At 38.6% G+C, this 144,179-nt stretch overlaps 2 protein-coding genes across 11 annotated transcripts; one reads left to right on the top strand and one right to left on the bottom strand.

The window, feature by feature from the left end:
• Positions 1–12,391: 12,391 nt before the first annotated feature.
• Atic (5-aminoimidazole-4-carboxamide ribonucleotide formyltransferase/IMP cyclohydrolase) lies at positions 12,392–39,050 on the top strand. The gene is made up of 16 exons (XM_026402354.2): positions 12,392–12,500; positions 12,824–12,950; positions 16,512–16,588; positions 17,243–17,309; positions 19,899–19,987; positions 20,262–20,413; positions 20,929–21,085; positions 24,211–24,336; positions 25,374–25,481; positions 26,265–26,350; positions 27,242–27,331; positions 29,431–29,559; positions 33,723–33,815; positions 36,435–36,617; positions 38,383–38,538; positions 38,834–39,050. The coding sequence occupies exons 1-16, from the start codon at positions 12,482–12,484 to the stop codon at positions 38,951–38,953; spliced, it is 1,779 nt and encodes a 592-aa protein (XP_026258139.2). The 5' UTR covers positions 12,392–12,481; the 3' UTR covers positions 38,954–39,050.
• A 9,479-nt stretch (positions 39,051–48,529) lies between these two features.
• Positions 48,530–113,413, bottom strand: Fn1 (fibronectin 1). 10 transcript variants are annotated; one of them, XM_026402345.2, is made up of 46 exons: positions 112,982–113,413; positions 111,871–111,999; positions 110,849–110,986; positions 109,374–109,505; positions 108,127–108,264; positions 105,396–105,554; positions 103,344–103,535; positions 102,236–102,415; positions 101,485–101,661; positions 100,167–100,319; positions 97,976–98,104; positions 96,930–97,073; positions 92,147–92,268; positions 90,024–90,207; positions 89,654–89,830; positions 88,832–88,960; positions 88,642–88,731; positions 87,783–87,977; positions 86,633–86,905; positions 84,961–85,227; positions 80,618–80,712; positions 78,980–79,148; positions 78,481–78,567; positions 76,106–76,297; positions 74,511–74,783; positions 73,213–73,395; positions 71,106–71,195; positions 69,658–69,927; positions 68,767–68,883; positions 67,937–68,101; positions 67,130–67,285; positions 66,342–66,455; positions 65,250–65,519; positions 63,889–64,079; positions 62,947–63,034; positions 61,952–62,128; positions 60,977–61,066; positions 60,582–60,761; positions 59,906–59,995; positions 58,476–58,930; positions 57,241–57,379; positions 54,651–54,806; positions 52,619–52,744; positions 52,013–52,119; positions 49,572–49,685; positions 48,530–49,239 (listed from the first exon to the last, which is right to left on the bottom strand). In XM_026402345.2, the coding sequence occupies exons 1-46, from the start codon at positions 113,130–113,132 to the stop codon at positions 49,168–49,170; spliced, it is 7,425 nt and encodes a 2,474-aa protein (XP_026258130.2). In that variant the 5' UTR covers positions 113,133–113,413; the 3' UTR covers positions 48,530–49,167. The 10 variants fall into 10 exon arrangements, with proteins under 10 accessions (XP_026258130.2, XP_026258135.2, XP_026258132.2 ...); XM_026402350.2 differs by lacking the exon at positions 74,511–74,783 and having other exon boundaries at positions 58,476–58,582; positions 112,982–113,412; XM_026402347.2 differs by lacking the exon at positions 74,511–74,783 and having other exon boundaries at positions 112,982–113,412.
• Positions 113,414–144,179: the final 30,766 nt, after the last annotated feature.

Here is a 144,179-nt window from a genome sequence, read left to right on the forward strand (position 1 = left end):
TATCAAGTATTCTTGGCATGCGTGAGGCCCTGGGTTCAATCCCCAACACCAACATCATAATAATAACAAAATTAATCAAGTATTATAGTGAAGGTCATTAAATACTGATAATTTGACTTTAAGTTCTTTAAATGCCTGGGGGAAACTAGAGTAATACCAAAATTAAAAACAAACTTCAAAATCTTAAATTTGATACCAACATCTGGACATAATACATTAGAATTGTTTTTGAGAAATGCCTACTTAATATATTCCTAGAATTAGTATTTCATACCGAGTTATATTTTATTCGTGAAATTATTATTATCAACAAAAATTCCATTTGAACTATGTAAGTTATTGTTCAAATAAGAACCCGTTGGAAAGTAGAATTTGGTCCTGTTAACAAGTACCCTGGGACAGGAAACATACCCTGACAGTGTCCAGGGCACACCCATAACCTCCATGCACTCCACCTCAGCTTCCCACTCCTGTGATCAGCCTGCTCTACCCCTAAAGCACCTTCTCTCTAAAACAGCTCCCCCTCTTCTCAGTTTGCCATAGTTCATAATTTCTCTTCATCCTCCAGGCTGACATCTCTCCTCTTGCTTTTTACTTCCTCCCTCTCCTGCTTAGTTCTCCTAGCCCATCAAGTCAATCACACTGGCTCAAATCCTGAAATCCCTTGGCTCTCTTTTCCCCTCCGTCTCATGCAGAACCCTAATCCTGAATGAATAGAGCCATCTGCCTTTGTGTGTCTGTACCAGGACCACTGAGCCTCCAGAGGACAATTCCACTCATCACCAACAACCTCAGATGGGTCTGAAGACTGCCTGGCAATCTTCCTCTAGTTTGGCTTCTGCCGCTAACACTCCACTCAAGCTGGTCTTACTGGTGCCACCAATGACCTTGAAGATGACAACATTGCTAACTACAGTGGTCACTCTTTGGGTGTGGTATTGCCTCCAAACAATACCAAAAACATTTGCCTGCATTTTTACCCTCTGCCTTTGGCATTCGTGATATCCTGAGCTACTCCTGGGATGTGGCCTTAAACTCACCTCTCCCTCTGTAAACCACTTGCCCATGTCACCTCAATCAAGGAGATTCTGCTACTACCAGTGGAACGAGAGGACTATATTGGTCCAGGAAAATATGTAGCTAAGTCATCGCCCCTAACAAGTTTCACAGCCACCTCTGATTTAAAGTGCCCAAAGGGAGGTCTTTATCTCCCACCATCTTTTACCTACCCCTTTTCCAGGTTTCTATCATAGTGAATGGCAATTTCTCAAAAGAGAAAAATGGCATTAGCTGTGACTCTTCCTTCACCCACACTCACCATATCCTATCATTCACTGATCCCGTAGATTCTGCTTCTAAACCATTTACTGGAATCCTTCTACTTTTCTCTAGCACTATGATCACCATCCTAACCCCAAATACCATCATTTTCTCTTGCAATCCTTTCCTATATTCTCTCTGCTTCCTTCCAAGCACAGAAAGGATTTTTTCCACTTTGTTTTTAAAGCAAATCTGTTGTTAATCACGCACTTAAAACTCCTTAGTGGTTTACCATGCTCTCAGAATTAAGACTGAAATCCTCGGGGCCCTATTTGAATAGCCTCCTTCCAATACCCTAGTTACATTGCTTCTCTCACTTTCTACACTTGGGATACACAAGGCTGCTCTTAGCTCTTCCATTCACTGTATTCTTCCTTTTGGCCTCTGCACATATTGATTTCAATTCCTAAAATATTCTCTTCGCTCCCACGTGTTGCTGTTTTGAAAGTTATCAGTTCAAAAATTACTTCCTTCAACAAATTTGCCCCACCTCACCCACACTGTCTAGATAGGTTCCTCTATGATAAACTTTATTCTGTCTTTATTGTTAGGGTTCCTCTTCTTTACTGAATCAGTCCTATCCACATACTGATATGATTATTTATTCTACCTGATTAAAACAAAACAAATCTTCAGTAACTTCTCTGAACCTGCTCCTATCAATAGCTACTGTCCCTTGTCCCTACTGCTCTTTTCAGAGAGGTGGTCCTCAACTGGGGAACATTTTGCTCCCCAGGAGACATTTGGCAATGTCTGGAGAGATTTCTGGTTGTCACCAATGGAGAAGAGAAGCTACTGACTTCTAGTAGGTAGAAGCCCTGGTTTGTTGGTTTGTTTGTGTTTGTACTGAGGATCCAACACAGGCTCTTCCTCTGTCCAACCTCCTCATCCCTTTTTATATTTTTGAGACAAGATCTCGCTAAGTGTCTGAGGCTGGCCTCGAACTTTTGGTCCTCCTGCCTCAGCCTACGGAGTTGCTGGGACTACCGACATGCACCACCATGCTGGACTGAAGCCCTGGTTTCGTCTTGCTAAACATCTCAAAATGCATGACAGGATCCACAAAAAAGAATCATTGGTTCCAAAATGTCAATAGAGCTGAGGCTGACAAATCTTGAGTTATCTTGATTCCACATTTCTGATTCCTTCCTTCTCCCCCATTCCAACTAGACCCTTGTCCCTACCACTTCCCTAAATCCTCGAAAGGGCATTCCAACATCTAACGATGGCTCTCAGTTCTCCTCATAATTCATTTATCAGCAGCACTTGACACACAGGCTAGTAGTCATCCAATGTTCTAACCTTTTCCATGACTGCTACCTGTGTGTCCTTCCCAATTTTAGCTGATGTCTACTCTTCTGGTTTTGCAACCAGTTATCCTTTCTTCCTCTCTTCCTCTCACACTTCACTTCCAATTTATCAGTAAATCTTGTTGGCTCTCCCTTCAAAATATATCTGGAATTCATTTACCTTCCATAACTTCTGATGGAAGGGCTTGGGCCATAGCTCAGTGGTAGAACACTGGCCTAGGCAGCACAAGGACCCAGGTTCTATCCCCAGCACCAGGGGCCAGGGGGGCTTGGAGGGTTCAGTTCTCCAAAGGCTTCCTTTCTCATTCAGAGTAACCAGTCATTACAACTGGCCCTTAAGGCCCAGTCCAATCCCACTGCCCACGTTCACTTCCCCTTCCCTAGTCTTGCTCTGTGTTGCAGCCATTCTGCATTTAGATACGGCCTAAGTAGGGATTTGCTCTTGGTATTCTCTGCTGGAACATTCTCTTCCAAACACCCTGTGGCTTGCTACTTTCCCCACTCCCCTCAACTGTCAGTTCTTACTCAAAAGTACCTTATTAACAGAAATTCCTACTGGAAAGCCTAATTAAAATTGTAGCTCCCTTCTGCCCTGACCCTGTTCTCTGCTTTATTTTATGCATTTGTTTTGACTATCCTCTGTCTCCTCCTGACTATAGATACCCTGAGGGCAGGGATTTTTATTTGGTCCACGTTGCCATGGACACACGTAGCAGGCCATCAATATTTTTTTTTCTTTTTTCTTTTTCCCTGGTACTGAGGATTGAATCCAGTGACACTACCGCCAAGCTACATCCTTAGTGAGATAGAAAAAGGGCAGGTAGTTGAGAATAGGGAAAAGGGCAAAGAGAGGTTAACAAGAGGACAACAAAGCAAGAGAACAGCTATCTTAAAACACTTTGGCTATGTTGTAGAAAAGTTTCCATTTCTCAGAAAGCAGTAGAACAGTTGAAATATCAGGGATCAATCAGTAAAGCACACAGCCCTAGCAACAGCAAGGAGCCAATCAGGAGCAGCCTGTTAACTTCCTCTTTAAAAGAAAGAATACCGTAAGACTAAATAGCACTCTTGCCCCTCCCATGCGGGCTCTCTGCACCAGGAGTTCTGATCCCCCTCACCCCCCCCCCCCTTTTTTTTGATACAGGGATAGAACCCAGGGGTGCTTAACCACTGAGCCACACTCCCCCTACTTTTTTTTTTTCATCTTGGGACAGGGTCCTGCTAAATTGCCTAGGGCCTCATTAAGTTGCTGAGGCTGTCTTTGAACTTGTGATCCTCCTGCCTCAGCCTACCCAGCTGCTGGGATTACAGGCATTTGCCACCGCACTGGGCTCACATTTATTTTAATAAAAGTGCTTCTTGCTTACCTTGGCATTAGTGGTGTTCATTCTTCAACTCTGTGGAACTCAGACATGATTGTGGCTCCTGCTGGTAATATTAACGCTTTTTAATTTTATTTTGTGGCAGGGTCTCATTTAAAGTGCTAAAGGCCTTGCTAAGAATAATATTTTTAAAAAAAATGAATCCATAAGTGAATGGATATGTGATGTTCTCAAAAAATAATCATTATATAAACACCTGCCAGAATATCATTTTTATTACTCCAACCCCCAGATGAATTATATGAAATACTGGATATTGCACCCAGGGCCTCAAGCATGCCAGGTAAGCCTTTACCATTGAGCTACATTCCCAGCCCTCTCTTTTTAATTTAATTTTGAGAGAGGATCTCACTAAGTTGCCCTTTGAATGTGAGATCCTCTTGCATCCAACTTCCAAGTAGCTCAATGTGCCATCACACCTCACTTTGATTATTTGAAGTCTTACTAGTTAAAATATACATACACACCTACCACATTAAATACTTTTTGAACAAATTTCCTTTCTTGGGCCATCTTTTTGGTTCAGTCTATTTGCTAGACCTAATGAAGCGAGCTAATCTTCTTCCAGGCTTCACCTACAGCTTCAGTGTCATTAACTTTCCAAATTTATTTACCTTGAGTCTCACTTCCATTACCAACTTGCATTTGTAATTTCATTGACTTTCTATATGATTTTTAACTGTGTCCATCCATTATCTAAACTTCCAGATCAATAGGTAGAAATTCAATTGGTTATTTGCCCTACCAGCTACTCATCTGAGCAAGCTAGAAATGATGAATGTATCTTTATTTTTTTGTCAGTATTTCTCATATCCAGTCAATCCCCATGTCATATTGATTTTACCTGATTTTTATCTCACATCGATTTCTTCTTTTCCATGTTCTCAGATCTTTAGTTAAGAGTGTGTGAAGTACATGTCGATAATCCCAGCAAGTCAGAAGGCTGAGGCAGCAAGGTCGCAAGTTTAAGGCCAGCTTCATCAATTTAGCAGGCTCTAAGCAATTTAGTGAGACTCTGTCTCAAAATATAAAATTGAAAGGGCTAGGAATGTGGCCCAGTGGTTAATTCCCAGTTCCAAAAAAAAAAAAAAAATAGCAACTCTGCTTTAAAAAAAAAGAAAAAGAAAAAATAGAGCAATAAAAGATAGTGAAAGAGAAAAAGAGGTTACATGAATTTTATAGCCAAAACACAGAGATATCACAGGTTTTTTTTTTGTTGTTGTTGTTGTTGTTTTTTTTTAATTTGCACTAGCAATTGAACCCAGGGGCATCCTGCCTTTCAGGAACAACCCAACCCTTTCTAAATTTTCAGACAGGGTCTTGCTAAATTGCTGAGGCCAGCCTCTAAATTGAGCTCTTCCTGCTTCTGCCTCAGAAGTAGCTGGAATGACAGGCACGTACCCCCACATCAGGCTGTTTTACAGCATTCTTAGTTTTAGATTTAATGGAGGCCAGTGTCCTGCTAGGCTTAATATTATACATCCCAAGAGGTTTACTTCCTCATCACAGAATGCTCAGTCAGATACAAAGGTTAAAAGTAAATGGTTATTTTTCTAAAGGGCTTAATACAGTCCACTATAATTTTGGCTGTAAACATACAACATTCTATCTTTCTGCAATCACCATCTTCTACTCAAAGTCCAATAATTTGCAGGGTCTTTAATCCGTTTTGTACAATTGTCCCAGAAAAGGACCACCTATAAAAACTTGAATATAGTATATAATATATAACATGGTTATATTATAATCATGTTATATAGTTATATTATTTTTGTTACATACAACATTATAGTTTTATAACTATTCTTTATATAATTATACAATAAAATTATATAAAATTATTATATAAGTATAACATGATATAATTAATAATTATTAATGATATAATAAATAGAAACTTTAGATTGTAATTTCCAACCTATTTTAATACCCCCATGTTGACTGCACTGAAATATTCGCAGAATTGAAAACATGAGACCTAACATGCCTTCTTCATAAACCTTCAGCTTCACAGTGGGTACATACAAAACCCTCCTCCCTGGTTTATCTAGTTCCAGTTATTCTAATTCATTCTTTATACTATTTCCAAACATCTTCAGGACCTTTGAGGAAATACTCAAGTTTCTTAATATGTCTTAATATGTTAACATTCTTGAATAGAGAAGGATTTTATAGGAGATACTTACTATAGTAACCATCCAATACTCCAGGCTCTGGGGAGTCATTTCTTGTGACACCCATTTGAGTGACACATCCCTGAAGCATGTGGACCCAAGACAGAGCAGCTTTATTAGTCTTTAGAGTCTAGCAGGTGATCCCAGATTTGGGAGTGACATGGACACATTTTGGAAGAAGTGGTAAGTTTATACAAGGAACCTAATGACATGGAAGCAAAAACAGATTATACCACATTCAAGGAATATATATATATGAAAATTTAAGCACAGTACTATAACTCCACACCCTTCCTTTGGGAGGGGTATGTAAGAAAAAAATAGAGACATAATTATTATAGTGCATATACTTTTTTTTTTCTGTCTGAAACAGCAATGCTGGTGGTGGATGATGAACCCGTGTCTTCCTGGGAATGCTTGCTTGTGTATGCTGGGTAAGCATCCTACCATTGGGTTACATTTCCATCCCCTTTTTAATTTTATTTTGAGACAGGATCTCACTAATTTGCTCTGGCTCACCTCGAACTTGCAATCCCTGTGCCTCAGCCTCCCAAGTAGCTGGGATTGTAGGCCTGGGCCCAGTTATGTCTGGCATCTTTAAGGACATGTTCTGAAGCTTGAAAAGATACCCAATTAGTTAACTGCATCAAGAGAATGAACCAAGAAGGAAATTATACCTTTTTTGGTTTTTTGGGTTTTGGGCTGGAGATTGATCCCAGAGGTGCTTTATCACTGACCTACATCCCCAGCCCTGATTATTTTTTTAAATTAAAAAGAAAATTGTATTCCTCCTGCCTTAGCCTCCCAAATTACTGAGATTATAGGCACACATCACAGCACCTGACTGGAAATTACACTTCTGCATTATTTTTATTAGTCACTTTACTGTTTGTTCTTTCAAAAGATTAATTAATTTAGTTCTTACACTATGGTGAGGAATACAGAGCAAATATTATGTCCACATTTTCAAGTAAGGCAATAAGGGCCTCTAAAGATTCATGGTCTTATCTGGGATCACAGAGCTAGTAAAAAACTTATTTACTCTTCTTTCCATTAACATATGGAGAAACTGTCAAGTTTGGATTCTAAAACGATGGGTGAATTAATCATAGGAAATATGCTCTATTTTTAGAAATATCATTTATTTATTTATTCTTTATTTTAAAAACATTGTTTTGAGCCAGGCATGGTAGTACATGCCTGTAATCCCGGTGATTCAGCAGGCTAAGCCAGGAGGATTGAAAGTTCAAGGCTGGCTTCAGCAATTTAGTGAGGCCCTTAGAAATTTACTGAGAGCTTGTCTCAAAATAAAAATAAAAAGGGCTGAGATTCAATCCCTGGCACCAAAAAGAGTTTTTGTTTGTTTTGTACTGGGAACTACTGAGCTATATCCCCAGTCCATTTTATTTTGAGACAGGGTCTTACCAAGTTGCTGAGGATGTTACTAAATTCCCCAGGCTGGCCTATAACTTTCGATCTTGCTACCTCAGCCTTGAGGATCCTGGATAACAGGAATGCACCACCAGGCCTGGCAATCATAGAAATGTCTTTAAATGAAAGAAATGTGTCTTGCTCTGTAACCAAAGGGCCACTAAAAAGCCAATTTAATGCCTTCTTTTTTCTTTCCACTAGTACTTTCTATTGGTATCTAACTATAAGTCCTCACTTTGATTCCACCCAGAGCTCCTTTAAGATAGCAATTTGGTGTTTCAGTCTTCTTGACACTGTATTTCTGCCACTAGGGCAGAAAGGGTTTCATAAATATTTATTGAACTGAATAGTAATTTGTAATTTACATAAAGGGAAAATGCCTAGTATCCAAGCACTGTTTCTTTTTGCTTTCTTTCTTCCTTTCTTCCTTTTTTTATACCAGGGATTGAACTCACAGTGGCTAATCACTGAGCCACATCCCCAACCCTTTTTATTTTTTTTTTATTCTGAAACAGGATCTCACTAAATTGTGTACGGTCTCGCTAAATTGCTGAGGCTAGCTTTGAACTTGTGATCCTCCTGCCTCAGCCTCCTGCCTCAGCCTCCTGAACCACTAGGATTATAGGGATGGGCCAATGTCCTGGCTTGTTTATTTCTTCTTATCAGTAGATCTCAGCATTGTTTTCTCCTTCTTCCACATTTTATTTCCTATAGAAACCTAATGGTGACTGACCAGGAAATTTTCCTTTATTATTATCTACAAATCTTGCCTTTTTAAAAATTTGATATATATTTTTCCCCACATTTTTTTTGCTGGTGTATTATAGTTGTACATACAAATGGAATTGTTGGTTACATATTCATACATGCACACAATATGCAATGTAACAATATAGTTTGACCAATATCACTTCTAGCACTTTCACCCTCCACACCTAGTTCTTTACCTCTACTGATCCCCCTTTGATTTTCATGAGATCTGTCTCCATCTTTCTTTTTCCTTTCCTCTCAAGCTTCCTCATATGAGAGAAAACATATGACTCTTAACCTTCTGAATTTGCCTTATTCTGTTTAACATTGTGGTCTCTAGTTCCAATCATTTTCCTGCAAATGACATAATTTCATTTTTCTTTATGGCTGAATAAAACACTATTGTGTATATATACCACATTTCTTTATCCATTCATCTGTTGATGGACACCTAGGCTGCTTCCATAGTTTGACTATTGTGAATTGTGCTGCTATTAACTTGGGTATGCATACATCACTGTAGCATGATGACGTCAGTTCTTCAGGATAAATAGTGAGGAGTGGTACAGCTGGGTGATACGGTGGTTCCATGCCTAACTTTTTAAGGAAACTCCATACTGCTTTTCATATTGGTTGTACAATCTAACATGCCACCAAGAGTGTAAAAGTGTTCCTTTTTTTCCACATCCTCTCCTACATTTTTTATTATTTGTATTCTTGGTGACTGCCATTCTGACTGGTGTGAGATGAAATCTCAGTATAGTTTTGATTTGGATTTCCCTAATTGCTAATGATGTTGAACATTTTTTAATATCTTTGTTGGCCATTTGTATTTCTTCTTTTGAGAAGTGTCTGTTTAATTCATTTGCCCACTTATTAATTGGGTTATTTGATTTTTTTGGTGTAAAGTTTTTTGAGTTCTTTACGTATTCTGTATCTTAATCTTTAACTCTGTCAGTAGAATAGGCTAACAAAGATTTTCTTCCATTCTGTAGGTTTCCCTTCACATTCTTGTTTCCTTTGCTATGCATAAGCCTTTTAATTTGATGTCATCCCATTTACTAACTCTTGGCATTATTTCCTGAGCTTTAGGAGTTCTATTGAGAAAGTCATTTCCTGTGCCTATATGCTAGAATGTTGATCCTATATTTTCTTCAGAGTTGTATAGTTTCTGATCTAATTCCTATGTCTGATCGATTTTGAGTTGATTTTTGTGCAGGATGAGAGCTAAAGGTCTAGTTTCATTCTTCTACATATGGATAACCAGTTGTCCCAGCACCATTTATTAAATGGCTGTCTTTTCTCCCGTGTCTGCTTTTGGCACTTTTGTCAAGGATCAGTGACTATATCTGTGTGGGTTTGTATCTGTGTCTTCTATTCTGTACCACTGGTGTATGTATCTTGTTTTTAAGCCACTACCATGCAATTTTTGTTACTGTAACTCTGTAGTATAATTTAAAGTCAGCTACTGTGATGTCCAGCATTGCTTTTTTGGCATAGAATTGCTTTGGCTATTATGGGTCTTTTATTCTTCCAAATGAATTTTAGGACTCTTTTTTTTCTTGTTCTGTGAAGAGTGTCATGGGTATTTTGATGGGAATTGTATTGAATCTGTGTATTGCTTTTGGTAGTGTGGCCATTTTAGCAACATTAATTCTGCTTATCCATGAACATGGGAGGTCTTTCCATCTTCTGAGGGCTTCTTCAATTTCTTTCTTCGTGTTCTATATTTTTCATTGTAGAGGTCTCTCAACTCCTCGGTTAGATTTATTTCTAGTTGTTCCACTGCCTCCCCCAGGATACTGTGAATGGAATGGAATTGTTTTCATGATTTTTTTTTCTCAGCAGATTCATTGTTGGTATATAGGGAAGTTATTGATTTTTTTATGTTGATTTTGTAACCTGCTACTCTGCCAAATTTATATATTAGCTCTAGTAGTCTTTTAATGGAGTTCTTTGGATCTTCTAGGTATAGGAGCATATTATCTGTAAACAGTGATAATTTGACTTCTACCCTTCCTATTTTTATCCCTTTTATTTCCTTCTCTTACCTAATTGCTCTGGCTAGTATTTCTAGCACTATATTATTAAATAGGAGTGGTGAGAGTGGCTGTCCATTTTTTTATCCCAGATTCTAAAGAAAATGCTTTCAGTTTTTCCTCATTTACCCTGAGTTTGGTTTTGGATTTTAATTTATACAAATGTTGAGATAGGTTCCTTCTATTCCTAGTTTTTTCAGTGTTATTTATAATAAATGGGTACTGTATTTTGTCAAAGATCTTCTCTGATCTATTTAGATGACTAAGTGATTTTTGTTCTTAATTTTATTTATTTAATGGATTATATTTATTGATTTGCATATATTAAACAATCCTTGCATCTCTGGAATAAACCAACTTGGTCATGGTGTATAATCTTCTTAATATGTTGCCAAACACGATCTGCTAATATTTTATTAAGTATTTTTGCATCTCAGTTCATCAGGAATATTGGTCTATAGTTCTATTCCTTGTCTTTTAAATTTCAAAGTTGGCACACAAAAACCAAAAAGAAAGGGGGGAAAATACCACACTCTAAACACACTCTGAAGGTACTGCAGTAATCTTAATACATTTCTCTTTGAAATGTTTGGAAAATTCAGAATAAGGAGTCAAACAAATTTAGAGGTTGAAAATAGAATTCTTGCTAGGTATGGTAAGGCGGGCATGTAATCCCAGGATTTTAGGAAGCTCAGGCAAGAGGATCACAAATTCATGGCCAGCCTCAGAAATTTAAAAAATGAAATAAAGGACTGGAGATGGGGATGTAGGTCAGTGGTAAAAAGTCCCTGAGTTCAATCCCCAGTGCTAAATAAATAAATAAACCTTTATGCTAGCCAATAATTAATTATTTTGGGAATTAAAAGCAGCAGCCAGAAGCATTAGAGGAAGAGAAAAAACGGAAAGAAATAGACTCCTTTCCACCTAAGGTGAGCCTCTGGTCTAAGAATAAAAGGCTCCAGGTGAAGTGCCATGCACTTGTAAGCCCAGTGATTGGGGAGGTGGAGGTAGGAGGATCAGGATGGCAAATTCCAGGCTAACCTGGACAATTTAGCGAGCATCTGCCTCAAATTAAAAAAAAAAAAAAAAAAAAAAAAAAAAAAAAGAGTGGGGGCTGGGTATGTTGCTCAGAGGTAAATCTCCCTGGATTCAATCGCCAGTACACTTCCCCCCAACCCCCCAAAAGGGCATGCTACTATTTTTAATACAGTTCTAATGAAGAATACTAAAATAGGCTTGTGTGGACAGCCTATCTTGTGTATTTATTTTAAGCAAATGTGTTATTTCAAAAAGAAAAAAAAAAACCGAAATGTGTTCAATTTTGCTTTTCCTGTTTTAAATGAATTAAGGTCTTTTCCCTCCCCGTTTAGCCATTATCATTCCTGTCTTCTAGGCTTGGGGCAAAACAACATTTACAGATTTGCAAGAAACACAGCATCTTTATTTATGCAGTTTTCGGGCCATTTAATAAGTGAAATAAGCCAACTCCAATGGATGTCAGTTTCACTTCTTTTGGGCTCTGATCTGGGCACTCGCCAGTCAGTCACTTAATAAGTAGACCTCGATTTCATTTTTCAAACCCATTGAAACAGGAGCGTTGTTAGATGATCGCCAAAATCCTTTCGAACTTTTCCCCTCTGAAGAACTGTCCCTTGAGGTGCCTTTACTCGTGTTCAGCGTCGTGCGTTGTCACTTTGATCTCCGTTCCAGCCTCCGGAGACAGGCTACCGTGGGCACCAGGAGTTTGCTCCAGAGGCAGTGGAGTGGCCGCACTCTCGGGGACACCGGCAGACCGTGTCGCTGGCCGGTATTTTGGGATCCGGGGCGGGAACCCTTCCAGTTCAAATTCCGGGTCTGGAGGCGCCACCCGGAGCCCCACCCTGCTCCGGTCTCAGCCCCAGGCTCCAATTGCACTTCCGAGGTTGGGCGGGACCCGGGCGGGGCTTATGTCACGTGACAGGACCCTGTCCGTCCCACCCTCCCGCTTCCTGCACCGGACCGTCCCGGCCGCGCCTCCCCCTTCGCACGTGGTGTCCCCGCTGCCGCCGCGCTCCCCCGGACTAGGCGCTGCAGCCATGGCTCCTGGCCACCTCGGTGAGGCCCTCGCGGAGCCGCGCCATCTGCGAGCTTGCTCCGCAGCTCGGGGTCCCTCCATGGCTGTGGCCGGGCGGCCACCGGAGGCCGGGCTGGGCTGGGGACCCCTCTGTGGGCTGCGATCGGTGCCCCGAGCCCGCCTGTCCCCGCGCAGCGTCTCCTTCCCCGGGCTCGCCAGCTGGCCACCCGGGTGGCTTCGGGGCAGGGCCTGCCTGTCGTAGGCCCAGACGCTGGCCTTGTCACGCGTGAGTTTCCTCCCCCAGGCCTTGGAGAAGCAGTGTGACGTACTGCAAGTAGTGAGCAAAAAATGCCTTCTCTTTCAGCCTTGTTCAGTGTCTCTGACAAAACTGGCCTTGTGGAATTTGCCAGAAACCTAACGTCTCTTGGTTTGAATCTGGTCGCTTCCGGAGGAACTGCAAAAGCTCTCAGAGATGCTGGCCTGGCAGTCAGGTAAGGCACAACTTAGTTTTTAAGGTAAGTCCAGGCAGAAAGTGATCCATCCAGAAATGAATGTAATCCAGGAACCATGAATAAAACTCCTTATCCTGAGTAACGCTGCAAGGTTGGTGCACTCCTCACCCACTTCATGAAAGAGGAAAATGAGCCTCAGAAGTTTAGTAACTTAACAGATCTCTAGAGTCAAGTAAGGTGTATGATTGGAACCCAGGTAGTCCTGATTTCAGAACCCCCGATTAATTGAGGTGGGTCATCTATTATGCACGATGAACTCAAAAGTTATAATTCCCTCTGTTCACGTGATTAACTGTTTAATAAAGCTGTTTACATTTTGAAGAATCACATTTACTTCTCCTTGGCACCTCCCCTAATGGAATGAAAGAAAGAACAAGTCATTCATTGGCTCATTTATTACCTCACTAGGCAGTGGAAGGAGATGTCCAGGAGATACAGCAGGAGGCTATTCCAGACCTCAAGGAGCTTGCATTATGGCTGGAGAGGAGGGAAGGCCACTGAAAGGCAGAAAGTGAAAAGGACAGATATAATAAACTGTAGTGAGAGTTCAGAGGAAGGGCATATCACCCTCTGAGAGAGATTTTAGAAAAGGGATGAAAACTGCCTTTGTTGCTGTGTGGAAAGTTCACTTCTGGCCCTCCAGACCATGTCATGTCCACCTTTTTCTTCATGTAATTCTGTGGTGCATGAGCAGAGCCTCCCTCGATGTACAAGTTCAGATGCCAAGAGAAAGCTTTATTAAATAAATGCTTTCTCTCAAAATTATTTTGTCCTTTTCCAGTACTGGGAATTGAACCAAGGGTGTTCTACCACTGAGCTACTTTCCCAGCTCCCTACGGCCTCCTACCCCACCACACACACTTTCTACCAAAATATTTTGAGACAGAGTCTCACTAAGGTTTCCCAGGCTGGCCTCAAACTTGGAATCATCCTGCCTCAGCTTCCCAAGTAACTGGAATTACAGATGTGTACCTCTGCACCGTGGAGTTTCTCAAATCCTTTTTACATCTTATCACTGAGGTAGTAAAAGTGGCTTCCGATTCTCAACATGTTGATGTATTCCTTCCAGTGTTTTTATAAGCATTTCCTCTCTTATGCGAGGTCTGTGAGAATCACAGAAAGCGGGCAGGTCGATTCTTCTGAAGAGCAGCAGGATGAGACTATGGAGTCCATATGTCTTCTTTCCATTGGGCTGAGTTGGGGTCAGTTCTCATCTGCCCTCCCACCTTTTTCTCCTTCAAATCTTATATTATGGGAATATTCCAGGCATAATGAGTGTAATGTGTAAAGTAATAATAACCTCTATGTGTGTGCTATGAGTTTAAATAGTTATCAACTTTCCAGTGTTATTGTTATTTCTGTCTCTGCCTACTTCTCACATAACCCCATTATGATGATAGCTTTTCTTTTTGTTTTTAAATTGAGAAGATAGATATGTATCTATCCTATTAAAGGGTGAGAATGTTCTCCATGAATGGTTTACATAGAGCCCAGAACAATAAACTTCATTGAATGGAGTAAGACAAGTGAGAGGGGTGTTTTTTTGTTATTTTTTTGGGGGGGTACCAGGGATTGAACCCAGGGGTGCTTAACTACCCAGCCACATCCCCAACCCTTTTTATTTTTTATTTGGGGCTCTAGAGTCTCACTTAGTTGCTGAGGACCTCTCTAAATTGCTGAGGCTGGCTTTGAATTTGTAGTCCTCCTTCCTCTGCCTCCAGGCCACTGGGATTACAGGGATGTGCCACCATGCCCTACCTGAGGGCTGTTTTATGTATATTAACTCATATAGTCCTCCCGGTAACATTTTTGGTATGGGTAATATTGTCCCTATTAGGCAAGTAAGAAAACTGAGTTACAAAGAAATCTGTAGGGGGGTTGGGTGTGTAAGTCAGTGGTAGAGTGTTTATGTAGCATGCAAAGAGGCCAAGATCTTTCCCAGAAAGGTAACTGTTGTCTTGTGTGGTCAACTGGTGAGGTTTCAGAGTATACAATAGTAAATAGAGAATTGTTTCTGAAGACTACATGTGTTACAGACAAATTCTTGAGTACAAAGGAATAACGAGCTTTTTAACCCCACATGTTTATTTCTAGGAATAAATCTGTTCTCTGTTTTAAGTGATAATCTTTAGTTGGAAGAACTGAATTTTATTTACTAAATTTATTCCTGTGTAGTGTACTCAGGAATCTGTGTCCTATTTTCAGAATTTGCTGTTCTAAAATTTTATTATTTTCTTCCTATAAATGCCATATATGTTGATTGCAGAAAATTTTTTAAAGTGTGGAAATCCATAAAGAAGATAGTAAAAAGTCTTATAATTCTCAACATGTTAATGTCTTTCTTCCAGTGTTTTTATAAGCTTTTACTTTACTTCATAGCTTACACAGAAGATACAATTTTGCTTCTTCCTTTTTTTCCCCTTGTTTATATATATTATGGGCATTTTCCCACATCATTACAATTTATAATTTTGCCAGAGAATGTTTATGTGTGTAGCTTTCTGGAGGTCAGCTTGACTGATGTGGGTTAATATTTTAAAATTGCCCTTTATATTTTGTGATCCCTGTTATCGTTTTTCTATGTAGTTTTAACATTTACATAGTATTTAATGACGTTGTGTATAACACCCACACTGCTTTTTTTCCCCCCTTTTTTATGGTATGAAGAGTTGAACCCAGAGGTACACTATTCCTGAGCTTCATCTCCAGTCCTATTATATTTTAATTTTTTTTTGAGACAGGATCTCACTAAGTTGCTGAGAACCTCTTTGCAATCCTCTTGTGTCAGTTTCCAGAGTAGCTGGGATTTGGGGCATGTCTTGCCATGTCAGGCTTACCTCAATTTGCAGGACAGGCTTCTTTTTCCACTTGTTTGATATACCACTTTTATGCTTTTTTAATCATAAAACTCAATTCTTATTTCTACTTGGTTAATTTCTGAGATAAGAATATTTTTAATGCTTCTTATTGGGTACTGCCAAATTGCTGCTCAGGTTGAATCTATTTCTTAATATTTAATTAGCATGGTTTATGATTCAATTTCTGAATTCCTGAAAAAAATGTAAAATTAGTGCTTTAGTATACTGGTTTTCCCCAAACATACTTCAGTTAGAAAATAGAATAACATTTGTTTGGAAGTTAATAGAATTTTATGTAAGAAATGAAATGTACCTGGCCAAGGTGGTGCACTCCTGGAATCCTCAATCCCAGAGGTTGAGGCAGGAGAATCAGAGGTTCAAAGCCAGCCTCAGCAATTTAGCAAAACCCTAAGTAGATTAGTGAGACCCTGTCTAAAAATTTTAAAAAGTTCTGGGAGGACTAGGAATATAGCTCAGTGGTTAAGCACCTCTGGAATCAATCCTTGGTACAAAAAATAAGAAGTCGAATATTGTGAGAAACTTAGGACACTGGAATAATTTTTTTGTTCAATTCAGGCTGTGAAAAAAAAATCTCTTAAAATGAGAAGGATAGACTTGATGGGAGCTGTTTGGATTATTGACAGTTCAGAAATAGTCCTGATATTCTGTTTATCTGTTTCAGAGATGTCTCTGAGATAACTGGATTTCCTGAAATGTTAGGGGGGCGTGTGAAAACCTTGCATCCTGCAGTCCATGCGGGTAAGTGATATTTTCAGTTTAAAATAATCAATGGTTTACAAGAATATTTTAAAACTTTATAGAACAAAGGAGAAAGAAAGCAAGTCATAAGCTGAAAAAAAATTACTGCTTGTTAAGTTATATTGGTTTTGTCACATCAGCTGTCAAATTTCACACTGCATTAGAACCTGTTTAAAGTCTGCCTTACCTTATTACATGATTAATTCAGATTGTTTACTTTTGCTTGCTCTTACTCTTGTCTTAATAACTACTAATTTAGAGTGTTGTATTTCCTATTGGAGTTACTGAAAATATTTAGTTTTTATAGTATAAAGTATAGACTTTTAAAATCAGAAGATACCTGATTTTTTAGTTGTAGATGGATCTTTATTTATTCTTATGGGGTATTGAGGATAGAACCCAATTTGAAACAATTGGTGTAAAAATTTGTTTTACAGTTTTTACAGTTTGTTACTCAAGAACAGTATATTAGGTACTGATCCAAGAGATTTTAAAATATACTCACTATTATTTTTTGCTCAATAACTCTTAAACTGCATTTTGTCTTCATATAATTAAGAGCATTAAAGGATTTAACGTGATTGATGGGACTACATTAAAATAAGTACCTTCTTGTTTTCTGAACTTAATCTTTCTTTAACTTTGTTAAATTAGGAATCCTGGCTCGTAATATCCCAGAAGATAATGCTGACATGGCCAGACTTGATTTTAATCATATAAGGTAAAAATCCGAAGTTGAACTTTTAACACATCAAGGAACAAAGACAAAGAATATGCCCAACCTGATGTTCTTCACCCCTTTATTTCCCTTCACTGTAAGCCCTTGCAGAGTCCTTCTTTCTCTCCCCTCCTCTCTTCCCCTGGTTCCTTCCCTCTACTAATATCTCTTCAGTTTTCCTGAGATCCCCTCACCTTTCTTTTTCTTTTTCCTCTTTACCTTCCACATATGAGAGATACAACCTTTGACTTCACTCAACCTTTGACTTTTCACATTTCAGCCCCTGTATATTTTCTTTACATGGTTTTTAGTTTAGGTATAAACTTAGGTCTTTGATTCATTTTAAATTAATTTTTATATATAGGTGTGAGGTAGGGCTTCAGCTTTATTCTTTTGCATGTGACTGTCGAGTTGTCCTGCATCATTTGTTGAATAGATTTTTTAAATCGTCACTGAGTGGGTTTGGTGGGCTGTGTCTCTATGTTCCATTATGCCAACACTACTTCACTACTGTAGCTCTGTCTTGTGTTTTGAAATCAGCAGCTGAGTCTTCCAGCTTTGTTTTTCTTATTCAAGATTATTTTGGGCTTGGTGTAGTGGCCCACGCCTGTAATCCCAGAGACTCAAGATGCTAAGGGAAGAGGATTGCAAGTTCCACTCCAGCCTTGGGCAATTTAGCCAGTTCCTGTCTCAAAAGAAATAAATAATAAAACCAGGCTAGAGATACAGCTCAGAGCACTTGCAGGTTCAATCCCCAGGTCTAGAAAGAAAAAAATGATTGCCCATTCAGGGACACTTGCATTTCCACATAGTTTTTAGGAACACTTGTCCATTTCTACAAAAAAAGGTAGTTGTAATGGGATTGTGTTAAATCAATAGGTGATTTGGGAAATGTTGCCATTTCAGCAGTATTAAGTCTTCCAACCCATGAACATGGGATGTCTTTTCATTCGTTTCAGTTTTTCTTCACTTTGTTCCATCATTATTTTGTACTTTTCCGTATACAAGTCTTATATTTTTGTTAAATTTATTCTTAAATATTTTTATTCTTTTTGATGCTATTGTAAGTAGGTTTGTTTTCTGAATTTCAGTTTCTGATTGGTCCTTGCTAACGTATACAGTTGCTTTTTGTCTATTAATCATATATCCTGCAACCTCCATGCATTTTTTTTTTATTGGTGCTAGTAGGTTTTCTTGTGAGTTCCTTGGGATTTTCTGTATATATAAAACATCATGGCATCTGTGTGTGGAGATAACTTCACTTTTTTTTTTTTTTTTCCTAATCCTGAGGATGCCTTTTATTTTTTGGTGTGTTTTTCTGACGGAAACCTCTAGCACAATGTTGAATATTAGTGATAAGAAAGGCTTTTCTTTTTAAGTATTGGGGCTCGAGCTCAGGAGCACTTAACCAATGAGCCACATCCTCTTGTCATTTTTTTATTTTGAGACAGTTCTGGCTAAGTTGTTGAGATTGGCTTTGAACTCTAAATTCTCCTGCCTCAGCCTCCTGAGCTGCTGGGATTACAGGTATGCGCCACCACTCCTGGCTTGTCAGGTGCTTTTTTGTGCATCTATTGAGATGATCGGATATTTTTTTGTTCTTTATTCTGTTAGCATTACATTAACTGTTTTTTCTGTTTTAGGAATATTTTTTAGTTGTAGCTGGACACAATATCTTTATTTATTTTTATGTGATGCTGAAGATCAAACCCAGTACCTCACAGTGTCAGGCAAGCGCTCTACCCCTGAGCTACAGTGCCAGCCCTTAACTTTATTTATTTATTTATTTTTTTTGATTAAACTCAACTTGCCATGATGTATAATTTTTTTTCTATTTTTGTGGATTCAGTTTGTTAGGATTTTTTTGTGTCAACATACATAAGAGGTAGTGGTCTGTAGTTTTCTTGGGACACGTTTATCTGGTTTGGTATCAGGGAATAGACTTAATAGAATGAACTGGGGGGTTCAATCTCCTATTTTCCCAGAGTTTTTGATCATTTTCACTACTTAAACATGTTTGGCTCAGGAACCTGCCCACAGGAATTTGAAGTCCAGAGAGTGGAAATCTACTTCATTAGTCATTTTTAAATTATTTCTGCATTTTAAGTTATTCTTTTGGCCTTCCTGTTAACTTCATTTTTGTGACTGCTCTGAAGGCAAAACAAGTATTTCACCTTTAGAATGTTCTATTGTTTTCCATCACCGTGCACAGTCCATTATTGGTAAATGAATCTAAATTTGAACATCCTAATAAAAGTGATCACAGTCTAAAATGAGGATGTTATTTGTAATTTGGTGTTTTCCATTTCTGTTGAAGTGTTTTAAGTTTCTGATGGCCTGATGAGGTTACCCAAGCAGGACACCGGTCCTTGACCAGATCAGAGCTCCAGCTGACTACACCATTTGTACTCCAAAGTTCTAGGACAAGTAGACCTTTTAGCACAACTTTTTAGAACTCTGAATGTCAGGCTCACAGTTTGTAATTTGGATCTTTTTTGGTTTTGATCATGTTTCTAGTACTGACTTCTTCCTAGATAAGCTGTAAACCACATAAACTGAGTCTTCGATGATGCTCGCTTCTCTCCTTTCTAGAGTTGTTGCCTGTAATCTGTATCCCTTTGTGAAGACAGTGGCTTCTCCAGATGTAACTGTTGAGGAGGCTGTTGAGCAAATTGATATTGGTAAGTTAGAGAAACCATTTTGAGGACTGACTGAAGAGGGGATTATTTGAATTCTAATGAGATTTTCTTTCCATTATTAATGAAACAAAGATAGTTACTTCTCCAAGATTATCTTCTGGGATAATTATAACTTATCTGTTTTATTATCTATTTATGCTATGGAGTTTTATTTAGGTATTTTTTTCCTTATTTGTTTTCCTTTTTAAGTCAAGAATTAAAGAGAACTTTGTGTACAGTGACTATAAAGATATTTTTTTGTTGTTGTTCTTGAAAGGTGGAGTGACCTTACTGAGGGCCGCAGCCAAAAATCATGCCCGAGTGACAGTTGTGTGTGAACCAGAGGACTATGTGGCAGTATCCACAGAGATGCAGAGCTCCGATAGTAAGGACACCTCCTTGGAGACGAGACGCCAGTTGGCCTTGAAGGTGGGGGATGCACTAAAGTTACATCTCAGCCAGGCATGGTGTTGCAAGCCTGTGATCCCAGTGACTTGGGAGGCTAAAATCAGGAGGATTGATCGCAAGTTCCAGGGTAGCCTCAATAATTTAATGAGGCCCTAAGTAACTTAGTGAGACCCTGTCTCAAAATGGAAAATAAACAGGGCTAAGGATGTGACTCAGTGGTTAAGACCCCTTGGTTCAATCTCTGATACCCCCCAAAAAAGTGATGTTTATCGAGTGCAGTGTTTGCCAAACCAAATGTATTCAGTTCTTGCTTAGGTATATCACCTAACAAGGCTTTGTTTGGAACTGCTATCCTTTTGTTAAAAATAGAATCTACCAAAAAGAATGAAAGACAACAGGAAGGGATCATCTGTAGAGTTATTCGTTGTTTGTGTCGTGTTTGTCTCATGCACAGGAACCAGGTATGCAGTTTGCTGTGTGCCTAAAACTCTCTTATCCCTGCTGCTAGTGTCTCACAAAGCTTACACCTTTTGTAGGCATTTACTCACACAGCACAATATGATGAAGCAATTTCAGATTACTTCAGGAAGCAGTACAGTAAAGGAGTGTCTCAGATGCCCCTGAGGTATGGAATGAACCCTCATCAGACTCCTGCCCAGCTCTACACACTGAAGCCCCGGCTTCCCATCACAGGTAAAGCCTAGTGTTGTGTGACTGTGCTCTGTCTGGATACTTGTGTGGCTTTCTCTGCATTGTACCTGATATGAGTCATATTTAGAAAATAAGATAAATTACATAATACCTCTTGCAACTATCCAAAATTGGGATACCAGTTGGACTTGTGAAATGTTGAAGAAATCTGGGTGGCAAAGAGGTCAATTTGGAGATGCAGATTAGAATGTGCTTCCCATGTGGATGGATATTTGTAAAGATGTCAGTTAGGATGGGATGCCTGGGTTTCACAGGGGAGGATCAAGACCAAGCCTTGGGGTGCTTCTCCACTTGGTGGCAAAGCAGTGGAGGGACCAGTGGAGGAAAAACTACACATTTCGATGAGGTGGAATGCTTTAGAATAGAGGAAGGACTTTTGGGGAGTGATTCAAGGAGCAGTTTCCTTGGAATGATAGTTTTAGAATCCATTTGAAGTGGGCCAGAGCACAAATTTGAGGTTCGGAAATAATGATACATAATTCTTCAAACAAATTAGGATTTCCATTGGTTTCTAGAGTGAAAAGAGGGTTTTCAGTGTTTGTTCCTGATGTGGGCTGTTGGAACAAGTCCTTGGTTAGGGAGAGTGGAGAACAGGCAGAGAGAATTATAGGTGTGGCAGCTTTGGAGACCAAGCACTGGTAGAGCGAGAGCAGCCTTGCTCACAATACAAGGGCACGCCCAGAGCCCACAGGCTGGTATCTTTGCTGGTGGGAAGAGGCAGGCCTTCCTGTCAGCTTTCTTTGTTGGTCTCAACAGCTTGGGGAGAGGTGGAGGGGAGCAGGATAACTTAAAATGCTCTTTTCCTTACCCTTCACATTCTTTCATATCTGTTTTTATTCTATCTCAGGTACATTTTGTGTCTAACAATACTCCTGTCCCCAGTCACCCCATAACAGACACGACTGTCTTAACTGATCTCTGCTTTCTCTCTTGGCCTTCTTGTTTTCACAACAGAGAATCTTAAAAATGTGCAGCAGATGATGTCTCACCTGCTTGAAACCCTTTTCAGTCTTCCCTCTTCAAGCACCTGCCCAGATCTATTTCCTCTGCAGCACCCTCACCCCGCTCCCTAAAAAATACTTAAAAAGTCTCCCCAGCCTCCCTCCCCCAAAAGATATGTATATATATACTTACATATACAATAAGTATATATAGTAAATATAAATATGTATTTTATATATTATAAATATATAATAAATATGAATACATTTATATATTCATGTATATTTATTCTATATGTATGTATTTGTATGTTTACATATATTAATATATATAAACAGTATACATTTATATATATAGTACTCTTTGAACTTAGGTGAGTGACATAGAAGAAACAAACTAGACAATAATGAATTGTAAAAGTAAAATATTTCACAAGACATACAATGATTCATAATAAAGTGAGGCACCCTGTGTATAGCTCCTCATCTCCCTTGCTTCATGGACAAAGTAGCTGTGTCACGAGTGAGAGAATAATTGGTTTCTGAAACATCTCAAGAGTTGAGTACCAGTTACCCTTCAAATATCAAATATTTAAAGACACTAATAATTGGTCAGACAGAAAGTTCTCCAGAGAAGTTCTGAATCTAGTAAATAGCTAAGTAAATAGAAATCGTCTCATTTCTAGTCATAAGAAACTAGTCATTACAATCATACACACAATTCCATCTTTACTCTTGCTTCAGTTTTGTTTCCAGACACACAAACAAGCATATACCCTGTAATTAAATCACTGTCAAAAACATTCAAACCATATGATAAAGCAAAATGCCCCCTCTGTTGTGAAAATAAGCGTATGTTTGGGAGAAATTCAATGAGTCTCTTACAGTAAATCATTGTTTATTTGCCCAGAGCCACCTCTGCCATATTTACCATAAAACATAAGAAGAAGAAAAAAAAAAACAACATTCATACCCCCACACACTAAAATAAGGGAACAATAAATCAAGACTTTTATATCGTACTAGTGAAAATGCTTTTGATAATGGAAAGTACGAGAACTGAAAGTACATGAAGATATTTTTTGCCTCAGAACCCAAATGAGGACTATAAATTACAGGGAGGAAGTATCTGAGATAAAATACAGGTGGTACTCACCTGTAATGTCAGCTACTCAGGAGGCTGAGGCAGGAGGGTGTCAACTTCAAGGCCAGCCTTGGCAACTTACCAAGACTCAGTCTCAAAGTGCTGAGGATGTAACTCAGTGGTGGAGGACCCTTGGCTTTAAACCCCAATACCACCCTCAGCCATGGGCATTTAAGTTCATCCACGCCTTTTCATGGCTTAATAGCTTGTTTCCTTTCATTGCTTAGTTTGTTTGCCTCCCTCATAAGCTTACTGAAGACAATGATATGGGGGAGAGGTAAGAAGGGGTCCTTTATTCACTGATGTAGCCCAAGTGCCTGAGCAGCCACTAATGTGGTAGGCAGTTAGCAAACATTTTGTGCAAGGTTTTTACTTTTTTCAAAAAAGTCTCTACTATTCAAGATAACATGAGGGAAATGAAATCATGCAGCTTTGTTTTTAGTTAGTGCTGGCTCACTGTTTGCTTATATGCACATCTTATGTTTATTCATGAGAGATACTAGCTCATGCCAAAGGTAGGAAAATAGTTAATGCTAGACTCTGAAGTTGCAAGCTCTTCCTAACTGCGATTTAGCTTTAGGCCATCTACTGCTTCTGCTGCAAAATAATTTCTTCTTTCTTTCTCCTTTCCTCCCACCCGCACCTCTTGCTTTAGCTTGTAGTATAATTTTTTCAATTGACAAATTGTAAAATTTTCAATATGTACTCTTTATCGATAATTACAACAATTATCTCAATTCTGAATTTACATGGATCTCTGACTGATTTCTAGTCTTGTCCCGATTCCTCCTACCTGAAACTCTATTGTTAATTGATGACTAGTCTGGCTGGATCTGGCCCTCCAGCAGTGTGTGTGCCTAGCACCTGTGTAGAGCTCAGGCTCAGCTGCTTTGTTTTTCTTTGTCAAGTTCCTATATGTTAGTGTCTCTTTGCTCTTAATTGTACTTTACTTGAAACATTTGTGTAGACTTGGTAAGTTTTATTTTTTAAGGACTGTAAAGTGTATGTGTGTTTGTATACAGTTCTCAACGGAGCACCTGGATTCATAAACCTGTGTGATGCTTTGAATGCATGGCAGCTGGTGAAGGAACTCAGAGAAGCTTTAGACATTCCAGCTGCAGCCTCCTTCAAACACGTTAGCCCAGCAGGTAAAGCACTGTGTTCCTGAATGCTCTGGAGCTGCTCACCATGTGTTTCTTTTAAAATCCTTTTATATGCTTTTGTATACTTGACCCGCTCTAATGTGAATCTAGGTGTTCTGTGAAGGTTTCAGTGAGTGTAGTGGTAATAGTATCAATATAATAATATCATAAAATATGATAACACATATAATTATTTGACAGTATTATGAGATAGGAAAATCAGGCCTTTTTTGCTATGTAAGCATGATTTTATCAATCAAATGTTTTTCCATGTTTAAAAATGAATCTTAATAAAACATGAAGAAGTTGTTCTTAGGACACTTCATCTGTAGCTCCCCCCACCCCCCTGCCCCAATACTGGGGACTGAACCCAGGGGCACTCTACCATTGGGCTACATCCCCAACCCTTTTGCTTAAATGTTATTTTGAGACAGAGTCTCACTAAGATGCTAAGGCTGTTCTGGAACTTGCAATCCTCCTGCCTTAGTCTCACAAATTGCTGGGATTACAGGCCCGAACTACTACAACTTTTTATAGCCATTGTATGAGATACCTTTTTGCTTCTGAATTTAAACCCTAATTCATACATACACACACACACACACACACACACACACACACACACACACACACATCACCAGCTTTGCTGACAGTGCAACATATAATTATTTCTCAGTATTTATTACTTGTTAAAGCAATAGGAGCAGGGAAGAAATAATTGATGTGTGTTACCAAGCAAAACAGAAAGAGTCAATAAGGAAGTAGCCCAGCTTCCTACACACTGGGTTCTATCAAGTTTCAGTGGCTCTGTTTGCAGAGGCTAGAGAGGAGATTAAAGCCCCAACTCTACCCTCCTGCTGCCTTGGCTCGCCCAGCAACTCTATTTTTGGTGTTTAATTTTGTGGATAAGTAGAATTTTATTTGGCACAGGTGGTAAAAAATGTGCTGCATAGACTAGACGTTTAAAAAGTCTTGATTTAGGAGTTGACTACTAGCAACTTGAGGCTTTAAGTTTATTGATTATTTTGTGGTTTTCGCTATAGGAGCTGCGGTTGGAATTCCGCTCAGTGAAGATGAGGCCAAAGTCTGCATGGTCTATGACATGTATAAAACCCTTACACCCATATCAACTGCATATGCAAGAGCAAGAGGTGAGACTAATAGGATTTTTATTTTGGGGGGAGAAAAAGCAATATTTTATCCTAAACAGAATAAAATAGTGATGTCGTTGTTTCAGTATAAAATTTCAAGTTATATTTGTTTTTATTAATACTTAAGAATGAGTATGAGTACCTTGGAACAAACTTGTTCATAAAATTATGTTAGATTTTAATGTAATAAATGGAATTTTGTATATATAATTTGACATTGAATGCATTTTGATTATTATATGATAAAACTATATATTACTTTAACTATAAAATTACATTGTTTTATATGCGTCAGAAATATCTAATTCTTGAGTTTATTAACAAGGATTTTATTGTAATTGTATAAAAGATTATTGAGAAACCTATTGTAGTTTATCATCTATAGCAGAGTCAACAAACTATAACCTTCAGACTGAATCCAGCCTGTTTCCTATATTTATAATGTTTGATTAGATACCGGCCACATGCATTTTTGTGTATTTTTAGTGGCTGATTTTGAACTCCAGCTGCAGATCTGAGTAGTTGCAATAGAGACCACTAAATGCAAAGCTTAAAGAATGTTTACGGTCTGGCCCTTCACAGAAAAATTGTTCAGTGCCATTCCAGAAGGTAAAATTGATGAAAGCTTGCTGATTGCTTCAGTTAAATGACATTGATGGATCTGTTATTTGTCTTACGTAAACAATAAGAAAAACGGATTTTTATATGATCATGTAGGCATGTTTTAAATGTCATTTTCTTTGCGAGTGTGAGTGAATACCTTATTTTAATTTTTATTTACAGGTGCTGATAGGATGTCTTCTTTTGGTGATTTTGTTGCATTATCTGATGTTTGTGATGTCCCAACTGCGAAAATTATCTCCAGAGAAGTAAGTGGACATTCATGTATTTTGATCTGTGTGTAACTGAGTAAAGAATTATTCATTCATAGTGTTTTTTGAAGCTATAACCTATATAGTATTTATATTTATACCTGCTATAAATTAATGAAGTTTATCATGTAGAAGGTCCATATATTTTATGTAGTGCATGAATGCTTATTTTTCTAATTTTGAGATGTAGTAAATTGATTTTAAATGGATATCTGATGTTTGGGTAGTTTTTCTTTATATATGTAATTCTTTTAAGCTCTCTAGTGAGTATTATTGCCAAAGTTGCTGTTTCTGAAGAGCCGGGCCATCTTGGTTGCTAATGAAATAATGAAATACCTTTGTAGATCCTGAAAGAGACCATGATGGGAAAAAAATTTAAATTGCTTTGAATACCTAACAAACATTCCATAAAGGTGATGTTGCCATTGGTGTTGGGGAAACAGAAAAGGAAAAAGTTATATCTCTGGTTGCATCTGGTCTGTTTGTCTTGCTGTGGAAGAGCAGGCTTTACCTGATGCTCTTGAACCAGGTCCTGACAGAGCCTGGGCTAGAACCTGCTGCACTTAGTGCAGAACATCATCTTGTGAAAAGAATAGTAAGAATTGGGTTTTCTTCCTGTGGTACATGTAGTAGAGCAAACCCTCATGTACTTAGTTAAAACTGAAGAAAACTAGCCAACGACAACAACAAAATTACAAGAAAAGCAAGGAGATAGGGTCAGTTGTAGAAAATAATTCTATTAAAATAAAATTTAAAAAATTTTAGTATCAGCATTATCTGTTGGTAGAAACTTGTAAATGCTATAACATTTAAGACAAATAATTTTTGCTAGATTTTTCAATCATTTTTTTAAAATATAGAAACTACGTATATTTAATGTACTTCTAGGTGTCTGATGGTATTGTTGCCCCAGGATACGAAGAAGAAGCCTTGAAAATACTTTGTAAAAAGAAAAATGGAAACTACTGTGTTCTCCAGGTTAGTGAAATTAATTGGAAACATTTATTTGCTCTTATTTTGTGTTTCTCTTTCCCCTTGTTTAACTTTCCTTTATGCAGACACCTTAATTTATTCTTCTCCACTGTAACATCTTTATCCTTAATCCTGCAGTTTCTTATTAATTTGGGGGCTTAAGGTAAGGATATAACTTCCTTTCTATTCATGATTTTTTTTTTTAAGAATTTGATGTGGTTTCCTGTTCAAAGAGTGTGTTGTTGGATGAGAAAATCTCCTCATCCTTTTTTGCTACTGTATTTCCTTTTTTAGAAGTAACTTTCTTGCTTATCTTTCTTGAAATAGCATATACATATTCATCAAACAATTGCACTTGCATTTCTTTTTTTGTTTTCTTACTGAGACAGGTATACCCTGCTTCTGAGTTAGAAGTTTCTCCCATTCTGTACATCTTAACTTACTAGCCAGTCACCAGTCACCTCTGCACACACCTCTTCAGTGAATCACTTGAAAAAGTCCTAGAAGCTGAAATAGGACTGAATCACAGGTTATATATATTGATGATTCTGATAGATCCTATCCCTCTTAGAGGTCACACAACCAATTCATATGTTTATTTTTTTGATTGAACCCAGGGGTGCTTACCACTAAGCCATATCTGCAGCCCTTTTTGTTTTTTATTTTGAGATAATCTCACTACAGTCCTTAAAGCTTTGCTAAGTTGCTGAGGCTGGCTTTGAACTTGCAATCCTCCTGCCTCAGCCTTTTGAGCTGTCGGGATTACAGGCGTACCATCACACTTGGCTGTATAACCAATTTAATGTGCTAATGGGCATTGTAAGAGTGCCTGTTTTCTCAGTATATTGACAACACTGTATGTTTTTAACTTTTTAATCTTCACAGATAGGTGAATGTAGCATCTCATTGCAGTTTTAATTTCTCATTATGTTTGGAGTGACCATCTTCATATTTAAGAGTATTTTTACTTTTTTTTTTTGAATGAACTATTCATTTTCTATATCTGTTTTTCTATGAGGTTCTTGAGGTCTTTCCTTACTGATTTTTATGAATTCTTCTGTATCAGTACGATCAGCCTATGAAAGTAAAAACTCATAATACAATTTCCCACAAGGTCTTATTAGAAAATCTGTAGAATCCCGACTTTATATGCTGGAAGTTGCTAAGTGTACAATTTGTTGTTCCTGAGTATCTTAGGGGGATTGGTTTCAGGAATCAGATACCAAAGTTCAAGGATGCTCAACTCCCTTTACAAAGGGTTCAAAATTTGAGAGAAGATCACAGTAAATGACAAGTTCCCTTCCAGACAGCAAAGGCACAGAATGCCAGTTCTATTTTCTCCAATTTAACTTCTAATTCCAATGTTAGCTAGGTATTTTGTAATAGATTTTTAGAAAGAAAGAAAAACTAGAATGTAATTTTTTTTTTCTTGGTTACCAGGGATTTAACTCAAGGGTACTCGACCACTGAGCCACATCCCCAGCCCTATTTTGTATTTTATTCAGATACAGGGTCTGACTGAGTTGTTTGTGCCTCAGCCTCCTGAGCCATTGGGATTACAGGCATGTGCCACCGTGCCTGGCTTAGAATGTAATATTTTTGCTACAGTAGTTAATGTAACTGAGAACACACACTTCCTGGAATAATTGGTTTTATTTTTATTTTTTTTTCTTATTTATACATTCCCCACACTTTTTTAATTGGTGCTCTGCAGTTATACAAGATAATGATTTCATTAACATTTGTATGTGCACATGATATAACAATATAATTTGGTCAGTTTTGTTCCCTAGTACCTCTCCTTTCCCCCTCCCACTCCCCCTTTCCCTCTCCCTGTGCCCTTTCTCTATTCTACTGGTCTCCCTTCCATTTTGGAATAATTGCTTTTCATATGTTGTACATAAGTTGTAACTTAATACCTAAACATTTTGGAGCAAAATATTGATGCCTGGGTGTTGTATTATATCTATATTAAAACAATCTCATGTTTGCATTAGGAAAATGAATGTAATTTTATGTAGAATGAAATCTTTTAAACACAAATTAAATGCAAAAATTTAAAGATGTGTATCTAATACTTTTAACTTTTTAAATTTGTGTCTTAGATGGACCAGTCTTACAAACCAGATGAGAATGAAGTTCGAACACTCTTTGGTCTTCGTTTAAGCCAGAAGAGAAATAATGGTGTCATCGACAAGTCATTATTTAGCAATGTTGTTACCAAGAATAAAGAGGTAAGTTTGAAAATATCTCAACTGAATGCTAGTAACTTTAGTAGGTCTGTTTTTAGCATTTATAAATTAACATTAAGGGCCATATCTACAACTGTATGCAAATGGATATAATCTTTGTACTGCGATGGATATTTAGGTTGCTTCTCAGTGCTTGTTCTCAGTGCTGTTCTCAGTGTCATGTGTAGACAGTTTTTATACTTGTACTGCTTGTAGGAGGAATGTATTAGGATAATGGTGATTTGGGGAGGCTTATGTATTTTATCTCATTTAATCTCAGGGCACTGGGGGCAATGTCTGTCATCTCTTGTAAATATCACATAATTGTGACATTAGGTTCAGTTTAAAAATGTGCTCAAGTGAGCATGCTCAGTGACATGCACCTGTAATTCTAGCAACTTGGGAGGCTGAGGTGGGAGGATCCCAAGTTCAAAGACAACATCATTAACTTGGTGAGGACTAGGGATGTAGCTCAGTGGAATTGCCCGAGTTCAATCTCCAGTACTCAGCACCCACCCCCCCAAAAAAAAAAATTGCCCAGCGTACACATTAGGAAAGTGGATGAACTATTATTTATTTTCTGAAATAACTTTTTAAAAAAATATTAAATTTTTAGTTTTAGGTGGACACAATATCTTTATTTTATTTTTATGAGGTGCTGAGGATCAAACCCAGTGCCTCATGAATACTGGGTGAGCACTCTACCACTGAGCCACAACCCTAGCCCATGAAATAACTTTTTTTCTTTTTTTGGTGATAGGAATTGAACCCAGAACTGTATCCCCCGGCCACTAAAAATCTTTATTGGGCTTTCAATTTGGAAGGATATTTTGTGACCTAATGTCACAATTATGTGATATCTAAAATTGTACCTTTGTTTTCCAGTGATTTGCTTACTTTATTTATTTTTGTGTTACTAAGGATTGAACGTAGGGATAATTTGCCACTGAGTTAGATTCACAGGCCTTTTTATATTATCTTTTTATATTGAGAGAAGGTCTCACTAAGTTGCTGAGGCAAGCCTAGAACTTGGGGGTCCTTGTGCCTCAGCCTCCTGAGTTACTGGGATCCTAAGTATGTGTGTACCACAGTGCCTGGCTTTTCTAGTGCTTTAAAGGTATCACTGCTTTGTTTTCTGGTTTGGTTTGGTATGAAAACCTGGAGAGAGATTTTGAGGGTCTTGATGGTCACATTTTGCTCCAGAAGGCCAATTTATACTTCTGGCAGGCAGGTAAAAGGTGTCAATCAGGAGTTGAGCTGTTTGGAATGCAGGCTTCAGTTTGTGAGGACTGGTCTGTTGATGGGTCAGCTCTGCTCTGCAGAAGCCATGGGCATCCATTAATATCCTCTCCTCTGGACTCTAAGTGTGTCTTTAGCTCTGTAAAGATGGCAGCATCTATGCCCAGCTTATTGGAAAGTGCCTTGAGGGGAAAGCATAGGTTGTCAGGCTTATTTTTTCCTGCTCGAATCTCTAGAATCTTTGCCTGTCAGTATTTGCTGTTGTCTGAGCTCTGGGTCCATCTTTTTGTCATTCCCGGAAAAGGATTGGTCTTTTTGCAAGCGGTTTACTAAGGCAGAAGAAGTTCTCATTCATGAGGGTGCACCTAGAATGACTGAAAATAAGCTTTAAAGTGTTTATCAGGATAGTTTTGTCTATTAAGCATGGAGTGAATAAGATATCTTTCTTGTTTTTCTTTATTGATTTAATGTATATTTTCTCCTTTTTTTTTTTAATTAGCATTGCTTCAATGCAAAGAAACATGTAGACATTGTACATAGGGATATCTTTGAGCCCTTGGGAGTCCATTCTTTATCAGGTCTATGAGGTTCTGCAATTTCCATATAGAAATAGTATTTTGCATTAGCATTAGAGGCTCACTTTTTTTTTTTTAATTTTGAATCACTTTATTGACCTGGTGGGTTAATTTTTTTGAAGAAATTTATTTATTTTGCAGTGCTGGGGATGGAACCCAGGGCGTCCTGCATGCTAGGCAAGTGCTTGTATCCTAATCCAATGTATTTTTTAAAACATTGAGTGGGTATGGACCTAGATTCCATGGTAGTTATGTTGGCAGTTGTTCCTGTTGAGAGTCACTTTTTCAAGTTTTGGGTTTTTTTTTTTTTTTAATAGGTCCAGAGGTATTGGACTGATTAATAATTCAGCAATTTTTGATAGGTTTTGTGTCTGAGTATTTTTTACAAGGGTGGAGGATATGATCTTAATTTCTTAGCCAATTTTTTTTTCTTTTTCCTAAGTATTCTTAGTAGCAATTTGGAAACTTAAGGATGAGAGTGATAGTTTTATTTTTCTTTATATTCTGCATCCTCTGTCCCCCTTATTTTACAGCAAATTTTGTTAACATTTCTGCTTCAAAATCATTAGTTTTTACTACTAGGTCTGGAACAGGTTCAGTCCTGCAATAGCTGGACAGTGGAATGAGTGTGTATTAATATTGAACATGTTTGAATTATTTTCTCTTTTCCCATTTTTCTTGAAGTGCTTCAGTTTGTTAGATTTCCTCACTCTCACCACTTTTTCTCATTTCCTCATATTCCTGGCTCTAACTCAGAAAAGCAGGGATATATTTGAAGGTAGACATCTCGGTGGCTGGCTCTCATTATTCATCTTTCCTGGAACCTAAAGAATCAAATTTGTAGTTGGTGACTCAGACAGCAGATAGAGATAAGAAAGGGCATATAACATTAGTAATCTTAGGATAATAAATCTTTTATAAATTCTAAAAATGTTTTTAATCAAATTTTTAATTTTGAGATTTAAAAACAAAATTGTAGGTCCACACTTAAGAGTTCCTGTGTCCCCATTGTCCCCTTTGCCCTAGTGATAACTTCTTGCAGAACTACATGTAGTCCAGACCTATAGCCATAAAGTTGAGATACAGAACATTGCCATTACCACCAGGGTCCCTCCTGCTCCTCTATAGCCAGACTCACTTTCCTGCTGCGCCAACCCCTCCTTAACCTTGGACAACTGCTAATCTGTTTTTTCTTTGTATAATTTTCATTCGTTGTACGTTCGTGTGCTGGGTTTCCCATACACTTAATTTTCATTTTGTTGGTTAATTGCTTTGTGGCATGGTAATTATAAGTTTAGTTTTTAAAAACAGGCCAAGCGTTTCTCAGAGTGACTATACCATTTCACCTTCCTACCCACAACAGATGAATGATTCAGTTTCTACCAACTTTTGGTGTCACTTTTTACCACTGACTTTAAGTTTAATGTACATTTCCTGATAACTCATGATTTTAAACATTTTTTTATGTGCTCATTTGCCATCTGTATAACTTTTTGGTGAAATGTCTTTTGTATCATTTGCCCATTTTCTAATAGGCTTGTTGTTTTGTTACTGAGCTTTGAAAATTTTTTTAATATTTTACAGTTCTTAACCAGTTTTATAGTTTGCAGGTACTTTCTCTGAGTTTTTAGTTTTTCTTTTCATCTTCTTAATGGTCTTTCACAAAAGAGAATCTGTGACTTTGATGAAATCCAACTCTCCATTTTTCAGTCACTAACATTTCAGTAAGCTGCAGCCATATCTTGTGTCCACTTAGCCTACCAGTGTGGATTGCTGTCCTTTTTTTCAGTTCGTGTTCATTCTTTTTATTAAAGATGGTGGCATTTTTGACTGTGGTACATATTGTTGCATTAGGGCGGATAGTTCTGCTCACCATATTCTCAGCAAAGCAGAAAAGGATCCTATTCCATTTTCCTGGAACAGCTTTGGCTGTTGCACCACAAAGGCCTGTAATAGCTGTGAAAATTAATCTCAACCATATTCCTCAACATAAATTTTACCATGTCTCCAGAGAGTGAAAGGTATTCTTGTCAAGAAGATATCATTCGTCAGCTTGAGAGTGCAGTATTTCATATCTCACATGATGTACATGAGCTTAATCCAGAGTTGCCGCAAAATGGCATTAGTTTACATCTGTGACACCTTGGGCTTGTGCCAGGTTCTGCCATGAATATGTTAAATAGTTGATCCTTTTAGTAAAACATGGTAGTGGATAGCCAGGACATTTAATTTCACTCTGCCATTTGAGTGGCATAACTACATTAAAGGTCTGTTACTTTAACTGGCACGTAAGAAGCTTAAAGTTAAGTTTTAAAAGCCTGATGTGACTTTTCCATCCTGTGTTTGTCCCAGGTGCCGGAGTCTGCCCTCAGAGACCTCATCGTGGCCACCGTTGCTGTCAAGTACACTCAGTCTAACTCCGTGTGCTATGCCAAGAACGGGCAGGTAACCAGGCTATCAGATTCACCTCAGGGGAACAGTTGTTTTACAAAATGATATTCAAATATCCATCTGCCTCTGGTACTGGACAGCTTGAAAGGGAAGGCTTGCCAGGTTTTTTTTCTTCTGGATTTGTCAGTACTTACTCTGCGCCTTGGTGTAGACTGTTAAAACTAATGATGATTAAGAAGGAGTTTTGGAACCAAGTGCTAAAATTAGTTGTGGTGCTTCTTGCCTGGAATGTGTTGGATCAGTGAGCTGTTGGAAATATGGTTCCTTCACTTCCCTTCCCCCACTGTAGTACTTCCAGTGGAGAAGAAGGAAGGAACAGTCTGGGCACCCTGCAGGCTCTATTTTTGCAGCTTTCTGGGTATTTTTCACATTCCTATTTTCTTTTTTTGTTTGTTTGTTTTTGCAGTAATGGGGACGAAACCCAGGGTCTTACATGTACAAGGCAAGTGCTCTGCCACAGAGCAACATCCTCAGCCTTTTATAATATCTTCCCCAAAATCTGTTGTATAGAAACACTTCTAGAGAGGAGTTCATCCATGCTTTTAAATTCAGGTCTATTGGGGCGTGGTCTGTACACAGTAAAACTCAATCCTTTTAAAATGTAGTTAGACCAGTTTTCCCAAGGTGTACCATTGTGTGACCACTGCCCTGGTCAAGATGCAGATGGTCCCAGACATTCAGCAGTTGCTTTTAGGATTTGGGGGCTTGATGAGGGTGTTAAGCATGCCCAGATTACCATTCTGTTTTTCACTCTCTGTACAAACTAAGATATTCAGTACTTCAGTGTAGAATAGGCTTCAGGTACATGATGTTGCCCATTATAGCTAATGTAAGTCTTCTGAGTGTGTGTGAGGTAGCCATGCTACACCATGGTTTTCAGTAGGGTAGGTGTACTCAGTGGCTTTCTTTGTTCTTGTTGTTGTTGTTGTTGTTGTTTTGGTACAGGGGCATGAACCCAGGGCTGCTTAACCACTTGATACCCCCAGTTTCTTTTTAATTTTTATTTCTGAGAGTCAGTCTTGCTAAGTTGCTGAGGCTGGTCTCAAACTTGGAATCCTTCTGCCTCAGCCTCTGCGTTTTGGACTTAAGATCTTTTCAGCTTCCTGTGGGTTTATTGGGATAAAAGCCCACTATAAGTTGAAGAGCATCTGTGTTGAACATTTCTTATTTATTTATTTTTAAAGGATAGAACAGAGAGACAGACAGACTCCTGTACAGAGGAGGGGGCTAAGTTGCTGCCCGGGGGAGTGGGGATGTCCTGCCCTTTATAGATTTTAGATTTGCCTTGTTCTCATGCCCTGTCCTCCCATCCTGCCTAAATGACCCAAAATGTGGAGTGATCTGAGGGCCTGAATGAAGCCCTCTAGGGGCTACTCACTAACATCTCCTTGAAGGGAGGAACAGTTCCCTAGTGACAGATAACCTTGTCAACAGGTTGGGGGAAGGGAAGGTGCTCTGGAGGTATTATTTCCTTCTGAATCAGCCCTCATTTTCCTGACTCAGTCATTCATTACCAAAACTGACTGTCCTTTTGCCCCTCACCCCCCAACTACCACAGTCCCCTTTTGCTAGGGAACCCTTTACTGCTCTAAGGGGAAGTACCATGACCACTGTGGCTGCTTGGGGCTGAGAGGGGGCAACATGGGCAAGCAGTCTGAGTTTCCCTTTTAGGAATGTTTTGGAGTACTCAGGGGGTCCCTGGTGAAAGCCTGGTTTGGAAGCAACAGGTTGTAAAGTTATCTGGGAGGTGGCTGCTTCTCTGAGAGAAACAAAAACACATGAATGCTTGAAAGAGATGAATACATAATAAATGTTGGAGCATCCAGAACATGTCAGTGAATAGCATGATGATGACAGAAACCAGTAATCTCTCACCAGGAGGTGCAAGAGCTAAGAAGCTGTTCCCATAACAAGGCCAGTGAGGACACGGCCTCTGTTTGTGAATGTGAATCTTTAATGATATGAGTTACATTATCCGAGTTATCAGGAGTGTAAATGTAACAGTTTTTATAATGTCATAGATGCCCTTATAATAGTAGTTAAGATATATAATGCCCTTTGACTTTTGTAAAATACCTTTCTATTGGCATAACCTCTGTGTAGGAAAGATCTGTCACTTAGGGCTAGATAATCATAATAGGAGACACAGTTCAAGCCTACCTGAGTAGGAGAACATTTCTTACTATTAAAATAAACTTCCCTGCATCCAAACCACAGAATGCAAGATTGAACTGGTTTATCATTAAGGTCTCTCCTAACTCGAGGGTGAACTTGATTTTGCTGTAGCTTCAGCTCTGTGGGGAGCCCTTTCTTTTCAGAGTGTCTTCAGCTTGGCTCTTGACATTTGTTAAATTATTTGGCCCATAAATTCAGGGGAGGGTATAAGCAAAAGAATATTACTTAGCATGTGACCTAAAAGATCCTTTAGTGGTTGCCAGAGGTTAAGATTGCCAATCTCTGGTAACAGTTTTGGAAGGTGTGGCTCTTGATGTCTTGGACTCAGATTCTGATAAAATCCAGTAAGGCCATGCAGAATGATTGCTTCACTGCTGACATCCTTTGAGAAGAAAGGTTTGTTTCACTAGGTGCTCATTTTAATGTCTGTCTTTCCAGGTTGTCGGCATCGGAGCAGGACAGCAGTCGCGGATACACTGTACACGCCTGGCAGGGGATAAAGCGAACTATTGGTGGCTTAGACACCATCCACAAGTGCTCTCAATGAAATTTAAAACAGGCGTGAAGAGAGCAGAAATCTCCAATGCCATCGATCAGTATGTGACTGGCACTATTGGCGAGGTAAAAGGCTTGTCATTGGGTTCTGATCAGACTGTTGTTTACCCTTTTATGTGTAATCGACTTCAATTTCATCACAAGAGAGAAGACATTTTTCTTGAAATTCTATATTGTTTACAACTGAAGCTTTTTACTAATTTTTTGCACCCCCTTACCTGTTTTATCCCCATCCTCTCACCCCAGTTCCTTTTGTTTTTTATGTTGAGACAGGGTCTCACTAAGTCCGTCCTGTCTCAGCTTCCAGAGGGGCTGGGCTTGCAGGCATGCTGTTCTTGGTTCACTTCATCGTTTTTTATCCTTTTTTGAAACCCCAGAGCTTCTGGGTTTTTTTTTTTTAAGTTATAACCACTGGTTTAACTCTGGATGATTGTACTCCCTCTGTGGATTATAAGCTTTTCAGAACTAGGATTGTTTTTTATCCATCTCGAGGTGCTGAGCATGAGGCATCCTGCATGATAGGTGTGTATCCAGCAATAATTACAATTACCTGATAACAGGTAACTAGTGGCTTTCTTCTTGTCCCAGCACCTTTCTAACAAGCAGCATTAACAGCTCCATATAGTTTTGTTGTCTTTCCTGTTTTTAAATGCCTTCTGTTTTGAAGAAGGCATGTGGGAGGTTTTAAATTGCAAACATCAGGTAGCCTGCCAGAGGAAAGGATTTGAGCCGAGTTTCTGGACACAGCAAGTGCTTAACAAAATATCGGATGGAAAATGGACCTGGTAATCAAAAACCAGGTGTTCTGTTGAATGGGTGAATTGACTATGCTAAAGTGTCCATTCAGGACCAGGAAGCAATTCAAGTGTCATTGAAGGGTGAGGTTGCACACTGTGCCCCAAGTACTTAAAACACTCTTCTTTTTCACTTTGATACTTGGAATTTTCAGTTTGCTGTTACCCAGCAAACACCTACTAACAGTCCTGGAAGAATCTTTATGTATGAATAAGAATAAAAATATGCTAAAGTCAAAACGGAAGTACCCTTTAAAATTTGAATAACTGTCTTGTCTGTGCTGCTACAACGTTATCACAGACTGGCTAATTTATACCATAGAAACTTACTTCTTATAGTTCTGGGCGTTGAGAATTCTAAGGTTAAATTGCTGACAGACTTGGTGTCTTGTGAGGGCTAATCTGTGCTTCAGTGATGACACCTTTTGGTGCATCGCTGGCAGTGGTGGGACAGATACTGTGTCCTCACAGACGAAAGAGGCGGACTTGCCCCCCCGAAGCCATTTCACAAGGTACTAATTCATGACTGCCTTCATGGCATAATGGAACCACTTCTTAGTACCACTGTATTGGGGACTAATAAATTTGGGGTTTATACAAACATTTAAGCAACGTGAATGGTGTTTTGATTTGTCTATATCTGACTTTATACCTGAGTCTAAAATCGTGTGGAAATGTAGTGCTAGACTGTTATCAGTTTCCTAGATTGGATATGGAGGATTGCTTTGGAAACCCTTTGGCGAATGAATTTCTGTTTGCTTTAGTACAGGGATAAAAAGTAGTGGATTTAACTTAAGAGATTTGAGAGCAAATATTTGGAATAAACTGATTTAGAAAGTAAAAATGATATAGTCCATATTTGGTAAACTTAGAATCACTGTTCTTCCTTAATGAAAATGTTTTAAAAAACATCAAAGAACTTCTTAAAATATGTCTAGCTGTGTCATTAAAATGCCCAAGTGCATGTCTGGCCTTGTTGCTTTGCTCTTCTTAGACCTAAAGATGATGTTGGACTAATTTGTCCTCACTCCCACCAGGGTGAAGATTTGCTGAAGTGGCAGGCACTGTTCGAGGAAGTCCCTGAGTTACTAACTGAGGCAGAGAAGAAGGAGTGGGTGGACAAACTAAGTGAGGTTTCGCTCAGCTCCGATGCCTTCTTCCCTTTCAGGGATAATGTTGACAGAGCTAAAAGGGTAAGTAGGAATTTTGTGCATTTGCATAGGATTGAGCATCATGTAGAAATGATTTCCAAAGTCCTGCTTCTGATTTTTAAATTTCTTGGTGTTACATATCAAAATTGTGGCTATGTCATATAAACCAGTACTACCTAGAGGATTATTGGACTTCTCCATTTGATGTGTAGATCATTCAAATGCTGTTCTTTGGCCTGTATGAATGAGGTTTCATTGGCTTACTTACGCTTTGTGGAGGGGGATTTTTTCTTTTGCATAAACTGCTTTTGAAAATCAATACCAATTTTTCCTTCAGAGTGGTGTGGCGTACATTGCAGCCCCTTCTGGTTCTGCTGCTGACAAGGTTGTGATTGAGGCTTGCGATGAACTGGGAATCCTGTTGGCTCATACGGATCTTCGACTCTTCCATCACTGATTGTGTCACACCTCAGTGGTGTGCTCGTGCGTAAGGGAATAATCGTGTGAAACTTAGAAAATACCTTTTGAGAAAATAAAACATTTTGATGATTAGATCCATGGTTTTAGATGGTTGGGTTTTATTTATCTTAAATCTACTCTTACACTGGCACTTTATGCATGGGGGCTTTTGTGCAGAGCACAGGAGCATCCCTACCTGTTGGAGCTTGGCTCATCCACAGGGTTCCCTGAATGAAACAAATCTGCCAGGGAGCCACAGAGGCTGAGCATGTGAGCAGATGACACCAGCCTTGCTCCTCAAGCTTCCCTGGGGGGTTCCTCTCAGGCATGGTTTTTTGTTGTTGTTGTTGTTATTTTAATGTTTATTTTTTAGTTGTAGTTGGACACAATACCTTTATTTTTTTATTATGTGGTGCTGAGGATGGAACCCAGGGCCTCACACATACTAGGAGAGCGCTCTATCGCTGAGCCACAACCCCAGTCCTCAGACACGGTTTTTTATCATGCTTCTAGGTGGCATGGTATTCTACTTCCTAAACAATCAGCAAATTATCCCCGACCACTGGACCCTTAGAGGGAATTCATTACTAAGTTATGTTGACTCTCTTTGTGGATAATGCTAGTGCATACTTTTCTGTTATGTAGGATGGCCATAATTTTAGGAGCCCAGGATCTCCTCTTTTTGGTGTTTTTTGCTTTGTTTTGTGGGGTTTTTTGTTTTGTTTTGTTTTTGGTTTTTGGTTTTTGGTGCTAGGGATTGAAGCCAGGGCTTCTTGACTACTAAGCCATATCCCTAGCCCTTTTTATTTTTACTTTGAGACAGGATCTTGCTAAATTTCTTTGATCCTTGCTAAGTTGCTGAGGCTGGCCTTGAACTTACGATCCTCCTCACTCAGCCTCTGGAGTCATTGGGGTTGCTGGTGTGCATTACTGTGCCTAGTGGCTTCTGTCCTTTGGAACGACATAGAAAACAAAAGAGAGCTGGGCTGAGTGATGCAAGCCTGTAATCCCAGCAGTTTAGGAGGCCCAGGCAAGAGGATGATGAGTTCAAGGCAAGCCTCAGCAAAAGTGAGGTGCTAAGCAACTCAGTGAAACCCTACCTCTAAATAAAATACAAAAAAATAGGTCTGGGGATGTGGCTCAGTGGTCCAGTGCCCCTGAGTTCAATCGTTAGTCCCCTCCTCCCCCACAAAAAAAAAAAAAAATGAAAAATAGAGGTCTGAGAGTGTGGCTCAGTGGTAGAGTGTATTCTTAGTATACATGAGACCCTGGCTTCAATCCCTAGCATCAAAAATAAACTCTCCACGTAGTCCATATTTTGGTTCCCAGATAGACCCAACATTCTACTTTTGTACTGAAGGTTAGGGCTATGAGAGGGCAATGCCTCCCTGAAGCAGGCAGGATGGTGTGTGCACGTGTCCTGCAAGTGGTCATGACTGCTTACTTACATCATACATCTGGTCTTCTAAAACCTTTTGGCATTGTTCCCCTCTATAGATAAATCCTACCCATTTCTCATGTCTTTAATCTATTCCCTCAGAACTTTTTAAATATTCTTCAAGGTCATCTTTTTGAGTCATTTATATATGAACACACCTTCCAGCCGTTAGTAGTACTCTGCTCCATTGACACAGGCTAAGAGTATTGCAGAAAAAATACATAACTTCAGCAGGTAGGTCATAAGACCTTGCAGCCTCGGCCTTAGTGTCTTGGGTGGCCTGCCACTCTGGGATGGGCCCAGGCCTTCTTGTAAGGAGGCGTCAGCAACCTGCTTGAGGAGAGAACCTTCCTTGGTTCCACTGGCTACCAGCTGGGAAGGAGTCACCCCAAAAGGAGAGTTTCCAGCTCCAGGTCCTGGCAACACCTGGCTTCTACCTCTTGAGATGTCTGAGCCACAACTGCTCACAGGAGCAATCCATGAATTCCTGCCAACTAATAGATACCTGTTGGGAGTCATGGAGTTTGGGAGTCATAAGCTATAAAGCAATTAATAGCTAATAGATTTGGGCACATAAATTATTAAGTATATTTTTTGTCTTTCCCAAGCTACTGATTATTTTTTTACCTTGACCGAAGGTTAATATTAAGGACATCATTTTGGGGGGGGGCAAGTGTAGCATGGTAGAGCATCTGTATAGCATATGTAGTATTAGGTTCAGTCCCTAAAAATACACACACACACACACACACACACAGAGGATATAATTATTAAAACAGTTTTTGCTCTATTTAACACTATATTGCCTAATCATGCTTACACATGTAATTCCACCAACCATTACTATTTTGAGTTTAAAAATTATGTATTGTGCCTCCAGCCTAGGAAGTAATGTGAATGGTAATGATGAAGTTTCAGTTTTTAGGGCTGGGGATGTGGCTGAAGCGGTAGCGCGCTCGCCTGGCATGTGTGTGGCCCGGGTTCGATCCTCAGCACCACATACAAAGATGTTGTGTCCGCTGAAAATTTTAAAAAATAAATAAATATTAAAAAATTCTCTCTCTCTCTCTTTAAAAAAAAAAAGAAAGAAATTTCAGTTTTTACACAGTCCTCTTTTCTGCAAATGTAAAATAGCAAGGAGAAGTGGATTAACTTGGAAGAGTTATACAACAGTGTTTGTGTTTTGTAGTACTATTTTAAGAATATTTGTGTAAGCATGGTTAGGCAATAAATATTCAAAAAGTATTAAAAGACAAGTCATAATTTTTAAATTCTGCAACATTGCAAAAAAGATGAATTCAGTAGGAACCATACGCACTTCAATACTCGAGCTGGGAAACAACAGCAATCTGTAGCTTCTAGCCATTGATCTTAGCCCCAAACTACTGACCTCTGCAGCGTATTGTGCTGGTAAGCTGTGGTGTTCAGTAGGTGTATGAAGTGCATCTTCAATGTGCAATATTTCAACTTAGAATGGGTTTACTGGGACGTGACTTCACTGTACGCTGAGAAGCAGCTGCACCCTCAATATGTGATCTTCCATTTCATTACTTTCTTTTTAAATATGCTGTTTGTCTCATCTATGGAGCTGTTCATTTCCAGATTTACTTTTTTCACATCTATGAATATTTCTGTGAATCTGTGAACTACTGTTATTTTGCATTTAGCCACTTTATCCTGAAAGGTCTTGGTGTGTTGGTCCCTGCACTCATATTGCCCCAGGGTGCTGCCTGCTCTGGCTGGAGCTTGAGACAGGGTGACTGGTGCTTCCTCATCCTGGTCAGCAAGAGTTCAGGAAGGGGACTGAGGGTTGGGTGCACCTGGTGAAGAAACTGGAACCCATTAGCCTAGTCTTTCTACTGCTATTCACACATTAAAAACCTTGAACATATCTCTGTAATCCAGCAGTTTGGGAGTCTGAGGTAAGAGGGTTGCAAGTTTAAAGCCACCCTCAGCATTTTAACTAAACCCTGTCTCAAAATAGAAACCAAAATGGGCTGGAAATGTGGCTCAGTGGTTAAGTGCCTCTGGGTTCAATCCCTGGTACAAAAACAACAACAACAACCCAAACAAACAAAACCTCAAGACTGGCCAATTATGGTGGTGCAAGCATGTAATTCCAGTGATTCAGGAGCCTGAGGATGGTGGATTACACATTCAAGGCCAGCCTGGGCAACCTAGTCAGGCCAGTCCCAAAATAAAATGGCTGGGGATACCCCTGGGTTGAATTCTGCAGCATGGGAGAGGGGATGAATAAAAACAAACCCCTCAAGACTGATGTTTAAATGAAAAGCATAAGGACCTCATGCCTGTTATTTCAGTGGTAAAGAGGGGCAGAAGACCCATAAAATAAACCCGGATCAATAAACTTTAAATTGGGGGAGTACTGGGGCACAGGAAGAAGCACTCCTCATTGTTTGCATCATCCATTGGAGCCGCTCTTCACTCAGTCTGTTGCCTGGTCCTGTGACACCAGGAGCACCTTCTTTTTGAAGCCTAATCAGTGTCCCTTCCTCAGAGCACAAAAACCTGAAGGGCTGTAAGCTCCCCAGTGACTTCCATTCTTAGATATTCTTTTTAAAAATCTAATTTTTTTTTAGTTATACATGAGAGTAGACTGTATTTTGACATATCATACATACACAGAGTATAATTTCCCATTTTTGTGATTAAAAGTGATGTGGAGTTACACTGGTCATGTATCCACGGGAAAGTTAGGTCCGGTTCATTCTACTGCCTTTCCTATTTAGACACTCTTAAACCTTATTGTTGCTGAACATTGCAAGGCCCAAATTTATCTAAAACAAAGCAAAACAAAACAAATTGTGAGCAAACATGGAAAAAGTGCATGAAAAATCTGTAAAGAGTACCTTTTAAACATCCACTCATCATCAGTGAGGTCATGAAATAGAACTTTGCCAGCAGCCCTGCACATTTTTGTTCTTGATCACACCTCTTCTTTCAGAAAATCAGCTGTGTGTCTTTTAGGATAAATGCCACCTTGTTTTCCACTCAGCAGCTGGGTGATCATGGGTGGGTGCCTTAGCCTCTTGGAGTTTGCTGCTTTTGTACAATGGAGATAGATTCACTCCTTGCAGAGCTTCTGGTTAAAAGCATGTGCCCTGGAGCTAATCTATCAGCTGGGAGTCCCAGCTCTATGACTCACAAGCCATGGAGACCTTAGGCAATTCATTTAGCCTTTCCTACTTTCTACTTATAGGATGATGGTAACTACAGTATTTACTTATAGGGTTGCTCCGAAGAGGGAATAAAAAAAAAAAAATACTAAGGGCACTTGGAACATCACCTGGGACATGATAAAAGCTGTTTTTCATATTTTTTGTATACATGGAGGCATGGGGAGTAGTGGGAGATGATATTAATTTATGGGTATTACTACGAAAAATAGTGTGTATTTTTGGATATTTTTACTTACATTTCAGATTGGTAACCAGAAAGCTCCTGCATTCTTCCAACCTTCATCTATTCTGTTTTTTACTTCTTAGAATAAGCACAGGGATATAAAAGATATTTTCTGTAAAGTATATTTTTCTTTATCAAGATAAAATCATACGAAGTTTACCATTTTAACCATTTTGAAGTATACAATTCAGTGGTTTTTAAGTATATTCACAAAGCTGTGCAGCCATCACCACTATCTAGTCCCATAATATTTTCTCTGTCCTAAAAAGAAGCTTTGTTTCTATTACTTATCTCTCCCATTCTCTCTTTCCCCAGCCTTAGGCCACCACTTATCTGTTTTCTGTTTCTATGGGGTTTGACCTATGCTGGACATTTTCAAATGGGGTCACTTAGCATAATGTTTTTGCATCTAGCTTTCACTTTGCATAATGTTTTGAAACTTTGAGTTGCAGAGTGTACCAGTACTTTATTCCTTTTTATAGGCAAATATCCCATCACCTGGATACACCACATTTTGTTTATCCAGTCAGTTGTTAGACATTTGGGTTGTTTCTACTTTTTGGCTGATATGAATAATGTTACTGTGAACATTTGTGTACAAGTTTTGATCTGAACTTATATTTTAATTTCTCTTGGGTATTTGGAGTGGAAATGCAAGATCATATGGTAGGTCTATATTTAGCTTTTTGAGATGCCACCAGACTGTTTTTCAGAGCAGCAGCACCATTTTCCTTTCTACCAGCAATGTAGGAGGGTTTCAGTTCCTCCACCAGAGCAGGATGCTTTTGAGTCAAAATAGCTTTTCGGTATGTGTTAGTCAGTTTTCCATTGATGTGATCAAATACCTAACAAGAATGATTTAGGGAAGGAAAAGTTTATTTTGGTTCATGGTTTCAAATAATTCAGTCCATCCGGGGCTGACTCCATTTCTCTGGGCCCAAGGAGAGGCAGAACGTCATGGTAGAAGGGTGCGGTAGAACAGCCCTGCTTGGTTCATGGCAGCCAGGAAGCAGAGGGAGAAGGGGTAAGGGGCCACAGAGAAGATAAACTCTTCAACCGCACTCCACAGAGATCCACCTCTCCGCCATGTCCCGCCTGCCCACAGTTACCACCTAGGACAGTATTCCTTTCAAATGACTAATCCACCAAATGGATTAATCCACTGATTAGGTTTCAGCTCTCACAGTCTATAATTGTTTTATCTGAAGACCCCTGCATTGATACAGGAGCTCTTGGTGGACACCGCCTAGCCAAGCCATAACACAGTATTTGGTTGTTGAGCATTTTGCAACCAATGCCGAGACAGAGACTGGCAGTTTACATTTAAAGTCCTGACTAGTGTCACCTGGCAAAGGTAGTGCCTCCTTTCTGGAAGGAAATGGCAATTTCCAAAGTACTGTCATACAACGAGCTCCTTGGAAGAATTCCTGATCTTCAATTTGTTTGACCTAAGGGAGCCCACTGTGGGGCACAGCACACAGGACGGGTGACTCCAACCCTGGAGTGCAGAGTGCTTCCTGTGACTTCCTGCCATCCCCAACCAATGCTAATTTCAAAGCCTTTGGGAGACTCCACATAAAAACCGTTTAAGAGATAAACTTAGCTTCTAGAATTGTTAAAATCCGTATGTCTCTAAAGAGTAAGTAAAAAAAGAATTCAAGGTAATGTAAAACACACTTTAATATCTATATCCGGCTCTACTGAGGAATGTTAAAAAAGGAATTTTCCATTTGGGGCTTTTAGCTTCTGAAGCACCATTTCTCTTGCTTTTTTATTACACCCGGCATTTTCTTCTCCTTATTTGTAATTTATATAGATTTTTGTTTGCAATTCAAATTGAATCTTATTTTAATGAGATTATGGAATGGGACAACATGATCATGAAAACAATTCGCATTGCAAACATCAGTGCCATCACTCTTGTAAAGAACTTTCTTAGTCTAAGGTCATCTGTACGTGCTTCTGCTTTGCCGTCCTTGTGACAATCTTAAAATATCCCCAAACACGAGGAGTCCCAACAGGAAACTTTAAAAAAAAAAAAAAAAAACAGCACTGTATTCCCTGAAAATGAGACTTTTAAAATTGTAGCCTGCCACTTTCCCTACCACAGTAATGGGAACTTACTGAATAGGAAGCAATTTCAGCACTTAAATGTGCTGATGTGATGTTTCTTAATCACTTTAATGAGTTTCATACAACTAGAAATGGAATAGAATTTTCAATGGAAATATAATTAAATAGAAAAAGTCATTTCCTAAACTTGTAATATCCAACTGATTATTTCTCTATTCACCTCCCTAGAAAGTGTGCCTTACATACATAGTGATATTATTATAGGTAATTTGCATAATTCTTTTAGGTCATTAGATCTGAAAACAATATTAATACACAACAAATTTTACTACAAATCAAGCACAGCAAGGCACCGTAAAACTTAAAAACCTTTATTTTTCTTTTTAAAGCCTGATAATATTTATTACTTTCACCTGGTTTTCCTCCCATTTGTTGCCTAAATCCAGATTGGTCTTTTAATTACGTCTTTTTGATCTGCCTTGCTTTAGAGAATTCTCAGTGGAAACAGTCACATGAGTCAATTAAAAACTGTAATAGATCTTTGGAAATACTTAGTTTTTGTTTTGAATGATTTTGCCGAGAAATGGTTAATAAAAAAAGACTATTATACATGTCTTGCATTGTAATGCCCAGACAGAAAAGAGCTTTTATATTTACTTGATTTGTTCTGAGTTTAATTCATAAGTTTACTATACTGCTTTTGAAAATCCAGTAGATTGTTTCTTAAAATAATTTATATTTGTTTATTCTTTTTAGATACATGACAGTAGAGTGTATTTTGACATATTATACATACATGGAGTATAACTTGTTTTAATTAGGATCCCATTCTTTGTTTTTTTTTTTTTTAAGATAGAGTGAGAGAGAGAGAGAGAGAGAGAGAGAGAGAGAGAGAGAGAGAATTTTTAATATTTATTTATAAGTTCTCGGCGGACACAACATCTTTGTTGGTATGTGGTGCTGAGGATCGAACCCGGGCCGCACGCATGCCAGGCGAGCGCGCTACCGCTTGAGCCACATCCCCAGCCCAGGATCCCATTCTTGTGGTTGTACATGATGTGGAGTTTCACTGATGGTGTATTCATATGTGAACATAGGAAAGTTATGTCAGAGAAGATCCACTAGACTTTGTTTTCAGATATAAATACCTTTTAAACTTAAGCCGAGGTGCTGCTTGGTCCCTCACCTATGAGGGTTTGCTTTCTCTTGGGCAGGCGTCTTTGATAGAATTACCTACTGTACATTGTGTAGGTTGGTCCTAGGTCCTAGTCTTCCATGAGCAGGGGTGACCCACTTATGTCTGAGAGTCATTTAATATCACTTTGATCTGTGTTTTTTGTGTTGTTTTAATAGACATGGAACAGCTAGGCTGTAACTGATAGACTGGTAAAGCTAAAAGATTAGTGATATTAAATAGATATCTGGAGTCTGGGTCTGTTTATTGCTAAGGAAAACTCATCTGACCTGTGGACTCTATAAAATCTCCCCAAAATGAGATACTAAATGTCAAAGCATTTTATAAACTAAATCAATTCAAATGTGTATATAAAAACATGCTTCCTGAATTTTTATTAATTATCAATCAACTATTTCCTATGCCATGATTTACTATTTTGAAAGTGAGATTTTTAAAGGGTTTCACCCTCCCTCCTTCCCTCCCTCTCTCTCTCTCTCTTTCTCTCTCTCTCCTGGAGATTTAACCCAGAGGTGCTTTACCACAGAGCTTACATCCCTAACACCTAGCACTTTTGTTTTGAGAGAGAATCTCACTAAATTGCTGAGGCTGGACTTGAACTTGATCTTTGTGCCTCAGATTCTGAAGCCACTGGGATTGGAGGCATGCGCCAACATGCCCAGCTTCTTTTCTTTTCTTTCTTTTTTTTTTTTTTCATGGTACTAAGGATCAAATTCAGGGCCTCATGCAGTCTAGGCAAGCATTCTGCCGCTGAGCTATACCCCCACCCCTGAATGTCATATTTAATCTCAGAGTTTTGTTGCTTCCCCAAGGTGAAATTGAAAAGGAAATGATCTTTGCAGACCATGAGTAAGGCAACTGTTGAGATGGTAGTTTATCAAGTCATGCTAAAGTGTCAGTCGACATGAATTAAGACAGATTGGATGAGGTTATTATACCGTGGGGATTCCCTAAGACAAAGCTACTTGAATAGTGTAGTCCAGGGAAGTACTAACAGCTCAGCTATCCTTTTATTTTCCTCACAAAGTAATCTATTTGAAAAGATGTTTATTCAATGAAGGAAGGAAAGGAGGAGGAGAAGGAGGGAGGGAGGGAAGAATAATAATGCTTAGAAAAAAGCAACTAAAGGTTGTTTCAATTATGCTTCTGAAGTGCTAGCTGGCATGTTTCATAAAGATGAGAGGCTACTTAAATCTGTTAAGGGAAAAAAACATAAATCTCTCTCTGCTCTTGAAGAGTGGAGAAATGACAAAAGTGAATCTGTTTTTGCAGCAAAAAGCAGAAAGCCTTGTACAGAAGTAACCCAAGAATTAAAGAGCCTTGCATGTCAGAGCTATCTAAATGTTTGATGAATTGAAAAGAAAAAGAACATTCATGGTGATTATTATTTCTTCCCCAAATACCTGATATAAAAAGAAGTGGCCTCCAAGTTGTGGAATGTAAATCTTTTATTAAAACAGTTGTCTTTCCACAGTAGTAAAGCTTTGGCACATACAGTATAAAAAATAATCACCAACCATAATTATACCAAATTTCTCTTATCAACCGCATACCAAGTGTCTTCAATACAATTTTTTTCTGTATAAAAATACTGAGAAAAATTGATAAATAACAGGTAAGAGAAAGACACTTCTAAGCAACTGTTAGAATCATTTGGAAGAAGTGAGTACTGTGGATATTTTAAATATCACAGTAGCAAGGACACGCCATTCCTATAGTATTGTGGGCCAGACAATTAAATGAAAGCAGAAGTGTTTGGGCAACTTTCCTATTTAAAATTTTGGTAACATTATTCAATACATTATGCAAACCAAATCAGACCGAGAATCATTTCATTTAAAATACTGAGCAGTATTGACGATTCTGAAGCAGAACAGGCAACATACTGCCCTAATTTATGAGAAAAGTCTCAAAACACTTCCCAGGGTGATGCTTGGAGAAGCTGTGAGTTGAGCTGAAGCTGGAGTCTCCAGAGCAAAAGGCTAAGAAAGAAACAAACATTCAAAGATGGAATCTGCTAACATCACTCGACTTCGGATAGACCATGGCAGACATAGATGCTTGTTCCGTTGGGTTGCAAATATTACTCTCTGGAATCTTCTTTGTCAGCCTGCACATCTAAAGGCATGAAGCACTCGATTGGGCAATCAACATTCTATTAATGGAAGAAGAAGAGAATCAGTAGCAAATACTCTAAAGTATATGGGGGTGTGGGTGGGAAGGGGAGACTTGTGACAACGGTTCATGGAAAGGAAACTTTCTAGTTTGAAGAGCCCAGCCATATACTGAGCAATGAGAGATGTTCAAAAATTCAATGATGCTTTAGGATACAGTATCCCACACAAGTCACTTAAGAGATCTTTAAAAACAAACAAACAACAACAACAAATATTTGGTTCATTCAGAAGAAAGGAATCTGCAGAAAGAGATTCCCTGTCATGCACCCAGTTACATTTAGGGAGAGTCTACAGGGGCAAATGGACTTACAGTGTTTGTTCTCTGATGATATCTCGGTGTATACTGGTTGGGGGAGTGACCTGAGGAGGGGCCTTCAGGAACAGTTGAACCACCTGGTCTGTAACAGTTGTCACAGAGCCAGCCCTGGAGGAGAGAGATGAAACAAATGGAGCTTAGGACAGACAACCCAAGGACATCAGAATTAGTGCTTGAGTTAAGAATTTCAGCTCTTGTGCATTGGTCAAATAAAAGCAGTTAATCACTAAAGAAGCACCGATGAGAATCTCATGCATTTGCAACTCTTGGAATACATTTTGGTTTATCACCAAAGCTCACACTAGTCTCTGCATACACTGTCTTTCTCCTGGAAATTCCTCTCTTCTCTTCCTATCTAAATCCCACTCAGTCTGCTAAGTCTGATTGCAGTCCCAACATCCTCAGCATTTTTTTTTTTAATACTAGATGATGGAAGAGATTGTTTCAAAGAATCCTAGAGCTTTTAAAAGAGACTTGAGACCACCTTCATTATACAGCAAAGGAAATAGAGATCCAGAGGAGAGGAGTGGCTTGCTGGGAGGGAGAAGGGAGTCACACAATGGGCCATGGTTTGGGGCTGCCACCACAGAGCTGGGCTGACTCTAGCCAAGGTCTTTCCAGCATCGTATGGCTACTCCCTTCCTAAACCACCCTGGCCAGTAACATGGAAGTCTTGCCTCTGGCCAGCAATGGAGTGGAGCATAGGAACAGACCACGCTACATCAGTAAAGCTCTCTCAGATTTTTGCCTGAAGTGTGAGGAAATGAGAGTTCTCTTTCTCTGTTCCTAAATTGGGAGATGGTAAAATTGAAGCTGGTCATGGATGTCACCAAAAGCAGGGAATCTACTAGAAAAGAAAATGTAGCCCAAGAGCAACAGACTCCAGATGCCATGGTGGGAGCTGCCCCTCAAGCTGGTAGATACAGAACTTTTCAGTTATGGGAGACATTTTGCCCACTAACTTGAACAGGACTTTTCCTTTTGCAACCCAAAGAACACTAATATATTCTTTCTTATTTTTTTTATATATATTTTATACGTTTTTTCATATCTTTTAAATATTCTAGACATTTTCCGTTTTGTAGCCTACTTCCCATAACACCTAACATAATACAGGTCAATGCCTACCCACAGAATCAGGAATGTTCCTACTCCTGTCATAAGTGGTTCATTGAGCACTTTGGAACAGAATAGGGGTCACAGAGGAAAGGTTTCACATTCATTAAGTAACAAAGAGACTGAAGTGTGACCAATGTCTACTTTCCAATAAATTCTCCTTTACACATTTTTATACCAAGATGACTGAGTTCTATGACCAGTCTTTATGAGAGAAAAGGGGGGGGGGGGGTTGAAAGAAAGAGACCAACTTCACACACTAGGGATGGAATCAGATCAGTTTCCTTGGGCTGTGTCCCTTGGTAAGGTGATGCAGACAGAACCCTGAAGAAGCTTCCCTGCTGCCAGATGAATCTCCCCAAAGTACATTTTCCTTCACGCTCATTTTCTTCTTGTGCATCTGTAACTGGTTAATGCCAAATATATCATGCTGTGGACCTCGCCTGGGGTGGAAGCATGTTTCCTTCGCATGGATCAGAATTGGGAGCGCTGTTAGGAAAGGCATGTCTCCATTGAAAACTAAGGACTATGACCTTCCATTACTTTCCAGTTACAAGAGTCATTTCCCTTTGAAATTTCACTTATTTGGGAAAGGCACAGCATTCTGTTGTTACAATGAAGGAGGGCATATATTAGAAATAGCTGAGGAGTACTGGCTTAAATAGTGGATTTTTTTGCCATCTAATTTCTGACAACAAGACACTTAGGCAGAGGTTTGGTTCACTGGAGCCCACCTGGGCCAGTTCATCCTATCCCTGGGGTTGTGCTTACTGACTTTCTGCTCCCTTAACCAAATCTCAGCCATCCCAAGTCCAGCCAGTTTATGCTTCTCTTTTCCATAAACCCTTTCTTGCTGACTCCAGTCTAGCCAGAACTGTATTTGTCAGACTCAACTCAAAAACCTTCCTTAATTAGCTTGATTTTAAATACATACTAATGTAATTTCTGACTATATCATTAAGTAAGAGCCATGACCACTTCTCATTTCCTGTTTGTCCCATTTACTTAGCACATTAGTACAGCTAGTACAAGGATATATTTTTGGACTGAGAGAGGGCACAAAGTGGAATTTTCTTAGACCCAAAGTATTATTTGAAATATTTCACAACAAGGCCACAGGGAAATTGTCCATCAGCATAGAGCTGGCTCCTCGGTGCCAGGCATGGGGAGGGGCTGTCTGCCATCCTCAGGGAGGATGCTCCAGAGTCTTATCAACTCTTCATAAGAGGCACGGAGGCACCTTGTACACAGCATGTAAATACAAGAGCCTCCTCTGTGTCATATCTAAATTGCAGGGAACCTGGCACATCCCATCTTACCTGCTGGCCTCCAAAGCATGTGCAGGAACAAATGGCACCTAAAAATTCCTTCTGCCACCGTTCTCCCACCTGGTAAACCTTCCCATCATCGTAGCATGTTGTCCCATCTACATGCAGGCACAAATCAGAAGCACATGTAAGACCAAGAACAGCAATGCAGACTCAGCTTGATACAAGGGTGGGTTCTATTTTATCCTAAATTTGTATCATCAAAGTCCAAATTACACAAATTTATATGAATCATCATAAGAGAGGTACTACTCCTCAGATCTTAAGGCAGCATTTCCACAAACTAGATCTAATAGGTTCAATGGAAATCATATTTTAAAAGTTGAATTGACAGACCAATAGAGACTTCTTCCACCATTTTCACTGCAGATAATGATCAAAATACTCAGAAAAGTGCTAAAGTGGCCTGTAATAACATTCCATCATGACTCCTTTTTGAGGCTCAACTCCACTTTTCCAAATCAAAAGATGAACAAAGCCTCTGTTCAAACCTCAAGGGGACCTAAAGTCTCCAGTCCATCCTGTGAATGGGAGTTACAGCCCATAATGGAAGTGGGTGTGCCAATAGAGCTCTGGAAACCATTCTCAATGACCTACCGGGATCACACTTGAATTCTCCTTTCCCATTGCCCAGGCACGTGCAGCTCAGCATCTCGCCGGTGTCTGCCCTGCGAGTCCACTTCTCCCCAATCTTGTAGTTCACACCATTGTCGTAGCACCATTCTGTGTGGGTGGGAAAATCACAGGCAGAGTTATTTGTGTTCTGACTCTCAAAAGCACACCTGAATATAGGATTTTAAAATCCACACATCTGGAAAGAATGACAAGTTAAAGGTCACAATCCCTACTGTGAACTGATTCTTCAGTTGGGCTTAAAAATATAGTTTCTACTATTTATTATTTTCTAGGCCATTTTTAAGGCACTCCATAGTAATCATGTCATAGCACTTGGTCAATGATTTCCATTTGAATTTTTGTTAAGGTTTCAAATTGTGGTGAATGAAAGCAGGATCAGAGTAGTCTTTTAGGAATATATATATATATATATATATATATATATATATATATATATATACACATATATTTAAAAAATCAGTTTTGTATTTGCAGAGACCTTAGATACAAAGAAGTGCGATGAAACAGATCAGCATTTTCTTTCTGCCATGACCTCTTGCATGTAAGTTGAAAGAAAGAATAAACATAGATGACAAAACAATGATAAACCCTGGCTATCATCCCTACAAATAGAGATCTGGTGCTGAAGAGGATCCACAAGTCCTATCCCTTTACCATATGTAAAAGATGACTTTTAGTCTCTGAGATTTATACTAAATAGAACACACTTAGGAAGTTTACATCAGAATGCATTTTTTCTTCTAATTTATAAAACCAACAATTCACAGGATGGACTGGAATTTTCTTCCTCAAATTGGAAGAAAAGGCATTAAACAACTATGACATTCAAGCAAAGAATATGTAAGTTGATCTAAAGACTCTCATAAACAACCTTAGAGTTCTGCTCCCACAATTGCACCTAATACACAGAAAAAAAATAGGCAGACTTTTAAAAAGTAGTTCATTTTCAGAAGTTAAAAACCAACCACCTCATTGCTGCCAAATGTTAGCACACGCAACTCTACTGCAGTGCACGCCCATACTTCTGCTCAGCCTCCCAATTTTATATACCATTTTCAGGTGGCCAAGCTCAGAAGTCTACACTGTAAAAATTCAATCCAGATTGAATTTCAATCTGGATTAAGCCATTTCATGTATACAAGTCAACTAAAACACTTTTAAGAAATCTTTAAAAATCTGTTCTGTTTTACTTCCATGAATATGATTTCTATAAAAGTCGATAAAAGGCTTGTTTATATGGTATAATGGTTAACACCGGTAAAAATGAACCAATGGTCAATAATGATTATATCTCCTAAAATCAAAGAATAAGTGAAAGGTTATAAATTCTAATACTAACTCTCAAAGCACAATAGATAAATCCTAGGATCACTGTAATTTGAAATATTAAAATCTCTATAATTTGAAAATCAAATATTTTTTGGTGAAGTGGCTTTTAAATATGGACAAGTAGAATATCTGTACATTTTCCTTTACATTACTAGCAATATTCAAACTATGTGGCTGGTGTGTGTGTGTGTGTGTGTGTGTGTGTGTACATATTCAATGTGTGTATTTGTGATGTGTGTGTATAATGTGAAAGTGTGTGTGTAGTACATGTGTATGTTTGATCTGTGCTAAATGGGAATGAGTATGAATCATCACCTTGAACCACATTCAACACTAAAGATTAAAAGAGAATTGAGGTTTCTCTGGTACTCTCAATGAGAACTGACTCCACTGAGTTTGACTTAACAGAAAATTTCAAAAGCATCACCAACAACTTGCTTTAATCAGTAATTGTATTAGCATATGAGTTGAAATGAAGCAATATTCAACAAGTAAAATTTCCCATCATTTTTCAATGATGCAAAATGTTACTTTGAGTTCAACAGTTTTCTCAAATGTTTGGAAGAGCTTGTGTCTACCAAACATGACTCCTTGGTACGTTAATGCGAATGTATGGAACTGGAGGAGATGGAGGAAGAGTGGATGGTCAGAGCAAGCTACTCACTAGATGAATCACATCTGAAATGCCCACTGCCAAAGCCTAAGCACTGGCACGTGAGTTTAAAACCAGTTTCAGATATTCGCTCCCATTCGTCTCCAATGTCATAATGGGAAGCCGAGTAGGGGTCATAGCAGGTGTCATCAATAGGTTGGTTTGGGCCTATGAGCAAAAGGAAGAAAAAGCAAAAGAGACATATTATTGGTGGTTTGGAAGAAGAAGAAACCAGAACATTATATACAATGACTTAATCTAACAGAAAAATTCCGGTAGCTCTAAAATTCCATCTGTTCCATGGATGCATCAGCCAGTCTCATAAGTGAGGTAAAGGTGTAGCCAATGGACACTTGCCACCAGCATCTGAAAAGGAGCCCATCTTTCACTTTTGTCTTTAATTGTAAAAATGATCATTCTGGTAAATCTACTTTATAGAACATGGAATGGACCTTGAGGCAATTTAAGCTAGGTAAGAACAAGGGTAGCAATGCCTCTCCATCAGGACCTGAGTGACCTTGAGCTAATTATTTAGCATCTCTCTCACGAGGCCAAGAAGCCAACGCATTGTCCCTTTGCCAACCTGTAGAAAGTGCTCACTAAACTAAGAAATATTATTAGAGGCTACCTTCTGCTTATAATGCAAAGGTCTTAGCATTTTTATATACTGTTATAATGCAGTCTTCACTTTTATTATTGCATCTTTTTTGCATAATAGTTTGCAAAATAGTTATTATGATAGTAAAACTGATTTTATTAATAAAAACCAACTGTTTCAAATAGGAGAAATCAAATGGGAAGTACATGAGTTAGGAATAAGCAACAGTCTCATCATGTGACCTAAGATCTTGTCTCTTTATGTTTTAGAAAAACTTGTTTTAAAATAATTTGTGTAAGCCAGGCATGCTGGGTACACACCTGGAATCCCAGCGACTCAAGAGGCTGAGGTAGAAGGATTGAAAGTTTATGGCCAGCCTCAGAAAAATAGCAAGGCCCTCTCTTAAAATAAAAAATAAAAAGGGCTGGGGATGTGGCTCAGTGGTTGAATGCCCCTGAGTTCAGTTCCTGATATCAATAAATAGATAGATAGATAGATAGATAAACAATCTGCAAATAAAGCATGCCTCAAGTTATTCTCTGAAAACTGAATATGATAACTTACTGTGACTTTAAATCTCACTGTGTGTGTGTATTTTTTTAACAGTGTAAAATCAAATCCAGTAGATATTGGAAGGGCCTAATATTTCAAAAGGCATCACTCTGGAAGGAAATATATTTTAGAGAGCTAAAAAGTCTGAAATGTCTCAAAGTCAAGAGACCCTGGCTATCATGAAGAACACTACTACTAGGAATAAGAAGTAGGAAAGAAAAACAGAAAGAACTTAAGACTATTAAATGGGGTTTCACTATTCCAAAAATATTCAGGAGTTAAAATTCTACTGTAACTAATGTTATGGAGATAGAATCTTTTACAGAAAAAAAAAAAGATATGGAAAAGCACAAAAACCTTTATGCTCTCAAAAATTCCTTTCACACAACAATTTTGCCATTAAAACCACAAAATGCAATACCTAACAACAAACACAAAAGAACCTCCCCACAGCCTGCCAGCAGTTAGCTGCTATAATTCTCCAAAATTTACACATGTAAAACAGTAGTCTTTTGTCAGATGAAGAAGGCGGCTGAAATTACATAACTGGACCCTAGGATGAAATTCTGTCACATGGCATAGACAGGAGTTACCACTCCTTGTTGAAGTGGAGAGGAGACCCTTCCAGTGGGACGATTCAGGATTCATGATTTTGATTGTTTCCTATCTCATTTTTCTGGGTGAATATCATCAGCTGCTGCAAAGTAAAAGCCAGGTGGCATGCTACTGGCTTGAAAGGACTTGCAAGGTGCTACAAAGAAGAGTCAGTGGTTGCCGGGCACAGTGGCACATGCCTGAAAACTCAAGCTACTTGGGAGGCTAAGGTAGGCCAGCTTCAGCAATTTAGCAAGGTCCTAAGCAACTTAGCAAGCTCCTATCTCAAAATAAAAAATAAAAAGGGCTGTGGATGTAACTCAGTAGTTAAGCACCCCTGGGTTCAATCCCCAATACCCGTCCCCACCCCATAATAAAGTCAATGGTCATTTAACCCTTATGAAGGTTTTACACCTATATCACCAGGAGAAAAAAAGTGAAATAACTTTAGAATAAGGAAGCTCTTTGGATAAAGATGCGTTGCAAAGGAGAACTTCCCATTAGTTTTGGTACTAAGAATCACTCTAGGGGACCACAGCATGGTGAGAAGGAAGGGATATGGGAAAGTATACCAGGAAACCAGAGCCTCAGATCAACTCAAGACACTGGGAAGTTCAACACTTTTGGGCTAAATAACTGAAGCCCTTCCCAGGCCTGTCATCCTAACACTGCATGTGTGTTGGTGAGCACACTTAAAGTTAAATGAACTTCAGGTTGCTCATTTACTTCATATTGATGGTAGGCATACTTCCCACAGTGCAAAGGCAACAAGCAACAAAGGAACAGGCACTAGGAAAAGCCTTCTCTGGTGCAGTCCAACAAGGAGCGTGTGCCTAAACCACACGCGAATTTACATACCAGGGTTGCCCACAGTCACAACCTCCTCCAGAACCTTGTGCCTCTTCAGGTTTTTCATTGCCTCCACTAGGATGTTGTAGGTGGCCCCTCGGGTAAGGCCTGTCAGAGTGGCACTGGTGGAAGTTCCAGGAACTCGGAACTGCAATTATTGGTACAGCCAAAATGGGGAGAGAGCATTATAGTAAAGAACAGATGCGGGCTCCCCTGGTCCCTTATCATTAACCCTCACTGTTTAAACAAATCAAAGGGAAACTAATAAAGACCAGGGGTATACAGGAGTCCCAACTGGCCAGGGAGAGAAATGGAATGAGCAAGGAACAGTCACTTCTCTCAGATTTTCCTACCCAAAGTCTGCCTATGTGCTCCATAGTTAGCAGGAGCCCTCGACGACACTAGCTGCCTCTTAATCCTACTAGATGTGGCTCTGTAGAAGCCCATGGAAGCCCTGCATGATCCTTTCACATCAAGCACAGACACTGCTCTCTGTGGAGACAGGCAGGCCATGCACAGTAAGCAGTAGACCACAATGCAATACAGAGTCCTTAAAACAATGGCACATCCTCAAACTCAGGTTTCTAAGCTCAGGAATCTCCCACAACATAGTCATTTTTAAAAACTGTGCCAGTGTGACAAATTAAAGGATGGGGTTTTAGTAAGAGAATCGGTGACTTCTAACAGCTGACATGCACAGCTCCTCCTACATTCTTTTTCCTTGTACGTACTACAGATAATGGGATTCTTCAAGGACAAACTAAGAATGGTGCACAAATGTAAATTCAGTGGAATATCTTTCTTCTTTTCGAAGATCATCTCTTTGTTCATCTTACTATGGAGCCTCCAATGTGTGAGGATAATACAAATGATTTCATTCTCTACTGAATAAAAGCTAATGACACTCTCTGGTACATCCTCCCAAGTAGAGCCATCTGGACTTTTAATAAATGATCAGTGCTTAAATGTGCCATCTCTCTAAAAGTCCTAGAAGTAGCCATTTTACATCAGAGCCTCTTAATCCTCCTAGTAAGAAGCCCATGGGAATTGATAACCATTACCAATTAATAACCATTATCAATTCAGGCAATGAAGACTGTTTATCAACCTGATCAAAGCCCCTGGGGAAATCAGCAATTCTCAGATTACAAAACACTTTCCCAGAAGGAAAAGTCTGTCACTTCTTTCCTCTAATTTATTCCTTTCTGAGCTTCCCAGCCACAGGCAGGGAGGGAGCTGATTACCTGTAAGGGTTCTTCTGTCGTGCCAATGGGCTGACATGAAATGATATACTCAGAACTGTCCTGGAACGGGGTCCAAGAGATGGTTGTCTGAGAGAGAACTTCTTGTCCTGTAGAGGCATTTGGATTGAGCTCCGTAATGTGAGGGTAGAGGTGGTAGTCTACTTCTCCCCTGGGGACATGAATCTCATCTATTGTCGGCGAGTATGGTCTTGGCCTATGCCTTACGGGGGTGACCGCTGTGGGTGGTGTGGTCCTCCTAAAACCATGTTCCTCAATGACCATTTGTTGCCCCAAACTGGGCTGCCGATGGCTTGTGCCAGGAAGCTGAATACCGTTTCCATTGTCAACCCCAGGGCTGGTGATGAATGGGGTCTTTGGAACTGTGGAGGGAACATCCAAGATCTCTGGTCCTTGAAGATTGGGGTGAGGAAGGGTTACCAGTTGGGGAAGCTCATCTAGCCAAGAGAGGTTAGAGCAAAAAAAGCAAAGCGCGTTAAGTTTCAGTAAGTAGCAACCATTATCAATTGAGGCAATGAAGATTGTTTATCAACTTGATCAAAGCCCCTGGAAAACCAGCAGTTCTCAGATTACAAAAAACCCCACTTTTTCCCAGAAAGAAAACTTTATGATTTTTCTCAAAGGTTTCTTTATAGTTTAGAAAGAAAAAAAGTGTTAGCATGAATTTATTAGAGACACAAAGCTTTGAACCACTGAGCGCCATTGAAGCTGCCTCTGTTCAAATTAAGCCTAATGAAACTGCAATGGGTAGTGCCTCCCCACCCCATTCTCTTCTCTCTTTAAACCTGAGAAACAAATTATAGGAACTAGAATCCACAGCGATCATGTCAGTATCAGAAGTATGAGAATTACAGAGGTTTAAATCAGAAGTATAAGAATTACAGAGGTTTAAATCAATAGTTTTCATGGTTGGAAATGGTAAAAATAGGTAAGAACACATATTTGTTTTTAAAGCTTTCCTAATGCCATATGTATAGCACTTTCTCCAAATTCAACTAAAACCGAATGACAAAGTAAAACATTATTTAGTTCCAAGTTTCAGAATTCAAATAATATGACAATGGGAGGGGTTTCTATCCCTCCTTTTTTAAAAAAAAAAATAGTCAACACAAAGTATAAAAGAATAGCAAATTACAACTTGGTTTTATATTTCATATCGGATTTGAATTTTTGAAAGGTAATAACAAGGTTTTATATTGACTGGCCTTTTAGTAAAGAAATAAATAAAATGGAACTCTACAGAGGATGTTCAGTTATTCCTCCTGTCAGAGAGTACAAAATATACTCTGGGCCATTAGAAAAGCATCCATGAGATACGCATCAAAACATGGAGACCCTTTTCACAATGCAAAATCCATCATTCATTAGTTTGGTCTTAACGTTCCTCTCATTACCCGGAAAGTGCTTTTTACCTGTCTTTTTCCTCCCAATCAGGGGCTCACTCTTCTGGTTGTTCTTCAGGGCAATGATGTAGATTGTGTACTCGGTTCCTGGTTCTAGGCCTGATGGGTAGAATAGAATGTCATGTCATATGGGGGGCTCAGCCACTCCAGCAGGAGTCAGTCCCAGCAGCTGAGGCTCCTGGGGAGCAAGCATCCCTTGCTAGTCAGCCCTTGACCTCTTAAATGGTAAAACTAGTACTTATGCCCCATTCCAGGCATTCTCTCCAATGTGGGTGGTTGGGGTGGCTCTGCCTCCAGACCTACTCTGTGGTACACAGCAGTTAGGCAAGTCCTGCAAGATTACCAGAGCTATAGGGAGCTGAATGTGATGGCAGGATCACACTTAGTTTACTTTGAAAAACATCATTTTCTAGCACTGAACTGACAGATAAGCTTACAGCAAAACAGAACAAAAACAAACAAACCAAAAATCCCCAAATCTAGTTATGCCACTAACAGTATTAAAACTTGCATTTTCATGAACTAGTGCCTTTTGAGATATATTGAGTTCTCCTGGTACTGTGTGGAGAATGCCTTTTGAAGTGCAGGGCTTCCCTTTCTCATGATATAGCATCAAAGATACAGATGGAGTTTCAAGACTTAGACTGACGGAGGGAGTAAAGAGGAAAGGGAGGGAGCACAATACCAGTAATAGTGGCCTCTGTGACACCAGGTTGGGGCCGAGGGACCACTTCTCTGGGAGGGGACCCAGGCTTCTCATATTTGATGATGTAGCCAGTGATCTTGGCACGGGGCGGCTGCCATGCTACCAGCAAGGAGTTGGGGGTGGTGGTCAGGAAGCGCAGGTTAGATGGTGCATCAATGGCTAAAAGAAAACAAAACTGTCTCAGAAAATAAAAGCCAAGAAAATGTTCCCATATTCCCCCCAGCCCTTTTAATCAGACTTAAGAGAGTGAAATTCTGTAAGCTCCTCCCATGGTTCACAGGGAGTCATATTACAAAGACCCTTCATTTGTTTCTTAAGTTCATGTGTCTGATGATACTACAAGCCAGTGGTGTCCCTCAGCACAAAGCAGTTACCAGTGGAGGCATCGATGACCACGGGGGAGCTGTGGGCATTGTCGTTCAGGGTATACAGGTAGATCTTGTAGTCCGTGCCGGGTTGCAAACCTGGGATATGAGAGGAGATGGTTTTTATGTGTTCTTCTTTACTAGGAAACTTTTCAAGCTCACACCTGCAATTTTCTTGGCTCATCTACCCACCCATGTTTATGCAGACCACGGGAGTGGTCTACCTTTGAACAATAAAGTAGAACATGGTGTGGATATTAACTGTTATTGTGGAGCATACTTAAAAGCAAATCACTAATGCAGAGAAGGACACCGACTAAAATAAATTTTTAAATGCAAAAACGCTATTTTAGAAGCAGTCCTCTTGGAGAATGAGGGGTGGCCCACTGAGTGTACTTTCTCTATAGGGTAATTAGGTGGTCATTATTTGGTACCCGGAATCAGAATTGTACAGCACAAAAAGACCTAAATTGATCTATTTTATCAAATTCCCTCTGAACTTTAACCTTTATTAAGTAATGTTGTTTGTCTTTATTAATTATGTCTTTTTAAAATCTATATTAATGCTAAGAACTATACCCCACCATTTCATTTTTTTCTTTTCTATTTTCATTTTTTTGTGCTTCTGGGGATGGAAGCCAGAGCTTCACCAAGTGCTTTACCATTGAACCGCATCCTCAGACCCTATTTCTTTTGGTTTTACATTATTTTACTTTAAAAAAAAAAAATAAGAAAGGGCATAGGGATGAAAGAACAAATCTGATAAAAAGCCATTTCTCTGAGACCACACACTAGACCAAAATCAGAAATTCAAAGGACAAAACTATTTTTGATTATGGTATGAGAATAACTGTTTCAAGCTGTGTTATCATAAAATATTGGAAATAAATTGAATCATGTAAGTCACAGAATAACTAAGAAGCTGGTTTACATTGTGAATGTTGATTGATTGTCACTTGTGGTGATGGTGGTGGGTACCCTCACCTGTGATGGTATAGCTTCTGACATCTGGGCCGATGGTTCTCTGAACTGGCGTCTGGCCATTGGCTGGGACGGCATCAACTTGGAAACCAGTGATCGTCTCGGTCTTGGTTCGCCAGTTAATGGTGATGGTGGTCTCAGTAGCGTCTGTCACACGAGCCCTTCTGGGAGGGCTGACATCTGCATGGGATTATAGCTAGAGATTAGTGCCTGCCTGGCTCATATAGGTGAGATTTCAATCTTTTAAAACATTTATTTATGTTTTAAAAATACATCCTCTTCAGAAAATACATTGATTAAATAATTTGTAGATTATCTCCCTTGGCATTCAAAGAACGTTCAACAGTAATTAGGAAATATGGAAATAGTTACATTGGGTGCTTTTTTCTTTGAAGAACTGAAAAGCTTTATAAATACTACCAGTGGTTCCTAGGTCTGACTTTATAGTACCTACAAATACTTCAGTAAGTATTAAAATGATTAATTTACTGTACTGTAAAAGTGTGTGGTAGGAATTATAATAGCATGGCCAGCTAGCAATTATATGTATATATAGCCAGTATTATTGCTAGTATTTCGTCGTTTTTATAGGGCTTCATATCTTTTCTCTCAACAGAAAAGATTTCTATTTTATCTCTATTTTATAGATGATGGAACTTTTGACACTTTATTTGACAGCTGAAAGAGCACGCAGCAAGTTATTGATGGACCAGAAACTAAAATCTGGGCCAAATTTGATCCCACACTTATGGTGCTGTTAAGATACAGCAGAAGTCAACATGTCCTCCCCAGACCTAACTCCAGGAAAACAAATTCTAACAAGTGGAGCATAAAGTAGCTGTTAGTCCTAATCTATAACACCAATGTTATACCATTATGAAAGGATTTCATTTCCAGATTGGGACTCATTCCACTTTTAACTTAGTGACCAGAGAGATCATTTATCATTCTTTGTTTATGCAGAAAATTTTTTGAGACTCGAAAATTGGATTACTTACTCTCAAGAGTGGTGATGATCCCCTGAGCTGGTCTGCTGGTCAGTGTGTCCTTAAGAGCATAGACACTCACTTCATATTTGGTAGCCACCTAGAAATAAGGGCATGGTGCGCCTTAGCAGTGTCATTGCAAGAAGCCCCGGGAGTTTCACGATGGCTTAGATAATTCAGTGGTTATTAGTAAAAAAGAAATAGACTAACAAATCCCACAACACTGTCAATTCTTAGATTAATTTCATCTCTATACTACAGATGACCAGCAAAAGACTGAAATTAAATGAATTTTAAAATGCTTTTATGGGCTTATGCCCAAGTAAGCTATAACTCACATTTTCATGTAAAACTGGTGATGAAAAAATAAGAAAATGGGTAAGAGCCTGTTTTTTTTTTCTTTTATGATATGACAGGTGTAAATCATGAATTTTTATGGTCATAGACAAAGATAATTTTCTTTTCTGTCTCTGAAACTTCTTTCTGTAGTTTCCCTGTAACTGGTCTTAAGATATACATTAATTCTCTGGTATTCTAGCTAGTTTTCCATATACATGTCTAGAAGGATTTAAAAATTTTTAATGAGGGTATGGTCAAATTGATTGGTATAATCTTGAGAACATTTCTTGCCAAGATGACATTGCTCAAAAATATATATAACTAAATGAATTTATGTACTTAGCCTATCGATACGCAAATTGCCCCCCACATATATAGAATACTTCCAAAAGAGCTGCACAAAATCCAAAGCTATTTACAAAATTCTGTTCCAATAGTCATCTGGAAAAGCTTAGGTCAACAAAAAGCAATTCTCTTGATACAAAAATCACAATGAAATTATTTGATAGGAGAGGAAAATATCAGTTGGATCGAGCATGAGATTATGTTTCTACCATCTAATAAAATATGTAAGAGAGGCTCTACTTTATTCCAATGACAGAAGTCATTTCTTACCATGAGTCCTGATACAACCACAGAGGTGCTGTCAGGAGCGAGGTTGATTTCCTTCATTGGTCCGGTCTTCTTGTCTTTGGGGGTCACTCGTATCCGATATCCAGTGAGCTGGACATTGGGTGGTGTCCACTGGGCACTAAAGCTTGTTGGTGTAATCTGAGTGAACCTCAGGTTGGTTGGAGCAGGGATGGCTGTTGGGATGGTCATTGGTCAAAGGTTATCTTACAGGAAGTGGGGAGAAGGGAACATAGAGTGAATTCCAGGAGGTAGAAGGGATAGCTCTTGTGGGATTAGAGGATTCCCTGGTCCAGAAAAGATTCAGTAGGAGAGCGTAACAAGAAGGGATACAAAAGGAAAAAAGTTTACTGAAATGTGTGTTCTCTATCTGCCAATTCTCAAATCCTGAAAACACTTTAAATACTTGAGCTCTAGGAAACTTTGGTTTTCCAAAGTTATTTGTTTTTCCATAAAAAACAAAAGAGTCAAATTGGCTTATTGGTCATTACAATTGATTTTCCATTTGTATGAAAAGAACAATGGCCCTTTTTCTATATAAATTATGTTCATATGGAAAACCATTCACAGTATTCCATCCAAAAAAAGATAGAATTATGTTTCTATTGTCTCTTTTTATTTGGACCCCAAGGCAGATGTAACTGCTAAATTTAAAGTATTTCTGTGGTGCGACATAAGAAGAAAATTAGATCATAATAGAAGCAGAAAAGAGAAGCAAAGAGCAGTAATCAGATTGTCACTGCTAAGGTTTATACCATCACCAGGACAAATTTTTAGCATTCCACTCTGATTCAGCAATAAAGCACAAGAGGATAAAGAATTGTGGAAAGAATTTGCCTTAATGACTGTTTCCTGTGTGTCTGAATCAGAATCCTTTAAGCAAATTATACACAAGCATAAGCCATCTTGCCAGGGGAGAAAGGTCTTACCCATGTGCTCTCAGAATCATGCTGCTATAAAACGTCCTAGTTGGGATCTTTTCTTAGAGGAAACTCTAGGATGCCAAACTGCTTTCCTTTGTACATAGTGTGAGAGTAACCACAGGGAGTCATAGCTTAGGAAATATCCACAATTTTAGTATCATCTTTAGATGTCTGGTTTCATGGCCTTATGTATAAGCCAAGCTACTCCAATATTTCTTTACATCAGATTTATTTACCTAATACCACTAAAATTGATTTTCCTCTTTCCTCTTTAAAGAGGGTCTTTTCTAAAGAGGGTTGTTTATTTTATTTATTTATTATTTACCCCTTACATGGGAATGAATAGCCCGATAAAGTAGACTTTCAGCAAGGCTTAAAGCCACTGCTCCCATGAGCACCCTGGTGGTGCGATTACCAAGATACCTGTGGACTGGGTTCCAATCAGGGGCTGGCTCTCCATATCATCGTGCAAGGCAACCACACTGACTGTGTACTCAGAACCCGGCCTGAGGCCTTGCAGCTCTGCAGTGTCTTCTTCACCATCAGGTGCAGGGAATAGCTCATGGATTCCATCCTCAGGGCTTGAGTAGGTCACCCTGTACCTGGAAACTTGCCCCTGTGGGCTTTCCCAAGCAATTTTGATGGAATCGACATCCACATCAGTGAATGCCAGTCCTTTAGGGCGATCAATGTCTGTTAGGCAAATTAATGGTAAGAGGTCATGTGAAAAGCAAGTTGTGAAATAAGCATTTTTATAACATGCAAAGCAGTTTTGCAGATACCATTTTCTTTGATGAATTACACTGCAATTAACCCACTAGTCAATGGAAAATTACTTGACACTTGCCTAAAATTGTTTTGGTTTAGAAAATATCTGATGTTGCATAACTTATCAAAATAAGGTGTACATGAGATGCGTAGGCACCCTGCAAATGTCCCCACGTTGGGGATATACTTGCATTGATTTATAGATGTTCCACTAAGATTTGTTTTGCAATGTGATGTTAGTCTCATAGACCTGGATTTTCTATGCCTTGGAAGTGGTAATGTTGATTTTCAATGTTACATTCAGATCAGATCGCTATAAGCTTTCTTAAACTCTTTCTTTTTTTCTTATTAAGTATTCATATGAAATGTTTTTCCAGCCACAGTCCTCCAAAAATGGTAACTTCATGATGTATACTTTATTCAACTTTACCATCCAGTCATAGAAAAGAAGGTCCTAGCAAAATATTTTGTAGATTTGCTATAGGCAAATAAGATTTTGCTGAGGCCACTGGAGCAAAAGGAATTCAAAGCACAGCAATTCACTATGGTAGTTCCGCAACTTCTTTCCTGTAAGTTCACTACTTGGCAGGAAGAAAGAAAAATGTTTGTCAAGGACTCAGCTCAAGATACAAACTAAACAATAAGCTGGTTCTACCTCTGTATAAAATGCAAAAGACATGCAGAGGGCATTCAGACCCAAGAATAAAATTTGACTTTAGAAAAGGAAACCACACATTTGTTACGTACTGGTTACTGCAGTTTGAACCAGGGGCTGGCTTTCTCCTTTTCCATTCTGAGCATAAACACTAACCACATACTCCACTGTGGGCTGCAAGCCTTCAATGGTCATTTCTGTTTGATCTGCAAGGGGAGTGAAAAGCAAATGTAGCATCTATGCACTATAAAGCCATCCAAGAGACTTCTGGAGTTTGATAATAAGCATGTGCGGTCTTGAATTTTTAGTTGCAGAATTGTCATGAAAATATCGAGGAGTTAGATATCAATTTCCTCTTGGACACACCTGTTTATTGCTAATACAATTTCCCATGTTTGAATAAAATCACATTCAAGGAGAAGTCAAAAACTTAATAAGATGCCCTCAACAATGAATGATGATGGTGCTCTTGGAGAAAGGAAGAAAGAAAATTAACTTGATTTTGAGGTTGCTTTGAGATCCTATTTTCACAAATATTTCATATAAAAATAAAAACAACAGATCTACAAGAAATCTGAAAAAGTCAGTTATTCTTCTTGGTGTGCATACCAACAAAACCACAAAGATGGATCTGGTAATTTAAGAGGCCCATGTCACTAAACAGAACCATGCATGTAAAACCAGAAATGTGTGTATCCTAAAACTGCTACTGTGAAGTGAGTTGGAAATGATCTTGAGTCCTGAGCTCATGAATGGGAAACCATGACATATGGCATGAAATGTATGGTCCCCGTGACAAGGTGGCCATCTAGTAAAGAAGGAAAATCATGTTGTCCTACTCTGTTGATCCTGCTGTATGTGACAAGAGGGTTGTTCTTACCTGGACCTGCAGTTCTAGTTTGTGATGGTCCTTTGCCCGTTTTGGGAATGGTGGTCACTCTGTAACCAGTAATTGGAGAACTTGAAGGCAGCCACCTGACACTAATGCTGTTATCCTTAACATCAGTCACTTGCATCTGGGATGGCTTGTCAATTTCTACAAATAAAAGTAAAAAAGAAACCCGTTCAGGCCCAGTCCTGGGGGACAAGACTAGAAAAATCCTTATCTTTGGTTCTGGTACATATTCAAAGATCTCTTATTCCTATTAACCTTTCCCAGGTGTTTCTTTTGCAAGAATAAAGAGATAGCTTTGAGGGGTGGGGTGTGCATTACAAATGTTTTCAAGATGATGGCTTCATTCACAAAGAAGCTACACCCCAGGTAGGTGTTTGTCTTCCTATCTTATCAATACATTCATTTCTTTCTCAACAAATATTTATTGAATATTCTCTTTCTGCCTATTTCTTGCAGGAGGCACATGATATATTTCAATTAACAACACATTTTAAAAAATCTGTGCTCTTGAAGTCGTTCCTTGTATATTTGCCTTATAATGTTAACTAACGATTTTGTCTTATTAAAAAGAAAGACCAGGGTTGGGGGTTATAGCTCAGTAGTAGGGCGCTTTTTTAGCATGTAGAAGGTACTGACTTTGATCCCCAGCAAAAAAAAAAAAAAAAAAATAGAAAAAAAAAAGAAGAAGAAAGAAAGGAAATCAAGTTCACAGTGAGGAAAATATATTGGGAGAACATTGTAAAAGTTATCTGAATATATAATCCTGTGTTGTTCCAGAAAAGAACTTTGTACCTGTTCGATAGTCAATGGAAATTGGCTTGCTGCTGGCTGGGCTGTCCCCACGGCCAGTGACAGCATACACTGTGATGGTGTAATCTACTCCAGGTTTCAGGTCGCTGATGGTAGCTGTGGACTTGCTCCCAGGGACAGTGAACTCCTGAACAGGGCTTGTTCCTCCTGCGTGAAAAGGGGTTAGTCCATAATGTGAGGGGCTTGGAGTTACTTGGGCATTACTGATTAATTAACATATTAAAAGCAGTATGTAAATCACATTTTATTACTTATTCCCCTTTAAAGAGTGTTATTAATAAATCCTGGACAGGAAGGTGTATTTATACACATACTAAACCTTGATAAGTATATAAAATAGGGAGAAAATTGCAATTAACGTTATTTTAACATTCTAACTTTGAAATGTTACTAAGCTGTAGATTAATATTAAAAGGGAGGAGAGGTAAGCCCTCACTCAAACTAGGATTGCATGTCCTTCATCCTTTTAAAATTTTCTCATGGAATGTTTTTATGCTAAAAATTAGAGAATATAGAAAAGTAAAATGAAGAAAAAGTTAAAAATCATATTTTACCAGTGATAATATATTTGTAAACTGACAATCATTTTTTCCTCAATTCTGCTATTTTTCCTCTAGTTGTATTGTATAAACAACTTTTTCTCTTGATTTTATAACCAACTATATCATATGCAGAGTCCAGGTATTCTTGGAATAGACAAGTGTCTGCAAGCGCACTGCCAAAATTAATTTTATGTCCATTTTGAGCTTTTGGGTTCTTCACAGCAGATTTTGGTCTGCTTAAGAATGTGAAGCACCAAGTAGCCAACATACCTGTTTCTCCATAGGTGATCCTATAATATCTCACTGTGACAGCAGGGGCTTCCCAGCTGATCAGTACACTGGTGGGGGTGGAGGCAATGACTTCCAGGTCCCTTGGGACATCAGAAACTAGAAAATACGAGGGACAAATCTTCACATCCGTAACTTTCAAATGATAATTGGATTCTCTTTGCTCATTTTCCAGGTCATCGTTTTTAGGTTTCTTTCATACAAAAATGTAAATACCGTATGAAATTAGTAGAACTAAAAGTTCTGAACAATTCAAGGAAAGCGGTTAAGAGACTATTCAATTTGTGATAAAATGATTGTTTCAAATTTATTGAAGGATTTTGTTCCCTCCACTTTTTATTTTGGTAAGACCATAGAAAAGTCACAAAAATAATAACAATGAATAGCCACCTATCCTCCTCTTAAGTGTGTACTGTTTGGAAACATTTGCACCATTTGCTTCTCGCTTAACATTAATAACCTAAAATGATTCACATCATTTCAGACTAAGATAGAGACATCAAGATGACACTTCTCCCCTAAGTGCTTCAGCATCTATCTTCCAAGATTAATGGCACTATTATACTAAAATTATATTTTTAAGAGAACTTTGAAATGGTTTTCTGGATTTTAAATAAAACTTTAGTAATTATAAACATATAAATATCTAAATCAGGTGAGAAATTTCTTGGGATAAAGAAATTATTTTCTTCACTATATTCTAAGAGGGAGATTTTCCTCCACACATTCTCTCACTGGCCTCTCTGTGTCTCTAACCATGATCTATTTTGGGGGGAGAGGATGACTCTGCTGACATAAAGCTAAGCTATTTCATAGACTGTACCGACTGTATAGGAAAGTCTGGGTTTCTCTGAAGAACAGACGACAAGTTACCTGTTGACTGTTGGCCAATCAAGGGGGAACTCTCCTCTCTGCCATAAAGAGCAACAATGCTGACCACATATTCTGTGCCTGGATTGAGGTTGGTGAGGGTGATGGAATTCCGAGAGGGGGGCACTCTATCTTCTCGGGGTCTCCCGGCACTATGCTCAGGATGATGGCGAATCCAGTAGCCGGTGATGGCAGCTCGAGGAGCAATCCAGTGGACGGTGAAAGAGTTGGGAGTGATGTCAGAAAAGTCAATGCCAGATGGGGAATCAAGACCTATATTTTCCACCCATGAGAATAAGAGGGGAAGAAAAAAGACAATACCATGAGCTTAACATGTGAGGAAGGTGGGGGGGAGTTACATCCATCCAACTTTCTATCATTTCTCATCCATGTAGTGAAGTGCCCTGAACCTCAGGTTATGAGGCACTGATTCAAAGCCACAGATGAATTTCAAAATCATATATTCGCAGTTCAAAATTGCCAATTCATGCATTTTTTTCTTTCTCTAAGCAATCCCTGTGATGTATACATATCATCACAGTGGTCTCTGTATCACATTTGAAGACCAGTGTTTAAGATACTGTGGGAAGTAATATTTTCAAGTGTTTCAGTGTTCAAATAGTCCAGTTCCATCCTGTATCTCTCAAAGTAAGACAAGGTCTGCCCACTGTCAAGTTAAAGAAGCTACCAAAGAAGCTTTCTGTGCCCAAGAAGAGACTAATATGTCAACCGAGTTAGTGGTGATGATGCTGGACATAAAACTTTCTAAAACTGAAGACATTATCCTGGACAGATCCAATGCAGGTAATCCTTTATGAATTGAGAACTTTTGAAAATTAATAAGAATTCAGTGTTCATCTCAGGTTCAAATTATTTAACCCTTCTGGGACTTCCAGCAAATTTTTGTTTGAGTTGAAATATTCACTAATCTTATTTAATAATATACTCAAACAAAATTGTGATATATCAACTTCCTTTTGGGAAGTCCTTTTTGGACTATGAAGTAATAAACACACTAAAATAGGCTTTTTAAGGGAAAACAATTAAAAGCATTCATATTTAAGAAAAAATATACTATCTAATGAAAAGAAATGTCCAGCAACTCTAAAATAATAGAGATTATGAGATATTCTTCTTGGGAGTTTCATTTTGTTGTTTCGTTTTTGTTTTTCTGTGTTTTAAAGCATAGACAGCAAAGTTTCTGAACTAATTTCAGTCTACTGTGGAAGCAGAAGTAGAATGTTACTGACTGAACTGCTAATTATAAATTACTAATTGTTGAGTGAGATGTCTTTTAATTTTCAAGACCAGTGAAGAAAAAGTAATGACAAGGCTGCCCACACCACCATCACCACAAAAGATGAGGTGTATATTTAGAAGTAGTGTTTCATTTTGTTTTTTAAAATTGGTAGGCAAGAGCTACTTGATAAGCATGTTGCTCCAAGACTCACGTGTTTTCTGTCTTCCTTTAAGAGGTATGCTCTCGTGGTGTTCGTAGACACTGGAAACACTGACTAAATATTCGGTCCCAGGCAGGAGGTCTGGGGAGGCAAGTGAGACTCATTTTACACTTGTGCTTGAAGGTAGGAAAAACCAGAGTACTCCTGAGACTATTTCAACTGATACCATATATTAGCATTCAGTCCTGCAGCCTACTTACACCTACGTGAACATGGATACCTGGAGATGGTCTGTAAGCAGGTGATGATGAAGGGTCACCTTGCCCTGAGTCCTCTCTAAGCCCTGTCCTAAGTTCTTCCTGTTTATGACTTAGTTCTATCTGTACCTGACAGTGTGACCACTGGGAGCACAGGAGACAACTGCTATGGCACTGTGGGTGATCACTAATCCCTCCCCAAGACTCTACAGGGTGGTTCACTATTTTCTAAAGCAGTTTTATAATGATACAATATACTGCAAATATTAATATGTGCAGTTTGACAAGTTTTGACATGTATTTAACTTACGGACCCTTTACTACATTCAACATAAAAAAAACATAACCAGTACCTCTGGACGTTTGGTTGGTGACAACCGCCCCCATTTTACAAAGAAGAAAGCTGAGGCAAACAGAAATGATCATTTTTAAATGACTTGCCCAGGATGATTCAGTGGTTGACCCAGGTCGGGACCAATGGTCTTAACAATGAAGCTTTATTGGAAAAGGGTCATGTGATAAAGGGATAGCAATCAATTGAGCCATATTAATATATTTTAAAAGTTTAGCCTACATCCATGAGTGACCCTTTCTCCCATTTTGATATAGCCAAAGGGTACAGAGGAAGCTTTCCAACCTTTGAACTTCTGCTCACTAGACCCTCATTCCTCTATATACTGTTGGCTCTTCAGTCTTTCTGCAGAGGGTCCTGCAAGGTTTGGAAAAGAACCAGAGGGGAGGGCTGGATGCCGGAACTTCACATCTTCCTTCCTAGTTGGCCAGAGGCAATGTAACTTAACAACTGGGATCTCAGTTGTTTCATCTTTAAAACAGGATAATAATAATTCTCTAAGGGGGAAATGGCTACCTTGAGGTCACAGCATTAGGACCAGAAGGTCTTAACACATGAACATGTAACAGGTATTGGTTGAGCAGGAACCAACATGCAATGCAGGGTTTAGTGTATATCAGGTCATGCAGTCACCACTGATTCCAGAATGCTCTACAACAAAAATAGTGCTGTGGACGCTATCATGCAAATATAAGGATGTTCTCTGTCACCGGCCAGCAAGTAAGAAATCAAGATCATGGTCACACATAGCTGCCTTTCTTTGTGTTTTGCTTTCTAGAACATGTTGGAAAGGAAGAGGATGTTTTCAGACCATCATTTAGGAATGTCCCTAAATGTAAGCCATTTCTGCTTATGTGGAATCTTTGATGTTCTCACACATTGTACCACAATAGTGAAATATAATAAGAAATGTTTATGTGAAACACAGCACCACATTGCAGCCTACTCTTATTTTCTTTAAAAAATATTCTGTTTCAAAATGGCAGGGACTAGAAAGAGACAATTTCCATAACTTGTTTAATGTCAGTTGTTTTCTAAGACCTCAGCCTTCTGAGAAATCCTGCTAACAGATGCTTTTTGAAGTACAAATTAAACTTCTGTCTTCACAATATCCTGATCTATCCCAAGCAATCAGTCACTGTTTTTAAATTTTCAAATGTTAAACAGATCATCTGCTGATACTTTAACAAGAAAAAATGACAACACAACATATATGGGGACACTATTTTCAATCCTCATTTTTTTCCTCTTCTAAACACTTATATTTAGTCAAATAATTTCTCTTGAAATTCACTTATTTTATGTGTTTAGTTGAAAGCAGAATGTGTTTGAAGTCTTGGAACATTACTTTTAGGGTTTTCCACTAAAGTTGTAGATATCAACAGTATATGGAGACAGCAATAAGCATTGCATCTTTCAGAATTTACAGAAGTGGACTTGGGACTTTAGTTTGGAGCTCGTCTGCAGCTCTTCTGCGTTATTTCTCTTTGAGAATTAATACATCTGCTCCAGGCTAGTGTTTATTCAACAGATGTACCCGACTGCTTACTTGTTAAGACCACTGCGTTGTCTGATGGAGAAATCGACAACTCTGCAACATCGTCCTCGTTTTTCACAGGTGAGTAGCGCACCAACAGGTTGCTCAGCTCAATAGATGAAGGGGGCGCCCAGGTGACACGCATAGTGTCTGGACCAACATTGGTGAATCTCAGGTCCGTGGGAGGAGGGACAGCTGGTTTCAAATAAAAAGGAAGATTATATTAATATGATTTTTTAAAGTCAAAGCTCACAAATCCACTGAAAAGGTAAAAAAAAAAATCAATGTTTCATGCATAAAGGAAACAGAGTCATAATCATGCAAATAGTTTAATCTAAATCTAAACTAAGTCATGGTAGACTACTGTTAAAAAATCAAACACTACATTCAGTACTGTTAGGCCCCTTTAACCTTTCTGCCATCATCGATGTGTTCTAAAGAATTATTTTAATCTACTTTTAAATAGGTTGATTTTTACATACATGATGAATACCACTTAAGATTCTTTTATCCCAGGCCAAAGAGGCTTAAGTTGCCACACAGCAAAAAGAAACATAGCGGGTACGTTCCAAAAAAAACCAAACATACATGCACACAGACAAAAGACAAGAAGGTCCTAAATGTCCCCCCGACATGAAATATCTATGATCTAATGGCATAGCCACAATTCCATTCAGTGAATTCTACTTACAAGTGAGAAGGGTTCATGCAAATTGGTTCTCAGCATGTTTCTTCCCATGCAGGGCAGAGAACCTTTAAGATGTTGCATGCTGGTCCCCAGACTGTGGTTAAAGAGGAGTTCCTTTACCTTATGATAGCAACAAAATCTAGCATATGCTGAAGTTTATTTTTCTTGTACATCAAAACAACCCTTTCTGTTCTACTGTAAATTTTGATGGCTTTTCAGTCAGCTACAAAGAAGAAACATGGTGGAGTTTATCCAGGGGTAGAAGGAAGAGTGTAATGGCATATTCTGGAAGTACCTTTCAGCATGAACTGGTGTTCATCCTAAAATTTGGTATTCACCTCTGGTACTCACCTCTGCTGCTTTGTATTTACTAGATCTGACATCTAGATTCCTCTAGTTTTATGCATACTTGCAGTTTAAAGGAAAGTGCACGTAAGACTCTTTGCATATGACTTCAATTAGTCAGGCATATGCTTTAGATTCCTTAGGCTCAATCCCTCCCATCTTCATCTATGTGGCCAATTGCTGGCTTCTCCCTTGAAACATCCATATTTAACCAGAGTGGCTGTTGGCAGCATGCAACACCATCCATGTGTCAAACACAGAAGTTTGTAAAATTCACCCGTTTGCTGTGTCAGTGTAGTAGGGGCACTCTCTCCGCCATTAATGAGAGTGATAACGCTGATGTCATAGTCAATGCCGGGTTCCAGCCCTGTAACTGTGTAGTATCCTACTGAGGAGTCCACAAAATCTTCAAAAATAGGGATCCCTTCTCCTGCTGCAACTACTGTGATGCGGTACCCAATAATGGTGGAAGAGTTTAGCGGGGTCCACCTCAGGCCGATGCTTGAATCGGTTATATCAACAAAGCTTAGGTCAGTGAGTTGGGGCACCTCTATTTAGTTACAAAGCGAAGAGGGGGCAACAGGAAAATAGAAGCAAAAAAAAAAAAAAAAAAGAGGAAAAAATAAAGCAGTGTATATCAGGTTATCCGTAGTCAAATTGATAGAATGGTAAAGCAATGATGGTAATATGCAATCAATTTCAAATGATCTGAAAAGATGTCCTAAGTATCATGAATAGTTTGCTTTCCTGGGAAAATAAAACAGGTTACAATATTCTTTTAGGGATTTTCTTGCATTTTGAAAATGTCCCTAAACAGTACAGTTTGACTTCTCAGATTCCTAAAAATCATAGGCCAGTTTAGGATGTCAAAACCATGAACCCAGACACAATATCCACATTAAGTATCAGCAATGATTTAAAAAAAAAAAAAAATCTCAAACTGTTTCAGTAGGAAAATCAAAGCTTGCATGAAGGTTTTAAAAAAACTGGCTGATGAATTGGTTTTTGCCCCATACAAAACTCATGTCAACATCATGGTGATAATACTAATGCACTATGGATGTACGGTATGAAATGTGCCTTTCCAAAAAAGCACATTCAGGCCAAGGACAGACAGGCTTGCGTCCAAGGCCACTGCCAATCTTTTAATTCATAATCAAAGTTATTTAATTAGCATTAGTAAACACATACCAAACAGTGCCAAAGGGGACACAATCTGTGCAGTAATTTCATTCTGTCATCATCCAATTTGGGACAAACAATGAATGTATCCCTAGACAGGTCTTTGCGATGTCGGCTTTCAATTCATAAGAAGGAATGCCCTGTGGGCGTGGCCTTTATTGCCTTCTTCATTCTCTTTTCCCTCCTCCAATTTTAAAAAAGACTTTGAAGTTGCAAGATAAGGAATTGGATATTGTCAACCATACACTATATCAGTGCTCACACATGGAGACAAAAAAATATTTTATAGATAGCTGCTAAAAGCAGAAACTGACTGTAAAATCAGGCACAGATGTCCCGATGGGATGCATTTACCATATTACTTTTAGGCCGTCAGCACTGAGTATAGACACATGACGTTTTAGTAATTTCCACGTGAGCAAACAGTAGAGAGTTCATGCCACGGTTGCCACTCCATTACATACCCATCGCAACAAAGAGCATCCCAGTGAAGCACAGACAGTGAAGCAGTGTTATCAGCAAGCCTTTGTCCAAACAGTCATTTTGACTGCGTAGTTTTGGAAAGTGCGGTTGGGAGGTTGGCATTAAATCCCAAACACACTTGACACACTCAGCCATCTGGGGATTAAGATGCTAATCCCTTCTTATTGAAACTGCCACTCTGAGGATAACAGCTTATTTTTCTATTACCTGGGATGATGGTATCAGAGATAGGGACACTTTCCTTGTCATCTTTGACAGTGTAAACACTGACATTGTATTCCAGGCCGGGACTCAGATTTTCAAAAGTGCAAGAACTCTGATCCGCACGAACCATTTCTTCCAAAGCATTACCCTGCTGTCCGCTTGTAGGGGTGGTAGTGATTCTATAGCCAGTGATACCTGCAGAACAGAAAGGAGGAAGTTACCACAGAGCATTGATGACCCACAGAGGAGTAAACAAGACTCCATGGTGGACTGACGAAGGACATCGAGTGTTTATTAAGGAGTCTACTATTATTCAACCCTTTGAGGTTGACCAGGAGTCTGAGTTCGGTCAAGAAAATCTTGTGTTAAATAAAATAGGCTCAGGACAGAAAGACAAAACTGTGTATTCTCATTCATTTGTGGAAATTATAATGATGATCTTATAGAAGAAGAGAGTAGAATGGAGATCACTAGAGACTAGGAAGAGTAGCAAGGAAGGGAGATGCAGAAAGGTTAGATAATGGGTCGGGCACAGTGACAGCCAGTTTGGGAGGCTGAAGCAGGAGGATCTTAAGTTTGAGGCCAGCCTCAGCAATTAAATGAGGCCCTAAGCAGCTTAGTGAGACCCTGTCTCAAGATAAAAATTTTTTAAAAAGGGGGCTGACGATGTGGCTCAGTGGTTAAGCACCCCTGGGCTTCATTCCTGTTACCAAAAACAGAAAGAAAGAAGGCAGGAAGGAAGAAGCAAGGAGGGAAGGAAGAAAAAGAAAAAGAAAGGTAGGTAGGTAAGAAAATGGAACCAGAATACAGGTAGATAGGAGGGATTCGTTTTAGTGTTCTACAGCCCAGCAGGGTGACTATAGTCTATAATGATCTATAATATATTTTGAACTAAGTAGAAAAGTCTGAAGATGCCCAACACACAGAAATAATAAGAGGAGATGGAGATGCTTATTTGATCATTACACACTGTATCTATGTATTCAATTATTTTACTGTACACCCAAAATATGTATAAATTTTGTGTGTCAACTACAAAAAAATAATGCTACCTTTCAGCAACAACAGAAAAGAAAGGAAATCTTGGAAAACGGGGAAATGATGACCAAATTCCTCTCCTCCTACCACTCTCCCTGCTTTCTCTTAATGATCAAGTCTCTGTAGGACTGCCGAGGGCCATCCCATTTTACCTGCATGGTACGAAACACTCTCGACCTATGGGATTTTCAGGAAGAGAAACCAAGGTGATGCCGCTCATTCTAGAAAAAGTTTATAAATTATTGAAGACTTCAGGAACCATGGAAATTGGGCAGTAAAAGGATTGAGGGAGAGAAGGGAGAGATTCAAGTAGATGGTGACAACTAGAGATCTTCAGGAACCAAAGATAAGAGGTGGAAGAGTGATGACGTTAAACTTTCTAAAGGACAAGGAAACAAGGGTCTATTTTATCATTAGGAACAAGGTGAACACTAAAGTGTTATACAAGGAAATCCAGCTGGATGGGAAAAAAAATATTTAGGTCATTGCATTGGCTTGTGATCATCTGATGAGGCCATTGAGACTGGAGATGAATGACTAGCTGCCAGCCAGCATGAAACTCACTCCCCAGCAGAAAGTTTCAAAAGCAGAGTAACTCAGTTGGAAACTGGGTAGCTTTGGCTTAAACTATGTGTTCATATATTTAAAAACAAATAAACAACAACAACAACAAAAAAAAACTTCACCAAAATCATTCTAGACTTCAGAGGGAGATTAGAAAGGATATTTTGAGCTACTTTTACTTTGTGTGATTGTATAGACTGATCAGACTTAGAGATAATTACCTCAGTTTTATACCCACATAGCAGTAGAGGTGTGCAAGAAATACTTCTTACAGATTTTTATTTTTGTACCAGGGATTGAACCTACGGGCAATTAGGGGCAATGTACCCCTGAGCCACATCCGCAGCAGCCTTTATTTTATTTTTTTCTTTGTGGTCCTGGGGATTGAACCCAGGGCATTATGCATGTGAGGCAAGCACTCTACCAATTGAGCTATATCCCAGCCTCTTTATTTTGTTTTTAATATTACATTTTATTTTAGAGACAGGGTCTTATTGAATTGCTAAGGGCCTCACTAAGTTGCTGAAGCTGGCTTTGAACTCACAATCCTCCTGCCTCAGCCTCCTAAGCCACTGGGATTGCAGGCATGTGCCACTGCACCCAGCTACTTCTTACAAAAATTTTAACAGTAAAATAAGAACGAGTTAAGTAATAAACTAGGTATATTCATTCCTCAAGTTAAGTATAGCAGGTATGGATGCAACCAACATGAGCTGAAACTTTTGTTTAGTATAAAATCTTGGTTTTGGAAACCCTCTGACTGGTCCCAGGCCTACCTGGGGTGGTGCTCCTCTCCCAGGACACAGTAAGCTCGCCAGTATCAGGGTTGGCCTCCAGGTGCAAGTTTGTCGGTGGAGACAGTGCTATGCAAAAAGAAAATGTTAAATTAAACATGACAGCTCACACAAAGTACTTGGCCAGGGGAATGTTTCTTCCTCTTCTTTCTTTTCCCTTCTTCCCTCCCTCCCTTCCTTCCAGAATTGGTGAAATTATAGAAGTTATAGTATGAAAACATGGTGCACGATTATTTTGTACTACTAATGGAATTATTTCCATCTTTCCAGTTTGCAAATACTCTTGACACGGAAAGAACATATCTTATGCCCCAAAATACCTGGCATGAGTTGGATCCGCTCTTCCAAATTTCTAAATAGTAAGTCGGGATAAGATTTTTCCCCCATACTATTCTTATAAATAGTGCTATTGACAGATTTTAAAAAGTAGAACAGTTTGAAAAGCTAAAAGAAAAGAAAAAAGCACAAGAACTCTCCCTACGTGTCACCACTCTGTTGACAATCGGCTGTTCGACTTCTTTCCCATCTCTCAGGACTTGGACGCTGTAATCATATTCCACTCCTGGAGTCAAGCCAGACACGACAATGCTTCCTGAGTCTGAAGTCACTTCTCGTGGGGCCTCACCTCCCTGGCTTGGTCGCACACCCAGCTAGAGGGAGGAGAGCACATCAACACAAAGGACAAGCATTTCTGGTTAAATAATAGTTAAATTATAAACTAGATACATGTTGAGAGGTTGTGGTTAGACTTTACATATCATGGCTCCTCAGAAACACACAATGTACTTTCACTGGGGAGGCACTGGGGACGTGCCATACGTAGTTCTATTTCCAACCTCAGCTGGAAATTCCCTAGATTGGAGCCAGGGTAGAAGAGGTATCGTCCAAATGGCACTAAGGTGGTTTGTGATGGAAGGTTCCAGAGAAATGCCTGGAACCTTCTATTAAAAATGCTGATTTGCTTGATAAAGGACCTTCTGGTATAAACAGGGGGCTTTGGGCCACATGATATAGTTCACTTCTATTTTCTTTTGTGTGAGAGGAAATTCCCTAGGAACTCTATTAAATGAGTTTTTTACATCCAGTTCACTTTTCAGTTGCCATTTCAGGGCACCAGCCTCTGTAGCACCTCTTATTAAACACATACACACACACACAAAAAAAAAAATCCTCCTGTTGAAGACATTATGTTCACAGTTTCAGCTACAGGATATGTTACAAAAGAAGAATTAAAATAAATGTGCCCATAGTTTTAAATCCTTTCAAATTTCTATTTCAAAAACCCAGGTAACATTGTGTTATGAAATGGTGTTAGATCTCAGAGAAATCCTTCATATGCTACGCAGCATCTGAAAGCTAGATTGATGCCATTAAAGGAAATCCACAAGGTACATTGGCACACTTCAAAAAGGAGTCTCAATAAGTGGCCTAATCATCAATATGGCCATTACATACTCAAAAAGGAAATGACCTCTGGCTTATTTTAAAAACAATCCTGGGGGTTTAGTCTTAATTTCCAGTCTCGATGAATTATTTCTTCCTCCATTCTCTACATAAACAACAAAAGTAATTCTTTCAAGCATATTCATTTGTATTCATCATTTCCCTAATATCATTACTTTAAAGAACATGAATCCAGATATCTACAGGGGAGACCTCAATCTTAACCTCTATTAAAGAGATTTACCCATGGGGCTTTGAACAAGTCAAAAGGAAACTGATTGGATAAAAGTGTGATTTTTAAATGACTCCGAGTTTAATTGTTCTCCCCAAATTGGCTTTTGTGAACTGCTTGGCACCCATTTAGAACAACATATCAAATGGAGTTCTCCTACATTTTTCTTAAATGTAGTTCCCTGGGGGAAAGGATAGAGAAAATAAAAACAGCAACAACTAACAGGTCCATGCTAATGTTTTCCCCTTTGCAAAGCACACACACAACCTCAGTCCATCCTTGCAGCAACTGAACAAGGTAAGCAAGGGGATCCTCCAGGTGTGAACAGAGGCAGGTGACAACACCCAGGTCTCCTTTCCTGAACAGCTTCTATCTACTGCATGCAAAAACAGGACGGCTCTATCAAGCCTGCATTGCAAGAATTTAGGAACATCTGCAGTTTACCTTAAACCCAATCCTTGGAACAGGGATCCATGTGATCACAATGGTGGTCTCAGTGACCTCTGTGTTGAAAGGTGGAATGGAGCTCGATGGCTGCACTGTGAAATGAACCAACACATGTGTTCAACACCTTCAACTCGTAAATGATGGTAGAAAATGTAAAAAAACAAGTATCTTTATCTAGAACTTGAGTTTAATGAACCAGTAGATGGAGAAGGAGTTACTTCATCAGATGAGAAGAGAAGTGCTTCTCAATGATCAATGTGCCACACAAATAACCTGGTGAAAATCCAGGTGCTGATTCTGGAGGTCCAGCACGGGGTTGGGGAGCTAGCTTTTCAAACTGGCCAATGATGCCAACTCTGGTCTGTGAATCACACTTGAGTATAACAGGTGGCTAGACAACCTTTCAACTCCTTAGATTCTGTGATTTGTGGCTTTTCATTATTGTTGGGATTTGAGTTTGGTGACAATAAATTTTCTTATAACAGAATAAAGTCCCTTATAAAATATGTAATTGGTCACTGCAAACAGAGGATCATTTGGTTTCTTAAACATTAAGAGCAATGGTAAAATTACAGATGTGATCTAAAAATAGCTTTTTGATGGATTTTCCACAATGGTGACCAATATTTTTGGTTGCTTGGTTGCAGTAAGTGATGCCATATAAAAGTTAAAAAATTCTGAAATCATGGTTGTATTTTAATTGTAAAAATTCATCCTTTTAATATATGATTGTTCATTCATAAGAATTCTATAGAAGTTTAGTATCCTATCACTAGAATTAGAAATCATAACAAAGGTTTATTTTGCATCTTCTAGCATCCTAGCACCAGTTATTTCTCTTAGTGAAAAATATTCCTTAAAGCAAGGGATTAGACAAAGGGGAATGAAGGGAAGGGAGTGGGGATGGAAACAGGAAAGAAAGCAGAATGAATTGGACATAACTTTTCTATGTTCATATATGAATACCACCAGTGAAACTCCATATCCTGTACAACTTCAAAAACCGGAATCGAATTAGAAAAAGTTATACTCCATATGTGTATGTCAAAATACACTCTATATCATGTATACCTAAAAAGGACAAATTTTTAAAATGTCTTCAAAAAAGCGAGGAGGAGAAAGAGCATATGTACACAGTTAAGGCAGGCATTCCCAACAGCCTTGCAAATTCTTGTTATAAACTTAGATGAGGCTTTGGAAGCCAAGAAGTTTGAGTTGAGTGAATTAAGTTCAAGGGTTTGGAGCACATTAGTAGCCCTGGGTTATGCCTTCACAATTCCTTCCATTTTATGTCCCAATCAAACTCTGTTCTCACTGGGAAAAATAACTACTGAAAGCATTTATTCTAAATCATGAATGGCTAGTGAGACAAAGAGTTATCCTCCAGAATTACACCAACAGAGATTAAAAAGTCTTCAGACTCTAGTCTATGTAGCTCCAATCAAATATTTTTTTTTTCTTTCTATGCCATGTGGGAATTTAGACTCAACACTGCAATTCTTCCTGTTTTTCCCCCTCAGTCTGGATTTTAATGTCTTATTTCTTATTTTTATTTTTAAAATACTGTGTGGGAAAAAGTCAAATATCTGTGTGGGCCATTTTGCAGAGACTGCTATCATGGCTGAACTGAACTAAGGTTTAGTGAGCTATTTTGTTAAGTATATTATTCTGGTGGCATTTGGGGAAACGGGGGTGGGTGATCCTTGGTGCTCTCCAGCACCTCTGAAATCATACATCACGTGGCTGTGGCCCACTTTGCCAAAATACCAGGGCCAGCCGGGGGTCACCATTTTTAATGGCCCACAAGAAATAATTTAGAGAACAGTCAATTTCTTTTATTGAACATCTGTGAAAGCCACAACTTTTTCACAAATTACATTCTCTCCAACAGTCCTGGACTTTAGAACTGGGTATTTTCTATTGCTTGAGCTAGCCAGGGAAAATCTTCCCAAGTTTAAGATGATTCTCTCTGTCTGGGAAGACCATTACAGGAAAATCACCAAACCACAAACCCACAAACTGATGTCAAACAAAGGATGTGACTGTTAACTATGAGTTACAGATTCTGGAAGGTCTTGTTAGGTGAAGAACTGCCTGGCTGTTAAAGAAATAAAATATGCCCTATCAATAAAGGAGTGAGCCATATTTTCCCCAGAAACAGCTGCTTCTTCCCACTTTTCTCACATTTGCTCTTAAGAATTCAGCACAAGTTATAAAACTCAGGAAAGTTATTCCCAGAATTCAGCTTAGTAAGACAGTAAAAAAGCTACAGAAAGTTAAAAGTAATTTCAAAAACAGCAAGCTCTGCGGATGTTTACAGCCACAGGAGTGTTTGAGGTTCAAATGAAGTTGTATAACTCCTTGTTTACGTTGGTTTATTTAAATATAAGCTGGCCTGAGTGGTTCTCATTATCATTTCTTTCTCAATCAATCATCTCTTCACCAAATGTTTTTTGAAAGTATACTCTGCAATGTACTATGTTAACCTTTACATAATAAAAATTAATTTTGGTATTAGCATTTTAATTCAAATATAATTATATTTTAAGTAAATATATATATATATATATAAAACATATTCAAGAGAGCAAAAAATAGCATTTCCAATAAGTATATCAAAGTTCTCCCCCCCAAGAAAAGTTCCTGTACTGATCCCCTCACTCCACTTAATTATTGTTATCTTCACTAAAAATTCTCTTTCATTTCATAGACACTCTATCCAGCCAAAAAAGAAAAGTACATAAAATATGCCTCATGCTAATGAAAAAGACAACTATATAATTCTACATTTCAGTAAAAAAGGCTGTCTGCTGAAAGGAAACAGGTACTGGACTTTCCATTCTAACTCAGTGAAGGCCTTTCTTAAGAAATACAAAGACAATTTCACGAGAGCAGATTTTAGGCTCTCTCAGAACCAGATGACATAAAAGAGTGAAATTTTAAGGTGAACTTTCTTTCAAATTAAAAGCAAATGTCATTTGCCTGTGATTAACAATCATTTAGGAAAAAGCCTTCACTGGCCAGACACCAAATTTAAAAGGAAATAAGTTTTTGGTGAAGTATGGATTCCTATGGGGAAACATTTATAGAGAGTTTTCTTTGGGAAATAAATTCCAGAGTGATGTACAAACTAAGGGTTGTCTTGACTTTTTTTTTTTTGACTGCTTTTGAATGTCTATATTTTTAAATTAGTAAAAGAGGAAGATTTGTGGGAAGCTTTTGGGAAATTGAAAACTAGTACATAGTTGCAATATATGCTGAAAAAGTGCTTATGTTAGATGTTTTCATAATTCAAAATGTCAAGTTGAAAATAACAAATAATATTCTGCTAGCAATAAGGAGTCTCATAATTCTTTGTAATGTAAATGGAATGTACTTAGTGGAAATCAGTTTGTGAATAGAGGCCTTTATTGTGATGTGTATGTATAGAAGATTTAAGACCATTTCCTCTAAAATGTTGAGCAAAAGTAGAAACATGACCAAAAATTATTGTTAGAATCTTCACCCTCTGTGGAACTTCAAGAGTTTTTTAAGGAAAAGAAAAAAAATGAAAGAAAAGAAAGTTCGTTTTTGTGTCCTTTAAATACTTTAGAAGTATTTAATGCTTTGCAGTCAACAACACTTGGGAGAAATAATTTCCTCAGCTTCTTGCTCTATTGGTTGGTTTCTGCTCAGTCCCTAGATATTTTTGATTCTGCTTGTATGGCTATCATTTGATGCCCAATGTAATAAACTATAGTAGAGATGCTGATTTAGTTTGTCTTAACTATTTGGTAAATTTATTTTGTCCCATAGAATTCAATTTTTCTAATTGCAGGGTCATTATGCTACTCAAAGTGCTAGCCTAGGAGGAAATAAGGAACTTGTCAATGTATGCAAAAAAAAAAAAAAATTTTTTTTCTTTTTTTTTGAGCCACTATAGATCAAACCCAGGGCTTTGGGCATGCTAGGCATGTGTTTTGCTGATGCAGTCACATCACCAGCCCTCATAGAGAAGATCTTTCTTCAAAAATTGTATCAGCTAAATGAAATAGCATGCTGTTGAATTACATTCTGGCACAAGCTCCTTGTCTTTAGCAGATGAATAATAAACAATTTATAGCCCAGTAGCCAATCCGTAGAGCACATTTTTAGTAGCATTGCTTTAAATGATCTACTAAGTTTTTAAAGTTAACCTTTAAAAATGGAAGAACAGAGACTGCAAAAATACAGTAAAGAACCTATGATACGGCTGGGGATACAGCTCAGTTGGTAGAGTGCTTGTCTTACATGCACAAGGCCTTAGGTTCAATCCCCAGCACCATTAAAAAAAAAAAAAAAAGAACTAAATTTTGGCTTACATGTAGAGAAGACTCCAGTGGCTTTGGGGGTCTCTTGGTCGCCTTTGATACCTACGAGGGTGACAGTGTACTCAGACCCAGGCTGCAGGTTCCTCAGGGGGTACTTGGAGACAGAGGGCCCCACATTGTACTGCTTGGGCCGGCCTCCTCGGGTTAGGCCCACCGTCAGTCGGTACCCTGAGATCCGGGCCCGAGGTGGGGTCCAAGTTACCAGGACACTTGTGTCACTTTCATTGACAAATTGGAGGTTAGTGGGAGCATCCAGTTCTAGAAAAAAAAGATGAAACATGTCAAGAAATATTTAGATCAGTAATTATCTCATTGAAATCTTAAAGCTTGACCAAACAGTGTTGCGTTTCAACCAAACAGTGTTGCGTTTCTTCTACTTAAGGTAGAAACTAAAGGAAAAGTCAAAACTCTGGAGAAAATGAGCCTTTAAGAGGCAGAGCACTTTGTACAACTTTGCCTAAACACTGTGTCAGCCATGAGAAATCCTTGACCTTTTCCCTTTGAGGGTTATCCTTTGGAGAGTCTCATTTTCAGCAAGATCTCCCATCACACTCAGAAATTACAATTACATTAAAGCGATGGCATTTTCTTAAAAAAGCAAAACAAATACTTGTGAACCCCACAATTTGCTCAGAGCCAGAAAGGTTATGGGAAGAGAGATAAACTCAATAGAAAGGACAGCAAGACGGAAGTTCCCTATGGATCAAAGGAAGAGTTTATGCATTTATTAAATGAATAGTCCTTTGCTGGAGAAATAAATGTTATTTTCGCATGGTTCTGAGTAGACACTAATTATAGTCATTAGAACAGGCCCAGAACCTCAGATTCTCAGTAGGACATGGGTGACTTTGTACTATCTGAAAGAATCACATCCATTGTGGGTTTTCTTCTTGAGTATGACAACTAGCAGTTTCCCCTCAGAATTCTAGAACACATTTCAGATACAAGAAATCTTTAGAAGGTGGCTGGGTATAATTGAAAACAGGGAGTCCAGAATCAAAAAGTCAGATTTTAGAGCCAGTTCTATCTCTTCTTAGCTCTATGACCTTACAATTTGCAGAACTTCAAAAATGTTTAAGTTTCTTTCTGAATCCAGTAAAGATAATAATATTTTCCTTTATAAGATTAAAATGAAGATTAAATATGAGTAGAGTGCTTTGCTAGAACTGAGCAGACAACTCAGTATTCAAAATAGTAGACACTTATTCATTTCCACATTTTTTTTTTGCAGTGTTGAACATATTAGGTAAGTGCTCCACCACTGAGCTACATCCCTAACCCAACAACTACAATTCTTAAATTCTACTATAAAAATGTTAGTAGTTTACATTTTAACTTAGATCTAGATATATTTATTAAATAAAAAATGCACTCAAATTACTTAACCATGTTTCCATTAGCAAAGGAAATTAGGTTCTCTTAGTGCCATCCCCCTGAGTATTGGAAATGGATTACCATTTACCATCCACAGAGCTTATCTGAATTTTCATTCCAAGTTTAGTGAGCTTTACATTCAATACACAGTCTCCCTGTTGGGCATTTTTCTACTGCTAAGTGTAAACCCAGGAGGTTAATAGAACAGCAAGGTTGCACTTCCACATAGGTCAGATGTGAGGGTGGAGAAGCTGGGGGTGGGGCAGACACAGGTAGGAAGAGTACATACTGGTTGTCTGTTGTGCAATCAGAGGCTTGCTCTCCCTCCCCTGGTTCACGGCAAAGACCTTGAAGTAATAGGTGGCCCCGGGGGACAACCCCATGACTTCTGCAAAAGTGTTCCTGTTAATGGGCAGCCTCTGCCCGTGCTCCCCAGGCAAGTTGACAGGGATCACATCCACACGATAGCCGGTCACTGCACTGTCAGGGGGTGTCCACATGATGGTGACCTTCACGTCTGTCACTTCCACAAACTGCAGGTCTTTAGGAGGGGGAACTTTATCTAACAGACAAGAAACAGCAAGTCATTCACAATTCCAACTTTTTTTTTTTTTGTACTAGAAATTTAAGCCAGGGAAACTTTACCACTAAGCCACATCCCCAGCCCTTTTAATTTTTTATTTTGAGACAGGGTCTCACTATGTGGCTTAGGGCCTGGATAAGTTGCTGAGGCTGGCCTTGAACTTGAAATCCTGCCTCAGTCTCTCAGGTTGCTGGGATTACAGATGTGCACCACCATGGCCAGCTGAAAACTGTCTTTAAGGCCATTTTCCTGGACATGTTAGGCACTTCATGGAGCTACCCTCCAGAGCACTGCTAAATTTTGTCTCTTAACCAGATAATTGGCTTTTTTTGCATAGATTTTCATGGTTCAGTCATACTGCTTACATTATGAAATTTGAAGTTTTGTGTCTAAAATACATAGGTAAATGTATGAGTTTACAGCATAAGAGGTGTCAATTTGGAGAGAGAAGTTAAACATTTAAAAAATCCAGTTTAAGGTAACTGCCCAAAAGATAAGATGGTCTTATTTTACTGAACTATTTTATAATAATCCTAAGAGCAACAGATAAAATGACCCTAGGCTTCTGAGGAAAAAAATAAGAAAAATTGATGGTAAAATTGTTTTTTGACTAGAAGTGCCAACAGCTGATAAGCTCCCTTACTTATATTGTGGACACTTCAGCAGAATATCCTTAGTTTAAGATGATTTGGATGTAGGAACTACTGACAGAGAGAAAGCAACCCTCCCTCAGGGACTATCAGCCCTTGTCTTTGTACTCCAGTTCTCCCCAGGAGGCTAATGGAATGAACTGGATCCCAGGAGGTCTACCTGTTATCTAGCTGCCCCAGGGGAGAAGACACCAAGGGAGCATTACCTGACCGTGGGGTGCCCGTGGTTTCTTGCTGGATGAAGACAGGAGTACTCTCCTGGTTTTCTTCCACGGCATAGATGGTGATGTTGTACTGAACTCCAGGCTGCAAGTCACTGAGGGTGACAGAGTTGGCAGTCTCGGGGAGGTTGAGCTCGGTGCTACCGCCCTCTTCTGATGGTGCATAGACTATTCTGTACCCTGCAGGGTCAGGAGAAAAGTATGAAGTGCTGTTTTATAAAACGGAGGCTAAGAAAATCATGAATCCTCCCCTCTCTAGTCACCCTTACACCTTGCTTGATTAGTTAAGAATCAGCAAGATTCTTTTTGTTTCTTTCAATGCTACCACTTCTAATGACTATTCAGCACAAAGATAAAATAAGAAGAGCCATACAAACCTTTTTAATAATAAATATCATCCTTGAAGACACGAGATACTTAATAACTGTCAATTAGAAAAGCCAGTAGGTGGAAATCTTCATGCTAGGCTGATTTCTCTTCTTTGAGCTCTGGATTATGGAAGCAATTAATGAACCAGCCTGAACACAGAGCTCTCAAGCCCTGTGTGTGTCTTTGAGGAACCTCTATTATGAGGCTGAATAGGCAACTTAGCTCTTCTTTAAGAGTAAGCCTTAGTGTAAGGTTTTCAGAAATGCCACACCTCTACAGCCCTGGTAATGCTTGCTGTAATGGCCAATGAGCTGCCTTTGCAGGGGTGTGTGCATGAGTGTGTGTGTGTGTGTGTGTGTGTGTGTGTAAGGAGGTGGTAAAATGGAATGTTACACTGATCCACAGTCTGAATCTGCTCTTGCCATACTTAGCCATAAAGATTAACAAAGAAGCCAAAGAACAAGGCTAAGCCCACCTGTGATTGGTGCCTGGGGTCTGCTCCAGCGAACAACAATGGAGGTGTCATCAACTTGGCCCACAGTAGGGTCAGGAGGGGCGTCAGGAGCTAACAAAGAAAGGAAGGAGGAAGTGAGGCAGCTGGGCAACTTTGCTATAGCCCTGCTTTTACAAAAGGATTCCTTGAACACCACGTAGCACACAGGTACCTGTTGTCTGTGAGGTTGACAGAATCAAACTTTGCTCCCCGTCTTCGGCTATCTGATAGACATTTACAATGTACTTTCGGCCAGGAAGCAGGTCAGGGATGCTCACAGAAGTGGCCGTGCTCGGGAGTTCTTTGGAATAAAAAAGGAAAGGTCACTGATCAAAGCAAACCAATGCCTCCACAGCTGATCTAAGAAGAACTACACATCACAGGGGGGAAAAGACTAGAAGGAGATGTAGTAAAAGATAATCAGTGATTATTAATGTACCATGGGATATTTCTTCTTTCGTTTTTCCAAAATCTTCTCCTAAAGATGCATAGTTTTAATAATCCACCCCCAAATTTTTGAAAATAGCTCCCGTGTGGTTATAAGTCATAGTAGCAGCAATGGGCAGAAAGTGATGGGGGTTGGGGTGGGAGGGATATTCTTTTTCTTGACCTGGATGCTGGTCCCATGAATGAGTTCAACAAACTTTGTAAAAGATCTCTAACCATGGGAATCTGAAAAGCATAAGCAAAGGACCTGAGCACTCTTCAAAGCTACCATCATCAGAGGTAGTGCTCATATACAATCACTGCCATGAGAAAATAGTTTCTGTTGTGCAAACCTATGTCCAGGCAAATACTTGGTGCTCAGTGAAGCTCACATCAGGGACCAGGACAAAGTGTCGTTGCTCACAGGAACCCAGCCAGTTCTGTAAAGGGTCAGCCCCTCCCCGACTTATCAGAGGGGAGAGTGTTCAGACCAGGTATGATGCCCTGTCCCCAGGGGGTTTACCCATCACCCCTCCAAACCTGTCCTGAGACAACGTGTTTAGCTTACCCAGGTACCGTGGCTCAGCTCCCTCCTCACTCAGCTCATACACCACCCGGAATCCAGACAAAGTATCGGAAGCTGAGACCCATGAGACCACAAAGCTGCTGGCAGTGATTTCAGTCACAGATTCAGATGTGGCCACCACCGGTGACAAAGGTGTCGTCTCTCCTGTCACGGTGTTGCCTAGAGTGCCACAGAAAGGGGGAGAGCAGTCCTTGAGTTTTCTAGAATGTTCACCCTTCTTGTCTGAAGAATACTGTCATTTAAAAAATGGAGGTGCCATTCACGGAAGGAATTGAACTGAGAATGAAGCAGGTCCTGCAGGGAGCCCAATCTGGGATACCCAGGTGTAGACAGGAGGATGCTAGGTACGTACTAGTCCCTTTGGGGGTGCTGCTGCTGGTGGTGGTGAAGTCGAAGCGTGTCACTTCTCTGTGGCCATACTGCTGAAAACTGATGAGCTGCCCCTCATATATCACTCCTGGGGTCAGGCCTTTGATGACGTAGGAGTTTAAGTGACCAGGAATGGTAGCGTCTTTCCAACGGCCCACAGAATTTTTCTGAAAATTTAAATGAAATTTAAAAAAAAAAGAAAAAAATCACACAAGAGTTTGCAAGGATGCACATTCAGAGATGAATGAGGGTGAGCAATCTTCAAAGACAAATGAGGAGATTTTCAGCTCCACTCTGGAGGACGATCGTGGAAAACTGAATTCAGAACAGGGGCTAGTAGTAAAGTTTGTTGAAGTTAATAATTGTATTGTAAGTATTATTTATTGAGAGTTTGTAGCTCTGTGCTGTTTTGCTTGCTTTCTCTCACTGATCTTCACCTCCCTGCATCCTACTCAGTAGTGTTGGTATTACTGCATTCATTTTACAGGTGGAAAAACCAAGAGTTATGTGACAAGCTGGAGGTTATGAATTTGCAAGCGCTGAACACCTTTGCTTGGGCCAGAGCAATTACTTAATATTGGTGAATACAATTATGATATCCTAAATTTTCATCTTGCCCACTTTTTTCCCCATTTTTACAATAAGCAGAGATAGTTTCCTTTCTAAAATGGGAAATATGTTCTATCATCTTTTAAGTTGGTGGGATACAATTCAAGTCTCTTGTCCTGCGGAAGTGTCCAAAGGCACCATACTGTTTTTGCGATTCAGATTCTGGGGACAGCACAAACAAGATTCAACTGGTCTGGTTTTGTGACTCATTCTTGGATACAAATTATCCCATCAAAAGTGGTCAGCCAACTTTGGGCAAGACTATAGAAGAATGTAATTTCAGTTTATTTAATCTTTTGTTCCTGGTTTACATTTTCACATCCTGTTCAACTTCATTAATATGTCATAGATCACAAAGCTCACTGCAATAGAATGTGTGGAGAAGAAACACCCTAACTTCAAACAAATCGAAATCCTTTTAAGTATAAATATTCAAAGTAGTATGAGTATCAAAATACATTTTGTATCCCCAGTGATTTTTCTTTTTAATTGCCCAATCAACCAGTTCACAGATTTAATTCAAATGCTCAAGTGCCCATTTATATTTTGGGGATAAATGAAAGTGATCCTAGTATCCTTTGAACTTAAATTTTAACTCAAATACTCTGTGAAAAATTTTGAAATTAGTCATTAAAATTAGCTCCAAATTGGTAGTAAACTTGTATTCAATGGGAGCTTTTAAAATTAGCTATCAGAAGAAAAGATTAGAAAATATACTCATAAGGAAACAATCGAAAAGTTTTCATTTTAATAGACATTTTCTCCTGTATTTAAAGTACTGTTCCTCAAATCGTGTTATGAACTTAGAAGTTGTATTGGGGTAGGTTTGAGAGGGTAAGAAAAACTAAAGCTTAATGGACATTATCTTTCTTGGTATGGTTTCTTCAGTTTCTAGACGTTTAGAAAATCACAGGGCTCATTCTTTAAATAAACCAACTATCATCCCTCATCTGCACTTTCCTCTCATCCATCTCTTTCTCTTCTATCTAAATAACCTTAGGAGATAAAATTAATGCTTGAAACAATGAATCTTAGGCTGGAGATGTGGCTCTGTGGTAGAGCACTTGCCTGGCATGCAGGATGCCTGGGGTTTGATCCTCAGTACCACACATAAAACAAAACAAAAAACAAAAATATGGTTTAAAAAGTGAATCAAAAAAGAAAGGAATTAATTTACAGGACGGATCCCAATAAGTTCTTCCTTTAATAGAGTTGAAAGACATGCAAAAAAATTAGATTATCTTCCCACATTGGGCAAGATTAAGTTTATGCTATCATTTCTAATTCCTTGCAAAGATCATTTGTAACATAAATTTCTAAATTCTAAATACAAAAAAAAAAACAGTCAATTTGATTGACCACATATTCTCACTAAGAAAACATACTGATAGTTAATCAGATCTGTTGACTCAAAAGCTAGAAACAAACAAAAGAAACATATCAGAATTTGGTGAGGTCGGAATACTCAATATTCAGGGTTTCTGGATGGATACTCACAGGTCTCCACCTGAGAATGTACTTGGTGATGTGAGATGGTTCTGGTGCATTCCAATGGATGGGGTGAGAGTTGGGCTGACTGGGGGTCTCAGTGATAATTACTTGGACAGGACCAGATGTACCTAAAAAATTTAAAAGATGAGATTTGGTTATATAGAGTATTCACTCCAATTTAAAATTTAATGTTCATGGATGTCATCATTAAAAACAGATTGCTTATCAGTTAATATTACTATAATAAAAATGATCTGGGCTTGGTAAAGCCTTTTACCTCCTGACACTGGAAATCAATGCAACAAATTCTTTCTTAGATGATTATTATTGTTCTTCAAATGAGAAACACAAATGCTTACAACAAATAAAACTATTGTTTTTTTTAAATCTCCTTAATCTGTTTTCTTCTTTATTTTCAAAGGAAAATTGTGAAACAATTGTGAAATTGCTTTAACACAGACAATGTAATTCAGAATACAAACTTCATTTACTGATTATATTGTTTCCTTTAAAGAAAATTCTAATTTGTGAAAGTTTCATTACCAATGACTCTGCTATCTGAGAAGAAAACAACATTCCAAAGGCCATATGACATGATGTAAAACAAACACATTTCTAAATGGTGCCGAATCTTAGGCAAATAGACAAAGGTAATAATTAAAAACCCAGTTTTATTTCTCATCAGCCTAAGCATTCTGTCAGTTTGAAAAAAGAAATCTAGTTTTATTTCTATTCAAAAAGTATACTCTAAAATCACACCACTGGTCAAATTATTAAAAGATCAAAAAAATTTTTTCAAAAAGAGTTAACAACTAAAATGACATTATGAAGTGCATAATAAATTCAATGTTTCCACATCTTGGTATGTGTGACTGTTATGGACTTGGTTCTTTTGTTTAAGGAAAAGGAAAAATAAGGAAAGAGAATCAATTTGTTAATACAATAGACTCCACTTAGGATAAAACAAAACAGTCCTGAAATATTTAGGTTTATAGAACAGAAAACTATCTTTCTCTTAAACACTGTATTCTCTATAATGTCAGCCAATGTTCAATTTTCTAGGAATAAAAAAAAGTTCTTTGTAATCAATAACCTTTCCAAGAATTTTGTATGTTTAATAAAGCACTTCACCAGATTATTCACAGATTTAAGTTTCCTGAAAGGTCTCAGGGAAAAGTATATTTATTTTCGAATATATATATATTTAGTATCTTAGCCATTAAATTATCTTTGAAAACAAAGTCTTCTCTAGCAGAATAATTATCTAACTTGTAAATCTAGGTATACTTAAAAGTCCTAGAATAATACACTGACTCTCAAAAATTCAAAGTTGGTTGGAGATCCAAATATTCTTTGAATCTTAATTTCATTGAGGGTACATATTTCCAGGCCACATGGCTATCAAAGTTCATATATAAAATTCACAGTTTTCCATTCTAAAGTGACACATATTTCACAGAACATGCAGGATGTTTGTTTTAATCAATTGGCAAAAGTTACATGACCCTCTTTGAGACATCCCTCTGTTCATGGAGATTCTCACAAATATGAATATGTTTTTAAAGATAAATATTTAAGAAAAGTTTTAGAGATGTGACTATTTAAAGTACTTTCATATAAGTCAGTAAATAGAGGAATATCAGATCCTTAAGTTATTTATGATCATTGGCATTAGGTTGTATAAATATTGATCCTTGAAAGAAATCCTACCACAAACTCTTCAGGAAAAGAGACACCTGGTATACATTTTATTTAGGGTGTCAATCATGACTTTGAGGCGGGGGGAAGTTTATGAAGAATGAACATCTATGAAGATAGTTTTTAAAAGACAATACAAGTCACCTTGAAGAATAATTATACTGCCATGTCCACGAGGAGGAGGATGACAAAGGGGAATGAAGGGATATGGGAAAAAGTTACCATGATGGTTTGATCCTAGCCAAAGAGAAGCACACTAGAGTCGCCCCTTTTCCTTCGCTGTTCTGAAATTCTAGGTTTTAATGTTGAGGCTTATGCCGTGGCACACCTTTAATGGAACTGCACTGAATAACAAATGGAGACTTAGCATATTTTTGCCCAAGAAGCAAAGAAACTGTGTCAGTTATTTGTGAAGTCAATTAAATTCCTTTTAATCACCACACTCTACTTTATACTACATACAATCCAGACACCATTGACAATATTTAAATTTTTGACCTTTATTTATTCATTTTTTATTTTTTTGGTGATGCTGGATTGAATCCAGGGACTCCCAAGTACTAATAAGCAAGGTCTCTACCAATGAGCTACATCACCAGCCCTTTTTAAATTTTATTTTGAAACAAGGCCTCACAAAATTTCCCAGACTGGCCTTGAACTTGAGATTCTCCTGCCTCACCCTTTACAGTAGCTAGGATTACAGTGTGCACAGTCACGCTGGATTTGCTCATTCTTTTAATATTGGCTGGTTGGTAGAAATTCTCCAATTAACCTCTCTGGCATATAGTAGCAATATACTACCAATAATTCACCACCAAAATCTTTACTCCCTTTCTTCTTTAGTATGATCAAACAAACAATAAAGTAGTTAAGATAGACACCAGGTCTACCCTTATAAAAACAGCTTAAAATAAGGTCAAAATGATTAATTTCCAGTAACGGTGACCCTGTAGAAGTTAAACATTCATGATTTTTAGACTCAGTCACTTTTCCCTCTGTTTAATTTGCTAAGCTCTGTGTTCTCCTAGTTGCTTATTAACAAACCAAAAGCCACGTATCTTTTGCTAGTTTGAACAACTCTAACAAGTCCTCTGTAGGAGGAACAAACAGAACAGGGCTCAGAGACTATCTGTTGGCAATCTGTTGTCCCTTTATTCTTTCCACATTCTTAGAGCACCACATGCTTCACATGAGCCATTGAGCAAAGAGACAAACACCTAAGAATGAGGCTGAGCCCCTTTCCCCAGGTCTCCCCTGCGCAATGGACACCTGGCCCTCCTCTTTTTCAGATAACAGGAACAAAGGCATCAGGTAAAACTACAACCGAAAGATTCCTTCCCACCCCAATTACATCTCTAACAGATCCACCTAAATGCAAGCAAGCAGCTGTGTGGACAGATTTATTAAAAAAAAAAAAAAATAGAGGAAAGATTTCTGTAAATCACTCCGGAGAAAATAGTTTCCAACAATTGCCACATCAGTTTCAATAATGGTAAACATAAAAACAGGAATATTTCTTTACAAGGTTCTATCCTCTGGTTGCATCATTTAAAACAAACCCAATGCATATTTTTCTGAACCTATAGTGCTTTTGTAATCAGATGTAAAACTATATTAAATTTTTTTTTTACTTTTTTTTTTTGATAAAAAAAAAAAAAGAATTGAACCAAGAGGTTCTTAACCACAGGGTCATATCCCCAGCCCTTTTTTATTTTTTAGTTTGAAACAAGGTCTCACTAAATTGCGGAGGCTGCTTTGAATTTGAAATCCTCCTGCCTCAGCCTCCTGATCCACTGGGATTACAGACGTGTGCCACAGTGCCTAGCTAAATTTAAAAAAAAAAAAAAAAAAAATTAAGGTGATTCTTTAGCCTAAATCTACCAAGAAACACAACTTAAAGGGCAGGTGGGTCTGTGCCCTGAGCATATGCAGTCACCTTCTCCAGACCTGATAATGTCTAAGGATTGGCAAGAGCTAAATCTCCCAGGGTCATAGAAAGGATGCAATGGTGACTGTTATTTAAGATCACAAACTGTCAGATTATTAGTGTGGAAGGAATTTTAAAGGTAATTAGCTACAATCCCCCCAGTTTACAGATGTGCAAATGGGGAACAGAAGCTTGACTGCTATCCCTTTGGCAACACATAGGGTTTAGACCCAAGGTTTGGCTAATGCTGCCTTTGGCCAAATGGCTCTCATAGCTCATTCCCTGTGTGAGAGACTCTGTTATCACATTCCAGAGAAAGGAAATTAATTTAATTTTAACTTCTGTCATATACAGATTCTGACACCCCTAAAATCTTTTTCTTTCTGTTTGTGGGCCATATTCTCTCTAAAATTAATAGAGATTTAGGAGATTTTATACCTCAGTCGTTGCTCACAAAACTGAGGCTGAATAAGTAGACTTCCATAATTGAATGTTTTATGATAATCACTCAGCAAATTTAAAAAATTTTAAGTTTCCCCCAAATGAATTCATAACACCTACAGCCAGGCATCATGTCTTTGTATCCTGAAAAAACCCAGCAACAACATTTGAGGGTGTTTGAACTGTGTAGGCAAAGATGACCAAGTTACTCAACTCTTGGCCCAGGATACTGTGTTCTACATTTTAACTGATCAAACAAATGAAAGCTTTACACCAAGAGGGCCTAGGTGACATGGGGAGCGAACACATGCCCCGTGTTGCACTTCATCCCCTCTCGAGGCAACTGAGTCTCTGTCAAGAACCAGGATAGAAAGCCCCAAACCCCCAGCAGCACTCACTCCATGGTTTCTATTTCCATGTATGGGTGGGGTGTGAAGATAAAATGAGTCAGTGTTGTAACCTAGAGGAGCGTTCTACTATATAAAAAAGAAAATTACATAGATATGCCTGTTCAGAGCCTTCGTACCTTTCACTGGATAGATTGGGTGTGGGAGGAAGGAAAATCATTTTATTCAAAAATTTAATCCAGTTTTAGACAATGATACGAGAAATGGATGGAAAAGAGAGAAGCCCGCGCCTTGGGCCTCAGAGTATGATGAGCACTAGTGCTGCCTGCGGTTATAACCACTGACAGTTCCCACTGACAGTTACAGAGCTGCTTACCTGGATAGGCCTGCAAGGGCTGGCAGTGCCACTCCCCAATGCCACGGCCATAGCAGTAGCACTGGTACCTGATACCATGCACATGTTTCTCCCATGAGTCTCCAATTTGATAAAATGTCCGAGTTTCTGAATCCTGGCACTGATCTAGAATATATGCAAGGAAAAGATAAACAGCCTTGAAGATTTAAGTCTACCAAGTAAATTTCAGGGTGCTAGAGCATGCATTCTTGGAAAGTTGAATAAAAATGTCCAACTCTCCTTATAATTATATGCAGTTAAAAAACACTTTGTTCACATTCTTTGCCTTACAGGATGATTAGTTTAAGAAATATCCATTGGAAGGAATATTTAGTTTTCTAAAAATGGATATGTTTCTGAGTAAAAATGAAAAGAATAAGATCAGTATTAGTCTGAGCATTAATTTTTTTAAAATTACATATTTTATTTTAATGATATCAGTGTAACTGGCTTGCCATTTGAATAGCTAGGAAAAATTTGCAATAATTTCACATTGTATACTTCCTTAAAATCTGGGGGAACTAGATTTTAACTACGAGTACCCACTGAGCAGCTTCTAAGAAAACCTTCTAGGATCCTTCCCAGCTTGGTCAATCTTAGTTTGTTTTTGTAGTGAGCAACTTGCTTCTTTCAGTAAAGAAGTATTAATGAATTACCCTAAACTTTGGAGCACTAGGAACACAGCTCTTTTAAGATCCAACCTTTCCTCTTTGCTCAGTGCTACTTTAAAGGGAAGCCAAAAAATGGAGTGTTCTAGAAGGAGGTAGCGCTGGCACACTTCTTTGCCCATTTTAATGCACATTCAGCAAATAAAAGTGACTTTTCCTAACATGAGTCAGAACTAAAGAACTAAATTTATTGAATTAAAACAGATGATTACCACTATTGAGAAGACTTTGCAAAGCTCTGTAAACAGCTGGGCAAACTCTGGATCAACTTCCGTCATGTAGCATTGAATAGCTTTCCATATCTAAAACTGACCGGCCCTGCTTCATACCCAAAACCATCCCAGGAGCAGGGCTACTCACCAATGGGATCACACTGCCATCGGCCTCGGCCCTGACCAAAGCAGGTACAGTTCAGCATGTGTCCCTCTTCATGTCGCTTGTGGAATGTGTCATTCACGTTGTAAGTGATGTCATCAACAATGCACTGATCTGTTTAGAGAAGAGTTAGATGGGTGAGGAACTTTCAAAATATCACTGACAAAATAAAATGAATTAAACTTTTCAAAGCATATTCCCCAGTCTTGATTATTAACAGATTGCATGAGAAGAACTTTCTACTGGTATAGAATATTCTAACTTTTTTTCAAAGCTTAGTCAGTATTACAATTTTTGCCCTCCCCCAATTTTCTCTTATAGACATAAATGTTCAAGTTTACAGCATGTACAACTAAAGCTAATTTTTAAACAAATACATGTCTTAGTTTCTGAAAAGAAACTTGGGGGCTGGGGATGTGGCTCAAGCGGTAGCGCGCTCGCCTGGCATGCGTGCGGCCCGGGTTCGATCCTCAGCACCACATACAAACAAAGATGTTGTGTCCGCCGAGAACTAAAAAATAAATATTAAAAATTCTCTCTCTCTCTCTCTCTCTCTCTCTCTCTCTCCTCTCTCACTCTCTCTTAAAAAAAAAAAAGAAACTTGCTCAGGTGATAATTTTCTTTAAATCTCTGCTTGCCATAAGAAGATGATTTAACATAATATTTAGAACACAGCACAGTGTTGTGATCTGGTCTCTGGAATGGGGAGAAGGGAGGAGACATTGGATTAGGGAAATAAAATTACATCAATGCATCTTTGTAAAGTTAAATTAAATCAACTCTGTGTCTCACTCCATGAGAGATCCTGAGAAAATCACTTTGCTTCTTTGGGTCTCAGCATCTGCATTTGTAAAAGGAGGACTTGGTTTGCACACCATACTAAGTAAGTAAGGCTCCTTTTGGCTCTGCCATATCATATGCAATTACTATTATTCCTGGATTGTGTATCCATTCAACACCACAAAAGGAATAAGCTCAAGCCAATATCTACTCACTGGCTACTATTATGACTATTTATCAGCTCAGAGTTCTACCTAAATATTACTTTTCAAATCAAAGAAGTGGAAAACTGAAAGTCTGAATGAATCAACACCTCCTCATATTGAATCTTTGGGTTCAAAGCGGGGAAAGTAATCTGAACAAAGGAAATGAATCACTCCACGTATTCTTAAATTCTTCTTAAACTCAAATCTACAAGAGTCTGATTTTAGAATGGCAGTGTTTGTTCTTTGTAGAAATAATTCAATCTCTTTTAGACACAAATGCTGTGGTATCATGTAAAGTTCGGAGGATCAAATGTGTTCTTGCTTTGGCTCAGCCTAAGTTCTTCCATCCTTGGAATGCTTCAGAGCCTTAGAATTACTGTGCCGGATCTTCCCAGTTCATGAACCGCACAGGCATTTTGATTTCAAAGTTAGAGCCAGGCCCAAGCCCAGTCTGACTCTACTGGGTTTTATCTTCTTGGGGGAGGTCTAGAGAGTTGCTGCATGTCCTCTATTCTGAGCTGATATCACCCAATGTACCTCTTTCAAGAATCAATTTTCGGCAGGGTACATGGTGCACACCTATAATCCCAGAAGTTCAGGAGGCTGAGACAGGAGGATCACAAGTTCAATGCTAGCCTCAGCAAAATTGAGGTGCTAAGGAACTCAGTGAGAACCTATCTCTAAATAAAATACAAAATAGGACTGAGGATGTGGCTCAGTGATTGAGTGACCCTGAGTTCAATCCCTGGTATCCCCCTGCCAAAATAGAATCAATTTTCCCCTCCTCTGTCCTTCAGTGCCACAGGGCAAATGTTCACAGACATTCCACTTTACTGTGCTTTTTCTCATTGCTACTGAGACAAAGAAAGAGAAATATTAAAAATGGAAAAATAACAAAGATCATAGGTTTCTATAAAGTTTTTCCAAAATCTTCCTAAAATCTGTTCACTGTGATAATGTCCCATCAAATGTAATAAATAGAAATCTCTTGGAGAAAAGAAAAGAATCATCATGCCAGCTTTTCCTAACTGGCTGCCCCCCAAAATGAACTTCTTCAGCATAGCAGACTGACTAATGGAGTGGCATTGGGGGATTCTTCTTCTGCTTTAGGTAAAGTACAAGTTTTCACATTAAAGTCTCTCTGTGTACCCTTTCTTCTCTCGAATTCTTTGGTTAATAAGGCAACATACCTCGGAGCTTGGAGTAGGCGACACATGTCCATTCTCCACGGCCATTCCCAATACACGTGCACCTCATCATGTGGCCCATATCATGCTGCTTATCCCACTGGTCTCCAATGCGATACATGACTCCTTCGTTGGTTGTGCAGATTTCCTCATGGGCTGTTTTGAAATGGAGAAGCAATGCATTTGATAAACAATCACAGGGTTAAGGCAGGTGTGCAAACACCATTATCAGTCCAGTCTAGACTTCCTAAGAATTCTCACTTGGAAAGACTTGTGTGCCTCAAAAATACCTACAGCTGTAAGGCAGAGGCAGAGTGATCTGAGCTCTGGAGAGAGGAAGCATCATCCAAAGGGAAAGTGTGGTTTTTTGTTCGCTTGTTTTTTTTTTATTTTTAATTTATTATTGTTGGCCTATTAAAATATATATAATAGTGGGATTCACGATACCATATTCATACATGCACAGAATACAATTTGGTCCCTTGGTGGGGATTGTTAAAATAAGGTGATACCTGAATGTTCACTCATCTACCAGGCTTTAGGTAGAAGCCTGGATTGAGTACTGCTTTTAATTTTCCTATTTCCAGTTTATTCTAGTTCAAAGGAAAACTGTGTTTGGGTGTTGAATTGTAAGCAAACGTGAGTTTTCCTTTTAAACTCAATATGATCTTTTGTTGCAAAGAAAGCAATAAATGCAATGCATGGGTGGTTTCCTTGAGTCTTGTTCATGGCTGACGCTGCAGAGTATACAAGTTCTTGATTCTACAACCAGAAAAATCAAATGCACAGTTTGGAACTCTTGAAATTTGAAACCAAATAAAAGATACTGGTTCCCCTTTCTCCATATAAACTGGAGATTTAAAAAAAAATTCCCTATTGTCAGAAAACAAATTTTCAGATTTGTCTTTATCACTTTGGTATTTAATAAGTGTTAGAGCTAATGCCAGCCAAACAGTCACGTGTCAATACTATAGCTCTGTGACTACAACACAGACAAGTTGTTTTAAGTGACTCAAGCACACCAAAGTCAAACCTTTGCAACTTTATATTTTCAGATTTCTAAAAAAAAACATTTTTAATTGTCTTTGTGTATTTTGGACATTAAAGCATGTCAATGAGATTTTAAAAGGATTCAGATAATTATATAAATCATATTTTTTTTCAATCGAATGTATATGATGTAACATGTATACACATATATCACATAGATTTTTCTTCTCCAAATTGTCTTATTGGGTGAAGTAGGAGTAAATAGAACACTCATCTGTCTCTACTCTCTGAATGGTTGTCCACAAGGGCAGCCCAGAGGGCTTCCTCTTACCAGCCATGGGGCAGAATCCAAACTTCTGGTCAGCATCATAGTTCTGTGTGGTTCCGCACCATTTCATGTTGTCTCTCCTGCCCTCAGAAGTACAATCGGTGTAATTGCGGTTGTTGTACAGGAAGGGGAAGTGGCACAAGGCACCATTGGAATTTCCACCTCGAGTTTGAACCAAAACTGCCCAACACACAAATAGAAAGGAGATTACAACTGAGCTTTCCCAGGTACACAGGGGAATCACTATGGGGTCATTCTGAGAGATCCAGGTTTCTGCATTAATTCCCAAACAGTCTATCTCAGAATAAAAAAGGTCTGATCATTTAAATACACTAAATTTCTTAGTGTATTCACCTTCACCTTCAAATCAGAGTTAAATCCCATTGTCACTCATTTTCCCAGAAAAAAAAAATAAACGATAGCTTTGAATAAAACACACTTTTAACCAGAAGATAAGGAAAGGCATTCAGATAGCCATCCAGAGTATTTTTCAGCTCAGTGGGATCATCTACTGATTTCAAGATGTATCTTTAATCACATCATAATCTCTGTGTATCAGTATAAATGACCTAGAGGGCTTTTCTCTAAGCAGCACTGGGAAACATGGGGAGATACCCAGATGCAGAGTCACCATATCTTTTGGTCGAAGAAGAGCAAAAGCAATGGTTCTGGTGCAACCTCACAATTCATGGTTAGACTGTTGGCAAATAAGATGGGTTTTTCTCACTGCTGTGGTTTCTCCTGGGACACTCACCGGTATGGTCTGTACAGAAAGAGTATTTCTGATCCTGTTCATAATTCCAAGTCGTGCTGCACCAAAGATGCCCATCCTGTCGCCCTTCTGTGGTGCAGGAGTAGAAAGTCCTGCCATTGTAGACGAACGGTAAGACGCACGGCTCCCCGTTTGAATTGCCACCAAAAGTCTGGGTTACCGCTATTAGCATAACAGAAAGAATTTCAGTTAATAGAGCTCTCTCACCAATGGCAGCTTATTTATAGCTTAAATGAGAGATTGAGCTTCTGCCCACAAAGAAAAAAGCTGGGAGGACAGATGATCATCTGGTTAATTTCAGTTAAAATGCATTATTAAGGAAACCATGCCTGCTATGGATAGAACCATGACCTGAGTTCTCTGCTCACATCCTTTGTTACCTCTTCTGCCACCATGTCTTGGTTTCTCTATTTATAAAGCTATATTTATACAAGTTAATTAAAGATGTGGCTCAAAGATGCTGAGGGGATATGTATGACTATGTCTTTGCCATAAGAAATAACACTTGAGGCTATTTTAAGGCAATTTCTTTTGAAAAGGGTACTAATTTATTATTACTATAGTTGCTGCCATATTTGTAGCCCCGAAGAGATGCATTAGGTTATTGAATGATGTTTGCATCACAAAGCTGATGAAATCTGAGACGCAGAGTATAAAATTTGGATGCTTCGTTATTCTGAAAGCAACCCTCTTGTAACAATATTTTGGGCAAATAAAGATAATGCATAGCAGTTTGAGCCCCACAATATGAAGGAAATACATAAATTTAAAAAAACATTGGAAGAAAACACATGAAATGTTACCCCAATTGTCTTCACAGAGGAGTAAGATCATAAGATTTCTCTCATTTTATTGCATTACATATTTTGTAAATGAAGGTATTGCAAAAGATAAGTAACAAAGTCATCTGTACTGTTTTTTTAAGTATTTAATTTTTAGTTGTAATTGGACACAATACTTTTATTTATTTCTATGTGGTGCTGAGGATTGAACCCAGGGCCTCACACATGCTAGGCGAGTGCTTTACTGCTGAGGCACAACCCCAGCCCCCTGAACTGTTTTTTTTTTTTTTTGAAATGATAATGCATACCTGTCTCCTGACAGCTGATGCCATTGCCCAAGCAAGTGCAAAGCATTTGCTTGTTTCCTTGTGTCTTCAGCCATTGCATCCCCACAGAGTAGATCACACCACTGTCTGTGACACAGTGACCATAGGGAACAGGCTGGGGGTGAGTCGGGGGCTGGTAAATGGCTTGTCGGACATCTGTGATGGAGCCAGAGCCTAAGGGCACAAGAAATGAAAGTCACAAAACTGGATAAGAGAAGACAGTGAGCGAATTCTTGGAGTCAGAATCCTTAGGATCTCACAGAGATCACTCTGACTTCCACGTGTCACTGGTCAGGAAAAGAAATGTCCCTTCCATTCTGCATTGTAGCTTTTGCATTCAGTCTAAGAAATTATCCACAAAACTTTACCAAATGGTCTCCATCTTCCAGTTCATCTGTGCTACTGGGATTATATTTTTAAATGACAGACATCATTCTGCCATTTCACCAAGCAGATACTTTAAACAAATACCCACTCGGGCCAGGAAACTCATAGTCCATGAGTTTCACAATCCTGCATTTGGCTAACTTCCTGCCAGCCTCACTTCTGGTCACTTTCTTGTCTGCTCTATGCCTTAGACCACTGAGCTGTTCATCCCCAGTATACCTAGAATCACGTGCTGACCTTTTCCTCATGCATTCCCCTTCACCTTACATGATCTGCCTCACCCTTCCTCTCTTAGCAGCCACCATAAGTCCATGCACTTGGGCATTGTTTTTTCTGACACTGATTTTAGGAGCCTCTGCCACTATACAGCAGACTTCTTGCCATCCTGTAACTGCACTCACTGGTGGGTACCCTGGGCAGCCGTACTGGATTCCCTACAAGCTGCCCTTACTTTCTGCATCTTGCTCTTCCACAGGATTACTTGTGCTTTTGTTATTAGTTTTTATAAAATTAATTAATCCTCCTTAGACGAGTTTCCTTCTGGATTAACACAACAGAATGTGCTTATTTTTTCTTGCAACTTTGGGAAATATGTTCTCCTGAAGGCCAGGGTTCATAGCAGAGTCAGAACCGAGGCTAGAATGACTGGTAGACTGAATTCCATGCACTAGAGCCCAGAGATACTTCACAGAGAAAGGAGCCCAGGTCAAAGACTAGGAAGATGGCCCTGTCTCATACACCCCACACTGAGAATCAAGAGGCAAAGGGACATAAAGGATCTGTGCAGCAGGTTTCATTTTGTTTAGCTCAGTATTCCTCAAACTGTTTTGAACAGGGAAACCTTTTTAGCATAGAATTAGTAATTAATAAAAATAGTTAATATTCAATGAGTCTTTACCCCCAGTTAATTTCCAATGACCCCTTTACTCTATTTTAGTAGACAACTGTGATTATTTTTTGTTTTATTTTTGCTTTTTTGTTCAGCAACAACTTTGACGGTAACCAAATAACTCAAAGATACCATCATGTCTTGTTTTGCTCATTTTTATAAGTGTTAGATCAAAATAAAACCTCATCAAAAGAAAAAAATCTAATCCATCAATATTTTTAGCTAAAAGACTGATAGCTAAGAAGCTAAATAACAACGCTGGCACATTAACAAAAATGTGCTGAGAATAATGGCAGAGCAAGGGTACACCCTTGATAACTATATTTCTCTCTTCAGACTCTTACAAAACATCTGTGATGCAAAAAAATCTTTTCTCATACCAGAAGTAACTAAAATTTCTTTTTAAAAATATTAAAGTTATTATTATTGTTATTTGTTTTCCTGCTGGGAATTGTACCCGGGGCCTCTACAAGGCTAAAACATGCACTCTGCCCCTGAGCTACACCCTACCTCCTATCATGTTTTTGAACATGATATTTCCCCCACTAAGGTCTGTTTTCACTTCATCTTAATTTTCCTCCCAAATTTAAAGCCTGATAATAAAAATAGTTTTTAACAACTAATAATCTGTAAATGATCTCAGCTTATTAGTTGAAACTCTGCAAATCCTCAAATGGCACGTCAAGGGAAAGGTGGGTTTGCAGAAATATTTCTTGATCCACTTCCCCATTCATGGCCCTAGTCATCCTGTGTCTCACCAGAGGACGTGGCCTGCAGAGATGTGTGCCTTTCGCACTTCCACTCCCCTCTGCCGTTGCCTGTGCAGATGCACTGCAGCAGGTTTCCTCGATTATCCTTCTTGCTCCAGGTATCTCCAATTTTATAGGATGACCTTGTGTCCTGATCGTTGCATCTGTCTGTTTCAGAAAAGAAGCATGTAAGTACATAAATCAGATCGAGATTGGCAAGGGATCAATTCGAACCTAACAAAGGAATACAGTTTAACGTTTGGTAGCCCACATTTCTGTAACGTTTATATTCAGCTCTGGTGCTGTAGATATTAAATTTCTACAAGATGAGACTGCATTTGCTAAGTGGATAAGTAGAGCTATGTTGTTCCACCTAATTCCACCTTTCTGTTTGCCAAAACTTGTTCATCATATTCTATTAATTTTCTTTCTTTCTTTTTTTTTTTTTTTGGCATGGGGAGTATCCAGGATTGAACTCAGGAGCACTCTGCCACTTAGCCACATCCCCAGCCCTATTTTGTACTTTATTTAGAGACAGGGTCTGAGTTGCTTAGCACCTCACTTTTGCTGAGGCTGGCTTTGAACTCAAGATCCTTCTGCCTCAGCCTCCTGAGATGCTGGGATTACAGAAGTGTGCCACCACCCCCTGGCGGTATTAATCTTTTAAAATAGCTTTCACACTGTTCTTTTAACCAAAATTATTCTCAGGTATTGTATTATATCATTCTCAGGTATTGTACTATTCTGTATTTTTCCTTCTCAGGCTCTCCTGGGCCTTCTCTTAGTAATAATTATGGGCTGCCTTTCAATAGAACTTTCTTTAGAACACCAGACAGGAAGCCCTGAGGGTCTCCTGGGTCTCTACCAATTGCCCCAAGGAAGCTATGAAAAGACAGTAGGATCTCTTTATCCATTCATTATGTAAAAATATTCAGCAGAGGAACAATCTATGACTAAAATGTTCTCTTACTCTCCCCCCAAATACCTATTTAAAATTCACTAACTAAATAACCTCTTTTGAATTGTTCACTATTACCACTCTAAAGGAAAAGTGGGATTATTCATGTAAAATGGTAATTGGTAACTAAATTACCATTAGTCTATGTGTTTAGTTATCTGGCAGATAGATCGTTTAAATTATAATCCAGCTTCATCCATATGCTACAATGTGAATATAGAAGATCTGTTTGTGAATCAGATCTACTACAACTGTTGGGTTGGAAAAAATAATAATTAGATAGCTGGTGTAGGCACACACAAATCCACCATGGGAACTGCCAAGAGAATGGAGGTTGAACAAAGATTAGAACTTTCCTCCAAACTCCAATCAAAAGTCATTCCCTGACCCCCACAATTCTGTTTTCAGTATCTTGGGGGCAAACTCCTAACATTGGGTTATGTAGGTGGTAAGTACATATAATCCTTTCTCATCTCCCTGACCTACTAAGTGCTCTCAGAAGGCTAGGCTAATGTTCAGTTTATATTTACCTCCTTCCTCTACAACCTTCTACAAAGTATGCACTTATCTCATGGAATAAATAATCTTTAAGAAACTTTTGCCAACTTCCTATTAGAAAAGTTTTAAATAATAGATAAGAAATCGAGTTAGATTTTGAATTTGTCTTAAGCTAAAATATTGCCACAGGGGCCTTAAAGGCTGAGAATCAGAACATTTTAAGAACAAAAAATCTAATGAACTAGTAAGTTTCTGAGAAATATTTGGTCAGAATCATTGTCATTTTATATGAGACTTATTTTTTTTTAATATTTTTTTTTTTAGTGTTGCTGGACCTTTATCTTATTCATTTATTTATATGCGGTGCTGAGAATTGAACCCAGTGCCTCACACAGGTGAGGCAAGCACTGTACCACTGAGCCACAACCCCAGCCCCGAGACTTATTTTTGTTGTTGTTGTTGTTAGCAAAGAATTTGAATTTGATGGAGTCTTTTAAGATAATTAAGTGTTTTAAGCTAAATTAGTAAAATAGGTACAAGATATTTAAATTTGATTTTAAATTCAGTTATAATCTATAACATCAATAGTTAATGGCTGTTTTGCATCAACATATTATATAGCTGCTGTTAGTTTTAAATTCTACAAAAGGGGCCCTGAAAACAAAGGCAACAATTTATATTTCAAACAATTTAAAAAGGATCATTAAAGATTCCCGAGGCCAAATTTTCAATAGCACTAATAAGTTGGGTAAGAGACACTATTTATTGATGCCAGAGTTGACAACTTTAACCTATGGTATAAATACTTTTTATTTTCATCAATTTTGCTCATAAATCTTTTAAACCTAAAAGGAAACCTAAACCTTTGGAGCTTGGTTCATTTCCATGTCAAATGCATCCCATGCCAAAAGATATATTGGTGTGCTATTTTTAGTAATCTTTTTGCTCTTTTTGAGATACTTGAAAAACATCTCAGTGACAATTTAGATCATGCATAGAACTAATTTTCAAATCTATGACACATTTAGCATCTGAATAAATACGAAGATTTTTTTTCTTAGTAGCCATAGCCTAAGACCTCTTGAACAAAGATTGTTGTTTTCTACTTATTTAGTCTTCTCAGATACAGAACACAGTGGCTATAGAACTTTCCCTGACATCCTAAACTCTGCAGGGCTGTTATTGTATTGGATGTGTTCTAAGAGACGTCATATTATAATTCTCTCTAGGAATTCCAGAAAACAGTAGCTGGCCTCACGGTCAACACAGAGACCTAACACATACTTCTAGAGGTGCAAGTGATGCGTCCGCTGCCTTCTCCCAGGCAAGTACAATCCACCATCATCCAGCCTTGATAGGGCTTTTCCCAGGTTTCCCCAACAACATAGGAAGTCCCAGCAGCATTGTCAAAACATTTCTCAGCTGTAGAACAATTTGGAAGAAAAACAGAGAGAGAGAGAGAGAGAGAGAGGGGGAGGGGGAAGGTTATTTTGAATTGTACTGTCTCCCTGTAATTTTAAGTGTAGTGTGTTAGCAAAAAAATCCAGCCACATTTTTTTAAGTGGCACTCTCTTCGGAAAGAAAGGCACGCCCTGGACCTAAGCACAGAGTAAGCAGCCAAAGCCAAAGGAAGCTCCAGTCAAACTGGCAGGAAGAGCTTCTCTTCTACTAATGAGCACATGGACTGCACATTTTCAGCCAGTCTCAAGCTTCCCACCAGCGCTTGGTGTGAACAGTATGTATGGATCTAGTCTGTGGGAAAATTCCAAACTTAATTATGAATTATGAATGGCCTGAATAAGACAACAAAAGACCTCTTTCAAATTTGGATTTCTGTAAAAACAACATAAAACCCCCCAAATTAGAGAACAATAAGCAAAGGGAACCAAAAAACTTTTGGACTTATATATATGAGTTCAGGTGAGGATTGAGACTAACAAAAGCTCACAAATTTTTATTATGAAAATAAATTGCCAACGTGCCACGAACAGCACTTGTCATTTTACATTCCAGTCCAGTGCATTTCAATGAAATGTGTCAAAAGTGTCATTTTTTTCTTTTGAATAATTCATATCTTAACCAAGGTGGATCTGAGATCAAATGTATATTTTGGGGTTTTTTTTTGTTTGTTTGTTTTTTTGTTTTTTGTTTTGTTTTGATTTGATTTTGCAGTGCTGGGGACCGAATCCAGGTTCTCATACATGCTAGGCAAGCACTCCACCACTGAGCCCCATAGTGCTATAGTCCTGAGTTCAAATATTAACAAAAGAAGGGCCTTCGTCCTAAATCTTTCAACTCTATCTTGGGATTTTGAAACAAAGTGAAGACTTCTGTATATGGTTAGTACTTTATAATCTGATTTCCTTAAGAAGATTGCAGATCATGTAACATTTCATTAGTTAAAATAAAATTCCCATTTCACTCTTTTTGAAATTGGAATTCAGATTTCCAGTTCATGTACATGTGATTTGGGTTCGACTCAACATCATAGCTCTGCTTGGTGCCCCTATTAATCCGCAAAAGCCACACACCTATAGGCTTGCAGGTCCACTCTCCTTTCCCGTTGCCAAGACACACGCACTCCAACATGTAACCACCAGTCTCATGAGGTCTCCTCCAGGTGTCACCGATCTTGTAGGACTGACCCCCTTCGTGGCAGCGGTCTGTTTAAGAAAGAAGGCAAGGGTTGATAGAGTGGGACAGAGAATTAAGGAGGAAAAAAAAGTCTTGTGTTCCACCTAGAACAGGCACTTATATAGTCTAAAGTGAGACACAGAGAACAGTTTCTGTGTCCTACTAGAGACACAGAAAAGTTAACAGAGCTGGTCACTCTGGGTCAATTCAATTAAATGTCTTTGTGCCTAAAGTTCAAAGGAAACCACAGAGAAATCTGAATATCAAAGAAAAGGCAATAAATCCTGATTCCCCAGAGAGATCACAGAAAATTGGGTCCTAACAGAAAAGAAAGGTGGGGAAGCTTGACCTCCACCCATGCACAGTTGGTTGAGCCTGAGACCACTCAATGCAAAGGCCACATTTGGTAGAGCATTCCCATTTTCAGGTGTATAGAAAGCCTATAATTTACCCTAGGATAGGTATGTAATTTTGGTGGAAAGCAAATGGATACATGCATATAAAGTGTGGGAATCCTGATGCTTCTCTAGGATATTAAATCCAATAGCACATCCAAAGGCTAAATTGTTCATTAGATAGCAAACACTGTAGACCACTGATCTTAAGATCTGCCTATGAAGTTTCATAAACTCTAGCTTAAGTGTGGGGAAAGTTGATTTTGTTTATTCACAAGGAGCTAATTTGTTCTTTTGGATGGAAACATTTCAGATGACTTTAATATAAGTGATTAAAAAATCCTATTAATAGAAAATACTGGTAACTCAATGAATCATACTAGAATGATTGCCTTCGCTTCACTAGAGCTGATGAGAATCAGCCCAGTCCCCAGTATTCCTTGGGCATGCTACGGGGTTAATCATTTCGTATTATCTCTGGGAATTACTATCTCAGAGGTCTGTTTCCTGGATTAACCTACAGGTCACAAATAAACCAGACCATTTCTGATATGCAAGAGGTCTCTGCATGGCAAACAAGAAAAGCAGATAAGATATGACTGACTCACTCTTCATGAACAGCTTTCCAATCACTGGGCTTGAAGATGCCCAGGTAATTTAAAATACTAACTCCCCTAAGCACATCCTACTGAAATGGAACTCAAGAGAGCAGTTTGATTACACCATGTATATACACGCACGCACACAGGGACATAAACACACACTTATAAATTCATACACATTAAATACTCTTTCCACCAGTGCTTAGAACCATCTTCTAGAAGCACAGAACCAGTTGGGTGGCCACACAAAAGCACCTGGTCACCATCCCAAAGGGAAGAATAGTCCATCGTGGGTAACAGAGAATAACAGTGACATTAATAGAGAAATTCACATTTATGACAGTTTATCATCATTTTACAGAACGTCTTCCTTACTTGCAATCGTGCAGCTTATTCTCCCTCGCCCGGCCCCGATGCAGGTACAATCCCAGATCATGGAATCTTTAGGGCGCTCGTAAGTGTCACCCACTCGGTAAGTGTTCCCAGTATACTTGTCAAAACAAGTCTCTTCAGCTGAGGAGAGAAGAAGCCCATGTGAGCCTCACATATGTGCAAGCCTTTCTGCCCCACTAATCCATCCAGAGGAAAATGCGATTTTCTGTTTGAACAGCTACTGCAAGTTTTAAAATGAAGTGCAGAGTTACAGACTCTACCTTTGGCACAAAAAAGGTCACAGTTTTTGACCACTGACAAGTTCTCAGATTTTCTGTAAATATTTCTATCAGAAAGAATTCTCAAGGGAAAAAAAAATTCATACAGAGTAGTAGCTTACAACAGGCTAGACTGAAGAAAGGGATTCAGATTCCAATCTCTGAGTCAGGGCCATATAAAAAGCAGTTTGAAGACCCCTACCTCCCTCTAGGCATTGACCCTTGTTAATTCTAGTAAGTATTTCCATTTGAGCCTCATTGGTGCTTCTCTGAAGGCATTGCTATAATTTACAAGAGATACATCAATGCTCTGAAGGTATGAACACTTTGAAGTGGTTAGTGGTTTTGCATTGAACCGCAGCTGACAAATCACTTTACAATATAGTGCCCTAAAGTGTTTTCTGGCCCATAATCTTATAGTTCAAGATCTGAGATTACTTTCTAATAAACTTTTATAAGTTTTGTTTTGTTTTGAAGGAGGACTCACAGAATCTTTCCTTTTTCTCATTAAAAACTTTGGGAGAGTAAAAGAAAAAGACAACTCTGGAAACAAATTTGGAATATATTGTTTAAAGGTAAAAGTGGAATATGAAAAGCCCACATAACCAGCTTAGAAAGAAGAAATAATAGGCAATTCTATTAGAAAAATGGTGCGTGTATTTTTATTTAGTGCTAAATTTGAGTAACAAGGCTCACTCATTTATTAAAAGACTCTAGTGACATCCCTGCTCCCCGCACAACACTTACGCTCAGGTTTGCTCTCGCAGTTGAAACCTCGACTCCCTCCATAACAGGTACACACCAAGGCATTGCCTAGGTAGGTGCGCTCCCACTGTTGGTTTATCTGATAGTGTTTTCCATTGTCAAAACAACCAGCTGTAAATAATTGAAGGAAAAAGTTATTAAACTTCCATTCTTCCTTTTGTTCAAATTATGGATTTTTTTTCTTTACACACAATCAAATTAATAAGTCTGGGCACCAAGCAGAAAAAGAACTTAATCACCAGAATGCCAGGAGAATTAAAAATAATATTCCACTAAAATATAGACGTAGAAACTAGTTCTTCAAGGAGTTAACCACAATTTGTATAGGTGGATATTTTAATTTATTCTTCTTTGAACTTAGCTAAAATGTTATGCAATGATGTCATTTCCATCTGGCCAAGGGTCTACATCAAAGAAATGGAACAATTCTAAAAGGAGGATAATTGAAATTAACATTTTGAAATATGCAAGGAACTTCAATACCCTTTTGGAAAAAGAAGTCAAGAAAGGCAACTTTAAAGTTTCCTTTAGCTAAGGCAAAGGGAGGGTGTGTCTTTGAAAAACTGGAAGAGGAATTCCAATCCCTTCTTGGTGAAGAATCCCAAGGGGCCTCAGAGCAATCTGAACCAATTACGGATCTTTCAAGTTAGTAAGAAACAAGTTATTATCTTCTCACCTCCACTTGGAAAATATTTAACAAGTTATTTAGTAACAAAGAAAATAAGGAGCAGATGGAAAATTGATAGGCACACATGATCTTTCTCTTTAAAAGCAAGTTTTGATTAATTCATAGAAGGTCACTCTGGGACGTGTAGAATTGATTAGGACAGTGGAGGACACTGCAGAGTCCCTGTCCTCCAATGCATTATCTCCTCTGAAGGCCCCCAGAACCCTCTTGCTCAAACCAAGAGCCTTTTGTGTCCACAGCTGGTTTCTCTCAAAAAAGCGCGCACTCACACTAACACACACACACACACACACACACACACACACACACACGCGCGCGCGCGCGCAAAACTTCAGCCCCAACTTTACTTAGCGTTGAGGTGCCATCCCGGCGACCGCCTGTTTTCAGCCCGCGGTCGGTACTTACGCTTACTTTGAGCGACAGTCACGGGCGACTGGGGCTGCACGATTTGCTGAGCCTGCCTCTTGCTCTTCGAGGCCCCAGTGGAGGGCACCGCTGTCCCCAGGCACAGGACCGCCAGCAGCAGCAGCAGCCGGGGCCCAGGACCCCTGAGCATCTTGAGTGGGTGGGGGGAAAGCCGTCCTCACCAGAAGGCAAGTGGGCAACAAGTTGGGTTCCCTTCGCAACCTGCGGGAAAATTCCCTCCCAACGCTTGTAAGAAGGTGGGGGCCAGAGGATGGGGCAGGGAACCCGTGGAAGGACCGGAGAGGTGGACAGGGCGGGAGAAGTTGTGGCTGCAGGTCCCCGCTCCTCCGCTCGCGCCAGGGGTTCCTTCTCCTCCCCCTGTACAGCGCGAGCGACCGAGCCCGGGACGCCCCGGCTTATATGGGACGGTCCCCTCCGCCCCCCGCGAGGCCCGGGGCGCAGGAGAGGAGGGCTCTGCGCTCTCCCCACGCCCTCCCACCGCCGCCTCTGCCGCCGCCGCGGCCGCCGACCGCGCCACGATTGGCCCGGGCTCCTGGTGACGTCACGGGGGACTGTGGGTTCGCCCCGAACAAAAGAGATGCTGATCGCCCGCCAGGATTGGGGCAGGAGAACTTTTTATTTTTGGTTTCCTTTGCGGTCGTCCAACTTTTTGGGCGATCGGGGGGAGGGATGGGAAACGACTGTAAAGGAGTAGACTGGGAGGAGAGGGAGGGGCTGGAGTTGGGGGAAGCGACGGGCTTGCGAGGCTGCCCCCTCTTCCCTTTTCTTTCTTTTAAAATTGGGGGTGGGGGTGGTGTTTGAGGACATTGCGTCACCTCTGGGGGGAAAAAGTCTGTATTCACAGGAGTGCATTTTGTGGGGGAGGAAAACCCATAAAGTAGCCACCACCTTCCAGCTGTAGGAATCCAGACTTTGCCGTCCCAGGGCGGGGCTGGCTATTTTTTTCTGCTGCCTTTCTTTGGTCTAATGTGCCCTGGGTTGGGACATCCTTTCTTTGACTTCACGGGTGTCCTGTTCAGACTTCTTTCCTCTACGCTGTACCTACCTGGATAGGAGAAAGGGCCAGCCGGGAAATGGTTGGCGAAGGGGAAAGTAAGCCTTTAATGAGTTTCTATTAAGTGCCAGGAGTTCTTGGGGGTGCTTTGCAGATCTGGGGAAAATTGAGAGAACGAAGCGGGGTTTTGTTTGAAAGGACAAAACAACAGTTTCCTTTTTATATATGCAAGAATATAAAATGTAAAAAGAATATAGATCTTTCTTCCCTGGGGATGGGAGGCCCGTTCTACTGGAAGAATCATCAGTAGTGAACAAGCTGAGAACTGAAAAGTCTGACCGGTTGTGGATGGACAAAAAATATCCGTGTCCTTGCCACGTTCATTGCCCTTTACTCACTCAGCAGAGATTTTGTTAGAATCACTAAAAGCTGGGGTGGTAGTGGTGGTGAACTTCTGCAGTCTTGCCTTCCTACAGCCCCCAGCTTGGGTTTGCTTGGCATTTTCTTTTTTTGCAAAAATCAGTTTCATCAGATAATTCCCCACCCCACCCACCGCCAGGTTTTTATGTTTCAATTGTTATTTTCTCCAAGAATGTGGAAAGTTCCCATTTAAGACTTCCTTTGTCTTTCCTTCTAAACTCGAGTGGTGGAAAGGGAACCTGAGAAGTCTCCAGCATTTAGCAACTCATGACATTGGTCCTTTTTTTTTTTTTTTTTTTCTTTCTTTCCTCCAGGCAAACACAAGTTTACTTGATTTTTAAAGGTTTTCAAAAGGAGAAGCCCACAGTTTTCACAGTAGCCCCTGAGAGATCTACACTCAAAGCTCTGTTTTCTCCTTAGGATAGGAGTGCAGAGGTCCCCTTTGCTTTGAGAACATTTTAAAGTTACTAGCAAAATATGTTTATTTCTGCAATGTACGTGTTTTCTCCAAAAGTTCCTCCTTCAGAACTTCCATAGGGGTAATTTGAACTCCACGGTCTATAAAATCCCTAACACATTAAAGACACAAAACTAACATTTGTTTTTGTTGATGTAAGGAATTAAAAACAAAAAACCACAGCAAACATCAGTTTCCTGCAAGTGGTGTAAAATAATTCTTGTGACCAATACTCCAAGTTGAAAGAGAGCCATAGATTTCCCCAAATTTAGAATCCCGTCTGGGTTAGAGTTTTTTTTTTTTTTTTTTCCTCATCATCACTTGACAAAAAGTTTTCTCTTTCAAATATAAAAGGACTCCTTGTAAAACGCTCAGTAAATTTCTGGGAAGCCCAGTGTTCCTTCCAGAGGAAAGGATACCTGGAAATCAGGATGTAAGCAAGATAAACCTGAAGCTAAAGCGGTTTTAAAATACACAGATTCTGGAGGAAGGAAATAAGTGGTCTGAAAAGTATTTTGTCAACCAAAAACATGAGGGTTTGTTATATTTATTCTACTCAAAATACATTAGAATAATATACCTATGAGGGCTTGGGAGTGGAGAGAAGCCCAGTGTACTTTTCAGAAATTTTTATATTTCAATCTCATAGAAATATAATTTAAGAATTTTTAAAATTTCTAATGTCTCACAAGCAAAAGCATAATATTTGTCTGAATTTTAAAGGAATCTTAGGAGTTTACTCTTTTACTTAAAAGTTGTTTGTTTTTTTTTTTTCTCTTTTTAAACTTGTTTTTTGTTGTTGTTTTGTTTTCTAACTTTGGAGATTGAAACATTTTCTTAATTAAGATAACAGGGCTCTACAGCATTCTTTCATTACCCAAATCCCTTGTAGCTCTGTAAGTCTGTTATCTCTAACTGGGAGATGATTAAATCTTAAAGACCACACTAAGTCAACTGAAGTCTCTAGAGCCCAAGATTTCCCTAAGAACTCTGAATAGTTTGACAGGGTAGGTTCCTCTTCAGTGAATAGTGGCCTTTTACTTGTAGGAAACACCCTTGGGTTTCTCTCATTAAATAACAAATAAACAAGCAAACAAACAAAAACTCCATTTGGAGAAGCAGCCATTACAAAAAACAAAAAACAAAAAACCCAAACCGGATAATCCATAGCAACAGGAAGTGCATTGGTGGGTATCTGGAGCTGGGAATGGGAATTAACTATTTTAATACACACAAAAGAATTTTACTGGGGTGATGGAAATAAGTGTTCTAAAACTAGACTGTGGGGGTAACTGCCCAGTTAGGTAGTTCCTAAAAATCACAAGAGTTGTGCACTTAAAATGGGTGTTCTAATGTAAATTATACGTTAATGGAGTTTTTTTTTTTTAATTTGATTTTAAAACTGCATTTTTAAAAAATTCTGTTGTATTTTTGACATCTCCTGATTTTGTTTTCAAGACTTGCTCCTGAGCGATAACAACATACCCAAGGTGCCTTTATTTCTCACTTTTCTAAGAGAAAGTTTGCCTTGACTACAGGAGATTTTCTTATGCACCAGTGGTGCCTTATAAAACCTAGTCTTTGAGTGATGGTTCATCTTGGCAGAGACAGAAGAGATTGTCATTGAGGACTGTGTCTTGTTTCTTCTTGGAATTGCCTCAGTTGATAGAATTTTCCCCAGCACTACAAACAACTTCTGTAACAAGAAGGGACACATATATTTGTGTGTGGATGAGGTGGAAGGAGTATTATTTGAATGATTTGTTATTGGAAAGGGTTAATAAGAAGCATGAGCAGTTATGGAAATCTGAGTTGAACTGGCTTCATTCAAGTGGAAGATTGGCAACGGAGACATTTGGTTAAGCAACAAAATAATTTATGAGATCCACCAACTTAGAAGAATTGAAATTAAAATACATTCGGGGATGAATTTTAAAAGGTAATTTTTTTGCAAGCCAAAAAAAAATCAGCTTTTCTTTAAGACTGATAAGCACAATTAGGACAATATTTTTCCTATTAAATCCCTTCCCTAGTGGGAGAAAAACTTTTCGCTGATAAGAAATACTTCTTGACCCCAAGGGTTACAATTAGATGACAATGGACCATTTTTCTTGAAAACCTTTGGCATTTGCTCGGCTCTTAATCCCTGAACTGCAAGGGGCAGGCCATTGAGTAGGTGATCTCTGGAACTTATACATTTCATAGTTTTTTGCTAGGCAAGTTAGATGGAGTAGTGTTTATTTCTTATCTTGATTTAATTATTTTGGCATGAAATTCTTCCCTTCTTCCCTTGAAACGGGCCAAGTTTGCAAAAATGCTACTCATTAAGCACAGGTGTGAGAAAGAAAAGAAAGTACCCCATGGGTGGCCCACATGGGTAGAATGTCTGAGCAGTTTGTCCAGAACTGACAGGGCGCCTGCAACCAGGCAGAAAATACCTGAGAAGTGCTTTAAACTGTGCCATGAAAGCTACCTGGTTTTCACTTAGCAAGCATTTTGTTCATATTTTAAGTGACTTTATTTTTTTTTAATCAGCACTTTTAAAATCCTTAATCTGCGTCTTTTGCTTCTTAACAGGAGTACTTTTTTCTCATTAGAGTGATGTAACTCCCAAAAGGCTTTGTGAAGGAATCTAATTCATCCAGTAAAATAGAAATAAACTACTGTGTAGCTGGAACACACCACCAAGATTGTGTTATAGGACATTTCTACTCCCCAAGATAGGTGGCGCTTTCTTGGGGAATTTTAATTTTTGTGTTTTATTGCTCATTTTTCCAGTTTTGCACTATTTTTGTGGTACTTTGTCTTGAAAGGCTGCATTTTTCAATATTTTAATTATTTTCTATCCTTTTTACATTCACATATGTTAAACATCCACATGTAGCCAGTCATGCAAGTTGAAGTGAATGCTTAAAACTAAACATGATATTTTAAATAAACTTTTACACTAAAAATTAACTCGTAATATAGGTGGTTAATAATTCCTTTTTCTAATTAATTATAATAAATTAAGGAGTGTTGACTTTAATTATAAAAATGAAAGCGTAGATATATAATTAACCCTAAATTGTATACTGAATCGTTGTCTAGATAAATTTGGCATATTCTTTCATTAGCTATGAAAGTTTTATGAGGTGGAATGGACATTGATAGTCATTACTATCTGAAACATGGAAAACAAAGGCACAGTTTACAAACACAAGAATCACAAAGTGCAGAATCACAACAATTACCGTCCTGGAAGAGAAATAATTAAATAGCTAGATTTTATGAAGCACTGATCTGAACCAGATGGAGTACACTAAGTACTTCAGATGCAATTTTTTAAATTCAATCAATACCAATTCCTTATCTGCAGAGCTGGGAATCAAACCTGTGGCCGTGTACATGCTGAGCAAGTACTCTACGGTTGAGCTACATCTCCAGCCCCATCAACAGCTTTTGCACCTAAGTATTATCATCTTCTCATCCTTATAGATGAAGACACTTGGCTTAGAAAAATTGCAAGAATGAAGTTTGCCGAGTAAAAATTGCAAGAATGAAGTTTGCCGAGTCACCAGCCTTGTATGGGCAAAGCAATTGGCTGACGGGTTTGGGGGATGGCTTCTGAAACAGGAGATTCAATTCATTTAAAAGACACATAACCCTGTTAACTGATAACCTTGTCAGTTTCTACCTGTTGTATTAGGGCTGTTCTTTTGTGGACCAATTTTATTCAGACAGCCTGACTCCTTTTTAATTTATGTTTTTGGTGCTGGAATTGATGTCAGGGCCTTGCAATGCTAAGCACATGTTCTATAACTGAGCCATCTCATAATGTAGAAGATAGTTCTCAGCTAATGGGGAGGCTGAGGCAAGAGGATCACAAGTTTGACGCCAGCTTGGGCAATTTGCATCTCAAAGTAAAAAAAAATTTAAAAAGGCTGGGATGTAGCTCAACAGTAGAGGTCCCCTGGGTGGTTCAATCCCCAGTATCCAAAAAAAAAAAAAAAAAAAAAAAAAGTGGAAGATGTGTGTCAGAGACTCTCCACTAGACTGCAAGTGTGATGGAGGCAGAATTTCTCTTGTTTCCTTTGTATGCCCAGCACTGGGCACAGTGCACCTGGGTAAGTGCTTGGCAGATGCCAATGAGTGAGTGAAAGGAAAGAGGGCAGATGATAAATCCTCCATGCACATGTAGTGACAATCCGGCCAGGCACCATAGTAAATGCTTTGCATATGGTGTTTTACTTTATCCTCATAGTAACTTCCAGAAATGGATATTAATAGCTTCATTTTACTCTTTGAAGCTGAGTTTAAAGATGATCCTTCAGCTTATCCAGTAAGAGAGGGACAGAGCTGGAATTTAAATCAAGGTCCTTGACACAAAATTCATGTTCTTAACCAAGACACACCCGATTTTCCCCAAAGTAATTTTGCTGTACAAAAGTTATAAGAAGTGTAGGAAAACTCTCTGGTAGTCACCTTTTATCTTCATCCAGATCTTGAGCTAAGGGCCTGATCCTTTGGACTATTCAGCTGGCTTCTGTCTTGCTGGAGGGCAGGTAGACAAGAGGCCAGAAAACTTCTTTCCTATTCCCTTCCTGCTCTGGGCTTCAGCAGACAGTTCTGATGCTCTCTCTAGAACATGCATTCTCAGTGGGGGCAATATTGCCCCAAGTGGGTGAAAGTTAGTTCTTGGTGGAGATGGAGGAGTGATTAAAAATATCTTTATCCTACTGGATAAAAATCTTATTCTTTGGTTGTTAATCTCTCACATTGATGGCAGCCATGGGAGTGACAAAACTCCCTACCTGTCTGGACTTTGGGAACCTCAGCATCCCTTCTGTCTTTGGGCAGAGGCCTCTGGAACAGTGCATTCCCCAAAGTCTTCCCATGGAAATCACTGAATTTTGTTTATTGCTGAAATCCTGAAGATCCAGAGTCTAACAGATCATGACATGAGCAGGTTACAGAAGCTATGGTTTTAAGTCTTCAATGTTAGCACAATAGATTTAAGATCCATGATTTTTTTTTCCAAACTTAGCAACTAGTATTATGCAGTGGTTTCCCCATACATTCCCCAAGTCTTGAATGGTCTGATTCTTTGCTCTCTGCTGAGTGTGCCTTTCCAACACTGCATCTTTCCCAGAGTAAAATGCTATGACCCAGTGATCATAAAATTACAGAAAAGAAACCAGTATTTTATTTTTAAGTATATGGTGTTTGTCTTAACTTCTTAACTCCCTTGAAATGATTTGATTTGTCTACCAAGTAATTTGGTTCATGCAAAGAAGTTGGGATCAGCAGCCCAATTACATCAGAAACAGAGTTTATCTTTAAGAGTGCCTCATAAATCTACCAATGCCATGTATGTAAAAACCAAATATTTCTATGTATCTTTTTGCATGTACAAAAAGGCAAGTTTACTTCTGAGTTCACTTGAGATAGTGAAATAATTTAGCTGAGGGCTTGTAAAGTCAGGGAAGCCTTACTCAGAACTACTGTACTTCAGCAAGCTGCAAATTCCCAGGAATTGCCAATATTTAGTGTAGAGAATTCCTTATGTAAATATAAATACTTCTTGGGCAGATTCCATAGACAAACACCATTTTATTCCTTTTAGAGACTCTCCATCAAAAGCAAACATCTGTCATATCTTTAATCTTATAACACAATATGGTATTCAGGAACACAAATATCACTTTTGCAATACTTTGAAACTCCTCGGAGTGTTCTGGAGATATTTCAACTTACATTACTCATCCTTTGAAAACTAGAGAACCCATTTATTTTGGTGTTGCATTGGAATTTAAAAGTAATGTCTTTGTTATTTATGTGGGAGCAGTAATTTCTCTACAGTCATTTGAAAGTATTTGATAGTTTATTGTCTATTACAGAGTATTCATATTTTGGTCAGTTTATATAACAGTCTGGAAGATGCCTAATATTTACCAACTTACACATTAAATTAATCATTCCATTTTCTGTATCCAGTAATTTTGAAGCAAAATAAAACAAATGTCTACGGACCCAAGTTATAAACCCATTTCAGGCTGGGGACGATGGTATTTGCCTACAATCCCAGCAGCTCTGGAGGCAGAGGCAAGAAGATCGCAAGTTCAAAGCCAGCCTCAGCAAAAGTGAGGTACTAAGTAAGTGAGACTAAATAAAATACAAACTAGGGATGGGGATGTGGCTCAGTGTTGAGTGCCCCTGAGTTCAATCCCTGGTACCAAAAAAGAAAAGAAAGAAAATTTCAGTTTAGGAAATTAATAGAAAGTAAATATTGTATGGAGCTATAATTAGAATATCAACTATGTTCTGAATTTTTTTCTCTCTGATGAACTGAAGTTTTCACTTAGGCACACTAAAGATTAATTAGAAGATATATATATATATATATATATATATCTTCTAATAAGGAAAATTTTCTTACGTTGTCTGTTCTTTTTCAAATTCAGTTTTTATTTGTGGACAAATTAAAATTGCCTAAAGTTACAACTTATAAACCAACTCAAATATTTCAGCAGATTGTTATTCTGGGTGTTCTCAACTCAGGGTAATGCATTCAGAGGCAACATGATTAGAGCATTAGAAAATTTTTAAAAAATGGCTGTGTTGTTTTTTCTAAAATGCTCCCCTGATATTATAACAGCCTTTTTCAGATATAAGTGCATATCAAAAGATGCACATACTTAAGGCATACAATTTGATAGGTTTTGACATGTGAATACATTTAGGAATTGATCACCACAATTAAGATCGTAGACATGTCCATTACCCCAAACGTTTTCTTGTGCTTCTTGGTAACCCTTCCCTCCTACCTTTTTTTTTATCCCCAGACAGTCCCTAATCCTCTTTCTTTCACTATGGATTGATTTGCATTTTCTAGAATTTCATATACTCATTTGTATCTGGCTCTTTCACTCAGTATTACTATTTTGAGATTCATCTCTGTTTCTTGTATCAATAGATCATTCTTTGGACAGACACATTCTTTTTTCCTTATGTCAGCATCTAGGACTGAGAAGACCAAATCATATGGTGGGAGAATTTTGAGCATTTTAAGGCAACACCTTTTTTCTAACTTTGTTATACCATTGTGTACTCCCTTAAGAATATATGGCATTCTGGTTCACCAACATCCTTATCAACACAATATGATTGTTTCACATGAAAACTAAATGTCAAAGACTGAAATTGAAGGAAAGATTAAATGAAATCCCATGGTGAATTTGAAGTTGCAAAACCTGAGAAACACTACCTCAATTCAAGAGACCAATGTGAACATAAGTAATGAATAGTCACATCCAAAATGATGATCCATTACATCATCAATAAAATGGCACCATATTGCTTTACTCTTTTTTTTTTTTTATTTTCTAGTTCTCGGCGGACACAACATCTTTGTTGGTATGTGGTACTGAGGATCGAACCCGGGCGGCACGCATGCCAGGCGAGCGCGCTACCGCTTGAGCCACATCCCCAGCCCTGCTTTACTCTTAAAAAAAATATTTTTATTTTATGGTCTTCTTCCTCCAAACATTTTACTTTGGCTTAATCACTAAAAAAAAAGTTCAAAATACACTCAAAATATATTACTCCTCAAGATGGTCAAGGTTATCAAAAACAAGTCTCATCTGAGAAGCAACAATGAGTAAGAGCCTAAAGAATATGATTGTTCTATGAATGTGGAAGGCTTAATAGGATTCTAATAAGAAAATGAACATGAGGTAAAAATGAATATTTTAATCAGTGTTTTTGCTGCTGTGACTAAAGGACCTGACCAGCACAATTGTAGAGGAGGATAGGTTTATTTGAGGGCTCACAATTTCAAAGGTCTTAGTCCAAAGAAGGATGGTGGTCAGGAGACACTCTGGACAGGAGCTATGTACACATCTTTAAGTCCTGAGTAAAGAAGTACTGGATAGGTATTGTACACTGCAATACAATTTGGACTTTACCTCTGCTTGGATAAAGAGGTGCAGTTCCAGGAGTGGGTGTCACCCGATGGGGTTTGATTACACCCACTTGTTTGTTGTAACCCTACCCCTTGCCACATTTGAATGGCTTCTCCCCAATAAAACCCAGGTTCAAGGTGTGCTCCTCTTTCTTGTCTGCCTTGCCCCCATTATGGGTGCTGCCGCTGAGGAGTGGTCACTGAATTCAAAGAAAAGTTACTTTCTGTGTCTGTGTCTTATTTAGTCTGCCAAAATTCACTTGGAATGACCCTGACTGGTTTAGTCATGTGTTGTGACAAATGGGCTTGAGGTGAAGCAGAACATCATGGTGGAAGAGTGTGACAGAGGGAAGCACTCCCATGGTGATTGGGAAGCAGAGAAAGACTCTAGTGGCTAGATACAAATATATACTCCAAATACATACCCCTAGTGACCCACCTCCTCCAGCCCACCCCACCACTTCATTAACAACAGTTAATCCTTGTCAGGGGATTAATTCACTGATTGGATTAAGACTCTTATAACCCAATCATTTCTCCTTTGAACCTTCTTGCATTGTCTCACCCATGAGCTTTTGGGGGACACCTCATATCCAAGCCATAACAATGAACAAATATAAAGTATCGATTCATTAGTTAAAATTCATTGGGTAATATACTACCCATTCAGTAATTGTGACAAATGTAGCATTCTAATGTGAGATGTTAAAAACAGTGGAAACTTAGATATGGCATGCACAAGAACACTCTGCCTAATAACACTGTACATCTAAAACTAAAAGTAAAATTTAAAATAGAACTATAAATAAAAGAAAATAAGCAAAAAAAAATAGTCCATAGGGGAAAAGAGCACAGAAAATTATGCTAGCACCATGGCTTCCTGAGGTGGTGAATTAGATGGCTATTAACCTAATTGGTGGATAATTACAGGATATATTATCATTTAATACAATTAGTATGTAAATAAGGTGATATAAATTATGTTCTGTGTGAAGTTGCTGCTGATGGTGACTGTCATTTTTCTTCTCATTTTGATTATACTTACACTTTTCTCCATGTACACTAGTAGGTTATTGTAGCTCTTTAAAATTTTTGTGTGAATTCTTTTCTCCCCAGCAGTGGTATGAATTCTGATGGAGGGCACTGATTTCATTCCTAAGAGGAAGACTTCCCCTCTCCCGCCACTTCCACTGAGGTTATTTAAGGAGTACAGTGAAAACACCTAGTTTTCTGCCCAAATCATTCTCTCCTTCTGTGGTTAGTCCCATTGTAAACCACTAGATCATTCTGCAGCCTCCACTGGAGTTAAGTAAGGCCATAGAAACAGTCCTTGTTAGTGGACTGTGGGACATATTGTTTCAAAAATGGATGGAGACCTAATTCTTTCTATTTTTTTGTATTTTTAAAAATCAAATCTTTAAAAAAATTGTTCTAATTAGTTATACATGACAGTAGCATACACTTTGACACATCATACATAAATGGAGTAAACTTCTCATTCTTCTGGTTGTACATGATGTAGGATCACACTGGTCATGTAGTTATATGTGCACATAGGGTAATGATGTCCAATTCACTCTATTATCCTTCCTCCCCCCCATTCCCCCTACCCTCCCTTCACTCCCCTTTGCCTAATCCAAAATAACTATTCTTCCCTAGCCCCTCCCCATTATTGTGAATTGCATCTGCATGTCAGAAAGAACATTCAGCCTTTGGTTTTATGGGGACTGGCTTATTTCACAAATGCATCATTTCATTCTTCTTTAAAGCTGAATAATATTCCTGGTGTATACATACCACATTTTCTTTATCCATTCATCTGTTGAAGGACACCTAGGTTGGTTCTATAGTTTAGCTGTTGTGAATTGACTGTTGAGCTACATTGATGTAGCACATCACTGTAGTATGCTGATTTAAAGTCCTTTGGGTATATAAACCAAGGAGTGGGAGAGATGGGTCAAATGGTGGTTCCATTCTAAGTGTTCTGAGGAATCTCCATACTGCTTTCTCTAATGGTTGTCCCAATTTGCAGTCCCACCAGCAATGTACGAGTGTACCTTTCCCCCACATCGTTGTCAACATTTATTGTTGCTTGTATTCTTGATAATTGGAGACTTAATTCTTCCCTGTGCCTCCTCTAGTTTCTTTTCTTTATTCACACCAGCTAAAATGCAGACATGAAGACACCTAGCTGTTAACCATGCAGATGATGAAAGTGTCTTGGAAAAGCTTGAGACTTGAAACACCATGAAATGTGGAACTTGACCACTGACCTGGGCTATCCATGTTGGGATTGTTGCATAAGATGGAAAAACACCTTTCTTCACTGAGCGTCTGGGCTGCTGGGCACCTTTGTTACAGCAGCCCAACTTTTACAGTTGCCTGTCACTCCCTTCCTTCAATGCCCAGTGTTCAAGATACCCTTCTGGGGAAGGCATGTGGTTTGCTTACTAGCTTGGCCCTGAAGTTTGCAATTTTGCACCGGAGTTTTCTCTGTTTTCTTGACTCTTCACATGTGCATGCAGAATTTTAGCTTCTATGCTAAAATTCCCTGATATTTTATTTATAAATCTAGGTCATCCATTCAGCAGCTTTGAACATCTGCTAAGAGCGCTGTTTTGGGTTGAAGAGTTGTTCTCCCACATTCAAATGTTGAAGCCCCAACCCTCAACACCTCACAATTTGACAAGGCCTTTAAAGAAGTCATTAAGTTGAAACAAGTTCATTAGGGTAAGCCCTGACTCAGTATGACTCCTGTCCTTAGAAAAGGGGGAAATTTTAAGACAGAAATTTAAAAAGGGTGGATGCTACGTAAGGACGAAGGCAGAGAGATCAGGATGATGCATCTACAAGCCAAGGAACACCAAAGATTGCCAGCTAACCAGCAGACACCAGAGGAGAAGCAAGGCACCAGTTCTGTCTCAGGACTCTCAGACATCTTGAATTTGGATTTCTAGCCTTTAGAACTGTAGGACAGTGCATTTCTGTTGTTAAAGGCACCCAGTTACATTGTTACGGCAGGCCTAGCAAATCAATCCAAGCGCTTAGAGTATTTATGACAAGAAGAGTGTTAGCAATGAGTTCTGACTAACAGATCTCTGGAGTCAGGGCATGATATGGCCAAAGGCGAACTTCTAGCAGAAGGGCTGGAATGGCTGAATTTTTTGGTACATGCTCTTTCCTATAGAAATTTCTGTGCCAAACATTGTAAATAAGAGATGAAGATAGTCAAGAGTTAAGTCCTAAACTTACAGAAAGTACAACTTTGTAGGGAAGAAGTTTGACTTATATAATATTAGCAAGTGCGCCAGTTGAAAGAAGTTATACAAAATTTTGGAATGTAAATTGGTGAGATCTTTTCACAATGTTGACATTTTGACAGTAATTAAAATGCATACACCTAAAAGATCATAGACCGAACACATGCATTTCCTCGATACTCTCCTGAAACCACATGGATATGATAGTTCAGGTGATGAAAACTATCTAAACCCACAAGAATAAAGAATGTAGGCGGATAAGATATTGATAAACTTTTAGAATAAGGAAAGCAGGTGCAAAAGTAATAATAAAGGCCAAAAACTGCATGCCCTTCCCCTAGTTCACCCAGTCCAGGACTGACTTCACCCTCTCCACTATTGCTCAAGTAGGATTCAGGAGTTTTACAGAAAACCCCCAAACTCAATGTTGGGGAGGGTGGTAGAGGTATATTCCTCCTCCTCCTCCTCCTCCTCTTCCATCTCCATCTGGTCTTGAACTTCCAGTCTCTAGAATTTTGGGAAAATAAATTTCCATTGTTTAAGCCACCAAGTGGTATTTTTAACAGACAGTACAAGAAAACTAATATGTTACATTAAATAAAATTAAATGAATGTTAACAGAACATGCAGTTGCTTTTCAATATGGTAATGCCCCATTTCTCTGTCTATTCTTAAAGACACCTAACTTAATTGGTTGGCAAATCTAGAAGCCAGATCTAGCCTATCTTTTGCTTTTATGCAGCCTATGAGCTAAGAATGGTTTTAAGATTTTAAATCATTAAAGAAAATTTTAAAATATTATCCTATGATGAGAATATTATATGAAATTCAATTTCAGTATTCATCAATGAAGTTTTTTAAAATACAGCCATGATCATTTTTAATGCCTTGCTTATGGCTGCTTTCCTGCTTCAGTGGCACAGTTGAGAAGATCATATTGATATATTACCCACAAAACTGAAAATATCTGATGTACATCCATTTAGGAAAAGTTTGCTGACCCCTAAGGTGAATATCCTCCTAGATTCTTCTAATATTTTACCCAATCTTTCATAGTTGTCTTGCCAAGACTTTATTCAATAGTAATATTTTAAATATCTTAGTTTCATTGAGTCTTTCCAAAGAAATTAAAATTGTTTTTCATGAAAATAATCCTTTCACACTTTTATATGAAAGGCTCAAAAAGCTCTGAACTAAATTATATGATTATAAAAATAAGTACAACTGGTATAAACAATTTGGTACCCGGTTACTGCTTGCTAGTAAACGCATAACTCAACCTCCAGGAGCAGAAGAGCATTGGTGTGCATGCTTAGGGCATACCATGGGCACCTCCAATATGTTTTAATGGGGGAAAGCAGAGCATGGGTTAATGTGTTAGGTGGGTTTGAGAGATTTTATGTTACAGTTCTAGTCTGGCTGTTTTAAGTGTTTGGTTGTATCTCTCCAACTATTCTTCTTCTCCTCCTCCTCCTCCTCCTCCTCCTCCTCCTCCTCCTCCTCCTTCTTCTTCTTCTTCTTCTTCCTTCTTTCTTCTTTTAAGTGTGGAGTACTGAGTTAAGTACATTATAAATATCCAGTAGGTATCTCTTGAGAGGTTAGATGATGAAGTTTTGATGAGCCAGAGATGACAATTCCTGAGGTGAGCCAGCTCCCAGCCTTTAGATATGTGCTATTCCCCCAGAATCTCATGTGTGAGACAATGCAAGAACGTTCAGAGGTGAAATCATTAGCTTATGAGAGCTGTCATCAAATCACTGTATTAATCCACTGATACCGATTGACTGGGTGATATCTTTAGGAATGTAGGATGTGACCAAGGAAGTAGGTCACTGGGGGCATGCCCCTGGGGTTTATATTTTGTTGCTGGTGAGTGTAATGCTCTCTGCTTCCTGGCTGTCATGTCCTGAGCTGCTTCCTTCTGCCACACCCTTCCACTATGATGTTCTGCCTCACCTTAGACCCAGAACTTTGGTGTGGGCCAACCATGGACTGAACCTCTGAAACCATGAGCCAAAATTAACTTTTCCTCCTCTACACTGTTCTTTTCAGGTCTTTTGGTCACTGAGATGCAAATTTGACTAAAATACACACGTAGAAGAGTATGCTCAACCACTGATTTCAGACTCAGTCTGTTTTGGGTTGAGACACTGTATATTTTTTGCCATTCTCCCAAAGGATGCATTGGCTTTCATGATTCATTTTTATGTTTTCTTGCCTATCAGCTTCAGTATCAGACTTTTGCCTAAGCAGCAAAATTCAAAGAAGTCTTTCCTGTCAGAATTGCTGATGTAAAAGAAGATGGTAAGGTTCACATGAACTCACAATGCATAAAACAATGAGAATGAAAATGGGATAATATTTATTGTTAGAGACAAAAATGAAGACAATGTGACAAGCTTGCTCAGTGTTGGGTGGGATGGAAGTGCTTGCTGCAGATTGCCTAAAAATTGAGTTGCATCATTAATATTAACAGAAAAAAAAAGAACTGTCCTAAGGCGAATTGTTACATATATATGTTATGTGGTTCTTGCGTTAACCTTTTAGCTACCCAGAAGTGTGATGAAGGATGTGTAGTAGTGCAATTCAGTGTAATTTGCCATATTTTTCTAAGAGCAAATTACTTTTGATGGAAATTCACCCAACATTTTGTAACATCTTGGTTTATGATTACAATCAAATACTAAATGTATGCGATCTGGTGTAGGAAGTACTTTAGTAATTAACTTATTTATTAACCTTATTTTTTATTTACCTTATGAATATAGTTAACATACTTTTAAATAACTTAATTACCCTTTTTGTAAAAGCTGGATAAAATATATCTGGTCCACCCACATTAATAGTATATTGCCAAGATGCACAGGGACAATCTGCAAAGTGGCACTTGTGGCTTTGGGTTTCATGATATTTGTCAATTAATATTTTCATATAATTGGCACTCTGTTCCTTGCTCTAATGGTATATGTCTGTGTTTAATTGATTATGTTTAAGTCTTTGTGACTTAGATTCTGTTTTTATAACACAAATGTGTTCGAGGCCAGCGTCAGCAACTTAGCAAAACCCTGTCTCAAAATTAAAAAATAAATGAATAAATAAATAAGAAAAAGTACTGGGGATGTAATTCAATGGTAAAGCTTCCTTAGTTCAACCACCTGTATTAAAAACAAAACAAAAACAAAATCCACTATGGCAGGAGAACATGAAGGAGGAGCGCTGCTCCATTCTTGGCAACCAGGATGCAGAGAGGGGGAGGAAGGGTCTGTGTAGGGAGGATTTCCAGAGCACTTGTGAATGATCTGCACCCTCCAGCCTTCATTCTACCTGCCTATAGTTACCTCCCAGTTAGTTCATTCAAACTAGGATGGACCAGTCAGGTTACAGCTCTCATAATCTAATCATTTCACCTTTTGCGTTAACCCAGGAGCTTTGCAGGGGGAGGAGAGGACCTCCATGATTTCCCACTTTTGGAGTCCCTAGAGGTATTGGCGCAACACATAAAACAGCACCTCCTTCCAGGCTGAGTTCTGAACTAATAACTGGTGGGAACTAAGGTGGAAAAAATGACTCAGTGGAGAGTGAAATAGGACAGTGAGGTGTGCCCAGACCTAGGGAGTCCCTTTGGCTCATCTGCCCTGCAGGGGCAGGAGTGATCTTTGCTGGACATGCATGTGATTGCTCCAGCCAGGCTGGCTGTATGAACAAGCAGAAAATCAATGTAAACCTCAGGCTCCCTACCTAGAGAGAAGGAGGGAGCATTGAGCAAGGGAGAAGGAGGACAGCATTGAGCAAGCTTTTCAAGTTATTCTTTACAAATCTACAAATTTAGTAAGTTGCTTCACTTCCCTAGAGGAGACACAAAATCAGAAAATGAGCAAAGAGCACCAAGGCTGTGCTTACAGAAAATCACCAGGAACAAGGAAAAGGTGTTGCCTCTGAATCTGCAATCATAATCCCGACTGTCCATGTTCTCTAGAGATGAACTTTTGCAAATTAAAAAAATAATTAGAAAATGCCAAGATATGTCACATAAAGCAATTTAATGCAACTATTCAAGTGGATTTGTCTATAATGAAACCATTCCTGGTTTTACATTTGCAGATGCTCTTTGCAAAGAATTGTATGCATGTGTTTAACATTTACCTTCGGTATTAACTGTGTTAACATTACTGTTGCTTACTTTGACATTTTAGTTGTAGCATTTATATTTGGAGGAATTAAGAAGAAACACTTCAAAGGAACTATAATTCATCTCCACAATCTGAGTCCGTGCCTGTGTTTTAGGAGAAATTTCAGAAATGGCTTTGAAGTCTTCTGAGACCATGTTTAAGATTATGCCATTTGGGAAGTGAAATCCTACTTGTAGGAATTGCTTCTAAAGAAATACAAACCAATGTACAACACAGAATGTCGTTTGACAGAATGAGAACATTAGAATTTTCACAGTGACTAGATAAAGACCTATAATTAAATAATAACTAGCAAGATAAGAACAAAACAGCCACAATCCTAAGCACAGTTTGACATTCATGATAATAGATAGAAATTACAGAAAGGTATATTTTATTTTAATGTGAGGATGAACTTCCTAATGGTAAGAGCTATTCAGACTGAAATGGGCTTGGTTAAACAAAGGCTATAAAATCATTCGGTGATGGTACTTGAAAGGAACTCACTCATGTTTGTCTCATACTGGATGACTTCCAAGTTCTCTTCCAATTCTAATATTCTTTAAGAGCAACTGACTCAAGTAATGTTATGAACCTTTTCTATTTTTTTTTTTTTTTCACAGTACTGGGGATTGAATCCAAGAGCACTCTACCACTGAGCTAAATCCACAACCCATTTTTCATTTTTATTTTGAAACAAGGTCTCACTAAGTTGCTAAGGGTGGCCTCAAACTTGGGATCCTCCTACCTTAGCCTCTCTAGTAGCTGGGATTATAGGCATACCACCATGCCTAGCTCAATCTTTTCTTTTATTAGTTATTCAAATAGTCTAAAACTACCCAGCAAGTGCCTGCTGATAATATCAGAAAATAAAAAACCCCAAGAACATTTAAAATGTTAAGAAAGAAGAGATCCATTTGAAATATTTTTTTTCAAATGAAGGTGTTGACAAACATACCTATTTTATCTACATATGAAAAGAAAGATCCTTTTAAATATATTGTTAGTACTCCTTTGCTAGGAATGAAAAGATTTCTGTGTTATTCCTTAAATAATATTGTATGTAATTGAAATTTTATTGGTAAAATTATTTGGCTGACTCTAAAGCTTATGGGAGGAAATCCATGAACAAATGTTGCCCAAAGAATGGACAGTATTAGTTTGGAAGTCTGGTCCTGAGGGTTTGCTAAGTAGAAGGGTTGTAGTGAACTCTCCATGGTTTACAAATTAACCACAGGCTCTTGTTATGCAGGAAAGATCAGCCTTGATATACAGTCCTTGAAGCAACAAAGATTAGAGGGCACAACCAGCTTCTTTCATTTTTAAATTTTTTATTATAAATATTTTTATTTTTAGTATTTTAGTACATGGCAGTAGAATGTATTTTGGCAGAATATATATGCATAAAGTATAACTTACTCTATCAGGTTCCCACTCTTATGGTTGTACATAATGTGGAGTTACCCTGGTTGTGTATATAAATACTAGGCTAGGAAAGTTATAACCAATTAATTCGACTGTCCTTCCTATTCCTCTTCCCCCTCCCCTCTCTCCATTACCCCATATCCAGTCCAACCTATTTCTATTATTCTCCTCCCCAACCTCCCCTGTTTCAGGTTAGCAGATGAACGGACAAAGAAAATGTGGTGTATGTACCCGACTAGTTTCTTTATTCCATCTTACAGTTGGGCTCCAGCAGAAATCAGTTCACTGATTTGATAATAAATGTCCTACCCTCAGTGACAACCAGGAGGAGCTGTTTGGTCTCAACTCTGCCTCAAAACCATCTCTGAGGGATCAAAGCACCACTCCTACTTGAATTGAGTTATCTTTTGTGTCTTTTGCTCTACATAGGTAAAGGTTAAAGAAAAATATATGTCTTTTTAGTTCTGTAAAGAAAATACAGTTGCTGGATGCTTGGAAAATGAACAGTTTATGACAACGGCCATTGTTTTTTGTTCTCTGGAGGATTTTGTGGGCCCTTTTGCAAGGATGACTTGTTGAATTCTCAGCTCGGTCATCAGCCTTGGGTCCTGTTTGTGTGCATGAGAACTTTTGGAGCTTCTCAACTGCTCTTTTAGTTTGAAGATAAAGAGTTTCAAAATCTCAATCTCTGGTCTAAACTGAAAAACATCTTTTCTTCTGGTGTGCTAATAGAAAATCCCCTATATCTTTCTGCACAACAGAGTCATTACATATTTTCATTTCACAGGGCCAACATTATAAAACTGAATGCTCATATAAAAAAATTATACTGAAAACTAGTATATGGTTTCTGACCTCAAACCAATATGTTCACAATTGGTAGCAATAGCACTTAGAAATAATAGGATATGAGGTGGAGGACATTTTTTGTGGTAGGACTGATGGACTGTCAATATATTTTTTGGTGTGCACAGTTTGGAGAGTTAAAGGACAGGAGAGTGAGTAAAGTCTACAAACATTAATTAATTTTTATTTTATTTTTTTGCAGTGCTGGGGATGGAACCCAGGACCTCAGGCATGCTGGGTAAGTGCTCTATCATTGAATAACACTCAAACCCCTAAACAATTAATTTTTGGTGTCTTCCTCAGAGGTCAAGTCTATAAAAACCAATTAACCAAATAACATGAGCCTGAACACCCCTTAAATAATGTTAGATTGAACCAAATGATCTAATTATTTCTGTAGGTCACAATAGTTAATATTGGCAATTGAATATGGCTTAACCTAATTAAAAAAAAACAAACAAACAAACAAGCAAAACTCTGTGCTGCATTAGTTTTCTGTTGCCGTGTAATTAATTACTACAGTTTTAGCAGCATAAAACAACACTCATTTTTTTATCTCACAGTTCAGTAGGTCAGAAGTCTGGGGTGGACTCCACCAGTTCCCAGAGACCGGTTTAGGGTCTCACAAGACTGAAATGTAGGCAGGGCTGGCTCTTATCTAGAGATCTGAAGAAGAATCTGCTGCAAGACTCTGAATGCTGGCAGAATTCAGTTCCTTGCAGCTGTTGCCAGGGTTTTTTCTCAGAAAACAGAAGCTACTCTCTGGCCCTTACATGTGTTCCCCTCTGTCCAAAAGCCAGCAATGGTATGTTGTTGATTCCTTGAGCTTTGAATCTCTCTGACTTCTCCTTTGTCCCTAGCCTTAGAAAGCACTTTGCCTTTCAAGAATTTGTGTGATAACATTAGCCCTACCTATTTAGTTGCTTTCTGATTAACTCAAAGCCTATTGATTAGTGACCTTATTTGCATCCACACAATCTCTTTTGCTGTGTAACGTATTTAAATCAAAAGTACTGTAGGAGGCAGTGATTTAAAGTGGCTAAGGGCTTGGGCTCAGGGATTGTACTGTCTGGGCCAGGCACAGAGGATCACAAGATGGAGACCAGCTTGGGCAACTTAGACCCTGTCGCAAAAGAAAAGATAAGAAGGGCTGGAGATATAGCTCAGTAATCAAGTACCACTGGCTTTACTCCCCAGTAACACACTCACACCCCAAAAGATTAGAATCATATGTCTGGCTTCAACATAATGCTTGAACACTAATTATGTGACATTGGACAAAGTATCTTAGCCTCTCTGTAATTCTGCAAAACAAATATCATCTTTACTACCTTATTGATACCTTGCTAGGTGAATTCAATAAGACAATTCATGAAAAACATTTAGCACAGTGGCTTCTCATAGTAATTGTTCTGTAAGTCACACATGGTTGTTGGAGAAAAGGAAAGATGTGTCCAGAAGGCAACAGAAGGAAATTGACCGAGTGAAGACAGAAGGAGCTGGGGCTTGAAATGAATTTTTAGAGTTAGAGAAGACTGTCTTCATTCTAAATTATATCAGATTTACCAATGAAAGTTTTTTTACTTGGTAGAAATGAGAAATTGATTTTATCTGCTTATTTGGACAGGGAACGAGACTAGTGGCAATCCATGCATTCTGCCTTTTGACAAACACCAGGCCTGTACAGTTTTATTTTCTTCAACAATAAGTAAACACACCAGCCGACCGACAAGACTCACTGCATTAAGCTACTGTCCTGTGTTAGATAAGCAGATAAACAGCTTGTCCTGATGCATGAGAACTTACCCCAGGAATTTGATAGAATGTTATTTTTTTGAATATTCATGTAGACTCGGGAGGAAATCTATATATGCTTTTTATCATTATGTGATTGGCTCAAATGCCTTGATCGGTCTCTCCCAGCATAATGCAAGTTGTAGTGAACCGAGACTAATGATTAAAATTCCACCTCCAGTTCAGTGAAGGGACAAGATCCACGATCCCTTAGGCAGATAAGCCCGAGTCTGTCACCCTAGTCATTCTGCTAGCAAGTCACTGCTTATATATTTTCTCTTCAAGGAGGAATACTCCAAGGCTGGCTCTAGATAGTCAATCATCAGATCAATTAAAAAATAGTCAATCAGTTATCACCATTTTTTCTAATGTATGACTTAGTGATTAACAAGAACACCTCAATCAATCATTCATTCTTCATGCATGATCTTCACGTCAACGCATGATCTTTAGGCGAGCTGATGTCAGGGATGGGACCTGGATGGGGTAGGCAGAGCATGGCAGTTCCATAGGCTTTGTCATTGGATCATGGATGGGTTCCCAGTCCGAATAAATCAATGGACAACTTGTCAGAGACTTTTCTGGAATTAATAATAGTTGAGTTTACACTTGGGGTTGTGTTTTAGTCACTGTGACCAAAAGACCTGACAAGAACAGTTTTAGAGGGGGAAAAGTTTATTTGGGGTTCACAGTTTCAGATGTATCAGCAGATTAAGGCTCTCATAACCCAAATATTTTACCTCTAAACTCGCTTGCATTGTCTCACAGATGAACTTATGGGGGATACCTCATATCTAAACCATGACAGGTTGATAAAATGATATAATATAGGTAGGAAGCTGCTGGTGGGTAACTTTCCAGTGTGGGAGAAGAGCCTGCCTGAAAATGAAAACAACCCCCAAAAGACAAACTGAGACATGGAGGCGATCAGTCCTGAAGATGTCATTTGAGCACTATACCCAGCCATGTTGTAAACATCTCAGGTTCCAAGCTAAAGAGCCAAGGAACATTTTGTTTAAGCACAACTGAGTTTGCATTACTATTATTATTAACAAAGAGAGTTCTAACAAAGTCAGTCCCCAGAGCCTCAGACTTAATATCCCCACTTTAACCAAGCTGTAGAACACTGATAGAGAGACTTTCTGCCCCTGGTCCAAGCAATTGTGTTTATCATCAAAGAGGCTCACAGAGTACAAACAGGCCTGTTGTTGGGGCCTACCTTGGTGGGTAGGTGAGGAGGTAGAGTTGCCATCAAAGAGGGACAGATGTATACCTCCTAAAAGTCAGATTCAAATGTGTGTGACTTCATAATCAGATAATAAGAATACTTATTTAAAAAAGAGAGAAGTGTTACTCTTTTATTAAATTCAGTGACTGTCAAGAGTTTTTTGTACCTCAAATAATTTCAGTTAACATTTAATTCTGGAAATCCAAGCAACAAAAATGTTTACTCTAAGTCATTTGGAAAAAAAAAATAGTGCTCAGATAGATGTGGAGAGCCAAAATCCATTTAGACATTTTTCCTTTACGTGCTTCATGGTCTAACACTCTTTAGCCAAATTCCTACAACCAGCTCCTGTGATTTGTTCTCAGTCTCTAACATCTCTCTCTCCTTACAGGATACTTGTTTCACGGAAACAGCAATGTACTGCTAAGTGGACCTTACAGATTATTTATACCAGCTTTCATTTGGAATGATACATTTCCACAAAGTTGAGAATAGTGAAATATTTTTTTTAAAGATGGGGCACCTAATTTTATTAAAATTCCCCAAACAACTCGATATTAAATGTACTTTTAGTTCTAGATCAAATATAGATAGTTGAGTCCTGTGTTTCATAGACTTTACTCCTAAGTAGACATTTGTCTACTCAGTAAATACAGGTTGAAAGAGATCTTGGAAATTATCTAGTTCAAACCATTGTTTGACAGAGGAGGAGACTGTCTCAGAAAATGGTATCCAGTGGAGTCCATGAAGCTAAGAGAACATTCCAGGAAGGAAAATAGCTAGAATAAAGGCACTGATGTGAGAAAAGAAAAGCCCAGACAAAATATGGATGAGATTTTGGTACTTCAAATTTGTGAACATAAAAGGAAAATTAATAGGTCCAAATTACAGGAGGCTTTAAATGTTAAAGGGTTGTTTTATAGCTTTATAAACCACACAGAAGGAGAGTAAATCCAATAACCAATCCTATGTTGTTATCACTCATCTCACCCATTGATGAACGTACCATATCCCATCTATGCCTCCCTCTCTCCATCCCTCTCAGTCTTCTCTCTCCATTCCTCCCTCCATTCCAGCCCCAATTATTTTGGAGCAAGTCTTGGTTATAATATCATTTCATCTATAAATAACTTAGTGTATATCTCCAAAAGATAAGATCCTGGAGGGTTTTAAACTATGTCCTAGATAAAAGGAAACCAGCCTTGGAGTATTTTTAACCTGGGGGACATCATGTTCAGAACTGTTGAGGGTATTCTGGCAATTACAAGTGGGATGGATTGAAGCAGGAGGAAGCAGGGTAAGCACTTAATATTCCATAATACCATTGTCACATGAGCTGTGTTAAAATTGTTTCCTAGTTTCCAAATCTAAAATATGCTGTATGGTTTCCCATGCTGCTATTTGAGGGCAGAAATAATTTATATATTTTTGGTCCATGGATATATCTATGTTTTAAAGGTTTTATCATCTTTACATTTCAGTTTATGCTTTGTGTTTTATTCATTGAGATGCATGGCAATAATGTAAGTGTGAATTTTTATTTTTATTTATATATTAAATATTCCTCTTTTATTTTATTATATTGCTCCTAAGGACATTCTGAGTACTTGCTTGATGTTTATGGGGAGAAAAAAGCTTCCTTAGCACTAAAAAATTGACTTCTAAGTTCCTCATCTCTATAAGTAGCAAAATACACCACATAAATTATTCAGGCAATGTAAAAAGAAAATAAATCTATTTCAAGTGGCTATCTAAAATAGAGATCATTTCTCTGTGAGTTCTTTTTCACATATACACTGAAAAACCATGGAAGATTGAAATATTTTCTGAATGAGAAAACTTTCAACATGATGCGCCACACGGGGCATTGCAAATAGAAACTAAAATAAACCCTGTCTGGCCTCGGGGTTCATGTTGAATATTTCGTGTTGGAAATACTCATTTCAGGGTAAATTTTTCTTTAACCCAGTCATCCCAGAGTAGAACAACAGCACTTGAGAAAAGATAAGAGTGTCCATCTGGCCAGCTGAGTATGCTGTCCTTCACGCTGCAGAAAGATTTGTAGAGTTTTGTAGAGGTTTCTAGATCTTGAAACCATACAATACATCTTCTGCTTTTAATTTATGCCTTGAAGATTTACACAAAATAGAAAGACAAATAACTCACTTTCCAGTTAAAGTGCTCACATTTTCCATCTGGCACGTCATTATGAATAACATGTTCTGCATTACATAATAGTAAATTTTTCATACCAAGGCTCGTCTGCCATCAATTTACAATCAGAAATGTCACATGATATATTGAGAAGAAATCAGAATTACACATGGTGGTTACATTTGCCTCCTTATATTTCTTACCAGAAGTTTTTTCCTTCTTTTTAGTGAATCTTTGTGTGGAATCATTGAAAAAAAAAAAATTCCAGGTAGTGCTAGTTATTTCACGTACTTGTTAAAAAAAAGGGAGGGGGGGAAACCCTTTGGCTAAACATCACATTCCAAACTCTTCCATTTATCTTTCTAGATGCAATTTTTAAAAATCAAAACACAAAATTAAATAGATGACAGACCATCAAAGATTTTCATAACCAAGCTTTCTTAGTGCTTGAAATTTCAGACAGACCAGCGGGAAGTCACGTGAGCAGGTGCTGTAAAAGGCCAGACCGATACATCACACTACCTAAGTCTGTTTTTGTGGCAGTCATGCAAGGTTTCTGAAATACAATTCTAGTTTCCCTACAGGATTTCAGCCTGAAAAAGTCATGCATGTGCCCAAAGTTTTCCCAAATTCTTCTCATTAAGGGGGAGGAAGAGGCAGGAAGCCAGAGTTCTCATTACCAGTCTCCTACCAGGGTGTTGTGCCACATTGGGCATGTGGCTGGTTTCTGTTTTCAGGGCTTCCGATTTCTTTTATTTCCAAATAAGAAAGAATTTGAACTATCAGAACAAGTTTCAAAGAGGACACATGTGTAATAATTACTATTATTTTTATTTATCTAATTCTGAAGAAGCACAATTGCCAAGAATCACTCAGCCACAAACATTTATTGAATGTCCATCAAAGGCCAGTATTATTCTCATTGCTGGGGATTTAGTAGAGAACTGGACAAAGTGCTCCACTGGGTCTAGAGTGGGAGAGTCAGGTATCAATGAAAATGATCTTAAATGCCATAAATATTTCAAAAGGCAGAGTAAAGAGCTCTCTCTGCAGGAGTGACTCATAGGGTGTGCTAACCAAATGCAGAAGTCAAGGAAGTCCTCCTAGAAGAATTGGTGCAGAAGTTTATCAAAGGATAAAGTGGGTGAAAAGTTGAAGAACAGTATTCTGGTCATCAGGAATGTCATGGCTAAAAGTTGGGGAGGTGCTGGTACTCTTGAGAGATTGGAAGGAGATCAGGTGACTGGACTAGAGCATTGCTTCCTGGTATTTTTCATGTCATTGCACATGAAAGTCAATGGACCAGCAGTGCCTCCAGTAATCCCAAGGGCCTCAGTATCTTGGCATGTTTGAAGTTAATTTGCAGAAGTACTTTGGGCTTTGGCAAACCAGTTAGGAAACCCTCACAGTACTGAGAGAGCAATTGGCATGAGAGGATGCTGACAAGGGTAGATTGAAAAGAGCTGGGTGGTGAGCAAGAGGTTGGAAAGCGCAGACAGCATATCTGAGATCATCAAAGATCAGACAGGATTTGCTGAGGGTACTGGACTAGACTGAAGGCAACGGGGAGCCAAGGAAGGGTTTTAAGCAGGACAGATGTCTGGGAAGGGGAAGATCGATCCTGACGCAGCTTCAATCCACTTGGATGTGTTAAGATCTAGAGTTCAGGGAAGAGTCCCACCCCAAGCCCCATTCCCCAGAGTCATGCTGAATCGCAGAGACTCTGATTTTCTTTTAATATATTATTTCCTTATCAATAATAGCTATAATTGGTTTCTATCGTTGGTCATGAAAGAATGCTAACAAATGCAGCAGTGTGGAAATTGCAATAAGGAAGGTATTGATTCTTACCAGATAGACACTCAACTTTGTTGCATACATGAATTATCAGCATAAAATGGCTGGAGTTTATCATATTGCATCTCTATAAGAAGTTTACTGAGCTCTCTGGTTTGAAAGAACTTTGTGAGCAGTTGAAAGATTGATTAGACATGCATTTTCTTCAGGGAGAAAAGAAATGTAAAATGTTCTTTTTAAACTGGATCATATTATAATCAACATAATGAAAATACAAATAACTGGCCTAAACTTTGCTGAAATCTGAAATCTGACTATAATTATCAGAACAGCTGTCTTAGTGAAACCCTCTGTCCCAGGACCTGGAATGAGTAGGGGAAATGTCAAAAAACTGATACAGATGAACAGAAACTTGCCAGAGAACATTCAGTTATGTATATGAACATATCAAAAATTGAGTAATAATTTATGGTACTCTCCAACTTGGATTTTAAATTCAACCATTCAATAAAATAATTAATAAAATATTCAATAAAAAATTTAGTGAAGTGGATCATATTTACTATAATTAAGAATAAAGATTGTATTAATTACATGTTGTATAGAAAAAAGTTACAGTGGAAACACCAAGTTTTGGACATTGTTAAAAAATATTATGGCTATCAAGTCATATCACTGGACATGAAGTTAAAATATTATCAAGCTTCTGTCCCTTTGTTATAGTTAGTAAAATATTTTTTTTCTGTGTACACAGGGAGTCTAATTTTTAGTTTTAAAATTTTACAACTATCATTTGAAGGTATAGATTGACCACAAATTAGCTATATGCTCTCCCTACCATAAATGATGTCATTTTATTTGACTTCTTTTCTGTTTTAGCTGAATTTTTCCAGTTAATTTGATAAAGAATAAAGACAAATTTCTTCTCAACTTCTTCTACTTAGCAAATTAATTTGTTTGCTTTAAGACTGAGACATCAGCATCCCTTATGAAAAATCCACTAGACGTTTTCACTTGGAAAATATCACAAAATGGTTTTGCTAAAATGAGTGAAGTGAAGCCATTTGGTTTCATCAGTGACTTTCAGATATAGTTTCAAAACCTATTGGCTATTTTAAAAAAAAGGAAAGAAAGAAAAATCAACAAAGTCACTTTAAAAAAATTGAGAATTCTAGAAGTTATATAATTTACAAATCATTTCCATTCATAAATTCAGATGTGAGTGTAACTTATTTCTACTCCCATTTTTAAATAACTTTGTTCTGTTCTAGGCATGATGATATGGATCCAGTCTAGACATATTAATCATTAAACAACCAATTTCACAGTTAAGTGAGTGGACTATGTTTAGATTTCCTGTTGGTCTCTTAAACTCTATTGTTTCCTTTCTGTGTGATCATCAAATATTTACACAGTGTGTACCCTATTTCTGAGATGTGGCCTGATGACTCTGATCTTAGTGGTCAATATTCCTAGAATTCTCATCCCCTGCTACTCCACATGCTTCTTTTGCCCTAGATCAGCTATCTTAGTGTTACAATTGAATTTTGATAAGTGTTTCAGTTAGCATTTTGTTCCTATGATTAAAATACCTGATAAGAACAAGTTAGAGGAAGAAAAGTTTATTTGAGGTTCACAGTTTCAGAGATCTCAGGCTATAGATAGCTAGCGCCATTGTTCTCAGCCCAAGGTGAGACAGTGCATTTTAGCAGAAGGGCATGGTGGAGGAAAGCAGCTCAGAATATGGCAACCAGAGGCAGAGACAAACAGCTCTGCTCACCCTGGACAAAATATAAATCCCAAAGGCAGGCCCCCATGAGATCTGCTTCCTCCAGTCAAACCCAACCTGCCTATAGTTACCACCCAGTTAATCCATTCAAAAGGATCAATTCCCCGATTATGTTACAGCTCTCATAATCTAATCATTTTAGCTTTGAACATTCTTGCATGAGCTTTTGGAGGATATCTCACACTTAAAAATAACAGAAATTTCCTAAATTTCTTTAGGAAATTCTTCATTGGATGATAGGCATGTTTGTATTCCACCAATGTTAATGAGATCATCATGAAACCATGGGACTTTCCCCAGAGAATAAGTGTCACTCTTTCTAAAATTGCAAATATAAACTATCAAAGTTCCTGGCATGAGAGATTTTAAATCAAATACATATTCAAGTATAAAGAAAATTTTAAATGTGTTACACCAAAGTTCATGGGTGGAAAATTAATCCCCAATTCAATAGTGTTGGAAAGAGGTTCCTAACGGGAGGTGTTAGGCTATGAAGCTTTGTCCTTATGAGTGGATTAATGCTGTCATCACAGGAATGGCCTTATTATCTGGTTAGTGGGGTGCTTATAAAAGATCCTGCTCTTTCCCTCTCTCTTTGGCTTTTTGGCATGGTATGGTACTTAGAGCAGGTCTTTGCCAGATGCAGGTCTCATGACCTTGGAATTCCCAGCCTCTAGAACTTAGGAAATATATCTCTGTTCTTTATAAATTACCCAGTCTGTATTATTTTGTTATAGCAACAAAAACAACAACATATGAACTAGTCACTGCATTGGATGGGGGCAGGTACGGGGGGAAGAGAGGGAGGATGGGAATGGGAAAGACGTAGAATGAATGGGAAAGACAGTAGAACATAAACATAACTTTCTTATGTTAACATATGGATACACTATCAGTGAAACTCCACATCATGTACAACCACAAGAATGGGAAGTTATACTCCATGTATGTGTGATATATCAAAATACATTCTACTGGCATGAATAATGAAAAAGAACAAATAAAAAAATTTAAATGAACTAGAACACTACCATAAGCTTAAAAAACAAGGGAAGAAGATTTATCTCCCAAGAGGCCCTTCCATTGTTTGGAGAAGTAGTATTGTATTCGATTCTTCTGTCATACTCTCCTACCTCCAGGTATCTGGCAAGAGCATCTCTGAAAGTCTTTGGGATAGGAGGAGGTACTGACTTTGCTAAGCCAAAGTTACTAAATTAGTGTCTCCTAGTGGCTTGCAATTTTTAATTTACATTTTATCTAATTCAGAAATAAATTGGAAAAGCAGACGTTTTCATGACTGCGATTCAAGAAAAACAGCCCATTTCTAAACAATATTGGCCAGATCTTTTCAATTGTGAGGGACTGAAATTTAATCTTACTTGCCTGAGCAAAAGAGTGAAGGCATTGGATCCTATATCTGAAAAACTTACAGGCATCAAATACAGCTGGATGCAGATGTTCAAAACATGTCATCAGGCCTGTCTTTCTCCAATACTCAGGGCTCTGCCTTCTTTGTATTGGCTTGTTTTCAGGCAGGACTCCCTCCACCTCTAACACAGGATCTATTCTACTGATTTACCAATCCTAATGGAAAGGATGCCTCTGTCCGCATTAGTGGGATCTTCCAGGAGTGCCTTAAGTAGCATCAGTCTTTACCACCTAGGTTCTGAACCAATTAAGAAGTAAGAAATAACACAGGGCCTCCTTATTACCTTTATTACTGATACAGACATTCATTTGGCCTTAGACATCAGGTAGCCCCGGATGACTTCCCAATACAAACCACAGAATCAGACAGAGTTCCCATAGTCCTGGGCCCAGGAAGTGCTGTACTGGGCTGGCCTCCTAAAGATTGGCTAAATGAATGTGCCAATTTAACCTTCTTGTATTTACCAATCAGTTAAATTGCTCTTCCTTGAGGACAGAGACTAGAGGGGGAGAAAGGCCATGGCTGTTACATCTAGTGGAGTAGACAACGTCATGGATATGGGTGAATTCCTACGTAGTATTTCCTGGCTCTTTATTCCTCTACCCCACTAAATTAACCACTAAGGCATTAAGTCCATGGACAACCAGTAGCATGGCTAGCTCCTGAAAGGACAGCCCCATTCCCTCATTTGTGAGGCCACACCCAATATAAACTTGTATTCCACTGAGAATTCCCATGGGCCCCCACAAGCAGTGCAGACCTGGTAGTCAAAAGATTCCTAGAGAGGTACTTGAGTTCAGCTGACTCCAAGGTGTTTGTGTTTGAGACTGGATGTTCACTTCACATTCTGCTTCCCAAGCCAAAAAATATCCAGGCTCATCTAAGATTGTTCTTTCAGGGATCACGTGGCATCATAAAGACACTGCAATAATAAAACACGGAGAAATTCCATGAATACAATTCTAATAAACAATTTAGAAATCCCCTAAATGGAAATACAACATTTTTCAATGATCCAAGTCCTAGGAAGTAATAATAAAGTCCACACAAAGACCCCTTTAAAATTAAAATCCACAGATATTAAAATCTAGGAAATGTTAAATTCTGTAAATAAATGTCATTATCCTTCTGAGCTCAAATGCCCAAATGCAAAATTCTTATGTCAAAATTAAATTGGTTTTTGTGCGTAAGTGTTCATATCAACTTTATTAATAATACTCCAAAGTTGAAACCAACCCAATATTCTTCAATATTTAAGGACATTTAACAAAATAGAGGACATTGAGTAAATAAATGGATACTAGATGTGGAGAAGGATGCTGTGTTTATGGGTTAAAACACTCAATAATAAATTTTCATAAATTTTACTTTAGGTTGAACAAAATCTCCATAAGTCAGTGATAGGACAGTAAACTTAAAGAGTAAAAGTTGTTCTCCCTGGTTTACCATTCAGCTTATTAGTGTCAGCATATG

The sequence above is a fragment of the Urocitellus parryii genome, chromosome 1, assembly GCF_045843805.1.
Source record: "Urocitellus parryii isolate mUroPar1 chromosome 1, mUroPar1.hap1, whole genome shotgun sequence".
NCBI classification, from domain to species: domain Eukaryota; kingdom Metazoa; phylum Chordata; class Mammalia; order Rodentia; family Sciuridae; genus Urocitellus; species Urocitellus parryii.

What these genes read in the sequence shown, in the direction of transcription:
- Fn1 (XM_026402345.2), bottom strand. Translation starts at nt 113,132, where the DNA reads ATGCTCAGGGGTCCTGGGCCCCGGCTGCTGCTGCTGCTGGCGGTCCTG. An exon ending in CAACGCAGTGGTCTTAACAA is followed by an intron (nt 71,196 to 73,212) that starts GTAAGCAGTCGG and finishes TTGCCTCCCCAG; the next exon opens with ACCTCCTGCCTGGGACCGAA. An exon ending in AACTAGAACTGCAGGTCCAG is followed by an intron (nt 66,456 to 67,129) that starts GTAAGAACAACC and finishes CTCCCCTTGCAG; the next exon opens with ATCAAACAGAAATGACCATT.
- Atic (XM_026402354.2), top strand. An exon ending in GCATCCTGCAGTCCATGCGG is followed by an intron (nt 16,589 to 17,242) that starts GTAAGTGATATT and finishes TTGTTAAATTAG; the next exon opens with GAATCCTGGCTCGTAATATC. An exon ending in ATGTTGACAGAGCTAAAAGG is followed by an intron (nt 38,539 to 38,833) that starts GTAAGTAGGAAT and finishes TTTTTCCTTCAG; the next exon opens with AGTGGTGTGGCGTACATTGC.